The sequence below is a fragment of the Patiria miniata genome, unplaced genomic scaffold (assembly GCF_015706575.1).
Source record: "Patiria miniata isolate m_02_andy unplaced genomic scaffold, ASM1570657v1 HiC_scaffold_14, whole genome shotgun sequence".
NCBI lineage: Eukaryota > Metazoa > Echinodermata > Asteroidea > Valvatida > Asterinidae > Patiria > Patiria miniata.
In genome coordinates, this window is record NW_024037052.1 from 3,988,042 (window position 1) to 4,132,220 (window position 144,179).

Sequence of the window (144,179 nt, forward strand, 5' to 3'; positions counted from 1 at the left end):
TTAATAGAGACGCAATGATCGTGCTATCATATACCATTCTATTACTATTGCGAATTACTGTATTGTTTGGAATGCTCACAATTAAAGACACGTTATTTGAAAGATGTATCAATAATATTTATATTACAATGTACATCTTTATTCTTTCCCGGTATAATTTATGGCGTTTCTTACGTCAATTGGCAATCGCGTCATTATATAATGATAGTCAAATTGATCAAACGAAACTCCGTTTCTTTGCCCAATTTTGCTAAAAATGCAAAGTTAACCCCTTAAAATCTGAAATTTTCCATAAACACCTGATTTTGCCCTATTTTGCTAAAAAATGCAAGGTTAACCCCTGACAATTTGAAATTTTTCATTAACATTTAAATTTTTCCAATTGTACTAAAAAAGCAAGGTTAACCCTTACAATTTGAAATTTTTCATACACATCTTATTTTGCCAAATTTCACTAAAAAAGCAAGGTTAACCCCTTACAATCTGAAATTTTCCAGAAAGATCTGATTTTGCCCAATTTCGCTAAAATATGTAAGGTTCACCCCTTACAATTTGAAATGTTTCATAAACATCTAACCCCATACAATCTGCAATTTTCCAGAAACATCTGATTTTTCCCAATTTTGCTAAAAATGTAAGGCTAACTCCTTGCAAACTGTTAAATCAATACATGAAGTGTCCCATACGACTTTTTTAAAACAAATTATATTTCCAGTTTTTAGGGTAAAGGAATTTTCTCTTTTTCCTTTCTCTTTTGTTGTTGCTATATTGTGCGAATTAATTCATTCGTATGGAATGCTCATAGTCAATCTAAGAATATTTCACACATAGGGGCCTAAATTATATTTTTTAAATTTAATAGAGACGCAATGATCGTTCTATCATATACCATTCTATTACTATTGCGAATTACTGTATTGTTTGGAATGCTCACAATTAAAGACACGTTATTTGAAAGATGTATAAATAATATTTACATTACATTGTACATCTTTATTCTTTCCCGGTATAATTCATGGCGTTTCTTACGTCAATTGGCAATCGCGTCATTATATAATGATAGTCAAATTGATCAAACGAAACTCCGTTTTGATTATAGTCAATTATGAAATATTCATTGATTTATGACATACATTTGTTTTTGACATACATTTGTTTCAATTTTGATACTACCCGTAGACCTGCCGAGCAGCTGTAGATATCAAACTAAACCAATGTTTAAAAGATAGAGGGTAAAAAAATCAAAAAGTTATGTGCTAGTCAAGCTTTCAGGGATCGGTCTGAGCCATAACAATGCCCCAGCCGATCCCTTAGTTCTCTTCCGGGGTCTCGGCGTCCCCGACCAATACACACTTCCTTCCCTATCCATCCATATAACCCCGGAGGGCCAGGCACCATGTAAAAGCAAAGAGCTAAGGGAGGAACAGGGCGGCCCCTAAGCCCTGATCCTCCGAGTGGACCACATGCCCTGAACCTGTACGAAGGCGCCTACCTGGAACTCGCGGACAGTACCAGCAGCAGTGCTTACCGATTAAGCTAAGGTACTGTTGGTACTTTACGACGGGAAATTAAATCTCTTATAGTAAATGATTGAACTCACACGTTAAAAACCAAAAAGACACCAGCGGGATTCGAACCCGGGACCCCGCTAACCGTGGACGACGAATCGTTACCACTCGGCCAATTCGTTACCTTAGAATTTTCCTTAAACTGAGAAAAGTTGTCTTATAGGTGAGCAAACGCGCCAGGAAGATTACTAGGTCCATTTGCTTTACCTTAATGGGTAAAAACAAGTCGATATAATGAGCCCAGTGTGTTTGGTTTGTTAGGAAGCTGCATAACACAGCATAAAGTGCAAAACAGTCTTGTGCTAGGCGGATCATTACGCAACAATGAACACCGCAATTGTGTATTTTCAAAAGGCAGACGCGTAGATTTCTACTCTTTGTATCTGGGCACATATAGATTCTCACCTCCCTCTTCAGCTATTTCGACTTTCTTAAAATGAAAAATAGAGACTGTCAGCGAATCTCCGGGAGTTGAAATAAGGATCGTCCCCTCGATAGACCTCAGACTCAGTAAACATCTGATTTTGCCCAATTTCCCTAAAATATGCAATGTTCACCCCTTACAATTTGAAATGTTTCATAAACATCTAACCTCATACAATCTGCAATTTTCCAGAAACATCTGATTTTTCCCGATTTTGCTAAAAAATGCAAGGTTAACCCCTTACAATTTGATTTTTTTTTCATAAACATATAATTTTGCCCAATTTTACATCTGGAATTTTTCAGAAGCAACTGATTTTGCCCAATTTTAGTAAAATATGCACCAAATTTTGCTAAAAAAAGCAAGGTTAACCCCTTACCATTTTAGATTTTTCATACAAATCTGCAATTTTCAAGAAACATTTGATTTTTTCCCATTTCCGCTTTGAAAAAATGCGAGGTTAACCCCTTTCAATTTGAAATTTTTCGTAACATCTAACTTTGCAAAATTTCACTAAAAAAACAAGGTTAATCCCCTACATCTGAAATTTTTCGGAAACATCTGATTTTGCCCAATTTCGCTAAAATATGCAATGTTAACCCCTTACAATTTGATTTTTTTTCATAAACACCTAATTTTGCCAAAGTTTACATCAGCTTATGCTAACAAATTATCAGGTAACTGGATCATTAAACGGGACAGGTGCACATCGGCCTTGGAGCTCAGACCATGTGTCATGCACTCCTCAATGCATAGATGATGCACACAACACTATGGGTAGTACAGGCACAGCTGGGGGTACTGCCCAAACAATGATGAACGCATTGCGTATGCTTAAAGAATCACCGGTTTTTACCGTTTAGGTCTGGCTCTAATCACTTTACGCGATCCCCTGACGTCTCATACACGGGAAAATAGGCAAAATAGTCAGACTTTCGCGGTCTAGTAACCAGACTTTGACTCTTAACGAAACATCGAATAAAAAGGGAAACATCAAATGCATATTGCAAAAGATCGAATGCAAACATACCGATGAAACATCGAATACAAATAGCTCGATATGTCAAACATATGTGTAAAACATTGCTCACATATTTGAGAATATCGCAAATAGTATATTGTAAAACAACACACACAATTGTATCGAAAAACATCGCACATTTAATGCAAAAAATCGAACATAATATTGAAAACATCGCACATATATATCGTCAAAAACATCGCACATATAAATTGAAAATCGCATATAAATGTAAAACATCGCCGTTCGCACACATATATTGAACATCGCACATATATTGTAAAACATCGCACAAATATATTAAACATCGCGCAAATAATGAAAAACATCGCACACTTATATTGAACATCGCACATAAATGTAAAAGATAACAAACACATATTGAACATCCAACATATATATTGCAAAATATTGAATATTGCAACGTTTGACACGCCATAGGTGACCCGTGTCGCGTATAATGTTGCCAACTCTCCTCATTGAAGTCCGCCATGACAGTCACACGCGTATCGGCGGCTGATGCGCGTGCGCGTGCTAGCGTGAGTATTACTACGCGTGCCTTCTTGCAGAAACATAGATTGGTTGATTAACATCTAAACGTTAATTTCATTTTGATAATTATTGATGAAGGGTGGAAATATCTAAAAATGTATACCCTGTGCGCTGAATTCATTATAATAACATCAATATAACAACTTATGCTTGCAAAACCAGGGGGGACAGAATTAACTGGAGGGGACAGAATTACCTGGAGGGGGACAGAATTAACGGGACAGGGGGACACTTTTACCTAGGTAATTCTGTCCCCCGGACACTTTTACCGGGGGACAGAATTACCGTCCACACCGGAATCCTTGAATAGGAAAATTAACGTGCAAACGTTCAAAAATTTGCAATTCTTTTCGGTACATTGATTTCTTCAGAAATAGCCAAGGAAGACTTGGCAGTGGAGGCAGTTCTTAAAGTTCAACGTCGTGTTTTCGCCAGCAAAGACCTTAGCTCAGGCAGAAACGTGGCGCACAAGAAAGCTAGGCCAGGGCAAAAGATGTGTGAGTGGTTGCTCTACAGCCGCCATCGGCTATAAAAGATATGGAAAGGAACAAAAGGTACCAACTCCTTTCCAAGACAGGAGCAACATACATGTATGGAATGTTTCCGTTGTCAGAGTGCGCCCCAAGTGCGGCTGGTTCAATAATGCTAACGGTGGTGGAGGACAGAAAGGCATGGGAGCTAGACAAGCTTTCGGGTGACAATAAACAGCAAGGGTGCTACCGGAAGTCGGACCCGGAAAGGGAAACAACTGATTCTTGCTGCGCACTCCAGCATCAGGGAAGAGAAAGGCAGAGCACCGAGTGTCAACAGCAGTTATACCAACAGGGGAGGTTGAGGTCGAGGAGGACATGAGGCAGAGGCAACAGGCGGTAGGGTTTGATGGCGTCGATGACATGCTGGTAAGCCTTCGAGTTGAAGGAAGTCTTAATTGCGTTGGCTGAAGAACGGGGCTCAGAGACCAGCCTGGAAGTTCCTCCCTTGCCTACTGCCTTTGCCTACCAAGTTCTAGTAGGCAAAGTGGGACAGACTTCAGCTAGTTTATGGGGTTTTGAAGGTCAAGTGGGAATTAGAGGTTGACGGGCGTGGCTCAACCTAGCGTAGGTCCACGGACAAAAGTTGGAGATGCCGTATGCCTGGCACATGACAACAGAACTTCCGGTCACCAGGTGACAGCCAGAATAATTGCACTTGTTTATACTGGAGAGGAATGAAACGTGAGGCTGAGGTATGGTGCAAAAAATGCCACAAGTGCGGATTTAAGAAGTCTCCTACCAAACCACTGCGGGCTCCTCTTCAACAGAACATGGTGGGTGCCCCTTTGGAATGGATAGCCATCAACAGCACCGCCTGGACCGCTTCCAAGGACTAATTAAGATGGGCAACACAATATAGCATCATGGTTGTTGCACACAACTTCACCAAATGGGTTGAGGCATTCGCTACACCAGGCAAGACCTCAGAGAACTGAAGACCATGCATGCTCAGTGTCTTTGTATGGGAGCATCAAGACGACTGGGATGAACACCTGCCATACCTGATGATGGCCTGTTGGGGTGAAAACGTGTTGGGGTGAAAGAGCCCAAACTGATTCAGGTTGCTGAGGAGCGCCTACAGAGAACACGGCGTGACCGGGCCGTACTTGAGCCCAATCGATATTGCCACCAACTTGACAACATTTTGTCTGCCCCCCCCCCCCACCTGCAGGATGGATGGTCTGCGGTTGCGAGCTGTGCGGGAAGGTCTTCACTAAGAAAACCAACCTTTGGCGCCACCACGAACACAACCACCTTAAAAAAAGCCCTATGAATGTGGGGTTGGCTGTGCCAAGCTTTCTATAGCTCAGACACCTGGGCGGGGCACGAACGGGTCTGAAGTGGGGATCAGCTGGTTGGTGCCATGCAGGAGAACATGCTCGAGATCTTTGCATGCAACCTGGAGCCCACTGCAGGAGACATCCAGCAAGTAACGAGGCCACCACCAGCCGACCAGCGTCCAAGTGTGAGGCAGAGGCCAGCCACCACTCGGAACAGCCTCCGCGGACCAGAGAACAACTGCAGTCCTCAGCTGGCCAGCTGAGTGGGCATGGATCACCATCCCGGGCCGAGCGATGCTGGAAGAGGCCTTGGACTGATTCCGGGACAGGGAAGTGGACGAACACAGGCAAAAACTGGACAGCGTGTCCCTGCAGGGGCATAGCTCCCGATGGACATCACAGGCTCCTGGACAGCAGGTGATGGAGCATGCAGGGCCTATCCGGGATGCGGCCACAGACACGAAGGGGCTGCCACCACCATTAGACCCTGTTGAGAGTTGATCCTCCAGAGGGAGCCTCGTTACTTATTTGGGGGCAAATAAGAGTCCTTGGAGAGGGCGGTGTAGTGTCAGTCCAGGGCGGTCAACTGAGGGCACTCTACCGCTTTGACGGCTGGACAGATATGCCCCTGCAAAAGAGACTTGCAAACCCGTTCGTGGATGCCATCTTGTTATATAGTTTTTCTTGCTGAGTTAAGTCATATGTTTGGCTGTAAAAAGAAGTGCTATTTTGTATCAGAAGTTTAGGAATAAAACCAGGTTTGCAACAAATATCAGGGCCTGTGTGTGTGACTCTGATTATGTCCCGAAGTCCCCCAATCGACACGCTACAACAGCAAGAGAAATGGCAACTCGGTGTAAAATGCCCATAATGAGCGGGCTGTGCGAGGGTTCCAGAAGCTCGCCGCGTGACCTTTTACTTTCAGGCTCTAATTTTGCATCTGAACAACAGATTTAACGCTTTTCTTCCGAGTCATCTGAGCCCCAATGGCGCTGTGATGGGAGGATTGGACGCCTCAACTGTTTTTTGTTTTGTTTTAATTGAGATCTCTCGTAGTATGGAATTGCCGTTTGCAAATTTGCAAGCGTCAATGATCGTGCGTGCAGCGGATTCGGCGATCAAAACAAGACTGCGTCAGTCTAGATTCTGACCATTCAGCGGGCGTCTTCTATCGGGTCTTTGGTAATCCGTTGTTTTTACAAAAGCGTGACAGCCAATTGACCAATCACCAGCTTAGGCCGAATTTCTGCTCGAAATGACGTCACAATTTCTGAAGTCGACTCCGATTGGCTGGCGTGCGGGGTCGCATAAAACGCCTGCACACAGAATATAAAATATCAGACGCATATTGCGGAATGTGGAGCTTGCGGGCTCCGTTGTGGATGATACTCAACGGATGATACTCAAACCTATAACTACCCGGCCTACAACAACCCGACAAAATCCGCAAGTCATGTGAAAGTATTTTACATGTAAGCGCGGGGGGGGGGGGGGGGCACTGAACATTGTTCTTAAAAAAACATAATAAAAGCTCCTTTTTCCCCCCATCCAACTTTTAATCAGGGGCACATGCATCGAAAAGGGGGTAAGTGAAGGGTTGTGCAGTGCCCAGCTTGCCCCAGCCTCCTATACCGTGCCACACACATAACCCGTCAATAAATTGGCACTGACTTTATGAAAGTGCAAGTATGCATTCCCTCGCCATACCCGTTGGCTAATCAGTCAGCTAACTTTTGAGACACAATGGCGACTATATACGAGTTGACTGCGAGAAGATAGGTTGCAGAGCTAGAGACGGGTCAAAAAAGCTCAGTGTGGATGTCGCTCTATGATTACATCCATCAAATATGTTTGAAGTCCAGACCAGTTTACTTCGCCCAGCTATTGGCTGGTAGTTTGCATATCCGGGCCGTGTGTACAGCCTGGGTGGTGTCTTTCGCACCAACCAAACCAAATGATACTCTCTGGCCGATGCCGTCATCTTGGTTTTGGTATTTGGGTCCGGAAGATCATCGGAAACATAGTGCCCTGCTTCTTGGACAGTTGTAAAGTTGATGGCACTAAAGCGTGGATGGGGCTGGTATTCATCGGTAGTTCCGTTATTTATCTGACAGATCCACTCTTGATGTCCTACTGCAACATGGTCCATCATGATGAATGCATTTGTCATAATGGCTGTGTCGATGCATTCGTTCTCACTCTCTTGGATGTCACCCCTAAGGAATCAGTCAGCGTGCAACACTTGAGGAGCCGCCCTGGGGTGGATCGGTTGTAGTGGGCCTCGGCAGTCGCTCGCATCGCCCTTCAAACAGGACGCTGGGAAGGGGTGGTCGGAATTTAAGCTCTGACTAAATCGATTTTGCGTGACCCGTGACCTGCAAGTCGTCACGGCCACGACCCTGCAAGGTTTTAAACTACTCTTTTATTCCCTTTCCGTAAAGGCTTGTTTTCGTTGCAAAGGGTAATAATGTAAGAAAATCTGTAAAACGTATCAGTTTTGTAAATTTTAAAGTTCCCGTCACTTGCTCTGCTCTCCGTCGCCGCTCATGATGCGACGCTCAAATTTGTCCACATGGTCCGCAATTTCAAATTTCAAAATCGTTGTGTTCGATTTCATCTCCGACGTCTACGTCGAATTGTGTTATTCAGAAATCAAATTCGCCTATAATTGATTTATTTAAGACGAATTGGATCTCTGAATGCTGCCATTCGGCAACAGCTTATATAGACGGATATGATCTGTAATGACGAATATTCTCGACCCAGTGACTAAAAAGGGTGACCAAAGTTTGAAATTGAATGGTAAATGACTACATGGGTTTTGTTAAAAGCATGTGATTTTTTTTCTCGGACAAAATTGAATGTTAGAGTTGGTGAATCTGTTTGAAAAGATGTTTTATAAATCAACGGAAAACCTATACTATTGAGCGCTAGCGCGCGTGAAAGGCACGGCCCGCGTGCCTCGCAACATCGAATAGTGTAAGCAAAACGTTTCCGTGAATAATTCAGTAGTGTTTATTGGATCATCGCAAGACACTTAGGTTCTTGGACTGTTTTGTTTCCTCAAATTAAAAATTATTCCAACGATAAATTTGGAGAAAAAGAAATAGTAGATGAAAAAAAAAAGGAACGGATTCGAAACGGGAATTGTTCAGTGACCAGAAAAAAATGCGACAGTATGGGGTGTGAAAGAATTGTACGCATACACGTTATTTCAAACGTGCGACATGAATTAATTACCGGTTTTCGTCAATCTGCTTTCCCTGCACAATTGTCCATATTACAGTCTTACTCTCTCCATTTTTCGTTAGACCTAATGACTTTGCTTTTTATATTTGTGTTGTTCTCTCTAAGGAACGATCTACGACATGAATGGTAGTTATACGTTGGCAGTATCCTGATGGATATCATCAATGCGTTAATAGCCTTACCCGGTCTACCTGCCCTCGTACCGTAGGGATTCAAAGAAGGGAGAAATAACTATTACAGCAGAATACAAGGAAAATATAAACAGGACTTGAAGCCATAGTATTGGGAGGTCAGACAATAAACCGAAGCTTGAAACCAGGATTCGTCAGAGGCACTGTAGCTCACAAGCCTTAAGAAACCTGTACAGAGGAGCCTGAAGAAGTTACAGTGTTAGAGGTGGAAGGAAAACCCAGGGAATCAGGTGAGGACTAAAAACCTAATCCACATGTTGGCCCAGGCGTGATATTGGAACCCGGGTCACAGCGGTAGAAGGCGAGATAGGCTCTCCACGGCGAGATAGTTACTCGCGGCGGGGAGATAGTAATCGCCACGGCGAGATAGCAATCGGAGATCCAGCGTTAACAGCATGCATTTGCTGTCTTCTCTCAAATGGGGCACTCGAACTCCGCAGAATCCGACTACGACTGACAACAATCTACAAGGAAGTCAACAATATCATACCATCAAACCTGCCGCCAAGCCAGAGTAACAACAATCATGCAACAAGACAGGACTTCAGTCCTCACATCATTGTCTCGCCAAATTTCAACAAACTGTGCTATCTATATGGGCGTCGCCAGGATTTTTTCTAGAGGGGGGCAAAAATTTGTTTTGCAAAAAAATGCTTGTATTTCTCAACACATTCTCGATTTATCAGTTAGATAGAGGGGGGCAGGGACATTTTGCCCCCCCCCCCCAACTCATTAAATTTACACCACTTTGTCTTCGCGCCTCTCTTTCTTTTTTCTTTTTTTCCCTTTTTTCTTCCTTTTTGTTGTTGTTGCTTTTTCCAGGGGGGGGGGGCAAGTACCCCCCCTTGCCCCCCCCCCTCGCGACGCCCATGGCTATCTATATTCACTCTATCCAAGTTCTACAAGGGAATGGAACCTACTACCACCCAACATTCGCTCTGCTCCCAATGTCAAAGCTTTCAAAGAGGAAATTGAGCACCTAGATCTCCTCAGCTTAGTTAAAGCCATGCAGAGTCCATCATTAATTTGCAGCTATCCAAAAAAGTAACTGGCGTAATTATTGTTGAAAAACATACTGGTTGAAAGATAGTAAGGGGACTAAACTCCCTGTGAAATTATTCTTTCTTGCAAGCTCTCATTTTGAAGAAATCAACGAAAGAAGGCCTTTCCAACGGTGCTTCTTAAGAAGCACCGTAGGAACATTTAAATTAGTTGTTCGTTTTGTTATTCGGCGAAGCGCGCGCAAGCATTGGCACGACGCACACGCGCGCGCAGTTACTATAATTCGTCGGATCAGTGCGCGACGTCGCGTATAGCTGCAATTCAAAACAATTCAAAACATGATTCAGTAACTTTTGATTTGAAATTGAGATCCTAGAATGCTGTTTTTCTCGGAATATGCAGCTGAAGCTTAGCTGAAACTTCATCAGGTTGTTATTATTATTATTATTATTTATTCGGCCAACAAATGAACAAAAGTACAATGACAAAGCAAAAATATATCAGAAAGTAAACAAAAAATGGAAATTGAAAAGAATGACCAGAAAAGACTGAAGACTGATGCGAGTAAGAATGGGTTGGTGGGAGGGGGGGGGGGGGGAGGGAAGGGAGGGTGGACAGTTTGACAGGGGAGAGGAGAGGTTAGTTGTTCAGTATCCTCCATTAGATTTTGAACACTTTTGTCGCTTCAAACGAACAAAATACACAAATTACAAATGATGGACTATATCTTTAAATTACACAATTCCAGGGGTTGAGATCGCGCAAGGCATGATGGGAAACAACATGGCGCAGCAAGAACTCGTACCCATGGGAACGAGGTTGTTATAAACCGGCTCGGCGATTCGGTTACTTGCATTGATCTCCATTAGCAAGACTTGGGCCAGGCTCGAGTAAACGCGAGAAGTCACGTGAGAGGTAAATCGAACGCAGTCGTGCTTGCACGAGTAAGCGCGGGGGAAGTATTCGAAATGATTCGAACGCCCTCATAGATCATGACAAATTTCCCAGTATGCCATTCCCACTTCCTTCACAATATTCTGTGAAGCTCATCAGCCCTTCCCAGCACCCTGTTTAGGGCGGTGGGTACGAGCGAATAAATGATATCACGAATTAGTAAAGTCGACTCCGATTGGCTGAGGAGCAAGATCGCATAACTCTGCATGCGGATATATCAAACGTTGCATATGGACAGGAGCCTGGGTTTCGTGGATAATGGGTAGCCAGTCTTTGCGAGCGATGATATGACTTGATTATGTTTCGAATTTTAGGCCATTTGCCATGAAAAACTAATCCAATATTTTCGTATAGATTGAGAGCTGGATAGTGTGTGCAACATTTTACAACAAGTCTGAAGTCCGCAGACTAATTAAATAGCTATAGAAAATTGGGCATAGAAATGCATCATGTTTTCTCCGTGTTTATTTTTGTGTTCAGCATTTTCCCTTTGACTTTTGTTAGACGGGCCTCGGCCATGTGATGAAATTATGACTTGTTATGTTATGTTATAGATTTCAAGCCATTTGCAAAGAGAAATTCCCCGATATCGTTGCATGGATTGATAGCTGGTGGCGCCCGCTAAGTAAAAGTAGTCCGTCCACACACACACAAAAACACCATTTTTGTTGGGGAAAAAATTGTGAGCCCCCTTTAACCAAATCCTGGATGTGCCGCTGTTTGGACTTGTTCACTAAGGCATTACACGCAGTTTCACCTGCAATTATATCTGCGGGGTTTTTATACAAATAGGCCCGTAAACCACTGTGGTATGTATATCCTTTTATTGGTAAAGCGCTGCCATGCGAGTGACCTTCTATCCGGTTCGTTAGTGTGACGTCACCTCCAGCACTTTCTGCACGATTGGAACCGGAAGTTAACGCAGCTCGAGCGTTTGCAGCCAATGGGCGCTAGTAATCAGTGGTGTGCGCGCGTGTATGACGTTTTTACTAACGAACCGGATGCATGTGCCCTACTTTGTAACTCAGAAGCACCTCAAGTTGATTCATTCTGCCCTTCATCGTCACTATTGAGAGTCCGCATAGCGTGGGAGTTGGCCGGTACTAGTGTAGTGTGGACAACGTGAACGGTTTGAAATGGAAGTAAGTAATGCTCTTCTTTCATTGGTATTATGCAAACAAAATATTCTAAACACTTTCTTGCCATAACCTCATGCTAAAAACGTTTAGCATGTAAACATGTATACAAACTGATAACAAGAAAGTGTTTAGAATGGTGTTTATATTCGCTTAATGCGTTTGTTTTGTAGGCCAGGCAATTATCCACACAGAGGCAATTAATGGGCTACCTTTGTCTAATGCTTAAAATTGAAAACTTGCTCCCATGATCAATTTGACCTCTCTTGGAAAACAACTCTTGACTCTGTCAAAATTATCAGATTTGGAGGTTTGATGTCTCATTTTAAAGTGGAAAGTCGTATTTGAACCTTATACTATCTATGTTGTTTACTCATTCTACGTTATATATTTGTTTGCATTTTGTTAACAAACAGTAAAACTGTTTTCAGAGAGCGGAATGTCTGTCTGTATGTGGGTATAAAGTCTACAACACGTGCACACGTTCGCATACTGAAATTTGTATCCTTGTGGCCTGGAGACATATCTTTGTTCTCGTGTACTAAAGTTTTCGAGTTTGAAAGTACAGTTTCAAAATGCTCTTATTAATTAATTTCCTTGGCTGAAACTTGGACTTAATAACCCTTTTCTAAAACTCTTCCATTTGCGACTGATCAACATAGCTTGGAAATTCCTACTTTTTGAGTAAAATCCATATATCTATTGTGTGAAAACCTTGTGAGGACGTATTCATCTGTAGAAGTTGCCCAGTGGAGATGTATACAATATTTTGTTCCAATTGTACACACGTCTACAGAGGGCACGGTGTACATCAGATTGTACGTTGTACAGATTGTACTTTTGAAGTTCACTTCTCGGATGGAAGGTTAAACAACTGTTTTGTAAACATTCACTGGAGAATGCATAAACTTGTGTGTAATACTGCATACTCTTTGCGGACCCGTGAACAAATTGAAAGAGGTCCACAGGGTGCAGGAAGTGGGTATATGGTGTATGAACGTCGATATGCATTTCCATTCCCATTTACACTGCGTTCAAGTTAGAATAGTTATACTGACCGACACACTTGAATTAGTCTGGTTTCATGCTCATGGGCTTTCACTCTAATGGCAAAACCTTATTAAATCGAAAAACAGGCAAAATAAACTGTTGGAGATAATAATATTTAATTAAAGCATATGGACATGGCCACGATTCGGGTACTGCATGAGTCTCCATATGGGCTATGCATCCAAGACTGCACTAAACTCCAGCTAGGACCTTTAGGAATAGTGTGTATACTATCTCACTAGAAATGAATTATCAACTTTAAACGTTTTGGCGGGATGTCATCCCTCATGACACTTGTATTATCGGACCGCCGGAAGACTGCAGTCATCACAAAAAAAATGAAAGATTCCAATAGTGAACCATTTCCACACAATCGAATCTCAAGTAAGTTACCACAAAATGCAATTAGTAAATTAACAGATTCGTTATTGAACTGCATTTACACCAGCAGCGTATCCAGCTTTTGATGTCGGGTGGGGGTGGGGGGGGGGGGGGGGGCTGGTACACATTTTCAAAATGGGGACGCTCTTCAAAACTGACCATTATTATGCATACTACATATTATTTGGACATTATCACTGCGCATTGTAATGGTTGGTGAGCGGGTTTTCTTTGGTGGGATTGATGTCAGAAGAACTCTGTAAACATTTATTTTTGCTGACAAAAAAAATTGTCAAAAAAATCAGCCAGGGGGGCAAAGTGCCCCCCCCCCCCCCGCTGGATACGTCACTGATTTATACAGATAATACAAGAATTTCACCAAATCCCAAATGTGGGTGAGTAACCCTTGGAGTTACTCACCACATTTCGACTCCAAAAATCAAATAATGAAAACTGAATGTAGGACTTTATTCATCAAATTCTAACTTTGGATTATGGTTTTTTTGGTCATTTGGTGAGAACTATATCAAAATCATGACCAGTTGATAATGGATATTCAGCGTAAGGGTACTTCCACGATTTTTATTTTATAAATCACTTATTCATCAAAACCCACATGGAGATTGCCTTCTTTTTGATAACTTCAAGACAATTCACTAGAAAATGATGAAAATTCCATGTTTGGCAAATATCCAAATTTGTGCAGTTTTAATTCATGGAACCCAACACTTGGGCTTTTACTAGCCCTATATGCTTAATCTGTTTATAATTGATAGACATGTCTCAAACATGGAAACTTATAACTTCAAGTCATGATTTATACAAACCAGTGGAGTGTCTGTTGAAAATGTGTCTCGGTTAGGAGGGAATAGCTGGTATTGTTTGCTTGCCCGGCCTGATGTGTGTATATCGCGTCGTGACTTATCAGCCGTGTGGATGCAAAGGTGAAACGTGACGAGACAGACCAGTGTAATTCGTGCACCCCAAAAAAACATGGCTTTTGGAACGTTGTGTTTCTAAGAAAATATGCTCAGTGTGATTGAAATGTGAAATTATAAAGGAAGAAGAAATGCTAAACTTCAGGTCAGTAAACAAAATCGCCGTCATCGATGCCGCAACCTCAATACTGGTTACTGGTATAAAGCAGACCTTTAAGTCGGCAAGAAATTTGTGGAAAACGTCCCCGAATCTATGTATTTATATCAATTTCCGAAAGTTGTCAATTCACGAGAAGTTGGACCTTATATCATGTAAGTGTATTCCGAACTTCAGCTTATCAGTGTTGTAGTTGATTACTTTTTTTCCGAGTACCGAGTATACTGCCGAGTACCTTGGTAGCCGAGTACGAGTACGAGTACTTGTGCTTCCGAGTACAAGAACATGTCTCCGAGTGCGAGTACTTGGACGTCCGAATACGAGTACGAGTACGAGTACTTCCACTTCCGAGTACGAGTACGGGTACAAGTACTTGTATTTCGAGTGCGAGTACGAGTACCAGTACTTGTATTTCCGAATACGGCACCGGGTACATTATTATGCTTGAAGCCTAAACTGATGTGTACTGTTAATCACTTTTGATACTAGCGTTCGTCTTTGTGTAAGCTTTTTTAATTATTTGAAATTAATTTGTTTTTTTTTAATCGGCAACAGCAGGAAGTATTTTCCAAGGAAATGCTACACAGCTGAGATACAGACATGAAAGTTTAGGTCAACTGTCAGTTAATAAAAGTAATCTACAATGCTGCAGTATGTGCATTATTATTCTTGTATTTTTGGGTCCTTATTCCTCAGACTAAAAACCCCACAAGTACAAGTGACTAAAAGTCCAAATGCATCTTTATGTTTATGATCGGTAGATGGCAAGTTTGGGGCTAGGCAAGGATTTATCGGTCTACTGAGTTTTTTATGAGGAAAAACTTGCAGCGGGTAAACATAAATAGCTTTTTTATTAAAACGAAACTACACTGGAATTGGCGTAAAGATGACTAGTTTCAATGAAAGCCCGTCCCACTTCTATTAGGTTGGGGATGTGTGTGAACCTTGCTATTTGTTAATGTTGAGTACAGAATGCTAGCAACGTTCAGGGGAAAGGTATGAATATTTGCGCCTATTGAACGATCGAATGAAAAAAATCCTGGCAAGCAAAATCAACTTTGCCGCCATTGTCATGGCCGAGGTTATTGCCAGCACCCACAGCACCCGTTCCCGGGGGCTAGAATACAACAAGCATTCAAATGGCTGAGAAAAGATTTCTTTATTTCAACTTAGTTTCAACCACTGTTCTGAGTGTTCTTACAAAAGTTGTTGTTACAAAAATCTTTTTAATTCCTTCAGCCCTCCTATGCAAGCATACATTCTGAGCCAAGTTGTCCTTTCAGACAAAATCAATGCAAGCGTAAGCGAACGTTGACGGTACGCGTACACGTAAAAAATACACATGCAACGTGCATGCAACGAAGTCGGCAGATTCGCGTTTCTTGTCATTTGGTCTGCTTCCCATTCATAGGCCTCTGTTTAAGGCTAGGCCGCTGTGAACCTGCTGCCATAACCAGACAAGGGGCCGTTTTTCAAACCTCGGCTTCGGCTGTGTCTCTTTCTCCAGTCATGCAGATTGGCAATGGGGCTGGACCCGTATTATAGTACCGAATCCGGGGTTCAGAAAACGGCTTTGCTCCAATCACCCAAGTTAATCGTACCACCATTTTGATGAACACCTCGGCGAACAGTGTGTACATGTACAATGATTGGCCATTGAGCCCACATACGGCAAATGGGTCATTGTGCGTATTTGGCCCAGGCCCAGTCAGACATACAAACAGACCCAGTCATGGCTAGCTGTTAATTGTGTTTGTCCGGACGTGCGTAGAGTAGAGAACATTTCGATTTCTCTGCAATCGACCATTTGAAACCGAAAGTATCGATAAAATAAGGCCGTGGTAGCTTAAGTGATATACTGCATTTTTTTTTTATCGAGTACCGCTATTCGAGTGCGAGTACTTTGTTTTATCGACTACTGTTATTCGAGTTCAAGTACTTTGATGATCGAGAACAATTTCGACATGTGCGAGTACGAGTACTTTGCCACTCGAGTACGAGTACCGTCATATCGAGTACTTTGACATTCGAGTACGAGTACGAGTACAAGTACTCCAAAAAAGTACTCGAGTAGTACTCGAGTAGGAGTACCGAGTAGGAGTACTACAACTGCAGCTTATTCTGTTGTTGCAAACAATATTCATTAATTAATGACTCGTGAAGGAGGTTTTTCTGCAAATGTTCACTGCACACCATAATGTTTAGGATCCGAATTAGAAAAGATTGACAGATATTGCAAACACCAGTGTTACAACTTTTAAAAATGCACGTTGCTAGGCCTATTTTTCCAATCATCGAAAAGTAAAAAACATATCACAACGATTTTAGCACATACTTGGATCATTATAACGGAAATAAACCCTGAAAGTTGCAGGAAAATGCGGTTCCTACTCTTCCAAACGGGAGAAATTAATTTTCAAAGATTTCGCCCGCCTGTGTGACCATGTACAATAATGTGTGCTCGGAAGGTTTTAATCACAAGTTTTTTTGGGCCCCCAACATTGTGTTCTGGATCCGCCCTTGGTGGCTTTCTAAGGTACAAGTAATGGCGAGAATATGTCTTTTACAGGTACCACTAACAGTTATAATCTTTATAATAATGATTATTTCTTGTGTCACTTAATTACCTTTTGACAGAATTCCAGCCGACAAGATGGCGGTTACGGTTGGGTGATGACCGCCATAGCGTTTGCCGCTAACCTAATTTTACTTGGGACATTCAAAAGCTTTGGAGTTTTCTTGCTGCCCGTTCAGGAATCGTTACAATGCTCAATTACAACTCTTGGAACCGTTGTGGCTGCTACTCACACCACTGGATTCATTTTTAGTAAGTCAGCATTACAAGTTTCAGGCTATAGGATTTCAATCCACACTTCAAAACATACATATGTGGTGTTCAGTTGCTCCAGACGGTACTTTTAAAATTATCAAAAGCCATCCAAAGTAATCGTCCAGTATCACACCACAGTGCTGCGCTGCATCAGGCAAACTAAAAGGTATAGTCCATCATTTGTAATTGGTGCATTTTGTTCGTTTGAAGCAACAAAACAAGGGTGCCGAACAACTAACCTGATAAAGTTTCAGCTCAGCTTTTACAGCTGTATATTTTGAGATAAAACAGCATTCTAGGATCTCGATTTCAAATCAAAAGTTGCTAAATCATGTTTTGAATTGGGCCTGAATTAGCGTCCAGGACACGTTCTCACTGAGCCGATTGCAGCTCATTGATGTCGCGCACTGATCCGACGAATTATAGCAGCCGCGCACGCGTGTACGTCGTGCCAATGCTTGCGCGCGCTTCGCCGAATAAAAAAACCCGAACTACTAACGGAAATTTCTAACGGTGCGTCTTAAGACGCACCGTTGGAAAGGCCTTCTTTCTTTCATTTCTTCAAAATGACAGCTTGTCAGAGAGAATAATTTAACAGGGAGTTTAGTCCCCTTACTATCTTTCAGTCAAGTATGTCAACAATAATTACGTCAGTTACTTTTTGGATAGTTGCAAATGATGGACTATAGCTTTAAATTTCTTAAGTGAATTAGGCAAGGAAACTTCTTTTATAAAATGGTGTTGCCAAATCATCGTAAAACCTGTGACTGAAGACTATCCTTTCAGTGATGAGTATTATCTGTTGATAAGTTCACCAGAGAAAACGAAATATACCCCCGATATTTCCATGGAAAATCGGCAAAGGGTGTAGTCAGGCGTAATTTGTAGACTCCGCCGGCAATTACTTTTTCTATGCAACAAAGTATAGTCAATGAGCATAATGCACATGCGTGAAACATATCACGTGTACAACTAAATATTTAACCAAATTTGGAGTAAGTTTAGTATAGCTTATATTGCAAGATGTCAGCTTGGTATCCATTATATAGTCTGTATATGGTTAAATCGCTGATCTGAATGCTGGAGGATACATGTTTTAATAATTCAATTACTGGAGAGAATTTTCAATTCAATTCAAAGTAACGTTTATTTCCACATAATCATAAAGAAAAGTACAATAAATATAAACAGATGTGGAGGCACGTTCCAAAAAAGCGGGGCTTGTCAAGGAAAAGCCTGTTTACAAAAAAACAAAACAAAGTAACAGCTTCACAATAAACGAATAAACATAACAACACCTACACCCACTGTAATTTTGGCATACATTTTACCCCCCCCCAATAGTACATTTTGTTCCCTAAATTGGGTTGTTAATCAATTCCTGGTGATCGATAAAATGAAATTCTGCCCTTTCTTCTCATTCGTTGCTCTGTATGATTTTTTTAACGGGAATAAGCCTCTGTACTGATGACATCACACTTTATTTACGCGTGCGCATTGGACCGTGGGCCCCCACTGGCTCCATAGGAAAGTGCACACGTGAACAGAGTATGACGTCATCATTACTGAGCCTCATCAAGACTGAGAACCATTCCGTTTAATACCAACTGACGCATGCGCATTGTGGTAATGAACTATAGTTGGTTACATTAAAAAATAACTGCACCCCGCCTCATCCCCCTATTAAACCTAACTTACCAAAAAAAATAATAAATCTCCTAATTTTCGATACAGTTCCACTGATGAACAGGATTGCGAAGACGTACGGGGCGAGACGTTTGGCCATTGCAGCGGGCTTGCTCACGTTTGTGTGCTTTGTTGGAACTTCCACCGCAAACAACCTCCCTCAGTTTTCGGTGTTCGTGATTCTTTGGGGTGAGTTCTAAGATACACAAAATACTAATTGAATTCCGTCCGGAAAGTATGGTGCCAATTATTGTAATAGTTTCATATTGGAACGAAAAAGTGGGCTGTAATGACGAAAATGTTTTGAAACAAAATGTCAACTTTTATCGAAGTACATGTATATTAGTGATTATACTTATATTAAAATAACAGATTCATTGTATTACAGAAATGTTTTATTTATGGCAACGTGTAAAACAGACGTCAACAATCGGAGTTTACCTCTGTATAAAGCCCAAAACTGTACCGTTTCAGCCGGCCCCCATTCTTTCAAAAATATAGCCGATTGTTGTATTTGGTTTATATGGTTTAGGTGTCGGTGTTGCTATGGGCTACGGACCTCCGATTGTGGAAATGCTGCTGTATTTTCCAACTAACCCGGCACTGCCTATAGGCATAGTGGGCACGGGTGCCGGTGTTGGAATGATGTTATGCCCTCCTCTGGCGGAATTCCTGATAGACATCTACGGTTGGCGTGGAGCCATGTTGTTATTTGCTGCTCTGAACGCAAATATATGCGTTCTGGGTGCGCTTATCAAGCCGGCCTCGTCAACCTACACGGCACTGGACGGAGGTTCTCGTGAAAGCACAAGACAAAGTGACGGATGTACATTATGGAGATGTTGCACTTTCATCCTCAAGCGTATCTGTGAGGTCCTGGCTCTGGACGTTCTGTGGTTTGAACCCAAGTTCGCCATGCAAGCCCTTGTTAGCTTCCTAGTTGGCGTCATGTACAGCGCTTGGATGATTTTCCTCGTTCCTCATGCAATTGCGAGAGGTATTAACAGTCAAATGGCGAGCTTCCTCTCCACCGCTGGCGGAGTTGGGACTATTGTCGGTCGGGTACTACAGGGACTACTCTTGCATACTGGATGGGTCACAGCACTTCAGTTCTACACCTTCCTGGCGTTCATCGATTTAGTTGCCTTCGTGCTTGACCCTATCATTTCAGCCAACTACCCCGGACTCGTTTGTGTGGCTTTCGCTAATGGACTTGGCATTCCCACCATGGCTGTATTATTTCTTCAGGTAGCCCAGCAAGTCTTGAGTAAAGATCTGAGTGTCCAGGGCTGGGGGACATTATTGGTCTTCTTCGCCTTTGGAGAGTTAGCTGGTGGGGCTTTGGCAGGTAGGCCTAAATATTTGATTTTAGTTGCGTCTTTTGTTTAATTCCAATAGCAAAGTGCCCGACCTAATCAAAATTAACCCTTTAAATGTAAATTAAAGAGACTCCAAACGTTCACAGAGAAATACTCTGGCTCGTGTGTGAATGTTATGAACGTACGGATAATCATAAAACGATGTGATATTTTTCTCATGTTCTTACATCTGTTTAACATGTGTTTAATTAAAACAGGAGTTACCTACGAAGCTACAGGAAGTTACGATACGTCGTTTTGGATGCTTGGTGGAGTCTCTGGCGTCGCAGTCGTCATTCTTGTGACTGAAAGAATTCTGCACAAGTGCAGTGGCGACTAAAGCTCTCCAAAATGATGCAGAGATTGACGGCCTTCACATATCCTAACCATTGATCATACATATAATACCTATTCACCTGTACCGCAGGTCGTTTTAGCTAGGTCAAATTAATGTGAAGTGCCGATAGTAGTCAAAGAGTCCAGTGTAAAGGCTCCACGAAATGAATTGTATAGGACCATGTTTTGTACAAATGTATGAGAACTTTTTGACCTCTTTTTGGTTAAATTCATTGAAAAGTGCACTTCTTTATAGTGGCGCACCCGGGCGGACTCTGGGACTTGAGCCCCCAAGAGGTTGTCCTTTTATAAAGTATTTTTTGTTGTCCCACGATTTGACCTTGGTAATACGTATGTGGCCTATTTTCGAGTAGTATAACAGGGGTGTATGTGGCGCAATAGGGGTTTAAGTGGCGCCACCAACGTCAAAATAGTCCGCCCCCCTAAACAAAAATCCCAATTTGTTGGGAAAAAAATTGTGAACCCCCCCCCCCCAACCAAATCCTGGGTGCGCCACTGCTTCTTTAAATATTTCAAATTGTCCATGCTTATCCAGACAACTGAGGGCGCTGTTGCTGTGATGTCGTTTCATGAAGACACTGTTTAGTTTAGTTTTCTGTTCAAATTGTGAATCCCACAATTTGTTCATTTAAACATCTGTGGGAAAGGTTTCCTTACTGTCTCACTGCAATGTTTTTATACAACAATAGATCAACAAAGGAACAGAATATTTACGACAGCAAAGTACTCACAATTCTGGCAACTTTTGGTGCTGAAATAATGTCGCATCGTGGTTTCAGCCTGAAATGACATCACTTTTTTGCTCATGAATATGGACATTCGCGTTTGCATAAACACCAAAAAGGCACCAAAATACCCTTAACCCCTTAAGGACGGGCTGTAATGGGGACATTCCTCCGCACATAGAGCAAGTGGCCCGCATGACTGCACAGCCTTTGTGTGGTAGCGGGACTGCACAAAAGCAGCAGCTGTGGAACTACCCACTAGCCGTGTGCCACCGCATACCACAGTTGGCAACTGCATTCCAATGAGGATTAGCGGCCGCGGCAATGACCGCTTCCCGTACGCACGGGGTTAAAAAAGGCAAAAACGAAAATTGAAAATAAGGTTTAATGGGACACACAGGTGCATTTTCAAGAATTGCATCAACAAACTTGCATGGCCCCTTAATAAGCCCACTCATTCATATCGACGCCTGTTATTGCACACACACAAAATAAGCTGAACAATACACACGTCTTGACAAAATCTCAAGACTCAAGAACGTCGCTGCTAAGCGTAGGCAAGTTCTTAGAAGATCTTTGCAAAGCATTGCATGTCTCTTCGCTCAGGCTAGGGTGGCAACCGGGTTAATTGATGTCCAAGATTTTTCAATTTTCGGATGCAATGAGGCGCTGCAGTAACTGCACCAAAGGCCTGAAGCAATGAAACAAATGCTGGATTTGCAAATATTGAGTGATAAACTTCCGGAGATTTGGGATTTTCACGTGGAAATAACCTACATGTAGGTTATTGCGCTACGACTGTTTCGTGTGTGGTTCATGTGGCGACTGCATTTTTTTTGCACGCATTAAATTCGATCTTTGCTTCATACTCTTATCAGGTGTAATCTGGCAGGCTGTCGTTCCCCACAGTCCTACGCCGACCTGGAGTTTTGGGAATTTATAATTTAGAGAATTTGGAATCCAAACCCTATTAATTTCTTAGAGTTTAGAATTTTATTAGAATCATGAAGTTGGAGGTATACAATTGACTTAAAACTTGAAAGACCTTGTGGAGATATAATCTTCTTCATCATTATTATAACACTAGTTTTGTGAGCCTAAATCGAGATTGGTTTCAAAAGCCAGAATTATTGTAAAGCCTCTGTGAAAAAAACACGTTTTTGAAATACTATGGAACAAGGCGGACGCCTGTTTTCATTCTGTAATTATCATCGTTGTCTTGGTGTCCTTAAATTAATCATTTAAGCGGACCTCGATCTTAATGGCGTACCGCTACCTTAATAATATGCGCAAAGACTATCAAGTTAGGATTTAATCAAACTTGGAAATAGGGGAAAACATGAAGAAATTAATTGATGACGTCACAGCTAAGTCATTCCTTATTTTGGCAAACCGGCATATTATGTCCTCTAGAACTTTCATGCCTTATATGATTTTGTTTAATCATCGTGACTGTTTTGCAACATCAAAAAATCTACTGAAAAATCACAATATCTTATGGTGTTATTATGACGTACGTCATTAAATTTTGTTTTACATTTAAAACCTATACAATATACATAAAATAGTTTAATCCTTTTTCCAAGGACAATGGAAAGACACCTTCAATTTGATATCAGGTGACAGCTAATATGACATGTCATTTCCGGCAATCATCTTGAGACTGCATCAATGGTCAAGCATGTGCCAAATTTGAATTTGATCGGATTGATAAAAAAAAATAATAGTGAGAAATGGAGTGTTAAATAGAGAGACAAACAAAGAAGAGGTATTCTTGGGTACACTAAAGCTGTGAGACCCAGTAGTACTGTTATTCTACATTTATGTTCGCTGACACCATGTAGGCCTTTGTTTGCAGTGCAGCCAACATAATATTTATATACATATACCTATTTTCTATTAAAGGATTGTAGACCTTTGTGAAAGGACTTTAGTATTTACTCTAGCCTGTTTTGTATCCCGTGATATTAATGCGAATAAAATACTACTCGATAAGCAAAGTCCATTCTCTTGTGCGGTACTTGTCTGCCTCTGTATTTTACACACTAACCATTTAGCCCGCATATCACACCGCCCCTTAAACCAGCCTAGCCTATCACTCCTCGGTACCGCTTCAAACCGCCCGGCTGTGGTTTTATTGACTTATGGAGGAGTCAATACAATGTAATACAATTTAAAGTCCATTCTGCATGTGGGTAGGTTATCAATTTGTGCGGGACTTGTCTTCCTCCGTTTTTATACACTAACCCATTAGCCCTCATATCACGCAGCCCCTTAAACCAGCCTAGCCTATCACTCCTAGATACTACTTCAAACCGCCCCGGCACTCCGTGGTTTTATTGACTTATGGAGGAGTCAATACAATGTAATACAATTTAAAGTCCATTCTGCATGTGGGGAGTTATCAGTTTGTGGGGTACTTGTCTTCCTCCGTATTTACACACTTACCCATTATAGTCCTCAAAATCACACCGCCATTAAACCAGCCTAGCCTATCACTCCTCGATACCGCTTCAAACTGCCCGGCACTCTGTGGTTTTATTGACTTATGGAGGAGTCCATACAATGTAATACAATTTAAAGTCCATTCTGCATGTGGGGAGGTTATCAATTTGTGCGGGACTTGTCTTCCTCCGTATTTGCACACTAACCTATTAGCCCTCATATCACGCAGCCCTTAAACCAGCCTAGCCTATCACTCCTCATATCGCCTCAAACCGCCCCAGCACGCACTCTATGGTTTTACCGATTAATGGAGGAGTTAATACAATGTAATACAATGTAATACGAGTGTTACATTTCATCAATTCTTGCACACTAATTTAGTCCATCAACTTGTGAATTCGGTCCCAGAATATAAACTCCAGATGATTCTCGCTTACTTTCATTTGGGATATCCTGAAAAATCCTTCAATAGTCAAAACATATTTTTTGGACAAAATTATGTCACATTTCATCAATCGATTTAAATGGGCAAGCGATTGAACGGCAAACTTGATTATTGAAATAGGCTTGCAGATTACAATCACAATCAACTCGAAGGGAGAAACCGCAATCCGATTGGAAGTGAGGGAGAATTACACTAGGGCATATTTGAAAGCAAAATTGAAGTTCATACCAGATGCCCGAGAATTTTTATGATGAAGCACTCACGATATGTAATTCAATCTTTGACAAACAGTGTCTAACGATGATTGTTATATTAGCCCTACTGACTTTATGTATTTAACTCTTTGAGTTGTTTCTAAATCGTCTGAACAACATAGACCTACACCAACAATTCCATCATGGCAAAATGAAATTTCCCCAATCGTGTTGAGTCTTTAAATCTTTTTGTGTGACATGTCTTGGCTATCGTACAGTCATTTTATGTGATATGCCTCCGTCCCGACCAATGTAGAAAATGTTGCACAGACCCCTGTGTTTGTTCTTTAAAAGTTTGCCTCCTAATATTCACTGGCAGTTTGAACTCACCATAGAGTTCAATCTAGATCAGCAATGACCTGTCGATGTCAGCGGGCGGGTCTAGGCAATCACGCGGCATTACACCGCATGATCGACAGTGCAGTGCGAATATCACACAACGGAAATGGCTGAAAAGACACAGCTAGCCGATCTCCCCTTCGTGGTAGATTATGCCAAAAGTGGCAGGGCAAGGTGCCGACGATGCAACAAAAACATTGAGTTTAACCACCTGCGACTAGGCAGGATGGTACAGGTAAGCCTAAATTTTCAGTAAACGTGATATGTTCAATAAGGTGTGCAAAATGGTGAATCACTAGCACTGTGGACCGACGTCGAAGTGATGCATGGCGAATCTACGGTGGCCCCGGACGGACATAAAAGACATGTTTTTTTATCACTAGATTACGATATTACGACTGAGTATCTGACGTCAATACAGATTCATTCATAACATTGGAAGTTTGCAGCGGCGTAGCCAGGGTTCTTATCCCATCCCGTGGGGGGGGGGGGGGGGAGGGGGCTTGAGGTTACAATGGAGGGGCGCCCAACAAATTGTGCTGAGAGTTAGGCCAAAAAAAATAATAAGTCGGTCTCTGGTCAGCGCGCGCGTCGATGTTAATCATGCGCGTCGATCTTTTTTCCCCAAATGTTCCGCGGTAGCTCCAACAGCGCCCTCTATTTCCGCACCTCCTCAATTTGTTTTACCAAAGAGCACCAAGGAATGGGAAATTGCACCATGGCAAATGATCGAAAGCACCAAGGCATATTATGGAGGACACCAATGTACATGAGGACACCATAAAAGCAAAATAGTACCCCACCTTGTCTGTACAATCCAAGCTTGAAGAAGGAAAAAAAAGAAAAGAAAAAAAAAAAGCCGCATCGCCGCGTTAATTCCGGAACTTTGGTCTGACCAGAGACCGAATATATTTTTGTTTTGGCCTCAGACAGATTTTTTTTCACAGGACACGTACCCGCCAGCGTGCGCCCCCACGCCCCCCCCCCCCCCCCCCCGTAGCTACGCCGCTGGAAGTTTGGTTCTTTTCTCACGCCATAATGCCAATTTCTACGACATAAAGTGTATTCAACAGTTCCCCATATAGGCCTACCTATATATAAGGCCTGTGCAAATTCATGGCATGATGACACTTGTTTTGCTTCGGAGTCTTTTTGTTAGAAGCGTACAATTAAAACAAGAATGAGGGTAAAAAATGGACTGCGCTATCCAACAATCAAGTCATGAAAGCTGTTTCAGGATAAACATTAGTGTGTTGGGATCAACAAAACTTCGTTATTGATTGAACTTTACATTATTGATTGAACTGCGTACTGTCGCTGCATAGGAACGTTTATGTTCACTAAGATAAGTGGGATGCTTAGACCTTTCGTGAATATCATGTTAAGCGCTCCACTTAAGTTAGCAGGGTGCTTAGACTTCAGTCAGACTTACGCATTCTCTTAAGTTTGAGTTTTGTGAATACGGCCCCCGATTTCATGGGAGTCCAAATTTAACACGACACTGGCAGTGTGCGGTCGTTTTTATGAACCTTTAAGCCTATATATATATTTATCTTCAAGTAACCATGACATGGTTATATGTAGCACGGCTTGTTGCCATGGATCGACCAATCAGGATCGAGGATTCAAGTTTACTTGAAGATAATGTGTTTTCTACCCCATTAAGGAACCTGTACATGCCAAGCTTCTCGCAAACGATCAGCAGAAATCGCCCGTTCAACTTTGCCGACGGTTCCGCGCACTGTCTGCATAATTTTGACGTCGATATGGAACTAGTACAACAATAGACCCCATAAGGAAGTTTGTAGAAATCAATATACCCCATAAGGGAAGCGCTTTGGAGCTTGAGATTTTAATGGGAACAAATGAAACCAAAAGAAGGGATTCAAAGGTCTACCCCACGCTGTGTGCGTCTGTGTTTGTTAATGGTGTAAATCGAGGACACACATAAATTATGTGCAACATCATCGATGAATTGAGGACAGGAACCAAATCGAGGACGACCTGGATTAGAAAAAGTGTACAAAACCAATAAGAGTTGTTGAAAAAAAGTTATAAACAAAGGAAAAGGGAAGAGGAACAATGGAAAATCCTCGATTTTACACCATAAACAAATGTGTATGTGGATGAAATTTTTCCATAGTATGTCTGCGTTGGAAAGTTTGGGTCTTATGTGCGTTTTTTTTCCTACCTCGATATGGAAACAAGGCTCTCTAACTAGGTATAGGGCCTATGTCTAATTTATTTTGATGTAACATTAAGGTACTCGTGATTGTTTCAAGTATACATAATTATGTGCCTTTTTTGGTGTTTTCAGTCGCCATACTTTGACGGTATGCAGTCAAATTGGTATCATTTCCGTTGCTTCTGGAGGGCTGCAGAGAACAAAATGACATCTGTTAATGACATAGGTAAGAAGAAATCATTCTGACAGGCTAGAACAAGTGCGACGTCATTATTCAACCGTTTTTAAGTGATATTTGCACATCACAACGCTCTATTTAAGAGTCACATGAGGTAAGCGCTACACAGAGAAGGGATAGAAAAGGAAGCTACGAGAAAGAAAGATTATTCCAAGTTACAGTTAATTTACTGTTTTAGAACAAATAACACTTGAAGACGCGTACTGTCTTGTAAAACGAGATTAGATTGTAACCACTAACATGTGGTGGGGTTTACATGCATAGAATTCCTTTTTTTATATATATAAAAAGTGCTTGTCGCTGCCAGGGCTGAAATTGCAAATGCAAACTTAAACAACTTACGTCAGTATACGGAAAAGTAAAACCAACCTCTATAGTAAAAATCTATCCTTAGTACTGAACAATGAGATTGTACATTTTGTGAAACTTTAAAGTTATGAGCTGTTGCTAAGAAACGCATTAGAATAGGACAAGTTTGAATTTGAAGTCAACCCTAACCCTTCTGAATCCGACATGATCCAACTATACTAAACCCGATGGAGCCTGTTAGATTGAGCAGTAAACCCCTGGTGTGCATTCCTGATTGCAACATGTTGGATTCAGCAGGCAACCGAACCTCATTATAACGCTAAGTTGGAGCTCTTTTTGATCTATAACAGACAATTGAAAAGAAGGCACAGTGGATTGAGCAGGAAACTAAGGTTGGACTCTGTTGGATTTTGCATGGTAGTCCTGAGGAACTACTGTGGGGTTGTTAATAAACACGATTTTGCAAATATACCATAATAGTTATTGTTTTCCTCGATTCGTCACTGATTTACTTCCAGCTTTTCAATCGATTATTCAAAAGTTCAAAAAAAAAATATTCGTCATTAGACGCATCGTTGGAAAGGCCTTCTTTTGTTGATCTCTTTAAAACGACAGCTTACCAGATAAGAATAATTTCACAGGGAGTTAAGTCCCATTACTATATTCAAACCAAGTGTGCTTTTCAAGAATAATTACGTCAGTTTATTTTTTGGATAGCTGGAATGATGGACTGTGACTTTAAGAGTGTACTTTGTACACATTAACAAAAACAAAACAACTTTCCCCCAAACATTTCCCCCCAATATTATGTCTGTCACCAAAAATATAATACACAAATAGTTTAGATACTTTGATACTGCATGGAGTACTCGTATGCTGAATACACACATTTCAATATAGTCCATTGCATTTGCTTTTAATTCACATTTTGTTTTCACAAAATGTAGCAAGTGTTGAAGCTCTCCGTTGGCATGACCAGGAAAAGATACGGGAATATGTCAATTCATTTGTAACTAAACCATGGATAGACAACCGACCCGACTTCGACCCAGGAGACGAATACATGTTTTCAAATAGCTATTCATGGAGATCCTATGAGTGCAGTGTTTGTCAGGAGTTGGTAGCGGTAAGTGTTGTTCTGTTAATTTTCTGTGGGTTTACCTAATAAAAATCATAATCAAATGTTCGAAAGTGACATAGTTACGTCAAGAGGATGCACATGTAATGTATATATAAAAAAAATACATAAAACACCTAAAACAAAGCAACTTTACACACTTTATTTCCGTCCGGTCAGCTTCCTGAAATCAAATCGGAGCTTTGAAAATACTTCAAGTGAATCCTGCTTGGATTAACCGTTGTTATGAAATATTGAACATTTGAAAGAGAGTCATTGGAGTTTATATGACTGATCATTTCCAGATTTATAGCTATAACTTGTGCTCCTGTCATGATGTATTTGTGTGCATTAATCGCACAAAATTGTAAAGCCCACTGGACAACTTTTAGATTTTACCGGATCAACGGATGGCCGGTACGTTTTCCCCCACCTTTCTGAATAGTTTTTTTTTTGTTCAGTGTAAGATGATGTCTCAAAACCGCCAGACTCACTGGTTTGAATGACATCCTGCTGATGGGGTTACGATCGAGAATAAACTTTATGTGGCCTCTCTGGGCTCCCATACAGTTTGCACTAAATTTAATCGGGCACCATTTGCAGACGGTGTTGAAAGGTTGTAATGTGCGTCTGGAAGCCAGACTGAGGGAGCGATGACCGTGTATCTGGAAGCTCCTAACACTTTTTAATTATTAGCACAATATTTAGAGGAAGCAGACTAATGACTAATGACTATTTACCTGGCAGCACATGCACGATGTCATTGTCACTGTTTGGTCTGACGTCACCGTTTTCGCTGATTTTTCTCTTGACTATCCAAATTTCCCGAAGAAGTTCGTGTCGGTCAAGATCGTCAGTGGATGCAGTACTCTTAAGCCTTATTGCCTCACTCAGATCACCTCAAGCTTCACCCTGAATTATATTTTTGAGAGTTTTGAATTCCGTGCCCATCGGGAGGTACCGTACGTGTGTAGAACACTACAATGAGTTCCCATCTATTGATAGTTTTGTTAATACCCATCCCAATTTTGCATTAGCCAACCCACATGCACCTTTCACTCAAATTTCTTCAAATCTTATTTGTATTTTAGAGTCGCGAGTCTTCGATTGCACGTAGACAACCGGTGCCAGATGGTAACCAAGGACAGGCAACAGTGACATGGTACCATGTACCCTGCTTTGCGCGGCCCGAAACTTTGGCAAGCGTCAACTGGAAGGACACCTACAGATTGGAAATGATAAATGGGCTTGAACCTTCGGAAGTAGAGCGAATACAAGGCATGTTCCCGAAGTAAGTACAAGTATCCCAAACAGTTCATACTTCTCTGACATAATTGACATCAACGGTTTTTTTTTTAATTTGCAGACCATACTTTTCCTATTTCGGCTCTCTGGGCTTCCGATCAGGTTTTTGTGTGTGTGTGTGCATATTCCCAAAAGTCCGAAGAGAATTAGTTATATATTATAAATGATTAAAGATTTTTAAATCAACACGAGAAAGCAACATATTCGTGAACTTGTTGGAAGTCAATGTGACTTTTCATCAGTGGATACGAGCTCGTTCCAAGTAAGGCCTTCCAGGCTACTATATGCGAGAGCAGAAACATTTCCTACAACACGTAGAGCTTTAATATGCTTAAAGTTCTATTTTGTCGAGAACATGCACTAGATTTGTATGTTAACGATCGACAAGTTAGAAGAATGCCAAATTTGCTCTGTAGAAAACAAATGGCTTTCGGGCGGGATACATCACCAATCCTGTTTCTGCCAACATGAGTGAATATGTACATGTACATGCGGGGTTTACTGCGTTACGCCTCAACTTGACCTGCTTTAGCTTGGACCGACTTATACGCTCCAACTCCAGTTGGGACCGATGGTTTAGTTGAGGCGTAGCAACTATTCTGTTAATAGATTCCACATTTGTCAGACTTTATGTTTTGATTTATGAATGACAGAGTGAAGCGGCAAGCTTCGGAAACCCCAGTAGATGAGTCAGACTCCAAGACGACTGAACTGGTCGAGCAGTACAAGGAGAAGCTCAAGGTGGGCTACGGTACATCACTATTTACCCTGATTGAAGGACAAATACTTTTGTCTAAAATCTAGTTAGAACAGCTTTGGTAGTTTAAAGCCTAAAGAATTAGGAAGTTTCTGAAAGGACGAACGGAATGAAAGTTCCCTTTGGGAATTTTACGACCCAAGCATTGTCCCAACTATACATTTGTATTTGGAGTGCTTCACTAAGACGTTGACGGAGTTGACACGAAACTTGCACTCAGGTGATTACAGCTAGGGTCAGCTGGGTGCAAGTTTGAAGTGTTCTAGTCAAACTACTTAAGTGTTTTGAGAGTGTCGAATTGGGACGTTCCAAAGTGTGATTGGGGGCCATTGCCATTGGCGTCGCAAGTATTTTTTTCTAGAGGGGGCAAAGCTCTCAAAATCCTTGTAGTTTCTGTACCGTATTCTAAATTTAATTTTTTTTTTCGATTTTCGAGGGTGGGCAGGAAGACAGTTGCCCACCCCTCCTCCTTGACACCCCTGCGGACACCCATGTTGTTAAATGTGCATTAAATTCACAGCAATATTTCCCCTTCTTTTTCTTTCCTTACTTTTGTGTGTGTGGCTTCTCAGGGTTAGGGGCCTTTGCCCCCCCCCCCCCACCCCTCTCGACGCCCATGGCCATCTCTATATAATATTACATATATAACAGGAACAAGACGTATTTTTGAACAATATGGACGTCTTTTTCCCAAAAAGTAAACGTCAGATTGCATTTCCAAGAACAAGCAGGTGAAACCTCCTTTTGTTTATTATGTGTTAATCTAAAGGGACACTTCTTGTATAGTGGTTATTTATTTTTGTTGGAGTTTTGTCTGCTTTCAAGATGTTGAACTACTTTTGTCCTGTTTCGCATTGACGATTTTGTTTACAGGCGCAGAGTGATTTCATCTGGAAAGTTAGGGACGACCTGCAGAAACAAGTCACCATTATCGAATCGCTACAGGAAATACTGAGGGTCAATAACCAGGAGGTCCCATTTGCTGAAAGCGCGGTAGGGATACATCAAATAATAGAATAATGAGCTTGTGCCAAAAAAAGGGAAGGCATTTTCCCGTATCTGAGAAGTTCCCCTTGGAATGGGAGTTCCATAACCCGCCCCTAGTTGAGCAAAATCATTGGTCTAGTATGTTATCCCTCGGGTTTAGCATAGCTCATTGAACCAAAGTTGTATATTTATTATTTTGTGTGGGTGTACGTGTTCAACTTTTCAAACCGTGGACGAAAAATACCGGAGAACAAAAGAGAACAATATCGTCCACGATTCCCAGCATACTTCCGCGATTGGGGTCGTGTACAAAACCTATGGGAGTCTTCCTACAAAAAAAAGAGTACAAACAAAAGAGGGATAATAGGACGTCCACGATCGACGGTGAACACACGTGGATGTGTGTGAACGTATAAACACCAACTTATGGGATACCGGAACAATGGGAGGTATCCCACAAGGAATGCCCACCGACTTGCGGGTGCCGTTTTGGTACCCCACATGTTTTTCACGAAATAGATAAATGGATTTTACTCAAAAACCAGGAATTTCCAAGGTGGGTTGATGTGTCACAAATGGAAGAGTTTTAGAAAAGGGATATTAAGTCCGAATTTCAGCCCAGGGAATTAATGCTGGTTAAAATAAGAGCATTTTGAAATTTGTGTGCGACATTGCAAAATTTTAGTACACGAGAACAAAGGAAGTACCCCAACTTTTCCTGCGACATTTGGCCTAAGCGCCGTACACAACGTAATATGGGTTTCGTCACTTCTTATATCACTATTACAAGTAAACAGTGTCTATAAATTTGGAGGCTGCGGACGTACATATACAAACATGCTACCTAGGTCGTCCTGCAGCCCCAGATGATATTCACTGCCATTTGTGCGTCACAACTACAATAATTTTTGTCTTTTTGTTTGAAATTAGCTACTGGATCGAGTCACCGAATGCTTAGTATTCGGACCTCCGGAGCCGTGCACAGAATGTGATGAAGGTCAGCTGGTCTTGTCCACGGGGGGTTATCGTTGCCAAGGGAATATGTCTGCCTGGACAAAATGCACTGTCTTCACGCAGGATGTCAAGAGGAGAAAGCTGTTCGTGCCTGACTGTTTGGAGTACTTTTGGTACGATTTTCTGTATCTTTTGTAGGCCTTTATACTGAGCCTGCAATTCTCGATCTGTCACTTTTCGTTTGATTGTCTGGATCGTTGCCAAACACCGACTAGTCTCACTACCGTGTTTACTTTCGGTCAACTGAAATTTGGGGTCATTTTTGTTATAGTCATCAATTAGAAATTGTTTGAAATTGTGATGCTGTTCTTTCTTTCACAGAACCCATTTGTTGCCAATGCAAATTTGTGCTCACTGTATTTTCGATATAACATTTAACGAGGGTGGTCAGCAGAGTGAAAATATGCAAACAATAATGTGTAAACAATACAAAAGTTATGGGCTAATTAAAAGTACCGAAGAGATTGTATTACGCGCACAATGTGTGTAAAAGACATTAATTAGTGTGTAAAATACATCAGCGAGTGATTCCGACGTGAGCCCGTAGATATAAAATAAAATTATACAACAAGTGCGTATTTGCACTAACATTGCATGTACTCCATTCCTTTGCAATAACACTTCCCAGTTAGTCACGTAACGCTTCGGTACAAACATACTGGAATTTGTATCCTTGTGGAACGTTTCTTTGTTCTAATGTACTAAAGTTTTCAATTTTGAAAGTGTACTTTTTAAAATGTTCCTATTTTAACTAGAATTAATTTCCTGGGGTGAAATTTGCTTATATCCCTTACATGATATACTTCAATTTGTGACTGATCAACACACCTTGAAATTTCCTAGTTTTCGAGTGAAATCCATTGATCTATTCGTTGTGGAGACGTCTTCACCTATAGAAATGCCTTGTGGAGACGTATACAATGTTCTGTTCCCTAATGTACACATGTCGCCAGAGGGCACCGTGTAATAGATCTCATGTCCGGACGGTACTGTATTCCTTTAAAATCTTTTGATTTGTTAAACCCTGTTATTACAGGTTTCCAACTCTCCCTAATTCTGCAGAAAGTTCCCTGAAAATGAATCAATCTTTCTATGTTCTGATGAACAAATTTCAAAATTTTTCTGATCATGGAAACTCTGTCCATATTATGTTGAATGCAATTCTAAATACCTCCCTGATTGTTGTCCAAAATATCCCCGATTGCAAGATGCAAATGTTGGCAGCTGTCGCTGTATGAAGCCCTGTGTTTATACTATAGCAGATACCATTAATGATAAATGATTATTTTGAGAAACGGGTTGTAGACAATGATATCAAACATTACTCCACTTTCATTTGTCACTGACACGATTGTCAAACTTCCCTTTCTTGATATCAAGGCCAGAATTCCGATACAAACCGTACAACGGTGGCAAACGCATCTTCTCCAAAGACACTGTAACTGAGGAAGATTTGAATAGTGCGTCCACTTCAACAAGGTGATGTCTCATTGAGATTAAAATTGGCATTTAAATTGATTCAGACATAACTAACGCCCCCAGTGCGACATTTAATTTCAAACCGTCATTAGCGTAAATGTAACTGCTAGTGGCCCTTTTTGTCAAAAATTCGATGATAGTGAACTTTTTAATTGATTCTTACGCACTTGTCACAATAATGTTGGTGTTCGTTGTTGTTTTTTTTCTCCAATTTATTTATATAATTATTTATTGCATTTCTTTACCCAGGGTTTGCCCAAACAGTTAAAAACTGGTTTCCATTGGGGCCCCTTCAATAAGAAATCCTTGTACAAGAAGGAGGCTAAGCCTGTGTATCATTTTGTAAATAAAGAGCCCAGATGTCAAACCAGAATTAAGCCAACTTTAACGAAACCTGAGAAATACCCATTTTCCTTTAAGGAAAACATACATGCAATAACAAAAAAGCCGCCCAAAAATCATCCTCCACCGTGCAAGGGGGCATTTAAGGGCCTCGTAACCTGGAGGGACAGTCATTATTGCCCTAATTCTGAAGGGGGGGGGTAATAATTAAGGGAGGGGTACAGGCCTCAAGCTGGGACTGCGGCGCTGTAGTTTCACCTGACCTGCGAGTAAATTACGCCATCGTAAAAATACAACAAAAGTGTGAAGTAGATGCATCTCTCTTGTTCGTTTTTCTGTTTTCTGGTGTGTTTTTACTGGTTGCACATTTCTTATGTTTTAGTCCTGATCTGTCCGACGCAACTACTAGGCCTCGTCCAGACCCCACAAAACCTCTTTTCGGTCTGGAAGTAGCATCAGCCGGCAAACTGAGCATTCCAATCAGCAAAGTCAAAGAAACCATATCCAGACTCGGCGGAACGTACACCACTAAAGTCAAGGTCAATACTGTCTGCGTGATCAGCACCAAAAGTGAGTTATACAGCGTGTCCTAATAGACACATTGTGCATGATGAAGACATGGATTTTCAATTTGTTTAGTATTATAAAGGAACCGTCTTGGCTACAACTACTCTAACTCCCATGAAAGTGCTTTGATGCAAACCAGACTATATCACAGCTCTCAAAATGTCATTCCATTTCAACCCTAATCCGATGGAAATCCCACATTTAAAGGTTCCTAGTGTTAAAGTAATGTACGAACAAACGCCTGACACTGTACTTTCCGCGTGTCTTTTGGACGTGGTTATGAAATCTTGTGAAAGCCAAATAAGCAAACTGAGTGGTCTCTTGCTGAAATAAGTCTCTTGTAAGTAAGTGGGAAAGTATTGGACCCTAATTCATGGTTACCAACATCATTATAGGAAACAAATGGAAATAAACTGTCAATCGTGAGATTGTGCACTTTAAACCCTCAGTCTATATCTGCTTGGCCCCGGGAAGGAATAAAACTTGGTAGCTGGGATATTTCACTTATCGTTCATTTGGTTTCAGCGGAGGTGGATTGGAAAACCCCAAAAATCATGCAGGCCATGGGGCTGGGAGTTCATGTCGTTTCACAGGACTTCCTGACGGAGCTAGAGAAAGGTGGTGACTTCATAAAACTGGTACCTGAATATAATATCGTACCGTGGGGTAATAACGTAAGTCTAATTCATTTGATAGACGATGGCTCGTTAGTAAATTTATTGTATTTGTTAATCTATGTCTGGTAATGAAGCTAAGGATTCCTCAAAAGTACCCTAAGCACTGTAGCTCGAAAGCCTGAAGAAACCTGTAGAGAGAAGCCATTGAGAAGAAATGACAGTTTTTGAGGTGGGAAGCAAAGCCCAGAGGGAGATTCTGAGGAAAACCCATGGAGTCAGGTAGGGACTGAAAACCCAATCCGTATATTGTCCCGGGCGGGATTCGAACCCGGGTCACAGCGGTCAGCACTGTATAAAGAGAAAGCACCATCACCAAAATAAATCGCCGAGCTTTTAAAGCTGTACGATGTTTATTTATCCGATTTTAAAGGTCAAATAGAAAAGAAATTGTCGTTATGTCCTACTGTTCCTAAGAAAAGCTGAAAAGCCATAGTTTACATAAACCATAGACATAATTATTGTGGCATTCGCAATACGTTTTTTTTTCCAGCCGTAAATATAATTCAAGGAATAAAAGGCAACTTATTTGGTAATAAAAGACACTGACCAGTCTTAAATTCTGAATGACACACCAGAGGTACTTGTGGGGTACTCGTACAAAGGAAACGGTACCCCACAAGTGAAATCTTCAGAAAACAGGTACCCCACAAGTAAAATCTTTGGAAAAAGAGACAATCAACTTATCTAGAGACCCGTAGACCTGCAAGGAAGTTAAGGTTTAGGTTGAGTTTTTGAGAAAAAAAAAACACTTCTGCATCTTTCAGGGATTTTGATGAAACTTGGATGCAGTGTCTCTTTACAAGAAACAGAAACTCATGCACATTTTTTGGGGTCTCTTAAAAAAATTCCGTTTACACACGTTAAAAAAAATAATGTGCATGCGGGCACAATTTCTTACACCAATGGTTGCTTTCCGACACAAAAATGACACCATTTTAGGCGGAATAATTTCGCAGTGTATTTGATACCATTCCTATCTTCACTCTAAGCAAGGAGTTTCTTGAAAAATCGGTAGGTTTGCTTCCGAGGAATTGCAAGTGTTTGTGCCTTTAACCAGCCATATGGTTGCGAAGGCGAAGCGTGACCGGTTGTCATGCAAAGCTAATCTGATGACGTACTTAGACGCTTAAACAGAGCAGTGAAATTCGTGAACCCCAAATATCTTGGCCTTTTAAACGTTGTGTCTCTCAGAAAATATGCTCTTAATTATAAGGGAAGAAGGAATTTTAAACCTCATGTCAGTGAAACCATCGCCGTCATCGATGCCGAAACCTCGATATTGGTTACTGGTAAAGTAAACCTTCAAGTCTGGAGAAATCGTTCAAAAACTTCCGTAAATCTATGCATTTGTCTAAATGTCTAGGAATCTACTGAAGTTGTTATTTCATGAGTAGTTGATCACTTATATCACATAAGTTTATTCCGAATTTCAGCTTAATCTGTTGTTGCGAACGCTAGTGCTACACAGGGAACCATCATCTCCAAGGAATATTTCGACGAGGATTTTTTGCCACCAAACCCACGTGTATGGTTTTCCTATAGCATAAGCGCTACGGTTGACCGATTTTGGCCCGGCAACACAATGGACGATCGCGTATTAGCATATTCATTAGCGTCACTTGGTGTGACTTGGCGTGGGTCCCGGTACATGGAAGCCGGCAAGGGTGATATTTATAAATTAATAACGCGTGGAGGAGGCTTTTTGCAAATTTCTACTGCACACCATAATGGATAGGAACCTTATTCGTGAGTCTTGAAAGGATTGACAGATATTGCGAACGCCTGTGTTACAACTTTCAAAAGTGCAAGTAGCCAGACCTTTTTCCCCCCAATTTCAACGAAAAGTACTGAACATATCACAACAATTTTTGGCACAATTTTGGATCATTACAAGGGAAATAAACCCTGAAAGTCGCATGAAGATACGGTCTGCCTAATGGGCGAAATTAATTTTCAAAGATTTCGGCCGCCTGTGTGAACATGTCTGTGTACATGTAGTTTTATTCAAAATAAAGTGTTGCGTAACGTTTAGATAATCGCCCTTCGCAACCACATGACTGTAACGACTGCTTGTAATGATGCGTTTCTCATTCACTTTCTGTCGATAATATTTCACTGTGTTTACAGGTCCAAAAAAGAATCAGTAACATTGACCCTTTTGATCGACATAAGACATTATCCACCGGGAAAAGCTCACGGTCTGGGTACAAGAGAAGTTGGGGCTATCAGAAAGGTATTTGCTTTGTTATTATACTATATCGTCACTTTAGTAGAGTTCACACAATGCCAATGGCCCCCTGCTTTTGTTCACACTGCCCTCTCAACTTTATGGCATGAAAGGAGCACTTTTGAGACGAATGCGCCCTTTTGGGCTCGAATATGCGCCTACCACAAAATGATATATTGCCCGGCTATTTCAAACATGTTGCATCCAAATTCACCAACTCTAACATTCAATTTTGTTTATGAAAAAGTCACATGCTGTCATCAAAACTAATTTGGTTATTTATCAATTAATTTTAAAGTTTTGTCGCCTTCTTTTGTCACCGAGTCGAGAATATTCGTTGGTACAGATTAAATTCGTCTAAGCTGTTGCAGAATGGCAGCATTCAAATATCGAGTTGTCTAGTAATATAAATCAATGAGACGAATTTGATTTCTGGACAGCAAGGTTTGGCGTAGATGAGACGAAATCGAATACTCCGGGACGAAAACGCGTGCTCATTGTTTGAATTTGCTTGAACTGAACTTAAATGTCTGACAAAATTACCCAAAAAATACCAAATTAAACATTGGAAGTGCACTTAAGCGATGTTGATTAACATATTTAGATATTAGAATCGGTGAATTCGAATGACAAACTTTTTAAAATAGCCGGGAAAACCTACATTTTGAGCGACTGTTAAAAAATTAGATCACGATCGTTCACACAACTGTACCCAGAAAATTCGCCATTTCCGTGTATTTATCGCAAGAAGGAACTTCATAGCACAACATTTTGGTCCTGTAAAGTAAGTTATTCCATCAAAAATAGTTTGGATCCAAAGAAAATAAGGATCTCAAAAAAGTGGTCCCATCTCACGTGAAAGAGCTTGCGAAATTCTAAAATCACTGTGCATTACGTTTTCCCTGTTATCTAAAAATGTATATTTTTAGCCACTTCAGATGAAACTTTAATTGTTTTTCAGCCTACCTAACATCTATGTTGTTTCAAAAGAAAAAAAGAAGTGCACAGAGAAAATATGGTACAATCTATCTTGCTTTAAATACATGAATGAACTAATTGTTTCTATTAAATTTACAAATAGGTTATTATAAGAAGAGAAAGTATTCCAACGTCAAGGATGTTGCAGGAGGCGTGGGAAATAAGCAGTGGAAGGGAGGTGCCGCAGCGGCTGTTGATCCCCACACTGGTTAGTTCAATATAATGCCTTACAAAATAATTCAAAATTGATTCAGTGAAAAGATAGTAACTAAACTTCAAACGACTAGCTTGGCATGATTGTGAATTCGGCATGTTATTGAGTATACTTCAGGGCACTTAGTTCAGTTTGTATTGCTGCAAAGCGCTGGCCCAATTTCTCAATTTGCGCCCAAAAAAATAACATAATATATTGACAATTTCCTGAAATGATTACTTCCAGCGTTTAGCCTAAATGGAAGCCAAGAAAATCATCCGAGGAAACGTAATTGTAAATTTCCCGAACGTCACATTTGGAAGTAAAAAAAAAATGGAAGTGAACTCTGTAATCAAACTTTTAAGCCTATATTACATGGTTTTCTTTGATTGTAATAATACATCCCTAGCTTCTTCTTCTTTTTTTTTGGGGGGGCGGATATTACATTCGTCAGTTGGTTCAAATGTTCCTCTCAACACATCAATTATTTTGTGTGGCTTGTTTGGTATATATGAAATCAAGTTTACCACAAAATGATATTTGGAAATATCGTTAAACAGTAAATGTGAAGGCTCATGCAACTTAACCTTGCAAGTTTCCCCTTTTTTAATTACCACGCAAAGGAAATGATAGGGTACAACATTTTGGTCCTCATAAATCTAGCCGTTGCCATTCCAGTAATATAACGTGTTCTTTTTTCTCCACCAAAAGCTTGGATAGGGTGTAAGTTTGAAAATAGCGTAAGCCCTGATTAGACATTAACGAGGCCCACATGTATTAATGATGTAGTATAATTTTTACGTTGACGTTTTGTCTAAACTTGGGGTTTTTTTTAGTCACCGTGACTTTGACTGGTCACAGTTATGAAATACAATGAAAGACTATTGTTGGTGACCTCCGGACGAAGGTGCAACTTTGACGTACTATACTATGGGAATTAAAAATTCTGTTTCAGACCGGTTGGAAGCTCAATGGGATCATCAGCACTCCTGACTCTAACCGGTCTTAAACAAAGTGTTTAATACCGACCAAGGACACATTGATTCCCCTTCATAAATACCTTTTCGATCAAGAAAAAATCATTTCCTACAACTCCTTACCGTATAAGGAGATTGGCGCGCGCGTCGCGCGAACTGCGCGATGTGGCGCAGAACGAAGCTGGGCTGTTGTAGTGTGAATTTCGGGCTTTGAGATACGATTCACTGGTAATATTGCGCATGCCTATGTGAGGAATGTGAAACGGTAAAAGGCACTGGATTTCATGGGAGTCCAAATTTCATGTGACCCTGGTAAAGTGTTTGAAGTCCAGCCAGCCGTGTCTTTTTCATCCTTTTAAGACCGGCCACGTAACGGGCACTCGACCAAGAGGAATGGGTAAACTGTATTAGGTATCTATGAATACAAATTATCACCTAGCTTTTTTTTTATGCTCTACAGGACTGGCAAACGAAACCCACATTCTAAATGAAGACGGCCAGTTGTTCAATGCTACCTTAGGCGTGGCCGATGCGATAACGGGATCGAACACCTACTACAAGATTCAACTACTAGAGAGTTATTTTGGGTAAATACCTGTAGATAGGCCTAAGTCCATCCACCGAGCGCATGAACAAAAGTTATACCCTCAAAATATTCTATATTAGAGAGTTCTGAGAGCCATAAAATTGGGGAATTGAAGAATATGACGATGAACCTCTGGCTGGACTTAGGGCTTCAAATTTGGATGCAATTTGACTCGAAAGTGGCGCTATTTTGCGATGTTGTCTAGGGATCGTTTTTCAAGATGGCTACTGTTCCGCTTTGGGGAAAATAGGGGTCGTCTTCTTTGGGCGAAAATTTTTCGAAAAGTCAATGGTCAACCTACCAAAAAATGAAAAGCAAACGAAAGATGACATGTTGATCATCATTTTTCTGTACATCTTAAATACCTGTGAGAGTTCTGAGTATTTTAAAAAGAATTTTGAAGTATGGGCATTTAGCACTAGTGTCTATGGGAATTTTAAAACAAGGTTACACCTTTATAATGCACCCAGTCATACTTATTGGATCTGTGCATTGCTCACTGAGGGCGCTGTGTTGGAATGCCAAATGTGGTTTAGATTAGGAGTTTCTGGCACTTGACCGGCATCAGCAGGAAAATAGAGTCGAAGCCCTTGGCGGTGCCAAACTCTGTATTGGGAAAAGTTGGGGGGGGGGGGGGAATTGAGGGGTAAGGAACTATATGTTTCTGGGGGGCAGTCAAAATATAATCGTCAGCCCGTGTACGCGCGCGCATGCCCATCATCAGGGGTCCGGAAATATGCAGCTAGAGCAACTTAGCAGTGTAGTCGTTTTTATGAATGAGAAATGTGTCAAACCGCAGAATGGTGTATAACAAATGTACAAAGACGTTGGCTGCATACTATAATTATGTGTGGCATGTTTGGGCTTTAAGTACCAGTGTTTATAATGCTTGAATTGGTCCAAAATGTGTCCACATTTGACGAATCTTAGCAGCGAAGAAAATACAATAATAATAATATATTTGTTGTAAAAATGTTGAGGGGGGGGGGGGAAATGCCCCCGCCACAGGTCGTAGCTAGAATATGTAGTAGCTTCATAAATACATGCAGTGACTACTTGTGTAGTTTATATTATTGGAAACGATAGCTGGGTAAGATTGGAGAGTGATAACAAATCCCACTGTAGCAGATGCTTAAGCATGAATTGTATAGGCCAATACAAAATTATTCACATAGGAAGTTCGTTTTTCTTGATTAGGTGCCATTCTGTGTATGAATATGAATGAAATGGGGCCTAAAATGTGGATTCGCTGTTTTCATTCACATTTCCGCAAAAATTGATCAGTTGATGCATTGATATCGGAGCATTTTATGTTACCCTTTACCTTCACTTCTCATCACTCTTTGTCAGCACGTACTGGTTGTTCCGGGCCTGGGGGCGGGTCGGTACAGAGAGTGGCGGGAACCGACTGTGGGAATTTGGAGAAGCCAAATCGCACGCACAGAAGAAGTTTAAGGAGACGTACTTTCAGAAAACCGGCAACCAGTTTGGCAGCGAGAAGTTTGAGAAAGTCCCGGGCAAGTTCTTCCCCGTCGACATAGATTACAGAGAAGCTGTATGTTCTTTATTCTTCTGAATTAATGTTTTATCCTTATTGTTGATATATTTACTACAGGTGTGGGGGAGGGGATTTGCAACTAGTGAAGTCCACATATAAAATATCCTTGTTAAACTCCTTTGAATGTGCTTCATAAGAATATATCCATGCCTCCATAATTATATACGAAAGACACATCTTTACGAAGGCTTATTCTATGACCACACACAGTCCAGTGCTCTCAAACCTGTATGGGTGTGGAGACGTGTGTACAATAGGAAACAAAAGATTGTTTCCACAAGGTTTTTACGAAATAGATATATGGATTTACTCAAAAACTAGGAATTTTCCAAGCTATGTTGATCCGTCGCAAATAGAAGAGTTTTAGAAAAGGAATGTTAAGTCCAAATTTCAGCCAAGGAAATTCATTCTGGTTAAAATAAGAGCATTTTTAAATTACACTTTCAAACTCGAAAAACTTTAGTACACGAGAACAAAGGAATGTCTCCAATAGGATACAAATTATTTTGAGTGTGCGTGTAATAATTTGTGTACCGGGCGTTTGGGTGAATTGCCCAATTTTGCAACACAATTCAACGTGAAATATTTTTTCCAGGTCGTTCCCAGAGAGGAAGACATCGAAGCCTTTCGAGGATCCCGGCTGCCTTCTGAAATTCAACACTTGATGAAACTCATCTGTGACATAAATTTGTTCAAAATTGCCATGGCTGAATTTGAGGTAAGAGCAATCGCATTTATAAAGCGAGAGAAGTATATATACAAATGTAGCGGTGAAGCCACACATCATATGGTCGCCTCGTCGGCAGGCCTCGCCGGTTAATTAAAACACGGATGACAACGCTTACACTCCAAAATCTCTTCTTTCTTTATTTATTGTGTAGTGCCCTCACAAAAGGTGTTTAAGTCTCAGTAACGATGCAGTAAAATAAGAACCGTGATATTACAATTCGTAAACAACTTAACGAGCTAGGGCACATTACATAATTTTGTATTAATTAAAGTTTCCATTTTAAGAATTACATTTCTAAAATAATGTAGTACAGATACATACCCCAGTATCAGGTTCAAAAAAGGATATTTCTTGATTGGATTACAGCTAAGTTGAATCACAGCTCAGTTGAATTTCTTGATTGGATTACAGCTCAGTTGATTACAGCTCAGTTGAAAACCAGTGATCTAGGCTCCTCGAAAGGCTTGAAAACGTGCATGTAGCCCGACAATGAGAAATGGCCTACATCACGGCCTGCAGTTGTTAGTCGACCTGACTAACGTGTAGCTGTTTTTTGCGTGCGCGTCCCGAATGTATACATTTGTGGCAAATGTATACATTTCGTGGGGCTGAAGAAGTATGGAGCGCATATAATAACAACATTAGTATGGAGCGCATCAATGGTTTTCGCTAATTCCCCACACAAATAAGTATACAACACTGTTCATTAGAGTATCTACCAACAGTCAAGTGTGAAAATGAAGTTCAATGCTGTGAAGAGAAGGAATTTAGCCGGCATTTGCCATACTGCAGGTATACCATTTTTAGGGCCACGTTTACTGGGTCTGGCAGATAAAGTGTTGCGTGTAGGCCCTAGGCACTAGTGTTCCGTAGGCATACTCTGCCATAGGCACCGGCACCAATTTCACATTGATGCTGTTACTAAGCTATCCAGGCCACACTGGTAGATCTAAAAGCCATGGGCATCGTGCTATAGACCGACAAAATAACTTGAACAAGGTGAGTAAAAACGAAACCCAAATGTCGGAAATATCGTTTGATTGAAGTACTGCATGTAGCACTTCCAAAATCTAAGACATACAAGCCCAATTTATAAGCTTTTTTTAGTACAAGAATTATTCAAATCACTCATGTACTTTTTAAGCTACAGCATTTTAAACACAATCACCGTTTTAAAGTGCTGTCCACGGATCACAAAATATGGTGTGCGTTCTTATAGCAAAACGAAAACAATTCACACACATTCCTATGTGATTTGTTTTCGTTTTGATGAAAGAACACTGAACTTTTTTGTGATCCGTGGACAGAACCTTAAAACGGTGGTTGTGTTTAAAATTCTGTAACTTCAAAGTACATAAGTGATTTGAATGATTCTTGTACTTAAAGAAAGCTTACGAATTGAGCTTTCATATCCTAGATTTTAAAAGTGCTACATACGGAACTTCACTAAAACAATGGTCCCAACATTTGGGTTTCGTTTTTTTTACTCACCCTGTATACTAATATACATGTACATGCAGCAACATCAGCGTCAGTTGCTGAAATCGGAAATTTTGTGAGACGGGAAGTTTGTGTGTGAGTATGCTCATGTATTCAATAGGGGACGTTGAACATTAGAGGACAATAGGGTCCACAATTCCCGGAGGTCAGCAATTGACGATCATGTACAGAACACATTAAAGGTCTTCCTTAAAAATTAGGGTAACGAAAGAGGGATAATAGGGGTCCTCGATTGCAGAGGATTATACACTTGTGCGTGTGTATTGTGTAAAAATCGAGCACACACACGTGCAACCTCATCAATGAATCGAGGACAGAAACCAAATCGAGGACTCCACGGTTGCAAAATGTGTACAAAACCAATGTGAGCAAAAAAGTAAAGAGTACAAGCAAAGGAAAGTGAGAAGAAGAACAATAGAAAATTCTCGATGTACACCATAAAAGAAAATCCTCGATTTATACCAGAAACAAACATGAATTTTTCACTGCATTCATTACGAGACGTTGAACAATAGAGGACAATAGGGTCCCCAATTCCCGAGAGGTCACAAACTTGGATTCGTGTACAAAAAATATGGGAGGTCTTCCTAAAATACAAACAAAAGAGGGACAATAGGGGGTCCTCGATTGCAGGCAAATACACACTTGTGTGTGCGTGTGGGTAGGCATTACATTTACTGTGTGGACTTCCAAACAAAAGAGGTCCACATAAACCAGGTAGCGGCGACGTTGTGTGGACGTGGGCAAGTCCACACAGTGTTTCCCCATTTCTGGAAAACAGTTTTAGAGGCATTTTTGGGTAAGAGACTTTTTGGATAGGTTTTTCTGTGGCAAAATGAAGAGACACACTTAAGGAAATACAGATAAACAATTGGATTGACAGTGTTTTCACAGTGAAAGATAAATGAGTTTTTTTAAGAGGCTTTTCTTAACTTCACGAAACCAAGGGAATGTCCACACTAGGTATGTAACGTAAACATGTGTGGGTGTATGTGGTTTATGGCACACAACAGTATTTTCGTAGGCCCTCAAATATTTCGTTGGCGCGCCCCCGAATATTTCGTAGGCCCTCAAATCCGGGCCTGCGTGTATGGGGCTTATTCATGAGTCTGCTATATTGAATTGAAAGTTAGGTAAAATCTTGATTTTTTGAAACTTGCGAAGAGAACTGCTTCAACGAATAATTTAACATTTGTAATTCAACATTCCCTAATGTTTAAAGCCATTATGCATTGGGCATTATGCCTGCAATAAATAGTGAGGCGCCATCCCATTCAACAGTTAACAATTAATGAAATACATTCAGGGAACTCGACAAAAATGGCCCATACTTTAACAGTTACCTGGAAAAGCACACATTGATCAAGTTACAGAAACATTCCGCAGACAGAAGATAGAAGTGGTCGCCCCATGAGAAAAATCTCCGCCTGAAATCGTATTGTTTCAGAACCAAAACCAAATAATGGAATTTCTTCTCTGTCTCTCGCTAGATCGACCTGAACAAAATGCCTCTCGGGAAGCTATCTAAGCCCCAGATACAGAACGCGTACTCGGTGCTGACAGAACTTCAGACGGTGAGCAGCTTTATAGAAAGATTGATCTCGGTTTGATATGCATAACTGTTAATCAGTTTGCCACCAGGCTAATTAGTTCCCTACTACCCTAGTTTGTTTGTTGAAATTTTACAAGATGCACATAAGCTGTGGGATCTATATTGTGGTATAATGTTAGTGACACCTCATTGGAAGCTTACCTCCCGACTGGAGCCCTCCCCCCTCAAAAAGGACGAAAAAAGCACAGAAAAAAGGTGAAATAAAGATGCCCAAGGTCTTTCTTTTGATTTGAATTATAAGGAAATTTCACAAAATAAAGCGCACGAAAAGGTCAATAAAACGTGGCAATGAACATCGTATTTTCATTACTCTCTAAATTTAAAAGAGTGAAAAACAAGTTTAGTTTAGTGGGGCTAATCTTTCCAATTGGGTTTCCACTCTTTTAGATTTAAGGTTGCATCTTCTTGGGTAACGTTTTTTTTTTACCATGGCCCATATGTAGTGAAAAACCACTCTACTTGTTGAATGACCTTCCACTCTTTTTAATGAACTACATGCGGGTTAAATTCGAGTGTTTTTTTATTTTTTATTTTTTTAAACTTTGTTACATTTAGAGGGTAGTAGCGCCCCGGCCAGTGGAGCCCTCGCTTGGGACTCATCCTGGATGGACCATTTCATGATCTACTTCATGCTTCATTCTTATGCCTTTAATCTTTGTAGTTGATCGAGACTGGTGATGCTAGTCGGAGCGCCATACTGGATGCAACCAACAGATTCTACACTTTCATCCCCCATAACCTCGGCTTCAAGTCCATCCCCCTCCTGGACACCCTGGAAGTTATACAGGTGGATTGTGTTCATTGGCACTTTAGTCTTCGTTAGGGCCCGTTCACTTCACAATCTCAATGGGTATTACCGCAAACCTTTTACACATGTGGGCGAGCCCTTTTTCAGAGATCTGACCCACGTGTTCACTGTAATGGAATATCCCATTAATGATATAGCGCCTTGAGCACCAGTTCTGGTGGATACGTGCGCCTTGTAAATACGCATGATGATATTATTATTTAATTTCAGTCAACGTGAATGAGTGCTGCACATGAAATGCTTGGTCTTTCAATGTACGAATCAGTGGGTTCGTTTGAATGTAAACGCATCGAATAAGCGGATCTCTGAAAGGTCTTCAGAAGGTATCGATGAGATCTCGACAAGATTTATGGCTCTAAAAACATTTTATTTTTGTACCAAAGAGTGAAAATATTCTTTAATGTAAGATAATAAAGATATTGTTATTTAACTAATTGTCTCTTGAAAAGTCTTGACGACATCACCGAGTATAAGATTTAGAAACCTAAGGTGAACAATCCTTGTATCCAGAGTATCTTTGTAACTGGAAAGCTGTTTCTGAATCAGAATGCCAAAGTAGACACACCTGCAAAAATTGGCCATGGGCAGCTGATATTCCACGGTTGCTCTTAGTGGTTGTCATTACAGAAGTTTCAAGCATTATACGTGTTCAGACCAGACTTTGTGACCGATTCAATCACAAATTAATCACAAAAATGTGATACAACAATAAATAACGCACGAATGTCTTTGTCGAATTTCATTCGTGTCGTTTGAGTCCGAAAAAGATGTGATTGCATAATGATGACATTAGGTGACTGTATTAAAATGTTGGTCGAGACTCACCCTTACTTAATATCGTATATATTTTATTTAAAGGAAAAGACAAAAATGTTGGATAATCTCCTGGAGATAGAGGCGGCATACAACCTCTTGGTATCTACTGGCGAGTACTCTCCGAGGACAAATCCCGTGGATGTCCACTACGCGAAACTCAGATGCGCCATGGAGGTACACAAAGGGATGTGGTCCAATTGTCATAAATCGGTCACGAGTAGATCACACGTTAATCGCAAGTCATGTAGTCCCAAGGCAATCATAAGCTACTCAAATTCTTTGTTACTTGCGATTGGACTAGTAGACTGACTTGTAACTGACCTGTGAAGGGACTTGCGATGGACTCAACTACAGTTCTGGTGTGATTCACGGCTGCCTGAAAGCCAGACGCTCATCTCAAGTGGAATCCGAATGTGTATACACGTACCCTTCATTTCATCCTATGTAAAAGATATCTGTAAAGAAGATCGCATGCAGCTTCTGTGAAACCTGGGCTGCAAGGTCAGCTGTCTTATTTTTGAAGGCTGAAGTGCAACATTATATGTTGACATTTGTTTTATTTTTACACGTCATTGACGGTACGTTCTAAATCCAAGAAATGAGTGCAATGTTAACTCGAGGTGGAAGGTATAGTTGTATTGGAGGTCGTCCTGTTAATATGACGAAAATGGAATCAATAGAAAGAATAGGGGCTTTTCGAAATTCGGCTGAAGCGAATGACAAGATGTAGGTTGAAGCTTCTGTCCATATAGTGACCCTTAAGTGCGCCCCAAGAGTTAATTAGCACCAAGCCGTATTTGTTTTTCGCTCGTACCCCCTGCCCAGCAAACAGGACGCTGGGAAGGGCTGATGAATTTACGCTCTCATTCGATAGATTTTGCGTGACCTGTGACTGGCAATTCATCATGGCCACGACCCTGCGAAATTTTAAACGGCTGTTAAGACTGAGCCACCACTCATTTATTCCTATTCATACAAGTTGTTTTTCTTTGAAAAGCGTAATAATCTAGAAAAATCTGTAAAACTTATCTGTTTTGTACATTTTCAATTCCCGTCACCGGTTCAGGTTCCGTTTCGCATTCACGAAGCTGGGTCATGCGACACTCAAAAATTTTCCACACAGTCCGCAATGAAAAAGAAATCACATCCGTTATGGAATGCGTGCATTTTTATGTGTTTTCATGGGTCATAATAAATTACTCAGAATGCCATCCCCACTTCATGCACAAGATTATGTGAAGCTAATCAGCCCGTCCAAGCGCCCTGTTTGCAGGGCGGGGGTACGAGCAAATATTTGAGGAGCAGTGAGGAATTAAACAGGCGCATCTTTGCCATGTTCACTGTGTATGATTCAAATTATTTTTTTCTGTAAAGCACAACGAGTTTTATAAGCGATGCTTCAAGTTAAATTCGTTTGTGTTTGAGCGGCACCATTATGGACACGGTGGACGGGTGATAAGCAAACGCTTGGTGGTGCGCTGTTATGTACATGACTCCTGAGCATTTTATATCGTTATTCCTTCGCTTATGTAGGTAGTCCCGAAACACAGTGATGAGTTCAAGATGATTGAGACATACACGAAGAATACCCACGGTGCCACACACGACTCCTACCAACTCAAAGTGGAAGAGGTAAGATATGTGATCACTCAAACGCGCTTGACTTGTACGGAGCTTGGAACAAAGTAGGCACATTAAATAAAAACTACTCATTTTCTTTATCACTCCACTAAATTTCAGAATTGGACAAGGCAGTATAAATACTTATGGCAATTGTTAAGTAAGACATAGCAGATTTTTAGGTGTTCTACAGAAAATTGAAGCTTTAAAGGTGTTCTCCAAATTCAAATTTCAGTGGCTGAGCAACTACTGAAGATTATGTTCATGTAATTATACTATTAGCACTGATTACAAGCTGATAACTTCATTGAGGAATTCTGGGTAGACACTTGATTAACCCTTCCGCCGATGTGTGTAGTAGTTTGCTTTGATAATGTGTCCATGCACATAATGATTTACTTTCCCTTTCGTGCGAGGTTTTTCGATTGGATCGTGAGGGCGAATTCTTGCGCTTTCAACCGTTCGCGAGCATGCACAACCGAATGCTGCTGTGGCACGGCTCCAGACTATCCAACTTCTGTGGCATCCTGTCTCAGGGCCTCCGCATTGCACCACCAGAAGCCCCAAAGGTTTGTTTATATACCGTATTATTCAAACGTTTCTTTAGGGGTTTATGCAACTGCAACTTAGCCTCTGGCTTCAGGTTCCGGCTCCCACCTCATGTTTTTGATTCCCTCGCTTGACAAACTTCAAATTATGTCATTATCCATTGATTCAGCGTTAGAACGTTACGGTCTGTTTTGAATCTGGCACTTCAGTTTCTCAAAAAACCCACTCGTTCCTATCAATCCTTACCCTCCCTTGAAGTGTTGCAGAACATATATACATGCGACATTGGTTTTCTTATGATTATTATATTTACGTATATGCAATTTAAATAAGTATGCCACTAATTGCTTTCCAACGGTGGTTTATTGGTTTTCAAGCAATGACAACAGTGTCTGCAACAAAAGATACAAAGTAATACCAACAGGTAACGTTAATATGTAAATGGCGAAGTTACAGTTCTCTATGCCCTCCCACGTCTTTGGAGGTGAGTGACAAAGACTGATACGGAAGTCATTTCTTGACAAAGTCCCCATTGCTCAACCATGTTGGTGGTTTGATCTGTCGAGTTGAGCGACGCGTGGTAGGGGCGGTTGAGTGAGGTGAGGAGGCTGCAGGTTGAGGCTCCATGGTGGGGATGGGCTGCCCCTTGAGGCCTGGGGCATTGTGCGACATGAGGGCCCGTAGAGGTCGGGGAATGGGGCCAGTGGCTGTTGGGCTCTGGGATGGCTGTGGGTGGGTGGGTGGTAGTTGGAGATGGTGTCGGGGTGGCTGGTGGTGTCGTTGCTGCACCAGGTGAGTTCTCCTTGGTGTTTGGAGGATTGGTGTGGAACGGCTGAAGTTTGGTAGAGGGCGGCGATGCAGGTTGGCCATCTGGGCTGGTGGAATCAAGGCTGTCATCTGGCCAGGCGCCATGGCCAATGTCGCACGGGGTATGACAGGTACGTACTTATGCAGGAATTTCCTGTTGCGCTGTGTGACACGTCCAGAGCCGTCCACTCACACAAAGTACAACATACTGGTCGAACTGGCGCACCTCGACCACAATGCCAGTCTTGTCCCACTCAGTGGGGTTTGGGGCGGTTTGGTTTTGGATGTGGACACAGTCCCGAATGATCAGTGGGGGAAGACGACATGCGGTGGTGCACGTCCCAACAGCGTAAGAGTGTTGCCATCTGTCTGGACTTGAACTTTGGGCCACCATCTGATGTTAACTCATCGCTGATGCCGTACGTGACGAAGATGAGGCGCAAGGCCGCAATGAGTCCGGCAGAGCCGTTGGCAGCTTTCTCCACGATTAGCCAGTTACTGTATCGGTCTACAGCCACGAAGTAGTTCTGGCCTCGGTTGTGGAAGTAGTCAGCCGCAACGCATTGGAATGGGTAGGCCGGTTAAATGGGAGAGGTAGGTGGTGCACCTGGCTGTGAAGGTGCCATGCGGTTGCAGGATGAACAACTCGCTCGCATCTCTGTGATAGCTGGTGTCATGCCTGGCCAGAAAAAACAATGAGGACTCTGCCCATGAGCACATCTGTGAGACGCCCTGTTGGGCTGAGTGCAATTAAGGCCTGAAGCACCCGGTTGCGAAGGGATGGTGGGATGACTATGCGATCATTGTAGAGGACTACCCCATCGAAAGTGGTTAGCTAGCCATCACGAAAGTGGTGATGCTGGCGGAGTGAAGGGGGAGATCGCCTCTGAGCTCAGGGAAGCCATCCACGATGACCTAGAGCAATCTATAAATTGAGGGGTCGCTGGCGGTGGCGAGGAGTACATCATCCCATGTAATTGACGTGATCACTTCCGTGGGCTGCAAGGATGCCGGGGTGTTGATCTGAGTGGTGTTCTGGCTGTGGGTACGGAGCGCGGCAAGGAAGTCATGTGGCAGCCCAGACTGGGTGATCTGGCCGTTGAGGGACCGGTCGCCGAACACCATTAGGAGGGGCTTGTGATCCACGGCAACAATGAGGTCAGAGCAGCCGAGGACAAAGTGGCTTGCCTTGTCCAGTTCATCAACAACTGCCAGTGCCTCCCCCTCCACTGGGGCATAGCGGGACTCTGCCCCTGAAGTGAAGCAACTCCCGATGAGTGTGATCTTCCAGCCAGTCTTGCAGCAAAAGGGCTTGGAGGAGGGGCAGCTGCAGTGCTTCTGGAGTAGCCAGAACCCAATGCCCTTTTTTGCTCCAGTCAGTGGCGAGGCAGGTCAGCTTTGTCTTGTCAAAAATCTCCACCCCTTGTAGATCTCACCAATGATCAGGGATTTTGACTCCTCGAAAAGGCGGTTCAGTTGGTCCGTCCATGAGAAACGGGTTACGGGGTTGAGGAGTTCGCGATAGGGCAGCATCCGTTTTGCCGCGGCAAAGGCGTAGGAGACCTGGTTAACTAGGCCGAACCAGCTTCGAACATCAGTGATGTTGCATGGCGTGGGAAAGTTCTGGATGGCATCGAGGTAGCGAGGGCAGGGGCGTACAAAGGTCGGGGTAATCTCGAAGCCAGCAAACTCGACGGAAGTCTTGGCGAACGAGAACTTGGAGGGGTTTAGGGTGTTACCATTGCGGCCACAGATGTCGAGCCATTCGATAGCCTTGAGGAATGATTCCTCAATAGTGTCAGGCCACATCAGTGTATTATCCACCCTTGTGGTCTTGTGTGGGATGTCGGCAACGATCTCATCAAAGCGGCGGCTGTACCGTCCCCTGAGGCAATGTACCCTTGCGGGGCGACGCGTTATCGATAGCGACCCCATTGAGTGGTGGATGTTGTGAGATGGCGGTCCTCTTCATCTAGAGCGATGCTGTGATAGTCGTTCCTGCGTCAAAAATGGTCTCGCGCGTGTGGGGCGGGACCACGCGTGCTTGGTTGAAGGGTGACTGGGTGTTGTGAGCCTCGCGAAAGGCAAGACGATTGAGTGGCTGGAGGTCGACTGTCCTTCTGGGCTTGCCTGACTCCTTTGCGCAAATCATCATCTTGTGGCACAAAGTAACGGGTGTGCCAATGGGTGACGCAAGCCTGCGTCGATAAAAAATAGTCTGTCAGAGGAGTCAGTGAGGTAAACTAACTGAAGAGTCTCACGTGCATCTCCTTAGGTGGAGGTCCCAGAGACCCGTAGGACAAATGCGCCTGCGATGCTGATGCCGTGGTTTTTGGCAGCAGTCATTTTCATGGTGACTGGGATTAAGTGGTGCCTCTCCAGACCCAACTTGGCTGAAGTTTTGTCCCAGCGACGCATGACTGGCATCCAGTGTCGGCCATATCGGAAACTGGAGGGGTGGAGCTGAGGCGGGACGTGGCGAAGCCAAGAGCACAGGTGTCAGATGGGATGGCCCGAATAGAGACATCAACGAATGGCTGAGGGTCGGATGCCCGCTTCTCCCACGCATCACAGAACTCACTGTAGATGTGTAGCTCGAGTGCAAATGCATGGACACCGGTTGCCAAGGTGTCATCAACGGAGCACAGGGACTCGAGATTGCAGTTGCCTGTCCTGTATAGTGGTGGTGGTGCGGTGGATGGGATGGGGGCTTCTGCTTGCGCTTGGACTGGCGACACATGGTTTCGTGGTGTATTCAATTTCCTCTGCGTTAAACTTTAGGGAATAGACGATTTAGAGTGAAAATCAGTCTAAATTTTGATTAGATACTCTGGGGAAAAAATCAATCCTGTGGAAATCCGGGTGAAAACTTGATTTATTCAATTGTGTGGATTTCATTCTAAGACATCTTGTCGGCCTAGTTTCGGTCGGTGGCAGTAAATTTCACCAGAAAAGTTTTACTCGGTCTCTCAGTCCTCTGCCTTGTAGGCTCCCACAGAATATGGGGTCTAAAACAGTGTGCCAATTGGTTGGAATTCATGAAACTTGTAAAATATGGTCATTTATGCATGACGGAAAACCTGATATGGGGTAAGTTCGTTTTGACTGTAAAATTAAGCTTATTAACTTAGTTTTGACCCGATAACACGTGCCAAGTATGAACACTTTTTACTAAAAAAAACTTTTTACTAATCCTTACTCTTCTGATATTTGACCATCAGACTGGCTACATGTTTGGAAAGGGCGTGTACTTTGCCGATATGGTGTCGAAGAGCGCCAACTATTGTACCACTGGCGTCAACTCGACTGGCCTGATGCTGCTATGTGAGGTCGCTGTTGGAAACATGCACGAGCTGAAAGAGTCATCTTACATCACACAGCTGCCGGCTGACAAGCACAGTACCAAGGGTAATCCTGTCCGATTTCTTGATTGAGGGTGCCTCAAATTAAAAAGGGATAATAACCAACCAAACTTGGGTTCAGAGTGACGACGAGGAACGTATGGGTCTTGGGGTCTTGTGCAAGACACTTTCCCGCAATAACCGAGTATGGGTACCTGTGAGGGCAAAGGCCAGAATGCGCTAATCTCAAAAAGCTGCAGAGAAACTGGTCTCATGGCCTGATGAACAGGGGTAATAACTGTGAAGCTCCTCTGAGACTTTTTGCATAAAGCACAATGTCATTTAATGCAGGCCTTATCAAAACGTTGATGATGATCATGCATGATTCACATATTTCTGGAGGGGGTAGTTAATTGCAAAAGTGTTTAAGGATAGTGGCAACTGGTCCTTTTAGTTTCCCCTAAAAGCTCAAAATAACATATTTTCCCGATTCTCTCTTCTTCCATGTTGGAATGCCTCTGCATTTTAACAGGTTTTCAATGTGGGATCACTGGACAACATTTTTATATAATGTATTATTCCCAAAGTGATTAATTTAGCGGTTGATATGCCAAATATGAGGCTCTAAATGCCAACTATAAACATTACTGGGGGAGTATCGTCATACCTCTACAACTACATTTGCTAGGCCCCTGTTTGGGGTAAATATGTGCGTGGAATCCAGATGAGGCTTATTTTCACATTTTCTTCCCCCCCCCCCCCAACAAAAATCTTTTACATCAGGTCAAGGCAAGACTTGTCCAGACCCCTCTGGTCAGTTGGTCATTGAAAATGGAATCATTGTGCCAACGGGACAGCCAGTAGCATCCGATGTGTCGGACATCAGTCTGCAATACAATGAGTATCCTTTGTACGAACGAATTAGATCATGTGATGTTTTTGTGGGTGTTCGTCTACTCCTGTACCGACCACACATGCTTATTTCTCATGCTGAAACTCGTAAATATTCTTTTATTCGCGAAAAGTTATGAGAAGACCCTTTTTTCAAAACGTTGCCATGTCGACTGAGTTTAGACCGTGATTTTCTAGAATGCTGTACTTTATTTTGCAACTTGATGCCATAACGCTACAATGCCCATATGTTTTGTCTTAAAGTGAAAAACGTTGTGTGGATCAGTACAAAAATACAGAACATTTTAACTGCATTGTGCGGACACCTTTATGAGGTCCACACAGCGACTGCACTGCTAACACAAGTCTGAGATAAACTGGAAGTTGCTTTTTTATTTCCGCAAATCCACCTTTGCTGCATACTCTCGATGCCTAATTAAAAACCCACTTGATTGTGTTGTTCCCAATACAATACATTTGTGTTTCCGTTGACTGTGCAAGAGAAGATACGACTGTCGCGTAAATCGTGATACTGAAGCAGATTAGTAAATAAACGAATTTAATATGAGTTTTTCGGCCAATTTCCTAACATGTTCATTCACTTCTGAAATTCGGTCATTCAATTTCGTCTGAATTTGAAAATCGCTTTGAACACGCGTTTCATTTTCGCTACCACAGCATTCGATTTCCTTTCAGTTCAATCAGTTATTCATTTTATTTATTGTTTTATTTATTATCGGGCATACAAGATATAATTATAGGTTTTCCCGGCCAATTTCCTGAAATGTTAATTTCCTGAAATCGGTCATTCATCACGTCTTTAATCCCATTTCAATTCAACGAAAGTTCAATCGTTTTCATTGTCCGTGCATTCGGTTTTCAGAAACAGACGGCCAATTACGTTACCTGTGCATTCATTTACGCAAGCATACCTTTTCTAAATTGAATTCAGGTAGGCCTACAGCTAATTTGACTGACGGTTAATGAATAGGAAAACCTTTATTGTATCTGATGCCGATGGCATTTGATTAAAAGTGAAATAGAATGGTGAATGATTGAAATCGCCCTCTAAAAGCGAAAAAGAAGTCTTGTAAACGAATCTGAATGGACATAAACGAAAGATGCTGCTCAATCACTAAATTGATTGAACTGAAATGGAATCGAATGCTCTGGTAGCGAAGATGAAAGGCGTGTTCAGAGCGATTCTCAAGTTCAGACGAAAACGAATGACCGATTTTCAGAAGTGAATGAACATTTTAGGAAATTGGCCGGGAAAACCTGTAATATAATGAATTGTTTATATTCAAAATTACGAAAGGGACCAAATGCGACTTTAAAAATGGTCGCAAATTATGTCTCATGTCAAAGAAGAAGCACAACCTCTGTTGTCAAACATTCAGAAACAATCTTCATGGTAAAATTTTAGATTCGCTGACGTTGGAATCACATGTCCAATTGAAAGACCCGTCTAGGCATTTCACAGTGTCCTGTGTTGTCTTTCTTTTTCCTGAGCGTTTGTCCTCCAACCAGATACATCGTGTACGACGTGGCACAGATCCGCATGAAGTATCTTATCAAAATGCATTTCTGCGCCTAATATGTTGAATGAGGGGGCGGATCCTGGATTTTTTTGCAGGGGAGGGGGTTTCATCAGCCAAAACAATGCTGAAATGTACACAGGTTTTTTTTCCCCTCCCGACACTTCGCCTCCGTAAAATCAATATGGGGGTGGGGGGGGGGGGGGGGGGGTTCGTACCATACTTTCAATGGAGGCGCTGTTTAAATCCGACGATCATCAACACTTTTGTTGCCCCCCCCCCCCCCCCCCCCCCACACTCAGGATCCGCGCCGGGAATGGCGCCCTCCTCATTGCTTCCAGATACTCTTGGTATTCTGTTTATGTTATACTCACTGGCCCTTTGTTCTGCATTGGTTTCAGCTGAGTCGCATGCATTAGGTATGTACGTTTTTTTTTATAATAAACACTACATTTTTTTTGTAGGCCCGTATCGCAAAGTGAGAGGACTACCTATGTTTGGTTTTAAGGATAGCATTTTATTTGTCAATTCAAAAGACGCATTTGTTTTCCACGGTATGGACCTTCCTGTTAATAATTGTTGGAAATGTTTTTTTGGTTACGTTTCAGGATCTCATCGTTCTGGTTTAAGAATTGATCGAAGTCACACAGCCTCTTGCAAATTGATTTTGCAAAGTCTTGTTTTGAATAATTCAAAAACCCAGTGTTGTGAATTATATCGACTTATCCTGGAAATGAGCTGCCCGCAGAAAATGGCACCAATAATGAGATTTTCGCTTCTTTCGTTCATGATCAAAGAAAGGTATTTAATTGTCAAAAAACAACATATTACGTTTACATAAGTGAGGAAAACGAAATACTGAATAAGAGCTTAAGATTAGTGTATTCGTTGCCCGATTTTCTTTAGAAGCTGTCAGAAATTTTAGATCTGCCAATTTTGTCCAGTTTTATTTCTTGTTAATGCTAATTTGGTGTAACGTCATGAAAAGCATATACATTTCTGAAATTTTGATTTCGAATATCTTTGAATAATATTCTTTGAATAATTACATGTATACATGTGATTCAGTAGCTAAAATTCAACATTTAACGGTAAGCTAGTTGCGTTGTAAATATTATTTTGCCGAACGTTTTTTTGGTGATTTTGCCCTATCCAATACCCTTTATCCAAGTAGAAACAGAAAACCGCGAGTAAAAACTAAAAAGTGCTTTTGTGTGAATCTTTATTGTTTTAATTGAGTGGTCGGGCACAACCCGACCACTGTTTAGAATTTTTCTGATAAATGGGTTTTTTTTCAGACAAGAATTCTCCGCAGGTTTTCTCCTAAACGGTTTATGATATCAACTTGAAACTTTCAATTTGTATCGACCCTCGTCCCGAGTGGTGCATATTACCTGACGTTTTGATGACGTCATCGGATGTTAAATTACAAACGATTTTAGCAGAAAAATGACCAACTTTTTTCACCTATAACTCTTCAACAAAACGATCAATTATGTTCACACCTTGTAATCAGATAGACCATGAATTGATTAACATTTTTTTTGTAAACTCGCTTGACCTTTACTTCCGGGTCAATCAGAAGGTCAAAGTTAGGTGAATTCAAAATGCAGACATAAGCCCGAAATCTAAACAAAGCTAAATTTCTTCCGAACTGTTTACCGGATGATCATAAAACCTAGCGTGAACTTGTACCATGAGACGAAGATGTTATAAATTTTGTTACGTAATCATGACGTCATCAGGTATCAAATTACAAGCGATTTAAGGGCACATTTTGACAAAATAGTTTGAGCTATATCTCTTGAACCAAATTATTGGTATCGAGTTCGTGTTTTCGTGAGGCTGTAGACGGTACCTTGAGCAACATTTCTTATTCCCGGGCACAAAACCGCTTGACCTTTACTTCCGGTGTTACCGGAAGTGCAATATAAATTGAATCTGATTCGAAAAAGGAAGCATTTTACTACTGATAAGTACATTATGGAAGTGTTAAGTGAGGAATGCCAAACACAAAAAAAACATAATTTTGACGTCATCCCCGAAAGGGCGCCCTCGAGCGGCACATCAAAAAAGGGTTTAACCAGGGTTCGACCTTAACTTTTTTGTTTATTAGCCAGCCGGTCTACTGAAACAGACTCTTAACTAGCCTGCATGTTTTTTCTTTTATATTGTCTCATTTTTTATAAACAACAATGTGGCAATGTAAAACGTGTACATGTATAGGGCCTGGTGGCCAGGCCCGGATTACCCAATAGGCACAGTATATAGGCACTGTGCCTAGGGCCTATGAAAAATTTGGGGGTCTTCGAAAAATTTGGCGGCCTACGAAAACTTGGGTGAGGGCCTATGAAAATACCGCAGTGTGCAACTGACGCTGTACATCATGATTGTATGCATTGGCCCTACGTATAAAATGTACGTGTGAAGTCTGTCGTTCTGAAGCACGGTGCCAACCAAGGGCGTCGATTGGTGGGGAACGGGGGGACTGATGTCGTTCTCCAACGTTTTTCGTCCCTGAATAAAAATACGTAGCCTACATTTGATTCTATAGCTCAGAACAGCTGATTTAATGACTCCAACCTCGAAAAAGATGTTTAAATGATGATTTTGTGCTAAAACTTTGGCAGTCGTCAGAAATTGCCTCGGATCGCACCACAGGGCGCCTAGAATCCAATCCGAGTGGCAGGCTCGTTGGCTCCGTGCGCCGTCACCAGGGGCGTAATTCCCGGGATGGGGTGGGGTGGGGGTATATATACCCCCCACTCTTTGTGACTGCGGGGATGGGCTATTGAATCATCCACCACTTTTTTGTGATGAGAAAAAAAATGAGGATTTTGAGGTATTTTCCGAACGTCCCTGCAAAATGTATTCAATAGCACTGTAAAGTGGAGAAACAGAGTACAAACGCTTTTAAAAATGTAAGCGCGAGTATCGTCCCAGTATAATGTGGTGTCCAGCCTCCCCCCCCCCCCCTTTTCGAATGTCCACGGCCGGGCAATTTGGGCGTTTCATGTGCCACCAAGAGTTTGCCATGGAGAGTTCATTTTTCCTATTGCATTGTGGTAGATGGTCGACAAATTCGCAGCGCTGGACATTTGAAATTGTTAGTTTTTTTTCCGGTCAGTAGTTTCGTAAGCGTATGATTCGAGTATAAATTTGCCTTTTTCTTTTCTTTGTATCAATATGGTGTTTTTAGTAAGGCGGCAGATCGCTATACCCGAATTTTTAACCACTTAGCTAAAGTTGTTTAATGACACTTATTCAAATGGGCCTTGTTTTGTCGACCGTAATTTGAAAAACTGACTCTCCATGGCAAACTCTTTGTGGAGCACTGCATTGTGAATCGCCCGAATTTTATGATTTTGGTCAACCCCCCCCCCCCACCACCACTCGCCGGCACAGATTTACGCCACTGGCCGTCATTGCACTCGCGTGGTCACGATTCTAATCATGCCACCGGCTGACGTTAATGTGACATTGTATTATAATGACATCATTCCCTAGACTTAACCTAAGTACAAGAAAAGATTAAGTTTCCCAAGCTAGCTAAGGGAGCTGAATTAGAATCAGACAAATAAACTTCCCGCGTAAAGATGTGTAAACGGGTCAGTAGTTTGATATAAATATAATGAGGTAGGGGAACCTTGCTAGAATTTCTCTCAATCATAGCGACATGTTAGTGCCGGCCGAAAGACGCGCGACGCGAAACAATAATTGACGCGACAGAATAAGGACGAGCTTGGTAAAGTTAATTGCTCGTAGTGACTCTGAATAGTCAACTGCTCGGTACGATAAGAAAAGAGTTACGTAACAGCATTCATGTGTATTACACGATGCTGATGCAACTTTCGTGCAGCTATGAAACACAAAGTAACTCTCCCACTGCGGAAATAAGGATTAAGTTTTAAACGCAAAGAGAAAAGCACCTACTGAAACAGCCTAGTCGTTAAGCTGTCTGACAGCGGACCCAGGGTAAGGGGTTCGAAACCGCTTGGTGTCATTTTTTGGTTTTCGATGCCCGCGGTTCTGTCATTTAAGAGTATTAATTTCCCGTCGTCATTTACCAACAGCAGTTAGCTCGGTCGGTCGGTAAGCTGACTCACAAGTTGGGACTGTCTGCGAAGTCCAGGTTGGCATCTGCGTATAGGTACGGGGTTCTTTTGCTGACTCGGCAGCAAGGCTTAGGGTGCCACCTCGTTTCCTCCCTTTATGGTGCCTGACTTTCGAGTTACATGGATGGACAGGGAAGGAGGTGTGGTGGGCCGGGTACCGAGTCCCGGAAGAGTTCTATATGGAAGTCGGTAAGGGGCTCATTGAGTTAGGGTCATAAGTCCGACTCCTGAAGACTTGGCCATCGCCACATAACTTTTTGTTTTATTTTCTTTCTTTTCTATCGGAAGACAACTGTAAGAATGGTTAATTTGTTATATTGAGAGCTTGTACTGTAATCGTTCGAAATTACTTTGTTTAATTGCTCGAGAATACAAAATTCAATCCCAGCTATAATGTTTTTATTTCATTGTCGCAAAACTGCATGTACATGCTCGGTACCTTTGCGCATACTTTGTTCAGGCCTGTTCCCTGATCCCAGACTGCAGGGGGGTCTTTAAATCCTAAAGTGGATTTTTTTTTTATATTTTTATATTTTTTAAATGCACAGCTGTAGCTGTCAACCCCCGTATATGAAACGACTTCGCGCGGCAGCTTGTGCCGACATGACAGAATGTACAATATATTGACATGGGTTTCAGAACCGGATTTTAGCGTCGCGGAGTTTTGAGCAACGGTGTTTAATATTTACATTCTCCACTTTGTTCTTATTCCCTCTTCCTTCTCTATTCTTCGGAACATTGGTGCCTAGGGCTTACGAAACACTTAATCCGGGCCTGCAGTGGTGGCGCTTCAAGGCCCTTCGAAAAAAATAATTAATGTGTAAAAGTCAGAGTTTTTTAAAATTAGTTTGGTGTATTGATTTCTTTAAAAAAATCACCCTCGGAATTTTATGGAAACTGAAAAATCGCATGATGAGAAAGAGAAGTATCTTGCAAAAAATGGACCTGTCACTTTCGAAAACTCCCGTGTGGACTCGTGGAATTCGATCACTCGTTTAAGCATAAGCATTCATGCAATGATTTTGTGGCAGACACATTTTTTTGAACAAACTTGAAAGATTTATTTTTATTTACAAACAAATCTAAAATGACCGTTGATAAGAACTGCATTAAAACGTGATCCAAACGAAATCTAGAATACTTCAGATGTAGGTAGGTATTAACATCTTCGCGTCGTTATCATTTTCGTTTTCACGCAAGTACGCGATGTGAAAACAGACGTGATCGAACAAGGAGACCTAGGTACGAAAATAGGTCGTAGGTAAAATTCGCTTTTACCCATTTCCAACTGATTTCTCATCTATTCTGAGGCAATTTTGTCAGTGTTTTTAATAAACAAATCTTATTACTTAACCCATTAAAACAGTTGATACAATTATACACAAATTGATAGGTGTGATTTCTGAATTTCATGATTAATTTCGTCCTGTCCTTTCATCTTTGCCGTATCCCAATAATTTTGGACTCGCCAGCCGGGCTACTTAAGGAATAGTTTGACTAGCCCGCCGCTGTTTTGACAAGCATGCATTTGGCTAGCGGGCTACCGCTAATTTCGAACCCTGGTTTAACCTTTAAAAATTGTTAAAACCCTCAAATCAAAATTCTACCATATTGCCCCTATATGTTCCGTGAGCAACCACAAATGAATTTGCAAGGTTTCATAGTCATGACGTCATCCGACAGGAAGTTACTGTAGGGAGAATTTAACAATGATCATTTTGTTAAAATTTGTCTCGAAGGAAAAAAATTGCCAAGTCTGTAAGACTCATTAAATTTCAAGAAGCGCAGTGATGAATGAGTAAGGTAACTTTGATTGCGATATTGAGTATTATCTTCAAGCAGTCTTGAATCCTAGACCCTGATTAGTCCATCTATAGCAACAACTGTGTGATTTGATATAATATTGCACAGCTATATTGCACCCAAGATATCGAATGTGCATGTACATGTATGTTTTGTGTTCTTTTTATTTGCTGCTGAACGGTCCGATACACTATGCATGCACCTACATCCCTCACCACGTACAATGTACGCATTCGACGTCATGTTTGCTTGAAGATAAATTCATTATGGCTCCTGGAACACGGAATATTGTAGTGCGTCGGGTGGCATATGGGTCACAGCAGCATTGCATTGTTTCATATTCTTATATTCCAAGCGCGCTTGTGGGATAACTAATTATCAGTGGCCCGGGGGGGGGGGGGGGGTTCGAGGGGCTTGAACCCAACCCCCTCCAAGGTTTTCAATTTGTTTGTTTGATTTTTTTCAATCTTCTACAGAAATTTGACAACAAAAAGCTATGAGCCCCCCCCCCCCCCCCCCAGCCAAATCCTGGGTGCGCCACTGCTGATAATTTATATTATGAGTCTGGTTAGACCTCATCCCACAAGTAAGGCGCGACCTTTAAACTGTTTGAAGCCGGTCGTGTTGACCGCCGTCCGGCTGTAACAAAGGGTCTTGCTAGAACAAATGTGCTTGGAGAGAATAATTCCCAAAACAACTTGGGGATCCAGTTAAGAGAGGTGCAGGTATCATCCAATTATAATGGGATTAGTCTTGTAATACCAATAAAAATACAAGGAGTCCCCACTCATGCAATTGTCGATACCGCTGCTCAAGTGTCTATAATAAGTGAGGGATTGGCGAAACAATTAAGCCCACCACTGAAGACGACAGAAAAGGTCTTACTCAGAGGTGCTGAAAAGTCCAGTAATATGATCGCCGCCAGAGTCCCAAGACTACCACTAGAAATAGGAGGCATTGATTACCAATTGTTTAATTTTCTAATAATATAAAGATTTCTTCTGCAGGCTACATAATGTACGGTTGCGTGTATATGACACAATTGAGCAAAGATCTCTAAATGCGGGAATAGTGTTACATACATTAACATTTATGTGTTGAATAATGTATCACCGTATGGCGACGTAAAAACCAAGGTCTCATTCAAAAAATTGTTTCAGTAAGGAAACTTAAAAAAATAAACGTGTTTAAGAAAACTTGCAAACATCCGTCATGATCAAGTACAAATATAGTTGGATAGTGCAGGCTGTTGTCAACGTACAGATGAGTCAAATTCCAGCTTTGGATCTGCTCTTGATGTAGGCAAATGTACAACACGATTTGTTTGTGCAACACGAATTGTTTGGGACAAACTATGATGAAGTTTCAAGAAGACATCAAGTGCAGTAGGCCTAGAACTTTGCGGACCTCCGGGAGAAACTATCTTGTACAAGTACGTATTCTGTTGATCATCTTGGTATATATGGCTGTATTAATTGAGGAAGTCTGGGGGAAAAGAATGTTTCATTTTGTAAATGAAGAATTCTACAAAAAACGTTTCAAATCAATGAGATTTGAACTTGTGTGGAACAGATAGCTTGTCCACAAACCCAAACTTGTTTTTGGAAATCACTTACAAATAAGCCATCAGAATCTTACCGTCATTCTCGTTGTGCATTACAGTTGCATATTTTTGCATAAAAAATTCAAAACCACTCTCAAATCAGCTGATTTTTTTCTCAATTAATAAGTCAATTTACTGTATAACCCTGTGTGTTTCCGAAATTAAAAAGAAAAAATAGCTTGGGAGTTGTGGCACTTTGAACTTTGATGAGGAATCAGGTAATCATGAATAGGCCACTAAGACCAGTTTGAATTTATTACACGTATACGTAATTGACCTTTCCGCACGTTGCGGAAAAGCCTTTCTTTTTGTTCTCGGTTTTGCTTCTTTCTCCTTCCCCCTACTTTCTGTCAGTTTTGGCAATAATCTTTGTCTTTCATCATTCAAAGTCAGCACATGCATAGTATCTATAGCAAACATGTGCCCCGAAGAATGACGTCATGGTGACGTCATCATGGGTCACGTGACGTCACGTTAAAGATTGCTAGATTTAAGCTTTGAAAATCAATACAAAACCAACCTTGAGAGACTCGAACTTGATTTTTGTGGGAATCGATAGAATAATCCAGGGTCTTCATTTTATCTCGCGAGTGTAAAATTACGTGAACCTTCCTTCCAATCCGGTCCAAACCGGAAGTGCCTTATAATTGTATAAGTGGAAAAAGATGTGGACTTGTTTCAACGATGTTAGTCTCTGGCTAGGTTGTACTTCACACACAAAAATGACCGGTGACGTCAGAAAATGTTAGAGCGCCCTCTAGCGGCATGTTAAAAATGTCAACAATTGAATTTTCAGTTGATGTGTGTGGCGAAGATTGCAAAGGTCTGATTTTCACTGGGAACCGGACTTGTCTTGTTTTGTCTGAAATTTACCCATGTTCACAACATCTTTATGTGACTAGAGATTGTTTGTAATGTAGTTTGAGCCTTAATTAAGGCAATACTACAACATCGGTGTGTGATTTTAAGCGTTTATATTGCATTTCGAGTAATTCTGGGGAATTTGGCAGATTTTTGATAAAGCTGACAGATTTTATAAGTACTTTTAACAGAATTTGGCCACGACCTTACGGTCACTCTGGTTGTGTGTGTACAATTGCGCAGGTCATAATTGTGTGAAAGTGATGCAGTGTTTCTCCGCGTTTTCCTGTGCCCCGTACATAGGCCACTATGGAAGTTTCGAACGTAATGTAAGTACATGTTGTGTTGGTGAAAGTGATCTGACTGCTAGTGTTTTTACAAAGGCTAATGAAGCTGAATTCTAATTTTGCAGTTTTCAAAGCACGCGAAGTGCCGAGTTTGCCGGTATGTCAAATACATACATGATATGCCTGCGTTTCGCGTAAATGTCGCATACAATTGGATCGTGTAACGGGTTCAAGGCTGATGAAGTTGAATTCTAACTGCAGCTATCAATGCAGGGCAATTGGCCCAGTTGACCGCCAATTCGCATGCGTACAATTGGGTTGGGTCACTGTTGAATTTAGTACTCTGACAGCTAATCTTATTTCAAGGCTAATAACAACAAATGTCTAAGCTATTCCACAAAGTGTTTTGTTTCACGAAATAATAACTGCAATGTTATTAAAACTTCACACAATCATTCAAATAAGTACGTGCTCAGATGATTAGTCTCATTTCAAGGCTAAACCATTTGCATGGCATTCAATGCGGTTTATCGACGAAATTCGTTAAGGTAACAGCGCACGTCACATATTGATACTTCAATATTTAATTCAAAATTTAGCAAATTTCGACATAAAATGCCATCTCAAAAGCCTAGGCTAAAGTCATTTAAAAATCATAATGCGGAAAAGCCCTATGTTCTGTGTCAAACAGACATAGACCTCTAGCTAGTTACTATAATACAAACTATATATGTTCTAGTTCACCACGGGTATCTAAAAACATGGTTTAAAAGTTAGTCAACTCACAATCTGTTTTCCTTTCTCCGTGATTCAAATAGCATTTTGCATAATACTGCAGTCAGCCGGTGTAAATGTACATGTACACGAGGTCAGGTACACAATCTACACACATGTATCTCCATTAAGTCTCCATCATAATGTTAGTTGAGTGTTTACATGAACAACAATTAAGTCCTGTAAGTCAACAAGCATGCACTTTCATGCAAATATTCATCATGATATTGGCAACACAACTTTAAACTACACAAATAAGTATAATTTCTGTTCTCTTGCAAGCCCATTTCCTTAATGCTGCATTGCATGGTGTAATGTCTTGTCGAAATGGCGATATTGTAGAATTATAGAACTACATGAAGTGTTCTATAGAATTCTATAGAACTTTTTGTTCAGGAATTTTGCGATAGTGTCCGCTTTTAAGGGCGCCCCAAAGAAAGATGGTGTCCAGCACTCCCCCCCCCCCCCCCCACATACACACACACACTTTTTGTTGTGCTTTTACGGAGGCCGAATTGCAGGTGAAAATAAACCTGTAAATAATCATGTCAATAATCAAGAAATCATGTCCGCAAACACCCTTCGCGTGCTGGTTCCGGTCATTCGAAACCCCGTTCTCGTATTCATTCAACACGCCCAAATGAGTCCGTATAAATATTTAATACTTCATAATCATAGTCCTAATTTCGTAAAGTGACCGGGATTAACGCATGTCTACAGGAAGTGTATATCATGCCTCTTCCATAGGCGCATGTGTGCTGACCTTACCAGTTGCCATTTTGCCATTAATCCTTTCATTGGTATAAAACGGGAAAAAAAATTTCGTATCTACTGAGGGCCTTTTTGTTAGGAACCTTTGTAGGGGGAAATTCTTCACGCCTGATTGTGTATTATATTGCACCATACGTGTTTTCCGTCTGCTACAATGAATATTTTCCTTTGTGCACTTTACTCTTTTTGAATCGAATTGAATTGAACTGCGGAATCAAGTTGTTTTATTAATGGTCCCTCATTCATGCCACATGCCGACTTGCGGATTCATATATGCACACCAAAAAACAATATAAACGAGGCCTTGTACCCCTCCATGAATATGTACATGTATATATGTATTTAACCCCAGAGGAGACGCGTGTGGTATATGGCAGTGAAAATAATTATGTTCAAATTGGATGGTTATCGCAATGACCAACTGTCACTTATTAATGACTGCTTACCTTTCCTACTAAATGACTGTAGACCGGAAATCGATGGCCTTCATCAGAGTTGCTGTGCGGTAAAGCCCGTTTGTCGATTATTACAAACACGTTTGTTGGCTCTAGTACAGATTTAGACTACTTGAAGAAAGCTGGAGGAGACAAGGTAAATGTGCGCAACTTTTGGGTGTAATAGTAGCCATTTTGGATCGTTATGTCCTCATAATTATTCAGTCATTTAATAATAAATAATAATAATAAAAGAACATTTGTAAAGCGCCGGTATCCGCCAAAAATAGGCGCTCATGGCGCTCGAGGAGAAAGTCAAGTTAGGATTGTGTATTGTGAGAGTAAGCTTGTTTGTACAGGTGAGATTTTATGTTTGTCTTAAATGTTGTGATGGATGGAGATGATTTGATAGCCAGAGGGAGTTGGTTCCACACTCGGGTTGACGCTGTAGCAAAGGATCTGTCACCCCACAGAGTGGAGGTCCTGGGCTCGTGAAGCATCATGAGCTCACTGGAGCGGAGTCCGGTGCGTGCTGTTGAGTACGGGTGGATGAGGTCGATGAGATACTCCGGCGCATTGCTGTGGAGGATTTTGAACACGAATAGGCCAAGTTTGTATTTAATTCTGTATGATACTGGAAGCCAGTGGAGATCTGCTAGTACCGGAGTGATGTGAGAATGTTTACTAGTGAGAGAGATTAGTCTGGCACTGATGTTTTGTAGTCGCTGCAAACGGTTTAGTTGATTTAGGTTAATGCCATACAATAGTGAATTGCCCATGTCAATGTTGGATGTGATGAAAGCGTGAACAAGTATTTCAGTTGTGTGTTTGTCAAGATATTTTCGTATGTGTCCGATGTTACGGATCGACATGCAGACTGATCTAGAGATTGATGTAAGGTGAGGTTCCATGGATAGAGATGAATCAAAGATAATACCAAGATTTCTGACTTGATTTGATGGCATGATGGTTGAATCACCAACCCTTATGGATGGAACGTGAACTTTGCACGATTGCTGCTTTGAACCTATGATGATAAATTCGGTCTTTTCATCGTTGAATTTAAGCCAGTTTTGAGTCATCCAAGAACGTACGTCATCAATGCATGTTTCCATCTGCTGGATTGCTGAATCAACCTTGTGTTGTTGAGGGTCTACTGACATGTATAATTGGGTATCATCTGCATAACAATGATAGGATATACCATGCTTTCGAATGATTTCACCAAGTGGCATTGTATACAGAGAGAACAAGACGGGCCCTAGGACTGATCCTTGAGGTAGCCCAAAATCAAGAGAGACAGTAGATGAACTTGAATCATTGACCCGGACAAATTGAGATCGGTCATTAAGGTATGATTTAAACCAGTCTAATGCAACTCCATCTATCCCAATACGAGTGTTGAGGCGGCTGAATAATGTGGGATGGTCAACTGTATCAAAAGCTGCTGATAGGTCGAGCAACACGAGCAATGATATCTTTATTTATATGCTTTAGAAAATGTTATTGAAGTAAGGAAGGGTAAGTAGAGTCACCAACATAAAATTTAAAAAAAAATGTAAAAATAATATATACCCAAATATGGGGGAAATGTATATATATTACGCGGCAGGTATTAACGATTTATGCAAATTAGGTATATTTAGGGTCACACTTAACGATGATATCCACCCACATCGTGTTTGTTATGGTTCAAATAATTGATCTAGCATGGATGCCAGCCATTACAATTACAAAATATGCCGTGAAATTATTTTCTAGAGATTTTTTTCACATATGGCCTGTCTACCAAGACACGAAATGGCAACCCCAACGATATCTATACAGGGTGAGTCAAAAAAAAAATAAATTAACACCAAAAATAAATTAACCGAAAAGCCAAATTCATAAGCTACTTTCGTATGAAAAATTACTAAAATTGATCAATCCGTTCAAACAATATCACCATTTAAGCACAATGACCCTAAAACCCGTCTCGTCCAAACGTTCGATTTCAAGAATCGTCGTCACAATTGTCCTCAAACATCACCAAGCGATAAAACCTCAGTTTAAAAAGTAAAAAATATTCAAAAAAAGTTAAAAATATTCAAAAAAGTCCTTTTGAATTGAAGGCCCATCTTTTTAAAAAGTTGATTTTATTAATCATATTGTTTGCCTAATCAGGGACGTTAATAAAGATATTGTGTACTACAGCTGTTGACAGTTGTTGAAACAAGTAATCGGTGTCATTTTCTTTGTTGTTCCAAACAGTCAAAACACACAATAAATTGCATTTTTTTTGGATGAGACAGGTTTTAGGGTCATTGCAATTAAATGGTGATTTTCTTTGAACGGATTAAGCAATTTCAGTAATTTATGAAATTAGCTTTCCAGTCATTATTTTTTTTGTTGGTGATACATATTTTTTTCATATGAAATATATTTTGGGGTGTTTGGGTTCCGCTTTTTTTTACTCACCCTGTATAATTGTTCGTATGTTGGCTAAGTCTACCTCGTGATTAGGCAACACGTTCACATTTATGGGCCTAAAATTTGCTAGGACTACCTCCATGATGCGACGAAATAGCATTCTGAATAAAGCTTCTAAATTATCTGGGAAACACGAAAACTGATTGCTTACCCAAATATGTGCCACTCAGGTCCGACAGCCCCCATTCTCTCAACAAATCTCCCGCCACCGTGACTCATTTCGTGAGCTAAAAATGCTGATATATGGCCGGCCTGCACTGCACTGCAAAGTTAGCAAAAAGTGCCCTCTCTCGTGTAAAAATGTAATGCATTAAGCGAAAACTGTTATGAACTATTTCGGAAGAAAACGGATACATGGGCCAATAAGGATTGCGCTCCACGTGCTTTTTTCGGGTTTCATCCCGAAAACAGATTCCTTTCAAATTTTTTTAAATTTTTTTATTCTGGCTATACAAAACTTATTCACTTTTTGAATAAGACAAATCTGATCGCAATGTGGTTCTAAATGTACCCAAATAAAACAAGTGCGAGTGAACAATAAGCTCTGGCCGTCTTGAATGAAAGCCCGGACCGGCGCGCCGTCCCACGCGACAATCACGCGCTGAAAATTGACCACAAAAAGCCCCTTATAGTCCAGCGGATATGTGAAAAAACTGTGCACTTTTGCTTAAAAGCATGAAACTTGGCACAGATGTTCATATTCATGCCAGAAAATGTTTAAGATGTAGAGCCGCCGCAAATTTACCCTTTTAGGGGCGTGGCATCCATTTTAAAAAAAGAGGGCAGGACTTGTCGTGCCTGCAGAGTGTTCCCACTTGTCACAAAAGCAGGAAACTTCACAAAGACATAATTATATAGATTGTAAGTGTTTTCCAGATTCGAAGCCACCACAAAAGTACCTTTTGGGGGCGTGGCAGCCATTTAAAATAAAGGGGGGGGTAATTATTATGCCCACCTAGGACAAAATTGTGCCCATATTTCATGAAAAAATTGAACGTCCCACAGACGTTTATATTCATGAGAAAAAAAATCCAGATGTGGAGCCATTTAGAACAAATTCAAGATGTGGAGCCATTCTACTATGGCTGCCACGCCCCTAAAAGGGTGTGTTTGCGATGGCTCCACGTCTGAATTTTTTTCTCGTGAATATTAATGTCTGTGGAAAGTTCCATTTCTCTATGAATGTGGGAACAATATTTCCATGGTGGGCATAATGAAAACCACGCCCCTTTTTTTCTAATATGTTTGCCACGCCCCTAAAAGGGTGTGTTCGAGATGGCTCCACATCTGGAATATTTTTTCTCATGAACATAAACGTCTCTTGGACGTTTTATTCCTTCATGAAATATGGGCACAGTTTTTCCCAAGGTTGGCATCATTATAATCCCCCCCCCCTTATTTTTAAATGTCTTCCACCCCCCAAGGTACTTTTGTGGTGGCTCCGAATCTGAAAAACACTTATAATCTATACAATTATGTCTTTGTGAAGTTTCCTGCTTTTGTGACAAGTGGGAACAGCAGTTTTCACTGCGGGCACGACAAGTCCTGCCCCTTTTTTTAAATGGATGCCACGCCCCTAAAAAGGTAAATTTGCAATGGAACAACATCTAAAACGTTTTCTGGCATGAATATGAACATCTGTGCCAAGTATCACGCTTTTATGCACGAGTGCACAATTCATCGATATTTTGTCACATATCCGATGGACTATTAAGTTTCAAATAAATTATAGCATGCTATTTTGCGTTGTATATAGCGCCCAATACCACATTACTGCACATATCTTGCCTCCATTTACAAAAGTTTCATAAACAACTTACCGAATTGTTACCTACAATATTGTTTTTAGTATTTAATGTATTTTGTTTGCTTTTATTTTTAAAAATGTGGTAGTTATATTTTATGGAAATCTTAGATGGCTCGTTTTTGTTCAATTTTCCGGGGGACAGACATATGTATAAAATAGACGCGCATGCGCATCGATCGAGACAAAGCCGGTGTTCCGAAAACTTTCATCAAAAGTGCATTTACTGACGACGGCATGGCATTTGGCCAAGTTTTGGTCAAATATTTATGGTCAATTTTCGGGGACAGACTGACAGACAAACCTACCGACCGACCGACAGACCTAGCTACCGACCACCAAGTGACATGTATAGAACCTCCTGCCAGAGCTTATAAAAATACATCTAGAAGTAGACATTTTTAATGGTAGATGAAAGCATATTTTGTCCTTTTTTTCACCAGTGTGATATTTTTAAATGCTAGTAACTGGGAATAACTTCCCACGGATATTCGTAGCTGCAGTGTCGCTTGGCAGACAGTCTTTGGTAAAAGAGAGAAAGAGAACACAATACATATCGAAGTCAATACTGTATATTTAATTTAACGCATAATTAGTGTTTGGTATTGTTTGCTTGCCATATTTAACAGGTCGCTGAAAATCCGCATAATTTATGTGGAGAAAATGTTGAACAATCCCATTTGTTAACGTCCGGATCGGCGGCGAATTTTGCCCTGACTATATGTAATTCTAGCAGTGAATATACGATTACAGCCACCGAATTTGGAGCGAATCCGGCAACAGAAAACTGGCAATGCATACTTATGTGTGGCAATTTACTGTTTTATACCGTTTCTGACGTACTCTACATTCTGGCGACGCCGATTGAAAAACATTTCGTTAGTCCCTTAATTGTATGATTTAGTTAGGAGCCTCCGCCCCATTTTTCTTTGAGCTGTGATTTGCATGTCTACGTTTTAATGTTTTATATGTGAATTGTTGTTGTACTTGTTGTGTTGTAGTTTTTATTTATTACATCGATTTAAGTTACTCGTAGTGGTTTTTACATATTTTATTGGTAAAGGTTTTTTAACCTTGTATTATGTTATTTTATCCTGTCTTTTAATGTGTAACAGTTTTTGCATTGTAAAAATTGACTTAATTTATAGCCTTTGGCTACAAGTTCAATATCAAATAAACTAACAATAATATTATAACTAGAAAGCACTCGGAGAGCGCAACCTCCGCCAAAAAAGGCTAAACAATTCCCGGCCATATTGTTAGTGCATGCAACACGTAGAACTTTTATAATGCATATGTAGCGACTGCCTCTTTAACTTTAACTGAGCGTGAGCTAATGCAGAGGTCAACGGGTCAAGCATATTGTGGCATTGTAGTTCAACATATTATGTGCCACGATATTGGTCTGGTTCCCAGACCAAAAGATTCTGACTATTCCTGATGAATCTTAGGTCCAGTAGCCTCCGGTAATACATTGTATTACAATTTACGTCACGTGACTAAAACGGGAGAAATTCCTCCTTTTCCCGAAAATTTCCGAAGTTTGCCGAATTCGTTTCGTCGACACTCGGATAGCGCCCGAGTATTTCCGAGTATAATATAGGTTGAATTAACTGCTAATTGCTTATTAATTTTTTTAAAAATGAGTTGATAATTACTATTCATTGCTTTCATTTAGAAAACTTGAAATTCAGCGACGATTTTGTGCATCAAATATACTCGAATCGTATGGGCGAACAATTTTGAATTTGACGACCGTTACCGAGATTTTCCAAAACTGGGTCTTCATTCGGCTCCGCCTGCTAACAGTGCTATTTGGGTGCCTAATTTTAAAGATTCCAGATCAACATTAGTCAATGTTATCTTACAGAAACATCAAACTGTATTATCATAACTGTATGATATTACGAGGCAAGTGATTTATTTTAAAAAAGAAAGAAAAGATCAGAACATTAATAAAAGCTAAAAGCGAAATCGGAAACAAAGCCGAGCTTTGAAAAATGGCCATCAATGTCGTCATGTTTATTTTTAGCCACGGAGGCTGTCTGACCTAAGATTCATCAGGAATAGTCGGAATCGTTTGTTCTGGGAACCAGACCACCATGATATGGCCTAGAAATGGACGGGTCCATTAGTTTTTGTGGGGGTGGGGGAGGGGTACCCGAACTTCATGGCCTATGGCATATTTGCACATACAAATTTGTAATTGTTAAAAAAATCCTGCATCCGGAACACGTCCAAAATCTAATGGGTCCGTACTTGTACCAAGGACCACCCCTACACAAATTTTCATGAAAATCTGCCCACAACTGTTTGAGTTATCCTGTTCACAGGCAAACCACCAACATTAACCTCCTCGGCGGGGGTAAGATTCTCCGTCGGCGGAGGTATCAATATGGTGCAATAACAATAGTTCTATGCAAAGCATAATTATACGGGCATACAGAATAAACACTATCACCAGTTTGTTTTTCCGTTGTCTCTTACAGTGTTCCACATGGTGTAAGTTTGCTGAAAGAGGCGTTTTTATTGTGCTCCACCATATAGCTAATAGAGACCAGTTCATCGCCGTAGGATGCAGTCAAGGGGTAAAGAAGTAAGTGGGCTTACAATCATCCACATCATCGTCATGTTCTTGTTTAAATTTCTTTTGGGCTCATTTGCCCGCGTTCACATCACTGGGATTGACTTCTTTTCAAGTGTAAACTGGTTATTTCTGCCTGTGGTAAATAACGGAACGCAGCTTTGCAATAATTATACCCTGCATGCAATAAAAAGCGCAAAAATTGGATATGCTGTTTATTGGACCAGATACATGTATGTACATGTAGCGAATGATGCTAATTCGAGCTTGAAGACCGTAGTGACAATTATGGGGTTAATTATTTTCTCAGATTAATTATGAGCATGTGGTGTTTTCATGAATATTTTTTCCATTGCAAGACGGGAGCCTATTTACGGGTTGGCCCTATAGGCTGATAAAGAAAATGTAAAGATCTGTATTAAAAGTCCATGTTAATAGTGTTAATCTTCGATTAAAAGAGGTATACAAAACCAATGAAAAGTACTGGAAAACGTTTAAACAAGAAGAGGGATGTCCTCGATTAACAGCATACATGTGCTCGGGAAGAATGTTGCATCCTGACGCCATCACATCAGAGATGACATTTTTCCGATTTTAATTGGAAATCCGACTTTTTGAATTTTCCAACGAAATTTCCGATTTTTTTACAGTGTGTCCCACAAAATTTGCTTTTGTAACGATTTTTTTCACAAAATGTCATTTCATTTCAATCATAATTTCAAAGAAAAGTCGATGAAAAGTCGATGGAAATGGCACGTTAAAATCATCGCGAACGTAGTTTTAATCTCTTTCGCCAGTCGTTATTGGAGTGTTTCAACGGTAGAAACATAGGGCATAACACTGATCGGAGCCTTCTCCGGCTGGACTTTTAAACATTGACAGGCGACATGGCAAAGTCACTGTGTCGCACGTGCGTGAGAATATATGCAGTGGTAGTTTGGTACCGGTGTACGTACCGCACCGTCATGACCGTACCGTCCGCTAGCATATGGCCGGTCGGGAACGGGTAGCCTCTTGTGAACGATCCAGTGGATAAAATCATTAGGCCCATGTTGTGTGATTTTCGGAGGTTACAGATTTAGTTGTACAAAATTCAATGCTTTAAAATCGTTATGATTATCTCGAGGATAGCGAAGAGAGCATTAGCGAAACATTTCACTGGCATTTGTTGGAAGAGAAAGACGATAATGCTTGATTTTTCCCCACGTGTATGGTTGAATCATGGACATGATTGAAGCCCCATGAACGGTGCCCTTGTCTTTCGGACTTTTCCCTCGACTTTTTCAAGTAAGAACTGAACTTCTTTATTGATGACTCCATTACCCTAACCGTAATTCGGCATTTTATGCAATGAAAACAATGAGCATTTTTTTTTCATCGTAACATTTTGTTTGAATCGAAAATAAAGCAGGAGTTGGCGTCCGGAAATTGGGCATGAAGTGTATTGTACATGCATGTACATGTGTGTAACTGCAGCGCAGCCCAGATTTCGAACACGTATTTTTGTTCAGCTTATTTTCCGATTTTTTTGCCATATGCCAGTTTCATCTCTGCATCACTTTGTTTATCATAATCTCAATGAAGGTCAGTCATTGCAAACATGTTGAGAAGACATGAAAAGCTCATTACTCTGTACGTTCCATTAGTATAAACGTCCCATTGGTCCGACGTCCCATTGGTCCGACGGCTCATTGCTCTATACGTTCCATTAGTATAAACGTCCCACGTCCCATTGGTCCGACGTACGTCCCTTTGGTCCGAAGTACCATTGGTCCGACGTCCCATTGGTCCGACGTCCCATTGGTCCGACGTCCCATGGGATTAGGGTTAGGGTTAGGGTTATAGGGTTAGGGGGTTAGGGTCAGTCAACCTTAACCAGTGGAACTACAGTATTTTGTTTCATTGGACCAATGGGACGTCGGACCAATGGGACGTAGGACCAATTGGACTTTGGATCAATGGTACTTCGGACTATCGAGACATAATCAAACAAAAGAGGTCCACAGGGTACAGAAAAGGTGAACGTTTTGTGGACTTGCACCCGTCCACGGTAGGTTTCCGCTTCTCTGGAAAACAGATTGAGAGGCATTTTGGGGTTAGGTTTATCTGTCGCAAAATGAACAGGAACACTCATCAAGGAAATCGTACTTAAAATAAATTGGGTTGAAATAGTGTTCACAGTGGAAGTCAAATGACTCTTTTCTCCGGTTGTTCTTGTCTGCACGAAAACAAAGGAATGCCCACTGTAGGTATGGACGGTAAGTGTGGTTGTGTACTTTGTGTATGGATCCTAAAATATCGCCGTGACTACTTTTTCAGGATATGGTTAAGAAAGATGGTGGCTACGGTTGGGTATTGACCGCCATGGCGTTCTTCATGGCTTTCATTGAACTCGGCACATTCAAAAGCTTTGGGGTCTTCCTGCTGCCCATTCGTGAATCGCTTCAGTGTTCAGTGACAACAATAGGAACCGTCATGGCCGCAGCCCACACAACTACCTTCATGTTGAGTAAGTCCTCAGTAGAGGTACGGCAGAGTTTGGGAATCCCGAACATTTTTTTTTTCTAAGGATGATTCTTAAAAACAAAGCACAATTAAGTCAAGCCAATAAGCATATTCTCTTCTTATTTTGTCAACATTCCTTAAGGTCGTTATGGCAACAGAAAAACTTAAATGGCATCGCCTGGTATTACCCCATAATAGTAGTAATCCCGAACAGTACAGTAAACACTGGTTAAAAAAAATTGTCTTATTTCGTTCTTGCGTACTTGTCACAGAAAAAGCCGTCTGAAATTTTAAAGTCACTGAATTATTTTTTTCCCAAGAGGTAAGACTATCTAACAAAAGCTAGCCAAGTTGAGGAATTGTAGGTGAGAAAGCTATATATCATACTGCTACTTAAAACTCGTTCCTGACTCCTGTTATGAAGACAACAACAGGATTTTTTTTAATGAGTAAATTTGAATTGTAAAGTACTTTCCTCATTTAAAGTGGAGCGGAGTACACCCCCAACATCTTATTTCGGGCCAACTTGCTCCTTGGCGGCAGTGTTCCTTTAATGAAACGAATACACAAGCACCTGACACAGCCAATACTCTCCCTTAAGCCCGCCGCACACGAGGACTACGTGTTGAGCAAAAAGTCTTTCGAGGCCCCTTGGTGTTTTGGCTGCTAGGTGACCGGGGGAAAAATGCCTGTCAACCATAGCCGCGCACAACATTATGCACAACAGAAATGATGTTCGCACGTTGCCGTCAGTGCGCAGGCGTAATTAGGTCATGTCACATTCAACCATTAGGCCTAGTCAACTAATGATCCTTCTCCCGAACCTGCCCTGACGACTATAGTAACAGGCTTTGGATGGACGACAAGCATCCGACATTCCCGACAAGAACGACGATTATGACTGGTGATCACACCGCGAATGCCAAACTCCCTCTGGCGACTTCCGTGGAGCCATTCGTTTATATTCAGAAATAACAAAAGTACCATGAATTAATTTCAGACTGTCTTTCCTTTTGTTCATTGATATGTGCAGTTCCACTGGTAAACATACTTGGTAAGAAGCACGGAACGAAAGTATTAGCCGTTGGAGGGGGCTTCATTATGTTTGTGTGCGGTCTTGGAACTTGCCTCGCATACAACATCGCTCAGTTTTCGGTGTTCGTGATTCTTTGGGGTAAGTATCAACTTATACCGATTTCCTCTGGTTATGAATTTTGATCTTTCAAATGGTGTACAATGCAAAAATACGAAAGCATACTTGTCAACACAAACCAATAACGCAATAACGAAACAATGCTTAAGTGTCTTTTAGTCATTACAGAAGACCCAAAACAAACAGAAAGTGGCCCAAAGGATGACACACAAAAAGTTAATAGTGGTAAAAAGTTTTAAAAAAAATAGTAGTTCGAACTTCGAAGATGAAACAGTAGACGTTCATATAACGATCAGCAAAGCGGCTAATCGTGGAATGAGGCGATTGGTCTCCAAATGTTTCTTGAAAGTGTCTTAAATATATGACATATGAACGCGAGGAACACTGACGGAGTTCGCTCGTACCCCCGCCCTGCAAACAGGACGCTGGGATACTCACGCTCTGATTGGTTGGATTTAGCGTGACCTGTGACCTGCGCGTCATCACGGTCATGACTCTGCAAGGTTTTAAACGGCCGTTAAGACTGATTCATTACTCTTTTATTACAGTTTAGAGACGGGGGGGGGGGTTTCGTTGAAAAGCGTAATGATGTAGGAAATTCTGTAAAACTTATCTGTGTTGTAAACTTATAATTCCCGTCACTTGCTCAGGCTCCGTTTCGAATCACGAACGGTCGGATTGCATTATGCGACGCTCAAACTTTTGTCCACATGGTCCGCAATGAAACAGAAATCACATCCGGTATGGAATGTGCGCATTTCTATGGGAAGTTTTCAGATAGCATTTGCGCACATTGTCTAACTGTTGTATTGAACAGCTGCAGCCAGATGCTTTATATATAGGTCATAGCTAGGCCACTTCCTGAACAAGATTCTGTGAAGCTCCAACCTCGTCCCCAGGGTGTCGAGCAGTACGCACCCACCACTATAGTGCATAATTACCTGCTCTACCTGCTCTCTCACCCTGGTATTGGATCATTTGCATGTGCAAGATTTTACACGTTTGCAAATGAGGAATAGTCTGGTGCCTGTGCGTTACATTTGCGTTTGTCTTAGGTATCTGAGGTAAAAAACAGAATCAATTTGTCGCAGCGCAAGCATGGCGTGAGTAACGAAATCACGATTGTATTTCAATTAAACTGTTACGATCTTAACGAGACAACATGCAGTGTCAAATTTCATATTAATATGAACAAATTGGAAAGGAAATGAATATTTTCGAGAAGGCATGGACGAATAATCGCGAAAATACGTACTGCACGTTGTGAATAACAACACCAAGTACACGATATAAATCCATTTCTAGCCAATTGTGGTATCGAATCAGGATACAGGAAGAAAGTTTCCTGTCCAGGGCTTACTATTGGAAACGAGGCTGGAAATAAAGTAAGCACTGGGGACGAGGTTTGTGAAGCTCATCAGCGTATCCCAGCGTCCTGTTTGCAGGGCGGGGGTTACGAGCGAACTGACGGAGATGAATTAGTTATGCCGTACGGCAAATGGTTCCCTTCTTCTGTTTAAAAATATTTTTGGTAACAACTTACGCACGCGCTTTTCTTATTTCTGATGCATGCAGGTGTTGGTGTTGCAATGTCCCATGGTCCCCCAATTGTGGAAATGCTTCTGTATTTTCCAAATAACCCGGCACTGCCTTTTAGCATTATTAGCTCCGGCGCCGGATTTGGAATGATGTTATGCCCTCCTCTGGCGGAATTCCTGATAGACATCTACGGTTGGCGTGGAGCCATGTTGTTATTTGCTGCACTGAGCGCTCATATCTGCGTTCTTGGTGTCCTTATAAAGCCGTCCTCATCAGCCTACACGGCACTGGGAAATGGATGTTCTCGTTTTCAGAAAATAGAGGACAATGATAACAAGTTAAGGAGATGTTGCACACTCGCTTTCAAGAGTTTCTGTGAGTTCTTGGCCTTGGACGTGCTGTGGTACGAACCGAAGTTTATCATCCATGCTCTTGTTAGCTTTCTAGTTGGCGTCATGTACAGCGCTTGGATGATTTTCCTCGTTCCTCACGCAATTGCAAGAGGTATCGAGAGTCAACTGGCAAGTTTCCTCTCTTCAGTGGGTGGAGTTGGGACTTTACTCGGACGGATAATACAAGGACCCGTCATGCACCGTAACTGGATCCAGGCGGTTCAGCTGTCCACCCTCCTTGCTTTCCTCAACGCACTTGCGTTCGTGCTAGACCCTATAATTTCAGACAACTACCCCGGATTGGCATGCCTGGCTTTCGTGAATGGCCTAAGTCTTGGCACGATGGCAGTTTTGTTTATCCTGGTGGCTAAGCAAGTCTTGAGTGAAGATCTAAGCGTCCAAGGTTGGGGAACACTACTTGTCTTCTTTGCCATCGGTGAATTGCTTGGTGGTGCTTTGGCAGGTAAAAAAATGACACGTTTTGTGGATCTTTACTATACTTGCTCCGAGATGTGTTGGTTTTTTGTTCGCCCTAACGCAGTCAGTCCCGATTCCTGTTCCTAGCAAGCACAATCAAGTCACCTCGTCAGTAGAGAGTGCAATCAACCAGATCATGCATCTGTATTTGGTCTTGCTATGGGGACTTTAGCACTCGAGAAATTTCGAGAACAACTCACGCGCGCCCATTTGCGTGTCGGGTACTTTCGGAATTTCTCTGGGAAAGTTCCCAAAAGTGCTGGATTTAATTCGACTCGTTGATAGCGCCCTCCATCGCTGCGGCTGCTTGACGACGCTTGCCATGAATCGGGACCGGTGTGGATGGTAATTCTGTCCCCCGGTAAAACTGTCCGAGGGACCTAATTACCTACCTAAAATGATGTCGTCCCCCCCCCAGCCCTTTAATTCTGTCCCCTCTAGGTATGTTGTCCTTCTAGTTTTGCCCGGCATGGGGCCCGTTTCATAATGTGGTGTTGATAAATTCACTACACAGGTATAGGCCTACATTTTGAACTTTCCTGCCCTTCATGAAGCTATCAAAATGAAAATAACTTGGTCTCTTTATTCAATTGGATGTGAAATAGATTGAAAGTTGTCGCAGCCCGGTAAATCTGTCCGGGAGGAGGGGGGGGGGACACCAGATTTAAAGGGGGGGGGGTTGGAATAATAAGCATGGGAAACACACAATTTACGTAGTATAGTAATTATTGTTGTTATTACTTCTTTATCAACCCTAGCCTATAGATCGGAAAACACGTGAGTGATGAGGGGAATTATCTTCTTCACTGATATTATTGTTCATGTCCGTCTCCTAAACCAGGCCTGAGCTACGACGCTACTGGAAGTTACGATATTTCATACTGGATTCTTGGTGGACTCTCTGGCGTCGCTGTTGTCGTTCTTGTGGCGGAACGGATTCAGAACCTCTGCTGTGGCAACTGACGCAACCACGGGGTGTTTTCATGCCGTTTTCGTCGTGTCTGCGATTCATTCACCTTTTATTTGAAACAGCTGATGTAAAATGTTACGCGTTCCTACGTTTAATTAGGCGTGGCAACCTGCTTAAAAAATGAATTAGTGAGTTTTGAGCTCCCTAATAAAACATCATACGAAAAAGTAGTGCATGATTACTAACAAATTCAATTTCAAAGTATCCAATTTTGAATTTTTAGTGTAAGCTCTGCAGTTTTAATACGTATCAATCTTCGCTTATGGATCTTTTTTTTGATATCAAATAGCCCAGAGTGACGTTTATACTTAGGGCCTGGTGTTTCTAATGTTAAAAAAAACAGCTTTCGATTTTGTCAATGATTTGTTCGACCTTTTTTAATTCCTAAACTTATAGTTAATATTCTCTCTATATTACAAAGAAAGTTAAGCATCAGTTTTTACCTTCACTTGTTATAGCCTTATGCTTAATACCCGATTAACTCTAGAAACAAAACAGTACGGCTTTTTACGAATACTAGGTTTTTGAATATTATGAGGGAAAATAAAAGTTTATTTTATGTCACCCCGTAACATTGAGTTGGCTTTGTGAATATGTGAATAAAACATCTAATTATCATAAGTTATGGCTTATCGTGCTCGAATCCGAGCCCTGATAAGAATTTATTCTATCATACTTGTATTCCAGTCGATTGATCAAACCGTGTCCGAATGACTTTGCTACGGTTTGAATTTACACATAAGAATAATGGAAAGTGGCTACAGCCGCTGCCATATACTCCCGTGTGCAATTTCCAGCCGTAGCCAAGTAATTCGGGCGATTCACAATGCAGTGCGCCACCAAGAGTTTGCCACGGAGAGTCCATTTTTCAAGTTTATGGTCGACAAAACATGGCCCATTTGAATGAGTGTCGGTATACAACTTGAGCTAATATGTCATAGATTTGGGCATAGCGTTCTGCCGCCTTACCAAAAACACCATATTGATAACAAAAAAAGAAATGGGCAAACAGAACCTCGAATCATACGCTTACGAAACCACTGACCGGTAAAACTAACGATTTCAAATGTCCCGCGCTGCGAATTTGTCGACCATCTCCCACAATGCACTGGGGAAAATGAACTTCTTGTGACAAACTCTTGGTTGCGCACTGCATTGTGAATCGCCCGAATTCGGACACGACCTTACTTGGTACTTGTACTTGGTCCTACTTGGTACCTGGTTGGTGGTCAAAATATTCCATCTAGGGAATTTAAACCGGAGGTGTGGTGTGGTGAGAGTGGTCGCGATTAAGTTTTGTCACAAAGAGCATTCTAAAGGGAGTCCCGGTTGGTGAGCGCCACTGTTGAGTCCGGGAGGTCATTCCAATTTTTAAAGTGTTCTTAGGAAAAATGAAGAAGCATATGCGTCGGCCCTGGCCTGGTGGAGTTGGAACTTTCTATTGTGTCCTCGTCGTGATCTTCAAGTTTTTGGGGTGATGTATTTAATATGGTCAATGTCCATTAGTCCATTCAGGATAAACGAAAAAAGTGCAGTGCTGTTTTCTTCTTTCTTCCAAGGGTGTCCAATCAAGATCTTTCACGATAGCAGAGATGCTAGTGTCGCGTCCATAGGTGTTTGAAACGAACCTTGCCGCTCTCTTCTGGACTTTTTATCGTTCTTTGATGTTCTGCTACGCCCCGGCAGCATGGGACCCTCACACTTTCAAGATTCTTGGAAGTGTGAGGGTCCCATGCTGCCGTGGTGTAGTCCAGATGAGGTCGGACAAGGGTACGATACAGCCTCTCTTTGATGGAGGATGAAGCATGATGACAATTTCTTTTGATGAAATTCAGCATTTTTGTAGCCCTGGCAGATGCATGCTGGACTTACTTGTTCCACCGGTGGTCTTTTTGGAGGAATATTCCCAAATACTGACACTGGTCTGCTTCATCTAATTGAACACCCATGTTGCTGACCAGTAAATAGACCCAAAATTGCCTACGCCGGCCAAATCACAATTTGCATTCCCTCAAAATCTTCAGTATTTGAGCATATTTGAGCTCTATTTTGCAATGGAGTGTAGGCACCGTTTTTCAAAACGGCAATGGGCTTGAGGACTATTTTTAAGGGGTGATCATCTTCGGATGGAAATTTCTTCTAAAAGTCATCAGATTAGTCCCCCGAAAATTGAAAATAAAATAAAAGATGATGAAATAAGCTTTAATTTGATTTGTGTCTCGATTACCTTTGTGACTTACATACGTTTATGGCTTCTAACCAGCACTATAAACCAGGAAAGAAATTGATAAATTTAGAGACCTCATATCACTGGTTAATTAGCTCAGTTTGTATAGCACCTGTACGTCGTGTACGGCGATCCGAAGGTCTAATGTTCGGTTCCTGCTCCAGTCAATAATTTTGGGACAGTCAATAACCTTGCTCCAGTCAATAACTTTTCTTTATCTAAATTTATCTAAATGAACCTGGTCAGTTTTCCTCTTGTGTGATATAATAATGCAATTTTAGTCTCCTGGCACATGCTGGTGGAGAGGATAGTAGGTTTGCTTTTGTGTGATAATTGTGTGATAATAATAATAACAATAATAATAATGAGGCATGTGTATTAGGCCAAAAAAAAAAAGTCTCCGGTTTCTGGTATGGAGCTTACCTTGCGGCGACGCGGCTTTTTTTTTTTTTTACCCGACTTTTTTGCTTCAAATGTCGGCTGATGACTGCAAATGGTGCCCGACTAAACTTAGTACAAATAGGCCTATATGGGATTGGAAGTCCAGAGAGGCCACATAAAGCTTATTCTGGACCATAACTCCATCTAAAAACACGTTGAAAATGTGCAGCAGCAGGATTCCAGTCAAACCAGTGAGTTTGGTGGTTTTGAGACATCATCTTTCATTGAAAAAAAAAACTTTTTCATTTTGCCGACGCGCATGGCTACAGCGACGCGCGCGCATACCAGAAACCGGAGACTTTGGGGGGGGGGGGGCCTTATACAGCTTTTTTGCAAATCTCCTCAAACATCTTCACAGTTAATTACCACTGTTCATCAGGCCATGAAATCAGCTTTCTATTTTTAAATAGTTCGAGATCAGTGCAATCTGTTCTCTACCCTACGTACAGGCACCATTTCAACTCCTAGATGGTGAGAAGCAATTGTAGGAAAGTATCTTACGTACATGTACAAGTACCATGTTGTCCATCAGGTTTGAATCCTTACACCTCATGATTCAGACCTCATAACCCTTAAGATTGATATTGGTCGATATATATTAATTAAAACTGTATGACAGCCTTTTTTGAATATTGTAATGTATTTTACAAGTAATATTTATAACAGTGTAATATGTAGACATTTGGAAACCGTACCCACTTTTGTGAAAGCTGTAAATGTATAGTGCATGGAAATCAATAGGTATTTATTGGTGGAAATGTATTAAACTTGCTTTTTGTTTATATTTTCTTATTTTACTTAAGTCCAAACCTCTACAAAATTGTTCACATATTTCACGTAGGAACTTTACATCAAATTAGATTCCGGTTCCATTCGTGCTGTGCTACACCATGTGAAGAACGCATGGTTGAATTGAGATGACGTCACACTAACGAACCGGATATCAGCATGGAGGAAGGAACCTTAATTCCTCCATGATATCAAGTTCACAACAGGCCAATAAAACCGGGCAGTCTATGCACCTAATTAAGCCAGGGCCCGCCTCATGACCGGGCACGTGTGACCTGCAAGATTTTCGTCCACGGTAAAATTAAAAACTAGTGTCCACGCCCGCATCGCCGAGTTTGCGGGGTATCTGCCCGACGGGACCTTTTTCCGCTCTTGTATGATATTGTGGCGGTTTTGTCTCGAGTCTGCTACCCAGCCGGGCCAGCCCACGTCAGCGAGCAGTCTAGCGTTTGAAGGCCGGCAACGCCGATCCGTTTTGGCGGCAGGTTACCGCCTGGCCCGCAGCACACCACCCGGTAGCGATATTTTTTATTACATAACTATCTGGGGTACCTTGTGTATGGCGTGTCAAACGTTGCAATATTCAATATTTTGCAATATATATGTTGGATGTTCAATATGTGTTTGTTATCTTTTACATTTATGTGCGCTGTTCAATATAAGTGTGCGATGTTTTTCATTATTTGCGCGATGTTTAATATATTTGTGCGATGTTTTACAATATATGTGCGATGTTCAATATCTGTGTGCGATGTTTTACATTTATATGTGATTTTCAATTTATATGTGCGATGTTTTTGACGATATATATGTGCGATGTTTTTCAAGTATGTTCGATTTTTTGCGTTAAATGTGCGATGTTTTTCGATACAATTGTGTGTGTTGTTTTATTTGCGATATTCTCAAATATGTGAGCAATGTTTTATACACATATGTTTGACATTTCGAGCTATTTGAATTCGATGTTTCATCGGTATGTTTGCATTCGATCTTTTGCAATATGCATTTGATGTTTCCCTTTTCATTCAATGTTTCGTTAAGAGTCAAAGTCTGGTTACTAGACCGCGAAAGTCTGACTGTTTTTCCTAAAGTCAATGTATGAGACGTCAGGGGATCGCGTAAAGTGATTAGAGCCAGACCTAAACGGTAAAAACCGGAATTGTGGGTAATTCTTTAAGCATACGCAATGCGTTCATACCCCAGCTGTGCCTGTACTACCCGTAGTGTTATGTGCATCATCTATGCATTGAGGAGTGCATGACACATGGTCTGAGCTCTAAGGCCGATGTGCACCTGTCCCGTTTAATGATCCAGTTACCTGATAATTTGTTTGAAAAATTCCAGATATAAACTTGGGCAAAATTAGATGTTTATGAAAAAAATCAAATTGTAAGGGGTTAACCTTACTTTTTTTAAAGCAAAATCGGGAAAAATCAGATGTTTCTGGAAAATTGCAGATTGTATGGGGTTAGATGTTTATGAAACATTTCAAATTGTAAGGGGTGAACATTGCATATTTTATCGAAATTGGGCAAAATCAGATGTTTCCGAAAAATTTCAGATGTAAGGGATTATCCTTGCTTTTTTATTGAAATTTGGCAAAGTTAGATGTTTATGAAAAATTTCAAATTATAAGGGGTTAACCTTGCATTTTTTTTTAGCGAAATTGGGAAAAAATCTGATGTTTCTGGAAAATTGCAGATTGTAAGGGGTTAACCTTGCTTTTTCAATACGATTGGGAAAAATTAGATGTTCATGAAAAAAATTCAAATTGTAAAGGGTTAACCCTGCATTTTTTTTAGCAAACTTTAAATAGGACACAATCAGATGATTCTGGAAAATTGCAGATTGTTAGGGCTTAACCTTGTATTTCTAGCAAAATTGGGCAAAAAGAAATGTTTATGAAACATTTTAAATTGTAAGAGGTGTACCTTGTATATTTAGTAAAATTTGGCAAAATCAGATTTGTATGAAAAATCTAAAAAGGTAAGGGGTTAACCTTGCTTTTTTAGCAAAATTTGGAACATATTTTACTAAAATTGGGCAAAATCAGATGCTTCTAAAAAATCCAGATGTAAAGTTTCCGCAAAAACAGCTGTTGAAAAAGAGCCCAATGTTGAACTTTACTGAGTCTGAGGTCTATCGAGGGGACGATCCTTATTTCAACTCCCGGAGATTCGCTGACAGTCTCTATTTTTCTTCTTAAGAAAGTCGAAATAGCTGAAGAGGGAGGTGAGAATCTATATGTGCCCAGATACAAAGAGTAGAAACCTACGCGTCTGCCTTTTGAAAATACACAATTGCGGTGTTCATTGTTGCGTAATGATCCGCCTAGCACACGACTGTTTTGCACATTAGGCTGTGTTATGCAGCTTCCTAACAAACCAAACACACTGGGCTCATTATATCGACTTGTTTTTACCCATTAAAGTAAAGCAAATGGACCCAGTAATCTTTCTGGCGCGTTTGCTTACCTATAAAGACAACTTTTCTCAGTTTAAGGAAAATTCTAAGGTAACGAAATGGCCGAGTGGTTACGATTCGTCGTCCACGGTTAGCGGGGTCCCGGGTTCGAATCCCGCTGGTGTCTTTTTGCTTTTTAACGTATGAGTTCAATTATTCACTATAAGAGATTTAATTTCTCGTCGTAAAGTACCAACAGTACCTTAGCTTAATCGGTAAGCACTGCTGCTGGTACTGTCCGCGAGTTCCAGGTTGGCGCCTTCGTACAGGTTCAGGGCATGTGGTCCACTCGGAGGATCAGGGCTTAGGGGCCGCCCTGTTCCTCCCTTAGCTCTTTGCTTTTACATGGTGCCTGGCCCTCCGGGGTTATATGGATGGATAGGGAAGGAAGTGTGTATTGGTCGGGGACGCCGAGACCCCGGAAGAGAACTAAGGGATCGGCTGGGGCATTGTTATGGCTCAGACCGATCCCTGAAAGCTTGACTAGCACATAACTTTTTGATTTTTTTTACCCTCTATCTTTTATACTTTGGTTTAGTTTGATATCTACAGCTGCTCGGCAGGTCTACGGGTAGTATTAAAGTTGAAACAAAGGTGTATGTCATAAATCAATGAATATTTCATAATTGACTATAATCAAAACGGAGTTTCGTTTGATCAATTTGACTATCATTATATAATGACGCAATTGCCAACTTGACGTAAGAAACGCCATAAATTATACCGGGAAAGAATAAAGATGAACATTGTAATATAAATATATTTATACATCTTTCAAATAACGTGTCTTTAATTGTGAGCATTCCAAACAATACAGTAATTCGCAATAGTAATAGAATGGTATATGATAGCACGATCAATGCGTCTCTATTAAATTAGAAAAAATATATAATTTAGGCCCCTAGGGGTGAAATATTCTTTGATTGACTATGAGCATTCCATACGAATTAGTTAATTCGCAAAATATAGCAACAACAAAAGAGAAAGGAAAAAGAGAAAATTCCTTTACCCTAAAAACTGGGAAAATAATTTGTTTTAAAAAAGTCAAATGGGACACTTCATGTATTGATTTAACAGTTTGCAAGGGGTTAACCTTACATTTTAGCAAAATTGGGAAAAATCAGATGTTTCTGGAAAATTGCAGCTTGTAAGGGGTTAACCTGGCATTTTTAGTAATATGAAAATGTTTATGAAACATTTCAAATTGTAAGGGGTGAACCTTGCATTTTTTAGTGATATTTGACAAAATAAGATGTGTATGAAAAATTTCAAATTGTAAGGGGTTAACCTTTCTCTTTTAGTAAAATTGGGAAAATTTTAATGTTTATGAAAAATTTCAAATTGTCAGTGGTTAACCTTGCATTTTTAGCAAAACTGGGCAATATCAGGTGTTTATGGAAAATTTCAGATGGTAAGGGGTTTACTTTGCATTTTTAGCAAAATTGGGCAAAATCAGATTGGTATGAAAATTGCAGATTGTAAGGGGTTAACCTTGCCAAATTAGGGCAAAATCAGATGTTTCTGGAAAATTGCAGATTGAAAGGGGTTAACCTTGTTTTTTTAAGCGAAATTGGGAAAATCAGATGTTTCTTGAAAATTGCAGATTGTAAGGGGTTAACTTGGCATTTTTAGCATAACTGGGCAATATCAGATTTATATGAAAAATCTCAAATGGTAAGGGGTGAACCTTGTATTTTTAGCGAAATTGGGCAAAATCAGATCTTTCTGGAAAATTTCAGATTGTAAGGGGTTAACCTTGCTATTTTAGTGATATTTGACAAAATAAGATGTGAATGAAAAATTACAAATTGTAAGGTGTTAACCTTGCTTTTTTAGTAAAATTGGGAAAATTTAAATGTTTATGAAAAATTTCAAATTGTCAGTGGTTAACCTTGCATTTTTAGCAAAATAGGGCAAAATCAGGTGTTTATGGAAAATTTCAGATTATAAGGGGTTAACTTGTCAAGTTTAGCATAACTGGGCAATATCAGATTTATATGAAAAATCTCAAATTGTAAGGGGTGAACCTTGTATTTTTAGCGGAAACTTTACAATTTGAGATTTTTCATAAAAATCTCATTTTGCCCAATTTTGCTTAAAATGCAAGGTTTACCCCTTTCAATCTGCAATTTTCCAGACACATCTTATTTTGCCCTAATTTGGCAAAGGTTAACCCCTTACAATTTTTGAGTTTTCATACAAATCTGATTTTTCCCTATTTTGCTAAAAATGCAGGGTGAACCCTTTACAATCTGAAATTTTTCATGAACACCTGGTTTTGCCCTATTTTGCTAAAAAATGCAAGGTTAACCCCTACCAACTTCAAATTTTTCATGCACATGAAAATTTGCCCAATTTTACCAAAAAAGCAAGGTTAACCCCCTTACATCTGAAAATTTCAGATGTTAGGGGGTTATAACCTTGCTTTTTTAGTGCCCTTATTTGGCAAAGGTTAACCCCTTTCAATTTTTGATTTTTCATACAAATCTGATTTTTCCCAATTTTCCTAAAAAAGTAAGGTTTATCCCCTTACATCTGAAATTTTTCAGAAACATCTGATTTTGCCCAATTTTGCTAAAAATGCAAGGTTCACCCCTTACAATTTGAGATTTTTCATTAAAATATGATATTGCCAAGTTTTGCTAAAAATGCAAGGTTAACCCCTTTCAATCTGCAATTTTCCAGAAACATCTGCTTTTGCCCTAATTTGGCAAGGTTAACCCCTTACAATTTTTGATTTTTCATACCAATCTGATTTTGCCCAATTTTGCTAAAAATGCAAAGTAAACCCCTTACCATCTGAAATTTTTCATGAACACCTGGTTTTGCCGTATTTTGCTAAAAAATGCAAGGTTAACCCCTAACAATTTGAAATTTTCATAAACATTTAAATTTTCCCAATTTTACTAAAAAAGAAAGGTTAACCCCTTACAATTTGAAATTTTTCATACACATCTTATTTTGCCAAATATTACTACAAAAGCAAGGTTATTACCCCTTACAATCTGAAATTTTCCAGAAAGATCTGATTTTGCCCAATTTCGCTAAAAAATGCAAGGTTCACCCCTTACAATTTGAAATGTTCCATAAACATCTAAATTTTGCTAAAATGTAAGGTTAACCCCTTGCAAACTGTTAAATTAATACATGAAGTGTCCCATTTGACTTTTTTAAAACAAATTATTTTTCCAGTTTTTAGGGTAAAGGAATTTTCTCTTTTTCCTTTCTCTTTTGTTGTTGCTTTATTTTGCGAATTAACTCATTAGTATGGAATGCTCATAGTCAATCAAAGAATATTTGAATAAATGCAAGGTTAACCCCTAACAATTTGAAATTTTTCATGCACATCAAAATTTGCCCAATTTTACTAAAAAAGCAAGGTTAACCCCCTTACATCTGAAATTTTTCAGAAACATCTGATTTTGCCCAATTTCGCTAAAAATGCAAGGTTCACCCCTTATAATTTGAGATTTTTCATAAAAATCTGATATTGCCCAGTTTTGCTAAAAATGCAAGGTTAACCCCTTTCAATCTGCAACTTTCAAGAAACATCTGCTTTTGCCCTAATTGGGCAAAGGTTAACATCTTATTTTGCCAAATATCACTAAAAAAGCAAGGTTAACCCCCTTACATCTGAAATTTTTCAGAAACATCTGATTTTGCCAAATTTCGCTAAAAATACAAGGTTCACCCCTTACAATTTGAGATTTTTCATAAAAATCTGATATTGCCCAGTTTTGCTAAAAATGCAAGGTTAACCCCTTCCAATCTGCAACTTTCCAGAAACATCTGATTTTGCCCTAATCATAAACATTTAAATTTTCCCAATTTTACTAAAAAAGCAAGGTTAACACCTTACAATTTGAAATTTTTCATTCACATCTTATTTTGCCAAATATCACTAAAAAAGCAAGATTAACCCCTTACAATATGAAATTTTCCAGAAAGATCTGATTTTGCCCAATTTCGCTAAAAATACAAGGTTCATCCCTTACAATTTGAAATTTTCATAAACATCTAACTTTGCCAAATTTCACTAAAAAAGCAAGGATAATACCTTACATCTGAAATTTTCCAGAAACATCTTATTTTGCCCAATTTTGCTAAAATGCAAGGTTAACCGCTAACAATTTCAAATTTTTCATGCACATTAAAATTTGCCCAATTTTACTAAAAAGGCAAGGTTAACCCCCTTACATCTGAAAATTTCATATGTAAGGGGTTTTTTTAGTGCCCTAATTTGGCAAAGGTTAACCCCTTACAATTTTTGATTTTTCATACAAATCTGATTTTTCCCAATTTCGATAAAAAAGCAAGGTTAACCCCCTTACATCTGAAATTTTTCAGAAACATCTGATTCTGCCCAATTTTGCTAAAGATGCAAGGTTCACCCCTTACAATTTGAGATTTTTCATAAAAATCTGATATTGCCCAGTTTTGCTAAAAATGCAAGGTTAACCCCTTTCAATCTGCAATTTTCCAGAAACATCTGATTTTGCTCTAATTGGGCAAAGGTTAACCTCTTACAATTTTTGATTTTTCATACAAATCTGATTTTGCCCAATTTTGCTAAAAATGCAAGGTGAACCCCTTACAATCTGACATTTTTCATAAGCACCTGATTTTGCCCTTTTTTGCTAAAAAATGCAAGGTTCACCCCTTACAATTTGAGATTTTTCATAAACATTTAAATTTTCCCAATTTTACTAAAAAAGAAAGTTTAACCCTTACAATTTGAAATTTTTCATTCACATCTTATTTTGTCAAATATCACTAAAAAAGCAAGGTTAACCCCTTACAATCTGAAATTTTCCAGAAAGATCTGATTTTGCCCAATTTCGCTAAAAATACAAGGTTCACCCCTTACCATTTGAGATTTTTCATATAAATCTGATATTGCCCAGTTATGCTAAAAATGCCAAGTTAACCCCTTACAATCTGCAATTTTCAAGAAACATCTGATTTTTCCCAATTTCGCTTAAAAAAGCAAGGTTAACCTCTTTCAATCTGCAATTTTCAAAGAACATCTGATTTTGCCCTAATTTGGCAAGGTTAACCCCTTACAATTTTTGATTTTTCATACAAATCTGATTTGCCCAATTTTGCTAAAACTGCAAAGTTAACCCCTTATAATCTGAAATTTTCCATAAACACCTGATTTTGCCCGATTTTGCTAAAAATGCAAGGTTAACCACTGACAATTTGAAATTTTTCATAAACATTTAAATTTTCCCAATTTTACTAAAAAAGCAAGGTTAACACCTTACAATTTGTAATTTTTCATTCACATCTTATTTTGTCAAATATCACTAAAAAAGCAAGGTTAACCCCTTACAATCTGAAATTTTCCAGAAAGATCTAATTTTGTCCAATTTCGCTAAAAATACAAGGTTCACTTCTTACCATTTGAGATTTTTCATATAAATCTGATATTGCCCAGTTATGCTAAAACTGCAAAGTTAACCCCTTATAATCTGAAATTTTCCATAAACACCTGATTTTGGCCTTTTTTTTGCTAAAAATGCAAGGTTAACCACTGACAATTTGAAATTTTTCATAAACATTAAAATTTTCCCAATTTTACTAAAAAAGCAAGGTTAACACCTTACAATTTGAAATTTTTCATTCACATCTTATTTTGTCAAATATCACTAAAAAAGCAAGGTTAACCCCTTACAATCTGAAATTTTCCAGAAAGATCTGATTTTGCCCAATTTCGCTAAAAATACAAGGTTCACCCCTTACCATCTGAAATTTTCCATAAACACCTGATATTGCCCAGTTTTGCTAAAAATGCAAGGTTAACCACTGACAATTTGAAATTTTTCATAAACATTAAAATTTTCCCAATTTTTCTAAAACAGAAAGGTTAACCCCTTACAATTTGAAATTTTTCATACACATCTTATTTTGTCAAATATCACTAAAAAATGCAAGGTTCACCCCTTACAATTTGAAATGTTTCATAAACATCTTCATATTACTAAAAATGCAAGGTTAACCCCTTACAAGCTGCAATTTTCCAGAAATATCTGATTTTTCCCAATTTTGCTAAAATGTAAGGTTAACCCCTTGCAAACTGTTAAATCAATACATGAAGTTTCCCATTTGACTTTTTTAAAACAAATTATTTTTCCAGTTTTTAGGGTAAAGGAATTTTCTCTTTTTCCTTTCTCTTTTGTTGTTGCTATATTTTGCGAATTAACTCATTCGTATGGAATGCTCATAGTCAATCAAAGAATATTTCACCCCTAGGGGCCTAAATTATATATTTTTTCTAATTTAATAGAGACGCATTGATCGTGCTATCATATACCATTCTATTACTATTGCGAATTACTGTATTGTTTGGAATGCTCACAATTAAAGACACGTTATTTGAAAGATGTATAAATATATTTATATTACAATGTTCATCTTTATTCTTTCCCGGTATAATTTATGGCGTTTCTTACGTCAAGTTGGCAATTGCGTCATTATATAATGATAGTCAAATTGATCAAACGAAACTCCGTTTTGATTATAGTCAATTATGAAATATTCATTGATTTATGACATACACCTTTGTTTCAACTTTAATACTACCCGTAGACCTGCCGAGCAGCTGTAGATATCAAACTAAACCAAAGTATAAAAGATAGAGGGTAAAAAAAATCAAAAAGTTATGTGCTAGTCAAGCTTTCAGGGATCGGTCTGAGCCATAACAATGCCCCAGCCGATCCCTTAGTTCTCTTCCGGGGTCTCGGCGTCCCCGACCAATACACACTTCCTTCCCTATCCATCCATATAACCCCGGAGGGCCAGGCACCATGTAAAAGCAAAGAGCTAAGGGAGGAACAGGGCGGCCCCTAAGCCCTGATCCTCCGAGTGGACCACATGCCCTGAACCTGTACGAAGGCGCCAACCTGGAACTCGCGGACAGTACCAGCAGCAGTGCTTACCGATTAAGCTAAGGTACTGTTGGTACTTTACGACGGGAAATTAAATCTCTTATAGTGAATAATTGAACTCATACGTTAAAAACCAAAAAGACACCAGCGGGATTCGAACCCGGGACCCCACTAACCGTGGACGACGAATCGTAACCACTCGGCCATTTCGTTACCTTAGAATTTTCCTTAAACTGAGAAAAGTTGTCTTTATAGGTAAGCAAACGCGCCAGAAAGATTACTGGGTCCATTTGCTTTACTTTAATGGGTAAAAACAAGTCGATATAATAAGCCCAGTGTGTTTGGTTTGTTAGGAAGCTGCATAACACAGCCTAATGTGCAAAACAGTCGTGTGCTAGGCGGATCATTACGCAACAATGAACACCGCAATTGTGTATTTTCAAAAGGCAGACCGTCGCGTAGGTTTCTACTCTTTGTATCTGGGCACATATAGATTCTCACCTCCCTCTTCAGCTATTTCGACTTTCTTAAAAAGAAAAATAGAGACTGTCAGCAAATCTCCGGGAGTTGAAATAAGGATCGTCCCCTCGATAGACCTCAGACTCAGTAAAGTTCAACATTGGGCTCTTTTTCAACAGCTGTTTTTGCGGAAACTTTACATCTGGATTTTTTAGAAGCGTCTGATTTTGCCCAATTTTAGTAAAATATGTTCCAAATTTTTCTAAAAAAGCAAGGTTAACCCCTTACCATTTTAGATTTTTCATACAAATCTGATTTTGCCAAATTTTACTAAATATACAAGGTACACCTCTTACAATTTAAAATGTTTCACAAACATTTCTTTTTGCCCAATTTTGCTAGAAATACAAGGTTAAGCCTAACAATCTGCAATTTTCCAGAATCATCTGATTGTGTCCTATTTAAAGTTTGCTAAAAAAAAATGCAGGGTTAACCCCTTACAATTTGAATTTTTTTCATGAACATCTAATTTTTCCCAATCGTATTGAAAAAGCAAGGTTAACCCCTTACAATCTGCAATTTTCCAGAAACATCAGATTTTTTCCCCAATTTCGCTTAAAAAATGCAAGGTTAACCCCTTATAATTTGAAATTTTTCATAAACATCTAACTTTGCCAAATTTCAATAAAAAAGCAAGGATAATCCCTTACATCTGAAATTTTTCGGAAACATCTGATTTTGCCCAATTTCGATAAAATATGCAATGTTCACCCCTTACAATTTGAAATGTTTCATAAACATCTAACCCCATACAATCTGCAATTTTCCAGAAACATCTGATTTTCCCCGATTTTGCTTAAAAAATGCAAGGTTAACCCCTTACAATTTGATTTTTTTCATAAACATCTAATTTTGCCCAAGTTTATATCTGGAATTTTTCAAACAAATTATCAGGTAACTGGATCATTAAACGGGACAGGTGCACCTCGGCCTTAGAGCTCAGACCATGTGTCATGCACTCCTCAATGCATAGATGATGCACATAACACTAGGGGTAGTACAGGCACAGCTGGGGTATGAACGCATTGCGTATGCTTAAAGAATTACCCACAATTCCGGTTTTTACCGTTTAGGTCTGGCTCTAATCACTTTACGCGATCCCCTGACGTCTCATACATTGACTTTAGGCAAAAAAGTCAGACTTTCGCGGTCTAGTAACCAGACTTTGACTCTTAACGAAACATCGAATGAAAAGGGAAACATCAAATGCATATTGCAAAAGATCGAATGCAAACATACCGATGAAACATCGAATGAGCTCGAAATGTCAAACATATGTGTATAAAACATTGCTCACATATTTGAGAATATCGCAAATATATTGTAAAACAACACACACAATTGTATCGAAAAACATCGCACATTTAATGCAAAAAATCGAACATACTTGAAAACATCGCACATACATGTATATATCGTCAAAAACATCGCACATATAATTTGAAAATCGCTCAATGGGCGCACACCATGGCGCACACCACCGCGGCCGCGGTCGGTATGCATAGCGCCACCAATCGACATTGAAACACGTTGAACGTTGATATATAAACACAACTTCCACAATAACCTTAATTATATGTATGCGCTCAAAGCATGTGTATTACGGGATCGGGAGTGTTATTAGTGTTTTTCAAATTAACTGAAATGTAAGATATTAAGTATGCCTATAGCTCGTTTTAAACACATAGTATGTGCAATATCTGGTGGTGTTGACAGTAGTGTTGCTGCTTTGCTGTTGAAAAGCAAAGGTAAGTATAGATAAAGTGGCTAGTCCGAGCATAAGGAGCTGCGCTAGCGAGTGCAGCGGTAGGGCCATTTTTTGCCTTTATACAATGTTAATGTTATATCAGACACCACACTAAAATTGTCTTTTTAAATCCTTGATTTCTAGTATAAATAGCCTACTGCCTGAAAGTCACAGAAAACTCACCAAAATGAAGAGGAAAACTTGCTTGTTTAATTGATGCTATTCATTTTGATGCAATTTACGTGCAATTTGAAGGAAAATTTGATCGGTGAAATTCTATTTTGCGACAGAATTTTTTTCGTGGAAGTGGCCATTTTATTTTTTTCAACACTTGATCCGTGTTCTCGTTTTTATTCGTTGTTCGCGCGAGAGTTCGGTTTATGTAGTTTTTATTGTAAGATTTGGATAGAAAATAAATGTGGCTTTCTGACATGTCTGATGGTACCAAATTTGGCAATTGTGATGCATTTTTAAGATAAAAAAATGGACTTGTTTTAAAATGGGGATTACATGGTTTATGATTTTAGGGAACTTTGGAGTCTTCCAAAGCCAATGGTGTTCTTTACTTTCATGTTTTTAATCAAATTCTTCTCTGATAAGTTGGCCTATATTTGATATTTTTTCTTAGTAGGCCTAATCCGTGGCTTTAGAGGATTTATTTTTAAAAGAATAAAGTCTGAGAACCATGCAATTGTTCCAACTGCCAAAGATCTTGACATTGAATACATTACAAAGTAGGTCAGGGAACCAGAGTGTTGACTGCTGTAACAAAAGCCACGGGCATGGGCGTCGCGAGGGGGGGGCAAGGGGGGGCACTTGCCCCCCCCCCCTGGAAAAGCAAAAAAAAAAAAAAAAAAAAAAAAAGGAAGAAAAAGAAAAGAAAAAAAGAAAAAGAAAAAGAGGCGCGAAGACAAAGTGGTGTAAATTTCATGAGTTGGGGGGGGGGGGGGGGGGGGGGGCAAAATGTCCCTGCTCCCCTCTAAAACTGATAAATCGAAAATGTGTTGAGAAATACAAGCATTTTTTGGCAAAATTTTGTTTGCCCCCCTCTAGAAAAAATCCTGGCGACGCCCATGGCCACGGGACGTAGCGATCGGGGTGAATGCAGTTTATACGTGTTCCTTGAAGAATCCATACATGCCATAATGGTAGTTTTGGGGCAGAATGTGTAGGGCAGTACCAGACAGGGCTCTCGAGTGCTCTGAAACGTGCAAAACTAAGTCAGGCCCACTTTACTCACAGTTTAGCCAGCAAATTTCTCAAAAAATTCCACTGGGGCAAAAACAATTTCCTCAGTATTTCACCAACCAAGTTTGCAAACCAAATTCAATTTTTAAAGGAGACATTTCTTCAATATTTTACACATGAGAGGGAAGTCAACTGATTTCAAAATGGGGCTAAATACTAGACTGGTACATATGTTCAACCATGGTCCAACTATTTGAAAAGACTGACCTCTTCATTCAGTGTCAATAGTCTGGTGGCTTGACTATGGAGAAATGAGTAGTAAATTGAGACTAGTTCCCGCTTCATGCCACATGTTTCTTAAACTCTTTTGGCATGGTTGATTGATGCAATACTGAAGTTGTGTTGGACTGGTTGTTTTAGGTGCCAGTCTATTTTCTTGTTTTGCATGTTTTCAATACCTTAAGTTTTGGGACTCTCATAGACAGTATTGAGAGTCCCAAATTTTCGGACTAGGGCAGTACATGTGGGAGTGAAAAGCAGGGCAGTTTTGGGCAGTACACGGACTCTGTGTAAAGCTATGTAATCTTTGCCGTTTGCCCTAGGATACAGAGTGACGGGGCTCTTCATGCGCAACTGGGATGCATTGGATGAGACGGGAGTCTGTACAGCAGATCAGGATGAGGAAGATGCCCAGTATGTTTGCCAGAAACTGCAGATCCCCTTCCATCAGGTCAACTTTGTCAAGGAATATTGGCATGATGTCTTCAGGTATGATCCCTGACTACATTGTTAAATGTACCTGTCAAACAGAGTTGTAACAGAGTCACTGAATTTTGTGAATCGAGTCAATTCATTTTAACCCTGCGCAGAGTGACCTGCTGCCCTTTGGGCCCCAGGTAACCAAATGTTTTGAATAAAAAAAAAATTCAGGGCCAATAACGTTCACCTCCTATCATGTCCATCTAATCCTCATTCAACCCTTGCCAAATCAGCTAGTTTAATCAATTTTGCAGCCAGGGCTGCACCCAGGCCGTGTCAACAAACTTTCGACCAGGCCTCCTGCCAAGTCTCATTGAAACATCAACAAAGACCTGTAACTTGACACAGTCATCTCCCTTCATAACTGCATACCACAGCCGCAAGTCAATTATCTTTCCAGCGCACTGTCTGGCAACTGTCTGGACACTGTCTGGCACGTAGCTTTTTGTTGTATTGCTATGAATAGGGTCTTGCGTAGTGCGGGAAAGTACCTGCTGCCCAAAGGCAGCAGGTGACGAGTTGTTGCAAAGTTTTTTTGTAAACGCTGCGCAGGGTTAAGGGAGTGACTTGAGTCAAGTCGAGTCATTAGATCCAGAAGGTTGAGTGAAGTTGAGTCGAGTCACAATGTGTGATTGAGTCGAGTCAAATTTATGCTCGAGTCAATCCGAGTCACTGATATTTGGACACCATCTAATAAATTACAGAATGGATGAAGGAACGCAAGGAATCAGAATATTATGAAGATCAAAAGACTTAAAATATGCTGTGTGGTACCCAATGTGACAGTTTCTGGTGGATTTCTCAACCAACGATCTACGTAACAGTCAACAAGAAGTGAACTACGATTTTGTCTTGGATTTTTCTTATTCCTTTGCAATTTTCTCTTTTTGAAATAATTTGTACATCCCCAAGATATACCTTGGTCTCAAGTATTGATCCCTTCAATATTTTTATGTTGGAATCATAATTTATGCTCAACACAGCTTTTTATGTTGTCTTATATTGACATTTTTGCTGAAAATTCCGCTGGCTTTTTTCACTGCTAAAAATTGCTGCAGTGTCATGCCAGCGAAAATGGGATTTTCAATGTTTTTCCTCCATAAAAAACATTATTTGGATATTGAGTGACCAAGACCTTTGCGAAATGGCTGTAAAAACTTAATTTTGGTGATATTCGGATAAAAGTGCACCTGAAAGTATTTTCAACATTAAGGCCAAAAAAAAAAAGTCTCCGGTTTCTGGTATGGAGCTTGCCCAAAAAGTGGTGCGGCGACGCGGCTTTTTTTTTTTTTTTACCTGTTTTTTTTGCTTCAAATGTCGGCTGATGACTGCAAATGGTGCCCGACTAAACTTAGTGCAAATACTATGGGAGACCAGAGAGGCCACATAAAGCTTATTCTCGATCATAACCCCATCTAAAAACCCGTTAAAATTGTGCAGCAGCAGGATTCCAGTCAAACCAGTGAGTTTGGCGGTTTTGAGACATCTTCTTTCATTGAAAAAAAAACTTTCTCATTTTTCCGACGCGCATGGCTACGGCGATGCGCGCGCATACCAGAAACCGGAGACTTTTGTTTTTTGGCCTAAAGAACAATTTTTGGATCATTTGGATGCAGTGAATTGCTGAAGCAGTACCAGGGAGGCATTACACCCAACCCAGACATCCTGTGCAACAAGCACATCAAGTTTGATCGGCTGTTGCGCCACAGCCGTGACGTACTCGGTGCTGATGCTTTGGCCACCGGCCACTACGCAAGGACCGATGTCGGAGAGACGATACTGGATCGTGACTGGCAGTCCAAGCCACAACGTAATTGATGCTGTTTCCTATAAGAATTGTCTCGATTTGACCATCATTGAAGGCATAATATTATACTGTACATGTACATGTACGCGTAGGATCATTTGCTTTTCATGTGTTTTGCTCATTTCCAATAACTAGTGCAGTGCCCGTCTAAAATGTGCATATTCGGGAAGGGCAAATTGCTTGGCCGCTGGTATTGCTTGCAGCGTTTTTGAGAACTTCTTGTGCAAACAGCGCACGCGATTCAATGGTGTTTTTTTCACAGGTTGAACGCTTACGTACATGTACACTCACAGGTTGAACGCACATTTTTTAATGTGGACGGAATTATAGTAAGAAAACGTAGAAAAAAACTGTGCTATTGTTTATTCCATTGTTGGTAATGGAATAACCCCCCCCCCCCACAGTGAAGTGACCATTGTTGAAAATGGAATAGCCCCCAAGGTCAGCTAGCTCTTTGCACACAATTGTGACATCACACAACTCAGTGGCGCCATACGCACGCGTGGTGTTGCGTCCTATGGTTGTGTCATTATTTAGCACGCACGCTTTTTAGCTTTACATGTACATGACGTAAACAATTGAAAAGAACGGCAGTGTTTGGTGTTATGTTCTATTTCTAAGCTACATGTATACACTGCCACGTTTGCCTCAGAAAATGCTGCTTTTTTTGCAGCTTTTTCAAGAACCGCTCGTCCAAACCACTTCAAACTTGGCACTGCATATTCTGTGGTCCCGAGCAATACACCCACCGATTTTCAACTTCATACGGTGCCCGGTTCTTGAGATAATCGAAATACAGACAGACACACAGACAGACAGACAGAGATTTCCGGAATTATAGTTAGATAACACCATATCTCAATATCCAAAGAAGAATGTTCAAAACCTAACCTGATGAAGTTTCAGCTCAGTGGCAGATACATGTATTGGAAAGCTGTGCGCAAAACACAGGGATGTCACTTTTGGTAAATCTATTGAATTGGAGGATGTACAAGAGCAGTTTATGTTCTGGGAGGCAACATATAGGTTTCACAATTGTGAAATCTCAGCTTTAAAAGTTGATTTCAGCTTTTTTTGGGGGGGGGGGGATTTCAGCTTGTTGCCCTCACTTGCTGTGTACAAATATGTAGGAGACTTCCAAAGTTCAGCTTTTTTTACACCTTTTTTCAGCTATTTTCAGCTATTTTATTATCGGTGGTCACTCACAACCCTGGATTTTGTATGCATTATAGCAATTTGATGACTTGAGTCTTCAGGACAATTTTTTTCACATTATTTCCACTTGCAGTGAAAAAAGTAAATTTCCGCTCCGTAGATAAAGGCATTTTATTTTGGTAGTTCGTTTAATATTCGGCGAATCTGTGACCAGGTGCATGCAAGCATTGACGCAATAGAACCGTGCACAGTTGCTCTGAGTCGTCAGTTCAGTGCGTGACATTGTGTAGCTACAATCGGCTGAATGAGAACGTGTCCCGGACGCTGATTTCAGGTGCAAGACAAAACATGACTCGGCAACTTTGAATTGAACCCGAGATCCTAGAATGTTGTTTTCTCGGAATATATTCACAGAACTAAACCTTCATTAGGTTAGTTGTTAAGCACCCGTCTTTAGATTTTGAGCACTTTTGTTGCTTCAAACCAAAAAAAATTCACAAATGACAAATGATTAAACCTACCTTTATTAGATATGCTGATGTAATTGGTATACATGTATAATGTGGGCTGTTCTTACTGTTTGCCATCGTGAAAGATTTATAAAAAGAAGGCCATTGCCCAAACGTAGCTCAGACAAGGGCCCAATTGCATAGCACTGCTTAACAGTCAGCAGAGAAGTTGTGCTTACTAGATACCAGAAAATCATGCTGCTGTATTAAGCACTATATCACGCCCTTAATTTGCTAACAAACAGTTGCACGTGCATGGAGATTTCTATTGTTAAATCACTGATTTAAGCAAAGTTGTCTTCCGCTGTTAAGCGTGCTTTTGCTGTGCTTACTGCTTAACGGTCCCTACGAAATAGATGGAGGCTCGGTAAGCACAAAGGTAGCTGTTAAGCAGCGCTATGAAATTGGGCCAAGGTGTGGGACTCATTTTGATTGGCTTTGTCAGAATTCGATTCAAGGCTCAAAACTCACCGACATTATCGATTCTTTCTGTCACATTTGTAATCACATGAAGCAGTAAAGTTGCTACAAGCGGTGGACTCCACCAAAGACCAGACATTCTTCCTCTCGCAAATGTCCCAGCATGCATTGCAGAGGACGCTGTTTCCGATTGGTGACTTGACCAAGGGTGTTGTCAGGGAGATTGCGAGGGGGGCGGGGCTGGAGCGGATTGTCAAACGGAAGGAGGTGAGTTTGGGGATTGTGAGTGACATTGAGTCATATGTTGAGTATCATCCTGGTAATTTGGTGGTTACTCATGTTACGATATGATGGGGTCTTCCAAATTATAAAATCTCTAGCTAGCGGGAGACATTCCTAACTCTTGTTACCTGTAGGCCTAAATCATACACGTGTAAGAAACTTATAAATAACTCTTGTTACATGCAAATCACACACGTATAAGAAACTTAAGTAAAAAAACACTTTTGCATAAAGGGTTCTTATCAATAAAAAGTTCGCTGACTGTCAGCGAATGTATGCTGAATTCTGGCGTTGCCAAGGGCCTGCAGTTCGTGAACTTTCTCGACCGATGTGTACTAATGCCTGACCAAGTTAATGCCACAATCCCCGCTCGTGTGATGTTTTTATTAAATTTAGCAAAGAAATTAGAATTAGAATAACAAAGGCCCATCGTTACACCATGCAAATGAGATTCCAGGGCTTGCCGGTTAAACTAAAGACCAAATTTAATCGGAAGCTCAGCTGAGTCAGCGGACAGTCATTACTGATAAGAATAATGAGCTTTTCTCTCAGCCTTAAAGGGAATATACATCATTTGCTTTTGCTGTAATTTTCAGAAATGGATGGAATTGGGGGGTTGGAAATATATAGCAAATATAGTTACACTGACTTTTTTGAGGTTTTGGGTTCGAAAATGCTATAAAAACCAAGAAAAACAATCATTTTCCTGTAGTCTGGTTCCCTGACTCCATATAAGAAGAAACAGAGCACTTTACATATATTGGGGAATTGTAAGGTCAGGGAACCAGTCTAGCTGGCTTGTACCCGTTCATAGGTGTGTAATCGATTGCAAACAAGTGCGATGGTCAATTGGGGCCAGTATTTGAAAAAAAGCCAGTTTTTTTCCAACGCTGGTCGGCCGACCAGCGTTGGAAATTGATACAAAAATACCACTTTTATTGAAAATAACAGGTGCCATGATTTTACAGGATGCTTTACACTGTCATTCACTAACAGGCCAGCAAGGTATTTCAAAATGATTTGGTAGTTTTATTTTTTGATGTTTGCAAATGTTGTATTTTCCCTTTAAAAACAAAAAATTCACAATCAAACTTGCATTTTGCGAGTAAAATTAAGGTGCCAAAATGACTATACATTTCCGTACATTGTAAAATCCATAATGGATGGCTAGTGTGTAGAGTGCTTGCCTCTCACCACTGTGGCCCAGGTTCGATTCCTGGCTCGGGCCATATTTGAGTAGAGTTGTGCGTTCATTCTCTTCTGTGCCGCGAGGGTTTTTCTCCCTCTAAAACAAATCCAACACTTTTGATCTCCGGCTGTGCTCCGTGGTCATACATGGGTCATAAAGCAGCTGCCAAAGGGGCCTTTACATGCCTTCAGCTTGACCACGTTGTACCCGCCTCCTTAGCTGCGAGTCAGGATGATTAGCCTTCCAAATTATTATTATTATTTTTTTTTTTATTTTAGCCCCCAAAAAGCATCATTTTGAACAAAACATACACTTCACCTTATTCCATCTCTCTGGGCCACCACTCAATTGAAAGGTCTCATTCCCTTTAACTCTCCTGTAGTTAGACCATTCATTTTAAACACCTCAAAATCTGGGTTTTGGCAAATTGGAGGGAAAAAATGCAGGACCTTTTAAAACCCTCCAGAATTTATTGTTACTGCACTACCACACCTTTCAATTCCTTTTGAAAGGTATTGAAAGGCAACTTACTGAATTTGCCCACAGAGTTGCTTCACCTTCCGAAACCTTTCGAAAAGTTTCAAAGTTCCAGCACTATTTCACCTTTCAAAACCCTTTTAGTCAGGCAAATTTAAAATGTTTTGAAAGGTCTGATAATTCTCTGCCAACTGCACTGGGCATAGCAGGGTTAATATGATACCACATTTGAAGTTGGGATGCCTGCAGTTTTTAAGATTTCATAAAAAAAATTCAACTTTTGAGCCATGTCCATTTTCTCGTGAAATTGTCCATCCTATAATCCTTATCACTATTGTCCCTGTTCAAATGCAGTGTTTTTCTTTTTTTAATGAGCAGTATTGTTTTTTGTTCGTGCAGAGTATGGGAATCTGTTTCATTGGAAGTAGGAAATTCAAGCCCTTCATCAAAGAGGTATGCTGTTTACAATGTTGACGTATCCATTTTGTATTGACTGTCATGGTATTAAACAACCGTAGCCTACAAACTTGCCAATGATGATCTCTGACTCATCCTGTTTGTATACTTGAGAATTTGCAAGTGATACCTTGATTTGTTATTAAACCAGTTGGCGTTGGGGGACGTGATGACATGCACTGGCTGTTTTTATACACAGGCACGGCTGACGGGTTAAGACGTCAAGATTGCCTGGACTCGCCTCCGGGTGACATCTAAACATGCTAATCCCTCGTGTCCTTTGTACATAAACACAAAGTCTGTGAAGTCTGTGGAGGCAGACCGTGTGTTGATCTTGAATCGGTCGTTGTGCACGGCATATTGTTGTTCAATTTACGCTCCAGTGAATTGCCCGAGTATTGAAACCTAAAATTATGAGGTATCGGCAAGAAATATCGTACAAATACTGTTGAAATGACTCTTGCGAATCAGTATTTGTGGTGATTGGCTGTACATCAGAAGTTGGCTGGAAAATTTTGCCTTTTGCCAAAATCAAAATTGTTTGGCAAAAATAATGCTGGCGCGAAGTGGTTAAACAGCTCTCACATGCACACAGATGCTAGATACTTACATCTAACTTACATGTGGGATTTCAGAAACTCATTGAGACATTAAGCCAAGTTGTTGGCAAATGATGAAGTTACAGTTTACAAATATTGAGTGGTTCAGAGTGAAATGGGAGTAATTACGAAAATGTTTGAATTCAACTCTGTAGCGCTGGCTCTTTGGAACAATACGCGCTACGCGCAACGCTGAACGCTCACACTGAATGGGAGTAATAACAAATGTCATGTGATGTGAGTTCCACCAATCAAATGACAAGGATCTGTATGTTGGTTATATAATATTCACTTAAATGCTATTTTGCAATTGATTGTTTTTATCAGTATCTCGAGCCCACACCGGGTAACTTTGTTTCTCTGGAAGACAACAAGGTGGTTGGGACACACGAAGGTGAGATAAAAAAAAAATATTATACAAACAATGAATGTTTGTGAGTGCAATGGTAAGAATAATTTCATGAGGTGAGGCTTCGCCTCGTTGAATGGAACATTTCATTTGTCACCGAATGAAATTATTCTTTCTATTGCACGAACGTGAAACATTCATTATTTGTTTTATATAACAACTGAATAAATCCTCGTCATCTGATTGGATGACTTTTAATAGCCAATTTATTCAAGTTAAAAATTGTTTACAAGTTTGATAAGTTCGGAGTTATCATATTTAATTTACATGTGTATGCAAACTGTTCAACAGGTTGAGAACTATCATATTCATATCTCAATTTAAAACTTTTCCATAAGTTTAGAACTTAAACAGTTCAATAAATTCAGAACTTTTATTGCCAATTTAAACACAACAGTGCCACCTTCGGCAACATGTGCAGTGACAGAGCAATGGTACTTCTAATCACAGTGCAATAGTACTTCCATTGCACTGTGCGCTGCGCGCCACGCGCGCGCCGCGCGTTGGTACGAATAATTCAATGACGTGATCAACGATCCACCAATCAGATGACGGGGATTTATTCAGGTGTTGTATAATTATTTATATCAAGACTTCTGAGGTAAAAATAAATCAGTGTTTTATATGCTTTTGTACAAAGTACCCGGATGACTACAATATAATGTACAAGTACATTGTACCCGGATGAGGACATTGTTATTTTTGATATTGTCCTCATCCAGACATTTGAACAAAAATTTGCTGGTTCTCACTCAGTCAGGAGAGTAGAATACTCATGGTTTGTTAACCAGTGAACAGGGCCCTAATGGTTGCGTGGCACGCGCATTCGATACTATGTTTTGTCAGCAATAATGGCTGCTTCAAGTGGCAAAAGGTAACGAACTAAATTATTGTTGAAAAACGTTACTTGGTTTAAAGCTACAGTCCATCATTTGTAATTTGTGCATTTTGTTCGTTTGAAGCAACAAAAGAGTTCAAAATCTAATGAAGGATACTGAGCAACTAACTTGATGAAGTTTCAGCTAAGCTTCAGCTGTACATTCCGAGAAAAACAGCATTCTAAGATCTCAATTTCAAATCAAAAGTTACCGAATCATGTTTTGAATTGTTTTGAATTGCAGCTATACGCGGCGTCGCGCACCGATCCGACGAATTATAACAACCGCGCGCGCGTGTGCGTCGTTCCAATACTTGTGCACGCTGCGCTGAATAACAAAACAAACTACTAATTTAAATTTTCCTACGGTGCTTCTTAAGAATCACCGTTGGAAATGCCTTCTTTCGTTGATTACTTCAAAATGACAGCTTCCCAGAAAGAATAATTTCACAGGGAGTTTAGTCCCCTTACTATCTTTCAACCAAGTTTGTTTTTCAACAGTAATTACGCCAGTTACTTTTTGGATGGCTGCAAATGATGGACTATAGCTTTAAAGATGACACTGTAAAACTCCCTGTCAAATGATTCCTTCTGGCATGCTGTCATTTTGAAGAAAACAGTAACAGAAGCTCATTTCTAGAGATGAGTCAAGTGATGCATTTGTGGAAATTTCCGTTAGTAGTTGGTCTGTCATTGAGCGAATCCGTGAATGGGTGCGCGCAAGCGTTGACACGACACACAAGTGCACAGTTGCTGTTATTTGTAGGTTCAGTGCTGACAAGTGTTCAGGATGCTGATTTTGGGCGCAATTCAAAATATACTTCAGCAACTTTTGAATTGAAATAGAGATCCTAGAATATTGATTTTTTGGAGAATGCAGCACTTCATCAGGTTAGGCTAAGTTCGCACAAGGACTATAGTTGACCAATGGTTAACTAACGTTTGCCCGAACTCTGTCTAGTCGACGGTGGTTGACTACGCTAGTCGACTATTTGGAACCAGCCTACTGGTGTTGGTTGCATCACTGGTAACCAATAGCCGCGGGCATTCATAACGCTAGCAGGGAGCCAGGATCCAGAAGTTTTGCGATGACATTTTGACCAGCGTTTGACTAGAGACGTTCGCACGTTGCTATCAGTGCGCAGGCGTAAAGGTACGTCACAAATCAACCACTAGTCGACTAATGGTCCTTGCCCGAACTTGGCCTTAGTTGTTAAGCATCGTCTTTAGATTTTGAGCACTTTTGTTGCTTCAAACGGAAAAATGCACAAATGACAAATGATCTACCCTACCTTTAAGGACTTGGTAGTTTTAATATATTTTTTATGTACGTGTTTCGAGTTTGAATTTTTGGAACATGGAGCAAAAAAATCCCAAAAGAATAACGAGCATTCATGGAAATCCGAATATGTCGGGGGTGCAGGAAGTATTTGTGTGGTACAAAATAAAAACATTTAAGCATCATCAAGTTTTATTCCTTTGCATTCTTTTTGTCATTCCTTTGCATGTTTTTGTGTCTTTTAGGTTATTTTATTTATACTGTTGGACAGAAAGCAAAAATAAGCGGAATGAAGGAGAAATGGTACGTCGTCGATAAACACCCCACCTCGAATGAGGTCATTGTGGTGAGTGACTTTGCTGTTGTACTGTTGACATGAAACAGTTATGTACAATTGATCCTTACGCACCTGTCACATAGTATACAAATAATGAATGTTTGTGAGTGCAATGGTAGGAATAATTTCATGAGGTGGCCGAGTGGAATGGAACATTTCATCTGTCACCGAATGAAATTATTCTTTCCATTGCACGAACGTGAAATATTCATTATTTGTTTTATATAACACCTGAATACATTGTAAATCCTTGTCATCTGATTGGTTGACTTTTAATAGCCAATTTATTCAGGTTAAAAAACTGTTTGAAAGTTTGACAAGGAAGTTCATCATATTTAATTTATGCAAACTGTTCAACGGGTGGAGAACCATCATATTCAAGTAATCTCGATTTACAACAGCGCCACCGCCAGCAGCGATGACATTGTGCAATGGAAGTTCTACATTGTGTGTTCACCGTGCCTTGGAACTTCCATTGCACTGTGCACTGCGTGCCGCGCGCGCGCCGTGCGTTGGGACGAATAATTCAATAACATGTGATCAATGATCCACCAATCAGATGACGGGGATTTATTCAGGTGTTGTATAATAGTGAATAGAGCTAACTCATGCCTAACGTACAGAATTTTTTTCTGGAAATTTGGCAAAGTCCAGATATGTTCAAATGCTCGGCCAAAATCTGTTTGTTTAGTAAACTTCTGACATATAAGACAAATGAGAAAGAATGCTGAGCGTATAACTAGCGTCCATAGTAACGAATGACAGCACATGTATAGTGTCCATCCAACGAATGCTGAACGTGCGCAACGAATGGCCAACGTATGCCAAGCGTGCTGCGACCGGTCACGTGACGTGTCTCCACTGACCCATAAATACGCTCTCCAAGTCCCCGTCGTCACATTCGTTAGACAAACTCTATGTGTATGTGTTGGGCATTCGCTATATGACAAAGATCCTTGGGTTGGACGTATATATTTGAACAGCTGGCAAAGAAGCAACCTACACCCAATGCGCGAAACGTTCACACAGCGAATGCTCAACGTATACATGGTTTATTGATCACTACATTGTCGTTCTCTCAAAATTTTGAACATGTTCAAAATTTTGTCCTAGACCCCAGCGCACCTTTGCAAACCCCTACGAACCGCTAACAAATACAACTTATGCCAAACGTGTCATGAACGAATGACAACTTACACAAACCTACACCGAAATTTCCAAAAACGTCGGGCACACGTTAGCTCTATTCGCAACAGTGTGACAGGGCCTTACTGCATTTTTATTCCATGTTAATTTGCAGTTTGTAATCTGCAACTGCTTAGAATAGTGTTCTGAGATTTTTCGTGATCATGAATTTAAGGATGCATTCCCCGTGCTATTTTCAAGTTTCACCTCAAAAAAAAAAAAAGATTAAAAAAATGCCTGTACATTTTATCTGGTTGTTTCATTAGAATTGAAATAATTTTACAATTATTTTCTGAAGGTCCCAAACACCAACCACCCAGCTCTGTACTGTGAGACAATGTTGACAGGTCCAGTTCACTGGATACGGGAAGCGCCCAGGCAACTCCTGCAGGAACAAATGATGGACTGCCACTTTCGCTTCCAGAATACGGATCCGCTAGGTACACACTGAGGTTCCGGAAATAAAACTGACTAACATGACTTTAAGGGTACACTCTTGAAGTAATCACCGAAGTTGTCTAAAGAGCTTTATAGCTTTTCGGTGTAAACTGCAACTTTCGCAAGTGTCATTTGTAGTGCATTATAAATGCACATAAACATGAAATCCATTTTAGTTTTCCATGTATCCCGGATTTCATTTTGAAAGTTTCCCGGAGATGGCATTCAAAACCTTTCTTTTTCATTGTTTGAGAAGTTACTAATATAATGTTTGTTACGGGGACCTGATTCCATAATCTGGAACCACTTTGACTTGGGATTATCATACATATTTATGAGTGAGAGTCAAATTCTAATTGGTCAATTTGTACCATTTGTGTTGTGCGGGCTACTAGGTTTGCCACATGTTTTTACCAAGCGTGCATGGGGGAAGTCAAGCACAGAGCAAATAGGCATGCAGTCCAAAATTACCAACTTGACTATTGCACAGTGTCTCTTGTATAAAACAACTATTTTGTACTTAAGGAGACATTTTTTGTCATAAGTCATACCTTCAGGAGACAAGGTACGGGTAGATGAAGGTCTCCTGAATGCCCCAGCTCCTATGTAAAGGCAAAATTCTACCGTTGCCCATAGGCTAGCCCCATAAATAATGCCAATTTACTGGACTACCTCCGTAAATAATGGCCACACTTCCACCATGTACAAAAACATGTCGAACTTTGTCAAATTTTGATTTTCACATTTAGGCTTAGTTTGTAGTTTATTTTTGCTTTAGAAGCATACTCGCCCTCTTTATAGGCTAATCAGAAAGTGCTGCCTTTTTCAGATGTCTATTTTTCGCGAAATTTCCAGATTCGTTTGCACACATTTGCATGAATTTCAACATGAAATTTCACGAAAATTAGACATCTGAAAAAGGCAGCACTTTCTGATTAGCCTATGGGGTGAGTATGCTTCTAAAGCAACAATAAACTACAAAGCCTCAAATCTTATAATAAACTACAAACTAAGCCTAAATGTGAAACTCAAAATTTGACAAAGTTCAACATGTTTTTGTACATGGTGGAAGTGTGGCCTTTATTTACAGAGGTAGTCCAGTAAATTGGCCACATTTATGGGGCTACAGATAGGCTAGATCGATTGCTGATGGTCCAAAACATAAATGATCCAAAATTTGTGGGGGTAGAATAAGGTATTAATTGGGGTTAGATTCATGAAAGTGTGAAAAATGTGCACAGCCCTATGGGTATGTCTTCCTAAGATACTATTCTCGGTAATTGTTAGTATTATTCTTATTATCTTTTTTATTATTATCAGCGGTTTAGTTCATATCAATTTAAAAAGAGATCTCACAGCTGGGGGCTGAATTGCATTTCTTTTAACATTTCAATGAAAACTATTAAAATTGATATAAATTCATGAATTAAAACACAGTATAGAAATATAAACTAATGTTAAATCACGTACAATTAAAATAGTAAAATAAAAAGTTAAACACACAGAACAATACAATGACATGTACAAATATGACATGATCAACATGGACAATGAGTAAATTGCCATCCAATTTTGAAATTGAAAATGTTGTGAACTTGTTACCAATGACACGCATTGCCGTTGTACTTTTCTGCTTGAAAAATGATGTATTTTTCTATTGTTTTTTTTTCTCTGTAGTACCCTGCACGCTAACAATGAGCAGTATGGGATCTGTCATTGTGTCGTTGAGTCAGCCACTCAGGGCCATTACTCCAGGACAGGTCAGTTTAACACTGTGGTAGTCTGGGTGCAAGACATGACTCGGAGTTTGTTTCCCCTAATGCAGCTGGTCCTGATCCCAACCTCGTCTACAGGGTGTCGAGCAGTACGCGCCCACCACTACCTGCTCTCTCACCCTGGTATTGGATCATTTGCATGTGCAAGATTTTTGAACACGTATGCAAATGAGGAACAGTCTGGTGCCTGGATATGCGTTACACATTAGCGTTTGTTTTTGTATGCGGTGTCTGGGGTAAAAACAGAGTCAATTCGTAGCAGCGCGAGCACGGCGTCAGTTACGAAAACACGATTTTTGAAATCAAACTGCTACGATCTTATCGAGACAACATGCAGTATCATATTTCATATTAACATGAGCAAATTGGAAAGGAAATTAGTATTTTCGAGAAGGCGTGAACGAATGATCGCGAAAACACGTACTGCACGTTGTGAATAATAACACCAAGTACACGATAAAAATCCATTACTAGCCAATTGCGGTATCCAATCAGGATACAGGAAGAAAGTTTCCTATCCAGGGTTTACTATTGGAAATGCGGTTGGAAATAAAGTAAGCACTGGGGACGAGGTTGGTCCTGATCCCTGGCATGCATGAGCGTTATAGTAACCTTATGAAGTGTACGTCATGTGTGCTAAAATGTATTCATAAATACCTAAGACAGTTTAACCATTCCTATTGGTCGAGAGCCCGTCACGTGGCTGGCTTTAAACGGTTGATAAAACATCGGCTGGCTGGTCTATAAACCCTTTTCCAGAGTTGCATGAAATTTGGAGTCCTATGAATTCTGGTCCTTTTTACCCTTCTATTGACTGAACGTTAACAATCCTTACTTTGGCATGCACTAACAAATGGTCTGTATTTTATAGTCCTAATTTCATACTACACTGGCACCGCTGCGTTCTGCGCCACATCGCCCAGTACGCGCCATACACGCGCCAAATTGGGTATTTAATTTGCAGGATTCACGACCACTGGACCTTTACAAAAACACACACCAGCTGAAATGTTGAAAACAAATGGGTTGAAACTCTCTTAAAAGTCTTATGGACATGTACCAAGAGGCCACTAGCGAGTGAATGCAGTTACAATCAGGGACCATGAAGCAAATTTTGAGACGTTCCAAGTGTTTTCTTTTAATAGTCTGCGTCACAAAAAAAATTGCAGGTTTACATTTTTTGAAAGTTGGTTTCTAATATCCAGTTTCCAGAATTGAAACCGAGTAGTGGAATTCAAACCTAATTTAAAAATATCTGGATTTAAATCCCACCATTAGTGAAGATTTGTTTTTTCCTTTCTTGTGTTGACAGTATGCTGTGTTCTACCTCGGTGATGAGTGCTTAGGAGGAGCCGTTATAACGAAACCTGGGCCTTCTCTGTTCATGCTACGTAATAGACAATACAGACCTGTTGATGGCCGAGCTTCAGTTAAGACCCACAACTCGAAGTCATGACGAACAATTGTAGAGGATCTGAACTTGTTAAGCAATGGACTCCACGCACGAACAGTACATACTTCTTCATGCTGTGAAACCCTCTTTTAAAGCCAGAGTCCATCATTTGCAGCTATCCAAAAACTAACTGACGTAATTATTGTTGAAAAACATACTGGTTGAAAGATAGTAAGGGGACTAAACTCCCTGTGAAATTGTTCTTTCTGGCAAGCTGTCATTTTGAAGAAATCAACGAAAGAAGGCCTTTCCAATGGTGGGTCTTAAGAAGCACCGTTGAAAATTTCCGTTTGTAGTTCGTTTTTTTTTATTCGGCGAAGGGCGCGCAAGAGTTGACACGACGCACACGCGCGCGTGGTTGCTATAATTTGTCGGATTGGTGCGCGACATCGCGTAGCTGCAATCGGCTCAGTGAGAACGTGTCTCGAGCGCTGAATTCAGGCCCAATTCAAAACATGATTCAGCAACTTTTGATTTGAAATCGAGATCCTAGAATTTTGTTTTTCTCGAAATATACAAATGATGGACTATACCTTTAAGACCAAACCTGAATACAGAGCTTAGATTCGGGTTTTTGCCCGAGCCTGTACCAGGTTTTTTTTACCTCAGTTTATTAACAGATGAGTGGCCACCACCAGCAGGAAACAGTTGTAACTTAGCTGAATGACTTGTTAGTTTTGCCTAAATCCTTTTTGTAGGGCCTGAACGCACACAGACTTAATATTTAATAATGGTTTATCAGTGAATAAACACAATGTAATTCAATGATATGTCGTACAGGTGCTAATGTGTTAATTTTAATCCGAATATGCACCTGTTGCGACTTTGTGTGAGAGCCAGAAGTAGTCTGATCACCCGTTGTCCGTCGGAGCCCTCCCGGTAACAACGTGTGATATGTGAGCAATGCAAATTATGCGACCCCGCGCACCAGCCAAGTGGAGTCGACTTCAGAAAACCTGATGTCGTTTCGATCAGTGGACTAAGCTGTTGATTGGTTAATTTGGCTGCCATGTTTTTGTAATAACGGGTTTCCGAGGACCAGATAGAAGGCACCCGCTGAATGGTCAGAAGCTCGAGGTCAAGACATAGTCTTTGTGTTGCATAATTAATCGCCGAATCTGCTCGCATATCATAGACCCTTGCTGTGGTAGGGGATATTGCATAGACTAGGAGTATGTCGACAATGCATTCCAAAGTGTTGCCTAAAGGCCGGTTCAACGCGAATTTGTGACGTCAGGGCAAGTTTCACACAGCAAATTCGCATTTCGCAGCGATTGCTTCGTGACGTCTAATTCGAATCGCATTCGCATGAAGTATGTACCGGGCTTAACTATCTCTTTACAACTGTTGAGGAGGGTTTAATATTTTGTCTTCCCCTTTGCCGATGTAATTTCATAAAATATGGTGTACTAGGATCTGATGTAGCAGCGGGTACTGTAAACAATCTCTACATTTTATTTGCATAGAATTATGTGTAAAGTTGCCCTTCACAGGTGTTATTTCATAATATAATGCATATTGGAAACATTGCGGGGTTACTGACATGTACATGTACATAATGTCATGAATGTCTGTACATGTACATGTACATGTATGCATCAAGTCAATAGACTCTCCAGTCATTGTGATGGAGCATCATTGTATTTAGCAGCAAACTGGATTTTATGGACTCTGTCAGGGGCAAATTGTATGGCTACTGCATGACAGTTTGTGCATCGGTGGCATGACTTTGGGGGGGGGGGGGGGCCTGGTGGCACAGTTCCACTGTTCATCAAGGCATGTGTTTCGCTCGTACCCCCCGCCCTGCAAACAGGACGCTGGGATACTCTGATGAATTCACGCTCTGATTGGTTGGATTTTGCGTGGACAGTGACCTGCGCGTCATCAAGGTCATGACCCGGCAAGGTTTGAAACGGCCGTTAAGTCTAATTCATTACTCTTTTATTCCAGTTTAGAGATGTTTTTTTCTTGTGAAAAGCGTAATGTATGAAATTCTGTAAAACTTATCTGTGTTGTAAATTTACAATTCCTGTCACTCGCTCAGGCTCCGTTTCGAATCACGAACGGTCGGATTACATTATGCGACGCTCAAAATTTTGTCCAAATGGTCCGCAATGAAACAGAAATCACATCCGGTATGGAATGTGCACAATTCTATGGCGAGTTTTCGGATAGCATTTGCGCACATTGTCTAACTGCGGTCTTGAACAGCTGCAGCCAGATGCTTTATACATACATGTAGGTCATAGGCCACTTACTTCACAAGATTCTGTGAAGCTCATCAGAGTATCCCAGCGCCCTGTTTGCAGGGCGGGGGGTACGAGCGAAGGCATGCGTGTCTCTTGTCTTGGGGTATATGAGACACAGATACACAGCAATATTCTGTTTCACACAACCTTGTGGGATAACCAACATCTTTTGGCCTTCGGTGTAGAAAAAAACATGATGGCTCCCAGCAATATGTTTTACATGTAGTTGACACGGGGTATACGGAGTATACGCACTGGCAGATCCTTTTTTTTTGAGAGGGGGGGGGGGGGGAGGGGGAGGGGGGGGGGGCTGGAGCTGAACCTTGTATAATACTAGAGGCACTACCCCTTTTCATTTCTATTAATATTCCAAGTTTGCCCAAGAAGATATAGATGACAAAGTTACTACGTCGAATAATCCATTTATTTCTTAACATCCTGCAACATTTATTACATCATAATTCTTCCATTGTTTATGCATACAACAAAAATGCATTGATTTTTATTGGACAGTAATGTCTTATTTCCCTTCAAACTAAATCCATTAGCAGACTACTTCACATTATTAAAATATTACAGGACTATAGTGGTATCTGTTCTGCATTGGTAAGACTACTACAAAAATAGCTTTTTTTACACCATTTTAAATTCATATTTTCTCCAGCAAGCGAAATATACATGTAAAATATGCTAAAGGTGATGTTATTCATGATTTTTAATTTAAAATTACAGGTGACAGATACTTTGAAGTATTGATTTTTGCTATATATCTCAATTATCTACCGGGTACTTGTACCGCATGGATCAATTATTAAAAAGAACTGTTTGTTTTTGTGCTATTGTTAAGGGGGGGGGGGGGGGAGGAGGGAGGTTACTCTTTTAAACATGAATTTTCTTATTTTTTGGAACACTACACATACCGAAACCCCTAACTCTGTAACTATTGCTTACACGTGTACAAAGCACTGACAAATATATAAATATAAAAATTGATACAACATGGTTCTGGCTTTTGTGTGTTGTTTTTTTGTTGTTGCTAATACAGCACTGAGCTTTTACAAAACTTTGTAACCAAATTTGACTCTTTCATTCTATACAAGGATCATATGCTATACTGCTTTCGTTTGAAACGATACTATGTCATAAACACAGACCAGCCTAAAGAATCTTACTATAATGTTTACATATGTACAAATTTAATGTATTCACAGGTGTGTTCGATAAGCTCACCCCAGTCGACATGGGTTAGCCCTACATGTAGCTGTGCCATTCGATTAGCTCCGACGTCATTCTCGGGGCTCACCCGGGCCAGCCACCACGGACCCTGCTCGTAGAGCGTAGTCAGTGGTGGAAATACATCACACGCATGTGTTGGTCATGCCAATAAACGGACAAATATTGCAGCCGGACAGCAGAAAAGATCACGGAAAAGTCTAAGAATTAGTTATTTATCTCTTTGCGACTTTACAAGAGGCTGTAATTCCAGCCCGCTGTTACTCTTTGCGATTCACGTAAATGCAGTAGATTTAAAAAAATAAGACTCGGTCCGAACAGGGCGTTATGTCAATGGCTACGACCGTGGCTATGGAGGTCATTTGAGGATTATAATGCTGGCCCGCATTTGAGCGTTTGATTAGCCCTGCTATCGTGGCTACCTGTCTGCCTTTACCCGAGTCGACCCCATTGAGCTACTCAAACACACCCTTGGTGATCATTTCATCTTTCCGATCCAATAATACGTTTTTGAATGTGAAAGTAATATTTCCCTTAAGTACATTATTCCCACCCCCTCCCCCATTTTCCAGGCTGACCAATGTGAAGCACTTCTTATCATACAATTTGCCTTGACAAACGCTTGTGATTCTCTGGTTTTCTGAACACAAAGATTTGGAGAAAATGACTAACATACGTGCACAGGCACATGTAGGTCACATCCAAACTACTTGGCAACAACTTGCAAACACACATTCGCCACTGAAGTGTCTGAAGTCACTTCCCAAAGACACAACGTGTCACCAATATAACCATGTACCGTGTAGGCAAAGAAATTGTACTCCGCCACATTCTGCAATATGATTGTACTTTCCCTTGGATAGGGTTTCCTCAAATGCAATGTACAGGGTGGTGCGAAAAGAAGGAGACCCACTTGTGACAGGAATTTTAACCTACTTAACTTATTTGAACTTTTTTTCTCTCTCATGTAGTGAAGTATACTGGTGAAAAAAAGTATTAAAAAAAATAGCAAGAATAGTGTTATTATGCCAATTTGAATACAAGTCACCAAAATCACTGTCGTCTATGTGTAAGTCTAGTCTAGTGTTTTTTGTCTTCAAATCAAGCTCCGGAGCTCTGTCAAGCAGCTGGAATAAAGCCGTCAGTGGGCAAACGGGTTTGGCACATGACATTTATAAACTACAATATCTCAAAAACAAAATATGCATTTGCAATCATTTTTTCGTCACTTATTTTTAAAGATCAATATTTTAATACCGTTAAATTGAATATGCTCAACAAGTAGGTGAAAATTGCTGTCAAAAGTGGATTTTCCTTCTCTTTGCACCACCCTGTAGTACAAGTGCTATGCCCCTCAAAATCCATGCCAACTGCATGAAAATATCTTGCTCACTCCCCTTGTAGTAAAATTCTAGGAATTGTTTCATAAGAATTCCTATAATTTTACAACAGAGGGAGTGAGCAAAGTAGTGAAATTATAGCAATTCTTATGAAACTTTTGAAATCTGTGGAATGTTTCACAACTTTCCGTGAGCAGGGAAAATGTTCTGCTGGTTTGTTCCGGTCTTTTATGGCAGTAGATATTGATGCACAAGAAGTATACCTACATAAATTTAATTTTCTACCCTACTGTTGACACAAGTTTGACCTACACATTCTACAACCCAAAACCATTTTTGTTTTAATTAGCACACCTCGCACAGGAAGCAGTGTTGCGACAAAAGTGTGCCCTGATATTTACATTTACATGGCATTTATGACAAAAAGCAATACTGAAGGTTTTCTATTGGAAGTAAGAAATTCTTTATTATTTTCCTGTAAGTTATTCTTTATTTTTAATTTTTTTTAATACAAAACGACAAGAAGAAACCCTGTTTAAGGTCCATGTGTATTTATAATGCAAGCGGAATGGTGTGTTAAACGTTAACGATTGACAACTACATGTATACTCGCTGTTTTAATGCACGATTAATTTGAAACATTACTGTAAATGCTTAATTTAAAAAAAATTGTTAATTGCCACAAAAAAATAAATATCCTTTTAATAATCACAGTTTCTCATGGTGATAAGCTGCTATTATGTGAAAATATATATGGAATATTCAATTTATATCGCGGCATAAAATGTAGATATTCGGAATTATACAGTGCCTGAATAAATCCCCGTCATTTGATTGGCTGGTCGTGGATCATGCGTCATTGAATTATACGTCATTGAATTATACGTCATTGAATTATTCGTCCCAACGCATGGCGCGTCCGCACGGCAGAAATAGAAGATGTATTCCACGGTAAATGGAAGTTCCATTGCACGGTCACACTTTTTACAGCTCTGACTAATCAGATGATGAGGATTTATTCTGGTGTTGTATAAAACAAATCCGTGAAACGGAAAGAATAATTTTCATTTGGTGACAGATGGAATGTTCCAACCCACACGGCTTCGCCTCAGGGAATGAAATTATTATTTTTTAAATATATACTTGCAACTGTGAACAATAGCCAGGTCGTCTGATGGTCCAATCAAATGGTTCACTAGAGCTCAGTGAAAAAAACAATTGACAAAAAATATGTACAACTAGAGATTCGCGCTTGTTGAACATTCCATCTGTCACCTGATAAAATTATTCTTACCATTGCACACATAAACATTCATTATTTGTATACTGTTGATCAGCTGGGAATGATTCAATACGTAATAAATTGGAATGAACATGATCTGTTTCCTACGGGGGTTTATATGCACCCCAACTCGGCCAAGGAATGCAAATGAAACTTTTTGTATGGAATTTAAAATCCAAAGCAAACATTCAAATAAGTGCTAATGATGCAGAGTGTATCTGCTTTTCCTTGACAAGCATTTTTTCAAAGCAAAAAAACAACAAACCTTGCTTTTAACACGTTACACTGCAACAATCGTCAGATACTATGTTGTGCAAGAACACATTACACAGCAACAATTGTCAGATACTATGTTGTGCAAGAACAACATGTGTGAGGCAGAGAGAATAAGCTTACCAGAAATACAAAATATATATTTGCAACGTAACTGTAATACTGGGTAAAATATATACACACATATTAACAAATGATAAACTATAAGTACATACATGAGGAAAGATAAAATATTAAAGATTAACAAATACTCGTGAGCAACGTTTGGAATCGTGACTGTCAAACCACCCAAATGCAATCAAGTTGGAAACAACGTTAAAAACATAATTAATCAGCGCTACATGTGTGATTTACTGATCCATATTTTTTTATACACAATCACATGAGAGAATATGAAATGCTATATTTGATTGCATTTTTTGCAATGCATTGCCAGTGCCAGCAACGCTGCCTAACGAAATGTGGTTCCGACTATTTCATTTTACAATCGAATGCTGCTACAACGAACACTGTTTATACCGAACAATCTTCTGATTGCATTGTCATCCTCATGGAATGTGCAACACGTCTCCCATCACGATTACACTCTGGTATTTAGCGTTTAAAATGGAAAAGAGTCACTCTGGAAAAAACAACCCTTTTGAAATGTCGAAGACTGCGTCTGGAAGAACCGGGGCTCAATTACATATCCTAAGCATGATAGACTTTTGACATCATCATCATCCAAGACAATACATGCTTTTTAAAATGCACGAGTTAGGAGGGTTTAAAAGAGGAAGTCTACTTTCTACATTGGAAATTTTTGTTCTTTAACTGTTTGCTCTCAAGATTAATCCAAAAATTATCACGATCAGTCTGTGTAATCCAAAAAAAAAAAGGAGAAAAAAAACCCCAAACCAAGAAGTGAAACTAAAAGTATAAACAGCTCTTCAACAAATGCCGGATTTATACAACATAAATATACCATTATACAACACTGTGTTAAATTTGTCTTGAAACTGTACAAATGAAATATTAATACGACAACAGTCGGGCTACTTTCTACCACTGTTAGACTGTGTTCCAGCCACCTTCTAGTCTAACATCACTTGAATGCTAAAAAGTATGTAAATTCGTTGGTTAGACTCACACTATAGCTACACATGATCATTGTTGGTTAGACTCGCTTCCAGCCTCCCATTGTCTGTTGCTTTGTTGAATGAGTTTAGTCTCCTGTCCAGCCGTTTAAACTACTGCTCCATCATGGGGTTGGTGAAGGAGAAGCCGCGGAATTGATTTTGGTTGATGGTCTCGAGGACCTGTCGGTCAACCATTGACAGGGCCACCTTCTCCATGGTGAACTCGGGGTCAAAGTTACTGGAATCAGAGGCAGATTTCTGGGGGGGGGGGGGGGGGGGAAACAAGAAAGAATAGGTATTCCTGGAATTAGAATTGTAATTTATTGTTTGTTCATTATATTTAATCTTGAAATGGCGAGGGAATGCGAGTACATTTGATGAGATATTGCACAGATTTTTTTCTATTGACCTTGTACAAGATACACCTTAGGCCAAAAAAAAAATATAGGTCGGTCTCTGGTCAGCGCGCGCGTCGATTTTAATCATGCGTGTCAATCTTGTTTTTTTTCCAAAATGTTCCGCGGTAGCTCCAACAGCGCCCTCTATTGCCGCACCTCCTCAATTTTTTTTTTACCAAAGAGCACCAAGGAATGGGAAATTGCACCACGGCAAATGATCGAGAGCACCAAGGCAAATTATGAAGGACACCAATGTACATGAGGACACCAAAAAAGCAAAATAGTACCCCACCTTGTCTGTACAATCCAAGCTTGAAGAAAAAAAAAAAAAAAGCCGCGTCGCCGCGTCAATTCCGGAAATTTGGTCTGACCAGAGACCGAAAAAATTTTTTTTTGGCCTTACAGTGGCACTGGCACTCTCCTTGTTTTTTTCAAATGCTATTTTCCTAGCTATAAGAAACGTATGCGTTTTTGAACAATACCTGAATGAATAAAAATCCAACACGTTTAATTGTTGAATTATTTATTTACAAAAAATAATTATTTATGGGGCAATACTAATTCAGCTCTTGCCAGGCAAGGCTTGTTTGTGTGGAAAATGAAAGTTCTTTGCAGAGGGTTGCAAATGCCCAAAATTGGAGGGGAAAAAAGGAGAAACTTAGACATTCGAATTTTTTTTTTTTTTTAAAGGCCATAGGGCATACTTCTTTAACAGGGTATGCGTCTTTTAGCTAAAACTGATGTCATTTGTACAATATTCCAGGAAATTAAAGTAGTGGAGTGCTGTGGCCTCGTGGTTAAGGGCACTGATTCGTGGTCTGTGGGTAAAGCTGCAGGTCGTGGGTTCGAGTCCTGGCGGGGTCATGGTGCGTGTGCCCTTGAGCAAGGCACTTTGTCACTCATTGCTTCTCTCCACCCAGGAGTAAATGGGTACCTATGAGGGCAGTGATGGTTATTGTGATTGAATTAGCTTCTTTGCGCCTAACAGGCAGCATCGAGCTGTATACTCCCCAGGGAGCTGAGATGGTATATGGAATGTTTAATTGGCCCAATGATTAGGGGTAATAATAATGTAAAGCGCTTTGATCTTAGTTAAAAGCGCTATATAAGAACCTGTTATTATTATTAGTACGTACAACACTCTGTGGTTACATGAAAAAAAAAATGGAATAAGCCTCTGTACTGATGACGTCACACTTTGTTTCTATGTGTGCTTTCCTGTGCTGCTCAGTGGACCGTGGGCCCCCACTGGCTCCATAGGAAAGTGCACATGCAAACAAAGTGTGACGTCATTAGTAGAGCGGCTCACTGCTCTGCGACATCTTTGACAAATAGATCAGATCTTGAAAGGGTCTGTACTTACAATCTTGGGCTTGAATGGAGGAGGGATCTCTCTTCTCTCCAGCTTCTCGAAGTTGACAGACTTGAAGAAATCGTGGTTGCGGATTTCACTCTTGATTCCTATCCGCTGGCTGGGGTCGCGTACGAGCAGCTGCAAAGTTCAATGACGAATACAACATGTGAAATGGACAGCTGGTTAGAGTTTGGACTCAAAACTAAATTCCAGACTGCTTAAAGGGAAAATACAACATTTGCAAACATCAAAAAATAAAACTACCAAATCATTTTGAAATACCTTGCTGGACTGTTAGTGAATGACAGTGTAAAGCATCCTGTAAAATCATGGCACCTGGTATACTGTCATTTTCAAGAAAGTGGTATTTTTGTATCAATTTCCAACGCTGATCGGCCGATGAGCGTTGGAAAAAACTGGCTTTTTTTCAAATACTGGCCCCAATTGACCATCGTACTTGTTTGCAATCGATTACAAACCTATGAACGGGTACGAGCCAGCTAGACTGGTTCCCTGACTTTACAATTCCCCAATGTATGTAAACTGCTCTGTTTCTTCTCATATGGAGTCAGGGAACCAGACTACAGGAAAATGATTGTTTTTCTTGGTTTTTATAGCATTTTTGAACCCAAAACCTCAAAAAAGTTAGTGTAACTATATTTGCTATATATTTCCAACCCCCCAATTCCATCCATTTCTGAAAATTACAGCAAAAGCAAATGATGTACATTCCCTTTAAGTACAAACTTCAGTTGAGAGGTTTCTCAAATGTCTGTGCGCCGCACTTCACATTCCTTTGAGGTAATCTTCTGTGTCACAATTCTTTTGAACATATGAAAGTTTACACTTCAATTCTTCAATTGTTCATGATTGACCATTAGTCTTTACTCAGCCCCAAATGCTTTGCCTCTTACTCCCTGTGCAGCCCGAAAACCTCCTCAGCACTCTTATGGTTGTATGGATTCCTCAAGAAATAGTTACAATATAATACAATGTAGTAAAGGTACTGATGGGTGAAGCACAAGTTAAACACTATAAACATTATTCTGAGATGGAATTTTTGCGTCGCGATGATGTAGATCAAATTAGGTGTTGCCGTTCACCGACGTATAAACACTGTATACTCAGTGTGTTACCTCCCGAGTGAAAGTTGGAAAACATCACTCCAGTGGGACTCGAACCCAGGACCTCCTGCTTTCTAGTGCAGACGTCTTACCACTCGACCACCGAGCTAACGGGATCGGTTGGCTGGTTCGAATCAGATGTACATAGCAGCGGGTATCGCATTAACTATTCATAAGGTGGAATTTTTGCGTTGGGGTGATGTAAATCAAATTAGGTTTTGCCCTTCACCGTCGTATAAACGTCATGGGTGGGACTCGAACCCACGACCTGTAACTTTCACTCGGGAGGTAACACACTGGGTATACAGTGTTTATGCGTCGATGAAGGGCAAAAGGTAATTTGATTGACATCATTCTGACTCTACTCTTTCTCTAGCAGTGGTCTAATTTCCTCATGGGGTGCAATGATACACCATTAAACCATTATAAATGTGTCATGTTGTAGATTAAAGAGGTTGTGGAATGCTTGAAGACATTTCCGTCATTTCTGTCATGAAATGAGTACAAAGGGTACTTTTGAGAGCTATTTTTCAGGTCCTGTTTCCACCCGAACGTGCAATTTGTGTAAAAGTCGTCGTTGCGGGCAGCAAACAAAACACAGTAAATCGTGACGTAATAAACAGGACTCGTTTATGCTACTCTGCATCGGGAGTCCTGTTTATTACGTCACGATTTACTGTGTTTTGTTTGCTGCCCGCAACGACGACTTTTACACAAATTGCACGTTCTCGGTCGAAACAGGCACGACAGGACTTGAAAAACAGCTCTCAAAAGTACCTTTTGTACTCATTTTATGACAGAAACAATAGTCGTTTTTATTTCATCACACCTTAGGCTACATATACCCGTAAAATGACGGAAATGTCTTCGAGCATTCCACAACCTCTTTAACCTTTTATTCAATGTAGCGCCCAAAACCGCCCTGCCTGTTACTCATTGTAGCGCCCAAAACCGCCTGAGCACTCTGCGGTTCTATTGATTTTGCAGTGAATACATACGGTGAAGCCAAGGTGCTGATGGGTTAAGCCAAAGTTTGGAAAATACCATCTTTTCTTTCAAAGAGAGGTCCTTGACTTTCTTTGCACCAGAGGCCATCACATTTCCACGTAAGTCATCGCAAGTCCTCTTAAGTCCTCACACGTCCTCACTCCTCACACGTCCTTAACCCTAACCCACCTCAATCCTCCAAAATCCTCCTGGCGGTTTTGGAGGATTCTAGAGGATTGAGGATGAATGGTGATTGAATCAAATGAGGATTCTGGAGGATTGAGGATGAATGGTGATTGAAGCACATGAGGATTTTGGAGGATTGAGGATGAATGGTGAATGAAGCACAAGAGGAATTTGGAGGATTGAGGATGAATGCATTTTGAGGCAGGACTGTCTGATGATTTTGAAGGATTTGGCGTTGGTTATCCTTCATTTAAACACGAGTGCAAAGTTTTGGGATAAGGAGGATTTTGGAGGATTGAGGATGAATGCATTTTGAGGCAGGACTGTCTGACAATTTTGAAAAATTTAGGCGGAGTTAAAAAATTTTGGAGGATTTTGGAGGATTGAGGATGGTTGTAAGCAACAAGGGCCTAGGGGGTTAGGGTTAAGTCTTAAGTCAAGTCACAAGCTACATGTATCCAACAGAACTGTAACATGCATGTAGGCATAATTTGGCAACGGTTCATCCACTGTTACTCGTGGTGGGCCTTGTGAAGAGGCTTGAATTGTGAGTTACATGTGACAGGACTTGAAGGACTTTGTGAGTGACTTGTGACTTGATTCGACAACAAAACAACAACTCAATGGCTGTGATTGCTTACACTTGAGACACACGACTTGGCTTCAGTGGACAGCCAGCGTGGGTAGTGGGGGGTGTCATGGAGGATGGAGTCAAATAGCAGCTCCTCGTCGTCGCCATGGAAAGGAGACTGACCAATCAGCATCTCGTACAGCAGCACGCCGAACGACCACCAGTCCACCGAGGAATTGTACTTCTGGCTGTTCAGGATCTGTGGAGAGGAGACGCCTCACTGGTTAGAAACCGCTGCACGAACTGTGACCAACCACTTAAAATATGAATATTCACTATGGGGTGTGATTAAAGCTAGAGTCCATCATTTGCAGCTATCCGAAAAGTAACTGGCGTAATTATTGTTGAAAAACAAACTTGGTTCAAAGATAGTAAGGGAACTAAACTCCCTGTGGAATTATTCTTTCTGGGAAGCTGTCATTTTGAAGTAATCAACGAAAGAAGGCATATCCAACGGTGATTCTTAAGAAGCACCGTAGGAAAATTTAAATTAGTAGTTCGTTTTGTTATTCAGCGCAGTGCGCACAAGTATTGGAACGACGCACATGCCCGCGCGGCTGTTGTAATTCGTCGGATCAGTGCGCGACGTCACGTATAGCTGCAATTCAAAACAATTCAAAACATGATTCAGTAACTTTTGATTTGAAATTGAGATCTTAGAATGCTGTTTTTCTCGGAATGTACAGCTGAAGCTTAGCTGAACCTTCATCAGGTTAGTTGCTCAGTATCCTTCATTAGATTTTGAACTCTTTTGTTGCTTCAAACGAACAAAATGCACAAATTACAAATGATAGACTGTAGCTTTAGAAAGGCTAATCACAACTGGGTAGTGGGGAGTCAGCTGGGTAGTGGGTTCATCGGTACTTTCCTCGCCTTCCACCACTGTGACCCAGGTTCCAATCCCGCCTTGGCCAACATGTGGATTGGGTTTTCAGTCCCTTCCTGTCTTCCTCAGAATATTTTTGTCTGGGGCTTTCCTCCCACCTCCAAAACTGTAATTTCTTCTCATTGTATCCACTCCACAAGGCGCTTTTGAGGAATGCTTGGTTTAATTACCAGAAATTAATAACAATAATTTTAAAAAAATGAAACAAGCTTCCAACCCTCTAAGCTCCCTCTTTTTCACAGCTTTAACAAAAATACATCGCAACTTCATGTATCGATACATATTTGAAGTGTGTAGTTCATTAGCTTTTCAACAACAACAAACATTTCAAATCGGGTAGATATTAATTGAGTTAGGGCCAATTAAAAATAAGTGTCAATTTTTCAATCTGTCCACAGTCTCAATTGTTATTTATTAGGATTGTAATGGATTTTGGGTGAGGGTACAGTGGAATGTCGCTATACTGAACACCGCTATACCGAATATTCAGCTGTACCGAACATCGTCCTTGGCTCTTGATTTTTTTGTACAAAGTGAACGGAATATTGCTCTTGAAAAATGTCAACAGAAGAGCGAAAAGTGGCTAATATTTTCCCAAGGAATCGAAGGGGAAAGCCACCCATTGCTGTAGGTACTGGTAGTAAGCTCACTATCTGTGTGATTACATCATTCAATAGTTGGCACGTGTTCAAAGTCATCTTTCAGTATCTAGAAGTACCAGGGCATGCATGGTGAAGTTCTGCAGGGGGCTATTTATTGAAAAATGAGTACCGGAGCACCGGCAGCTTAAAATTGCTATACCGAACGATCGTTATTGCAAACAACTGACCTACTGCCGTTTGCGAATTAGCTACGCCCCTTAGACAACCATATGGAGTTTTTGTACACTAAGTTTTGTTTGTCTCAGATGTTGCGCGTCCTGAGTTCATTTGTATATCATGTAATTGGACAATATTTCACAAGCTGCGTTGACGCAATTCTACCACAATAGGTCAATTTCTGTGGATCCCGCGATGTTCCTTATAGCGGCGTTCCACCGTAATCTTTTTTCTTTATTTGGTTCTTTTACACCATCCCACACCTCCCACAGCCTTCCCCAAAAGCAAAAATTCCAGAAATTAAACAAGATTTTACCTCTGGCGCGATGTAGTCGGGAGTTCCGCAGAACGTCGATGCCTTGTTCTCATTGATGATGTTCTGTTTGCACATACCAAAGTCTGCAATCTTGATGTGGCCCTCGAAGTCCAGCAGGACGTTATCCAGCTTGAGATCACGATAGATGATGCCGCGACGATGGAGGAACTGCAAACCACAGATGATCTCTGCAGCATAGAATCTACCAGAAAGATGGGTTGCTGATTATTGGCATCAAGTTATCAAAATGAGAAAAACATGACGTACGGATGATTCTCTTATAATTCTTTTTTTGGTTTTATGGAATGTCTACTTAATAACGCACCATCATATAGTCAATGAACAATTAGCTGCTTTAAAACTAATAATGTTGTGTAAGAAATGAAAGTTGATTTGTCCATACCATTTTGACCCCAAAGACTTTTTATCAATACGGGGTGAGTAAAAAAAACCGAAACCCAAATGTTGGGACCATTGTTTTAGGGAAGTTCTGCATGTAGCATTTTCAAAATCTAGGATATGAAAGCCCAAGCTTTCTTTAAGTACAAGAATCATTCAAATCACCCATGTACTTTTCAAGTTACGGAATTTTAAACACAACCACCGTTTTAAAGTTCTGTCCACGGATCATAGAAAAGGTGTGCGTTCTTTCAGTAAAACGAAAACAATTTATACACATCCCTATGTGATTTGTTTTTGTTTTGCTGAATGAAACACTGAATTTTTTTGTGATCCGTGGACAGAACCTTCAAACAGTGGTTGTGTTTAAAATTCTGTAACTTGAACAGTACATGAGTGATTTGAATGATTTTTGTACTAAAAGAAAGCTTATGAATTGGGCTTTCATATCCTAGACTTTGAAAATGCTACATTCAGAACTTCCTTAAAACAATGGTCCCAACATTTGGGTTTCGTTTTTTTTTACTCAACCTGTACAACAGTTATTCACTTTTTAATGAGAAATTGAAAAGTTCTTTCACTTTTCAAAATCAAATTACTTGCAGTCAGTCAATGATTAAGGAGGACTTTGTTTTGTATTAGAGGTAAACTGAATGCTGATCTTATTATTCAATTTTGCATAAAAACAAATGAGGCTACATTAAAACTAGCTTCCAATTAAGATGAACTTGCTAGGAAAAGCTACATGTAGCATATGTTGTACCTTGCTCTTCTCTCTTCAAATCTGAGTGATGATTGGATGTGGAACATGAGATCACCGCCGTTCAGATACTCCATCACGAAGAATAGATGACCCTGCAAAGAACAAGATTGACAAGGTATAAACCCGGTGCAAAAATTACTCCAAAATATCTGTTGGCATGAGAATAATCACAAACCAAGACAGCATGTTATCATGTCTGGTCAATAGATAGGAGACTGTTAGTTTCACTTCATGAAAATGTAAAATTCCTCAAACCGCAACGACACTAGCACTGTACACCCAATCGAATTCATTTTACTTTCGCGTGAATGACGTTGACATTCAAATTTTGAAGGAAGGAAACATGTATACGCTGTACATGTATATATAACTCATCTACAAGCCAAGTTGGCAAGCACTTCCTAACCCCCGACTCAAACATGTCAAATATTAACCCTCCCTCTCTCAGTGACAAAATGAAGAGAGATACCTTTTCTGTCAAAACTTATCAAGTGACAATTTTTATAAGTTTAGTAAATTTATTGTACTTTTTTATTTAATTTTATTTATTTCATAACCAACAGCGGAGACCCGCCATTTACAGGTATCATAAAAAACGTAAAAATATATAAATTAAAAAATAAAATTGAAATTAAACAAATACACATGGCACATTCTTAATCAACAGGAAAATTAACCATTACTGATTAAAAACAAATAAGCAATAAGACAACCCAACAAACAATGAACAAGAACAAATTAAATTATAAATTGGGCTCATATTGGTGCAAATGACAGGCTGTGTCAATTTTGTCAACTGAAGGTACCATGCCTTGACTGACAGCAATAAATATGGTGGGTTTAAGTACTGCCGAGTGTCTGGCAATGATTGATTTAATTCAGTAATAATGAAAGCACATAAGGTTCACTCATGCATCCCAGCAAAACAAAGGCATTACCCTCTATAAAGCCCCTGTCACACTTTTGCCTATCCTAATTCCTTATGAGTTCCTTATCAAAATTTTGCAATACGCAGCCGTACGCTCAAAACGTCGAAATTTTTTAATTACTTTGACTTATGTGCGACGCACATCTAGCGTACAAGTAACGATTTCAGCGCATCCATTGCGTATGAGATGCGTAAGAGTTAAGTATGCAGTGCACAACATTATTTTTTTGGCTGCGAATAGGTCAGTATGCAGTGCGCATTCCGAGCGTATTCCGGACGCACCCGACTTATGCCGACCGCATGCCTGACGCAATACGTCGGCATTCGCTATGAGTTCGTTCAGCGTGCGTTGTATCTGCACTGCAAGTACGCTATGTATACGTCCAATATAGGGGGCTCATATGCTGACGGGGTGCGTGCCGGGAGGTCAGCGTATTACTGCGTATGAACCGCTAAATCCCCCACGAACACACAGCGTACTCGTACCGCGCACGACCGATGCGGGACCGATGCGCTGCGTATTTATAACTTATGACCTGCGTAACAGCGTAACAGCGTACGCAGCGTAGTTTTGTGCATGCCCAAAACTATCCAGCGTACTGGGCCGTACCATGTGTATACCTGCGTACATAAAACTTACACAAAACGATCGAGATGCATATGAGGTGCGTACTGTGCGTACGACTGCGTATGAAAAAAATGTCAATGCGCAACTCATAAGGAATTAGGATACGCAGAAGTGTGACAGGGCTCTTAGATTCCTACCTTGCTTTGGAAGGTGCAGAACAGGTGGGTCAGGAAGGGATGTTGCCAGGCCAGACCCAGGACATGTCTCTCCACCATAGTACACTCCACATCATCATCCTCCAAGACGACATCCTTCTTGAGCGCTTTGATGGCATAGTACTTGTCAGTGCCTTTACACTGAGCTAGCATGACCTGGCCAAAGACACAACATCATCATCGACACATTAACAATTTCACCAGTCTTACATAAACAGTACAGCCATTCAACACAGATTGTACTTGTCATAAAGGCACGTGGGATCATTTTTGTATATTTTCGTCATTGTCGAGGCAAAACAATCCCCAAAATCTTCAGAAGGGTGCATAGCAACTAACCTGTTGAAGATTCAGCTCAGGATACTACACATGGTGAGAAAACGTGCACACAATTTTTGGGCCTCGTGACTGGATTCCATTGCTAACACATGAAAATATGTCAAAAACAGGTGCCTGGGGCACACTTTTTTTGAAACGGAGCATAGTTTTCTTCTAAACAATATCATTTCAGGCAGAGTAATCTCACAGTGTATTTGACACCAGTCCTATTTTAAACAATGCTACATGCAGTATTCCTCTTCAAAATCTGTTACACTCTGACAATTTTCAAATGATGGTGAAGGATAGATGGGCAACGTTGTTAAACAATATTAAACGAATACCAGAGGGGATGCAACTATAGAATTTGTGATATTACATATTTGGGTCACTCCATGAAGTTGAGATACAAAGTGTGATATTGGGGTCAAATTTTCAAATTGCTTGTTCAAGTTTTGTTTATGCTTTTTTTGATAGCCCATACATTGTGGTTTAACAATTCATTCAAATTTAAGTCACATGATTTTGGAAAGTTGGTAAATTTGTACACAATATATATTTACATGTGATGACTATGGACAAGCTGTGGATGTAACCGGAAGCCACATCCTGTTACATCCAAACCTTGTTTTGTTCATAAATTTTTGTTTTGTTTTGTCACACTTTTTCAACATTTTTTTATGGCTGACATACGGAAGCTTGAATTGCCTTCCGCGATACCGCGTTACCGAGATAATTTATCACAGAAATCCGGAAATCAAAGATAAATCATTCAACGATACCGCGTTACTGCGATAATTTATCACAGAAATCCAGAAATCAGAGATAATTCCTTCCGCGATACCGCGTTACCGTGATAATTTATCACAGAAATCCAGAAATCAGAGATACCTTTTCCTCGATACCGCGTTACTGCGATAATTTATCACAGAAATCCAGAAATCAGAGATAATTCCTTCCGCGATACCGCGTTACCGTGATAAATTATCATAGAAATCCAGAAATCAGAGATACCTTTTCCTCGATACCGCGTTACTGCGATAATTTATCACAGAAATCCAGAAATCAGAGATAATTCCTTCCGCGATACCGCGTTACCGTGATAATTTATCACAGAAATCCAGAAATCAGAGATACCTTTTCCTCGATACCGCGTTACCGTGATAATTTATCACAGAAATCCAGAAATCAGAGATACCTTTTCTTCGATACCGCGTTACTGTGATAATTTATCACAGAAATCCGGAATTCAAAGATACGTATTCCTTGATACCGCGTTACTGCGATAATTTATCACAGAAATGCGGAATTCAAAGATTATTCCTTCCGCGATACCGCGTTACTGTGATAATTTATCACGGTAACGCGGTATCGCTGAATGATTTATCTTTGAATTCTGGATTTCTGTGATAAATTATCGCAGTAACGCGGTATCGCGGAAGGAATTATCTTTAATTTCCTGATTTCTGCGATAAATTATCGCGGTAACGCGGTATTGCGGAAGGCAATTCAAGCTTCCGTACTGACGCCATAACATTTACAGAATTTGGGTATGAGAAATATTTTTGAATATCATCGAGCTTGGTATCATTTAAAAGCTTATCTTATAGCCTTATTGTCAAATGATATTTGTTTTAGAAATAACCATTCCATAACAAAGAAAAAACTGTTTTATACTCAGACCTCAGAAAATGATGGCCTGTTCCTCAACTTCATGGAATGACCCATTTACCAGTTTAGTTAAAGTAGCATGAAAGTCCAGTCCTTACAAGTCCTCACAAGTTAAACATTCAAAAAAATAAAATGAAAGATTTATCTACCTTTCCAAAGCTTCCTTTGCCCAGGACTTTGACCAGGGAGAAATCCTCAATCTTGTACAGCTTGGGAGGTGGGGGCGGGGCCTTGTCTTGCTTGTCGGGCGGGGCGAGAGCCTGCCACAGCGGCTCATAAATCGCCCTGGGGACAAAGGTCAAAGCAAGACAAAGGTCACAGCAGGTCAAACGTCACGGCAGGTCAAAGGTCAACCCAGGTGCCAATTTATGTTAGGATTTAAATGTTTGTAATTCAATGATGGGTATTTGAATATTTGAATGTGCAAAATTTCTATACTATTCAGTTTAAAAAGGCAGGTCAAAGGTCAACCCAGGTGCCAATTTATGTTATGGTATAAATATGTTTGTAATTCAATGATGGGTATTTGAATATTTGAATGTGCAAAATGTCTATGCTATTCATTTTAAAAAGTCAAACATTCCCCCCCCCCCCCCCTCCCAAACGGTTCAGTGCATACACATTTTTCATAAGACATGTGTAAGATGGAATTTTGCATCTGGGTGATGTGAATCAGTTAGGTTCTGGCCTTCACTGACGTACATGTATAAACACTGTATACTCAGTCTCGATATGTGTATACACATTTTTGGTATAAAAACTTATCAAGTAATCTCAATCTATGTTCCAGACCGTCTGTCACAAATTATCATATCAGTCCATTGATGCACCAGTACATGTTCGTACATGGATTGGGCTTGCCTTTCATGGGAATGTGTGTGAAATTAACTCTTGATAATGTCAACTGAGTTCAATGGTCTCTTCCTTGTATCGAAGGTTAGCCATGTACATACATGTAGCAAACATCACATTTCATTTAAGCCACTAATTGCACAATACAGAAACAGATGGTAAAAAACCATGACATATGGGTGTAAAGAAATACATGTACTAAAGCTGACTTTTGTTTAACAAGCAATCAAAACACAATGTGTACATGAATCATGCTGACACATAAGAGTAACTAGACTCAATTCATCTGTGGTACAAACAGTCAACCCTTAAAGGCGACATGTAATGTTTTGTTGGGGGGGGGGTGGGTTTACAAGAGAAGTATACAATCAAACACAAAGGGAAGATACTGGTATTACAATTACCAATAACAGAATCACAAGCCAGTACATATTGCAATATTGCTTCAGACAAGATTGTTTACAAAATTTCAACAATTTTGTTATCATTTTTGTCATTCCTTTCCCTTTCGTACATGTACACACTGGGGCTGGTAACTGAAAGCACTCAAATTAATTGAAAACAATAAACTGTAGTGCACAACGTTCGAGTGTCAAAATATTTTCTTACAGTTACACGTTATTAGCAGAATTTATGAAACACAATGCAAGAAACACTATGGTACATGTAGGCACATCTGATGTTTGCAATGTTTTACTCAAGCAAGTCGAATGGTCGGGAATGCAACACACCGTACATATACATGTATATGTACATGTACGGTATTTCCCTAAAAGCATGACTTGCCTGTGTACATGTACATGAGAATTGTGCATTTTGAGGAAGTGTGTGTAATGTAGAACTTGTGAATAGTGTGCATATGATAATCTACAATGTATTTGCACCAGGATTATTAACACGTATTATCATTATTGGGAAAAATAGTTACATGTACATGTAAGTTTTGCTTTTAAGTAATCTCTCACTTAAAGACCTTCTTTGGCCCATCCGGTGCATTAGTAAAAACGTCATACACACGCGCGCACCACTGATTACTAGCGCCCATTGGATAAACGCTCAAGTTGCGTTAACTTCCGGTTCCATTCGTGCTATGCTGCACCGTGTGAAGTACGCATGGTTGAATTGAGATGACGTCACACTAACGAACCAGATAAAAGAGAGCGACATTTATGAGACAAAAATGCATTTGCCTAAATTCTACCATGACATCCATGCGCACATGTATACAACACACAACTGTTACAACGACATCATGACAACATGTTTTGAGGCAGTGTTGTTATTGGCTTTGCTGGTGTACAATGTACATATACAATGTATACATTTACACGTACAAGGTTGAATACCGATACATTTAGGTTTATGTACGGAAGTGCATACAGAGTATGATAAACATTCAGTATACTTACGATTTCTTTCCTAATAGTATCCTGATCAACAACATAAAGAAAACATGTCAGGGCTAATTTCTATTTTTTCCTTTCCTTATCGCTTTTTATTGCTACGGAAATTCCTGACAACATGGACTGCTCAGCACCTCTGAAGTTTATTTTATTACATGTACCATCAAAAGACCGTATCACTTTGATGAAAGCATGGAATCACTATAGGTATGTTTGTTAAATTTACCTCCGCCCAGGAGGTAGTGTTTTCATCAGATTTTGGTAGTTTGTTGGTTGGTTGGTTGGTCATACTACTTTCATTGAGGTATCGACATAATTTGCAGTGTTGTCCAATGGTTACAATGTTTGACCCATACGCCCTGGTATATGGGTTTAAACCCCTGAGGGGTACACGGGGCATGCGTTCTTGGGCAAGGCACTTTACTACAATTGCCTCTCTCCACCCAGGAGTACCAATTGGTACCTGTGAAGGTAAAGACTAAATTGTGCTGATCTCGAGCTGCTGCTGCTGCTGCTGCTGCAAAAAAAGGTCTCATTCCTGATGAACAGGGACAATAATAGACCCAAGACGTAATGACGTAATGGCTTTGTTTACATATATGCACTTTTCCTATGGGAGCGAAGTCGATATACCAGATAAAGTGGGGACCGTCTACTACAAAGGCAAGCGCACATGTAAACAAAGCGTGATGTCACTACATCTAAGGCCTATTGCAAAGCACTTCGAAACCTTAGGTATTGAGCGCTATAAGCACTACATTATTATTTATGAATATTTATTGAATTAATTGCTTGCTGGCACTCTGAATGGAAATTTTGCAAAACTACTTCTGGGCAAACACTGCACTTTGCCAAATATGATACCCGAGAAATTAATTGGTTCTGCTAGCAAAATTCTGTGTAACAAATTCTGCGCTAAGCTCAACATTCAGACTTACTCATCATCATCGTCATCATCTTCAAATGCCTCTGTCTTCACTGCAGCACCCTTGGCAGCTAAGCGTTTCTTGTCCTAAACACACCGGAAGTAAACATTCCAAAGTTTGAAACACGGTCTTAAAATGGATGGGAGGTTTGCGGTAACACCCCATGAATGATGTATCTTTGTGAGTTGTGTGGTTCAAAGAAGAACCAGTTGGTTTAACTCGACTTTTCGAACAGTATGCTCTACTCGTCATCAGGAGACTCCCAGACTCTGGTATAGTAGTTTAAGCAATGGAGGCTAAATCAGTTGAATGCTGAGGCGGGAGATTCTAGTAGAACAATGTCGAATCTCTCGCCTTAAAGGGAAGATACAACATTTGCAAACATCAAGGAACGAAATGATCAAATTATTACGTACTGTTAGGGAATGACAGTCTAAAGCATCCTTTAAAATCGTGGCTCCTGGTGTGCTGACATTTTCACGAAAAACTGTATTTTTCCAACGCTGGTCGGCCGACCAGCATTGGAGAAAACTGGCTCTTTTCAAAAACTGTTCCTACTTTTTCATATTAAGTTTTTCTGACTTTTCTTTGCAATTGATTACACAACTGTGAAGGGGTGCAAGCCTGCGCTAGACTTATTCCCGACCTTACAATTCCTCAAAGAGTATTAATTGCTCCGTTTCATCTTAAGTGGGATCAGGGAACCAGACTACAAGAATATGATAGGTTTTCTCGGTTTTTCCAGCAACTACAAGCCCAAAACGTGAATTAAGTCAGTTTAACAATATTTTCTATAACATACTAATCCGCCAAATCCATTTATTTCTGAAAATTGCAGCAAAAGCAAATGTTGTACATTCCCTTTAACAGTCCACCAAATTTAGCATCCTGTTCCAGAATCTCCCGCCTCAACTCTAGCTTCGACAGAAGCGGGAATTGTCCCAGCAAAGACTGCACATGCCTCCAATCGACTGACAACGTACTGAATTTTGTTTGTTGTTCATGTCAATACGGTCAGTCTTGTACGGTCAACACATAAAACTATGCTGCAATCCAATAGCAACGGCAAATCTATTAAGATATATAAAACACTCTTTCCAATTTGCATCCTTTTATTTAATCTTACATTCCCTGTGCTTGAGTTTCATCCCGAAAAAAAACCAACTGATTCCTTTTCTAACTTGCTCTTTTTCTAGCCATACAAAAATTATCCACTTTTGAATGAGACATCGACCTAAAAATATCTGGCCATGTTTAGTTGTTGAATTATTACTTTACAAATGTCGAAATTATTGGCTAACGGGCAATAATTCCATTCTTGCGGGGTATGCTGGTTCCTGCCCCACAATCAGTATCGATAATGTATGGACTGGAAGCCAGACTGCTTTTGACGCGGATATGCTTGTGCCTATAACAAACCCTTTTTTTATCAGAAGATGCAGAAGTCCAAAAATGGACTAAACAAGTTGAAAATTTATTAAGAGAAACAAAACATGAATTTGTTGAAGAGCACAGGGATTGTAATGATTGTTTGTGATTGCTTACCTCCACTTCTTTGATGGCAGCAGACATCAGCTTCTGATTGATACCACACAGGTTGGGAGCGTGCTTCTTGCACTTGTGATGGACGTTCACATTACAGTCTGGAACCCGAAAAGAAAAAAACACATTCAATGTAAATTTCTTTGCTGAAATATTCCATGAGACTTCACAGTGGTAGTGCGTTTAAAGGTAGGGAACATCATTTGCAGCTACCCAAAAAGTACCCGACAAAATTATTGTTGCAAAGCATTCTTGGTTTAAAGATAGTAAGGGAACTAAACTCCCTGCGAAATTATTCTTTCTGGCATGCTGTCATTTTGAAGAAAGCGACAAAGAAGGTCATTTCCAAAGATGCGACTAAAGACGCATTTTTGGAAATTTCCGGCAGTAGTTTGTTTTTAATTCGGCGAAGCCGTGAATGGGTGCGTGGAAGCGTTGACACGATGCACACGCATGTGCGGTTGCTATAATTCGTCAGTTCAGTGCGTGACATCATGTAGCTGCAATCGGTTGAATGAGAACATGTCCCGGACGCTGATTTTGGGCGCAATTCAAAACATGACTCAGCAATCAAATTAGGTTTTGCCCTTCACCGACGTTTAAACACTGTATACTCAGTGTGTTACAGCCCGAGTGAAAGATGGAAAAAATCACTCGGGTGGGACTCGAACCCACAACCTCCTGCTTTCTAGTGCAGATGTCTTACCACTCGACCACCGAGCTAACGGGATCGGTTGGCTGGTTCGAATCTGATGTGCATAGCAGCGGGTACCGCATAAACTATTATAAGATGATATTTTGCGTCGGGGTGATATAAATCAAATTAGGTTTTGCCCTTCACCGACGTTTAAACACTGTATACTCAGTGTGTTACCTCCCGAGTGAAAGATGGAAAAAATCACTCGGGTGGGACTCGAACCCACGACCTCCTGCTTTCTAGTGCAGATGTCTTACCACTCGACCACCGAGCTAACGGGATCGGTTGGCTGGTTCGAACCTGATGTGCATAGCAGCGGGTACCGCATAAACTATTATAAGATGATATTTTGCGTCGGGGTGATATAAATCAAATTAGGTTTTGCCCTTCACCGACGTTTAAACACTGTATACTCAGTGTGTTACCTCCCGAGTGAAAGATGGAAAAAATCACTCGGGTGGGACTCGAACCCACGACCTCCTGCTTTCTAGTGCAGATGTCTTACCACTCGACCACCGAGCTAACGGGATTGGTTGGCTGGTTCGAATCTGATGTGCATACCGGTAGCAGCGGGTACCGCATAAACTATTATAAGATGATATTTTGCGTCGGGGTGATATAAATCAAATTAGGTTTTGCCCTTCACCGATGTTTAAACACTGTATATTCAGTGTGTTACCTCCCGAGTGAAAGATAGAAAGCAGGAGGTCGTAGGTTCGAGTCCCACCCGAGTGATTTTTTCCATCTTTCACTCGGGAGGTAACACACTGAGTATACAGTGTTTAAACGTCGGTGAAGGGCAAAACCTAATTTGATTTATATCTCCCCGACTCAAATATCATCTTGTAATGACTCAGCAACTTTTGAATTGAAATCAAGATCCTAGAACATTGTTTTCTTGGCATATACAGCATACCGTACACTGAGCTAAAATTTCATCAGGTTAGATTTGAGCACTGTTGTTGCTTCAAATGAAAATTAAATGCACGAATGACAAATGATCTACTCTGCCTTTAAGGCTGTCTGTGCTCTAGCTTTCTGTCTTTTTCTACTTTTGTATTTTTTGGCAAAATTAAACAAATGATATAAAAATCCAATCTACATATGACAACAATCAACATACATTTTATGTGACAAGATCCAACAAAACGAGACTTGTAAGGACATTATTTCACATTGGTTTTGGTTCTATGGGCAGTGGAAAGAGCATGCACAATCTGCTATTTATTTTGAAATACATGTGGAGTGCTGTGGCCTCGTGGTTAAGGGCACTGATTCGTGGTCTGTGGGTAAAGCTGCGGGTCGTGGGTTCGAGTCCTGGCGGGGTCATGGTGCGTGTGCCCTTGAGCAAGGCACTTTGTCACTCATTGCTTCTCTCCACCCAGGAGTAAATGGGTACCTATGAGGGCAGTGATGGTTATTGTGATTGAATTAGCTTCCTTGCACCTAACAGGCTGCATCGAGCTGTATACTCCCCAGGGAGCTGAGATGGTATATGGAATGTATAATTGGCCCAATGATTAGGGGTAATAATAATGTAAAGTGCTTTGATCTTAGTTAAAAGCGCTATATAAGAATCTGTTATTATTATTATTATTATTATCAGTCCGCTTGACATCTTATTAACGGTACATGCAGTTATTGAAGTGGAAATATCGACTGATTTTCATTTTGCAGGAGTTTGATCAAGTTAATTTCTCTAAAGTGTTAACTCTGGTGACTTATGACTCGTTTAATTTGAACATTTTGCATTGATCATACCTTCACATTTGACCCCTTGTCTGAAGAGGCCATACAACAGGGTGCCACAGTGGTCGCAGAACGTGGGGCTCTTGTATGAGAATACCTTGAAGCGATGGGGCATGTCAATTTTGAAGCGCTCCCTCAAAATCTACAGCACATAAACACAACAAAACAGATAATAAACAAATAGGCCTAATGTTTAAAATTTTCCAAATATAAGTAATTTCATATAATTGTTTTTTTTTTTTTAAATTGCTCCATGTCCCATTCCAGCGAACCATGTAATTTCAATAGCGCCCTCTCAGGTTTGGCAGGCAATTACATGCACATGTTCGCTCGTACCCCCCGCCCTGCAAACAGGACGCTGGGATACTCCGATGAATTCACGCTCTCATTGGTTGGATTCTGCGTGACCTGTGACCTGCGCGTCATCACGGTCATGACTCTGCAAGGTTTGAAATGGCCGTTAAGACTGATTCATTACTCATTTATTAAGTTTACAGATTTTTTTTTTCATTGAAAAGCGTAATGATGTAGGAAATTCTGTAAAACGTATCTGTGTTGTAACTTTACAATTCCCTTCACTTGCTCAGGCTCTGTTTCGATTCACGAACAGTCGGATTGCATTATGCGACGCTGAAAATTTTGTCCACATGTTTCGCAATGAAACAGAAATCACATCCGGTATGGAACGTGTGCATTTCTATGGGAAGTTGTCAGATAGCATTTGCGCACATTGTCTAACTGTGGTCTTGAACAGCTGCAGCCAGATGCTTTATACATAGGTCATAGGCCACTTCCTTCACAAGATTCTGTGAAGCTCATCAGAGTATCCCAGCATTCTGTTTGCAGGGCGGGGGGTAAGAGCGAAATGCACATGGGGAATGTTTTCTTTGCTTTTGAGATCACTGGTTTTTTTTGTGAAAGACAAAAAATCTGCAATTACTGCTACCTGGAACAGTCGAAAAAGGTTAAGCATAGAAATTTGACGAGGAAGCAGTTTAAATTTGTTTTGCTAAACAGGTTCCCCTCAAAAAGTAAACTGTGTCATGCTTGTGTGCATTTGCAACATACACTTAAATTATGTGTAAAATGATATTTTAGGCTTAGCAACTCTAAGGATAAATGTTAGCACACCTATTCAGCATTCATTCAGTATGGATTTAAGTACAATCAGTGAATTAAACATGGCACTAAATAGTGAGGCTCAGTTAAGTGATCTGCCTCTTAGTTTGATGCCTGCTGATGATTGGTTTAAAATATGATGCATTTATTCAGACGATAAATTTCTTCCACAATGAAACTTCAGTACGTGTGCAATGTACTAGATGTTTTTAAAGGGCCCATGCAATGTAATTCTTTTAATGCAACCCTTGGAAATGCACCTTTGTGCCCCTTTTAACCCTATTTTCATTTTCGTTTTGACATTTTCAAGGTATTTTGGTGATTTCTTGGTTTTTATGCTAATGCTAATTTTCATATTCATGAGCATGAGGGTGATGTCACTTCAGGCAGAAACTTCAATGTTTCAGCTCTTTCAGCACCAAAAGTTGCCAGGGTTTTGGATATTTCTTTGTCGTAAATGTTCTTTTCTTTGATAATTTGTGATGTGATCAAGCTAAATGAGTCGTTTGTCGACCCCGGTCAAAAAACCTTTTATTACAGATTTGAAAAGAGCACAATCTCAGCATTACTTCTGTGAAAACCAAATGCTGATACTACCTTTAGTTAAAAAATTATGAAAGTCAGAACACCAAGAGATTTGTGATGAAGTGGTCCTATTTTGGCCTGTATCTCCAAATGAAAATTCCCCACAAACGACTCATGTAGCTTGATCGCATCACATTTGTTGCTGTGTCAAGTACACGGCAGTAAACCAATGAGCAAACTTTTCTTCCAAATAATTGCAATAACCAAATTTTGGGGTTCACAATTTGAACAGAAAACCCCTAAACTGAACATTGTCTTCCTGAAATGACATCACAGCAACAGCACCCTCAGTTGTCCGGAAAAACGTGGACAATTTTAAATGTTTAAAGAAGGACACTTTTCAAAAGAAAATACCGAAACGGGATGTCAAATATTTTCATACATTTAAAGAAGATTAGAAATTTGCATGAAATAGGTTCGTAAACAATATTTCACTTCATAGACCCTTTAAACATGACCCTGCATTAACATTTCCAGCGTTCTCTATTATCGATAACAGCCGTTGGATAATGCATTTACTACGATCACTTTTGTGTTTATCCCGTCATTCATCCACTGCTTGGCCATATTCACAGCGTGAGTGCACTTCTGTAATCGCCTAACCAAAATGCCCCCAACAGAACGGTGAATAAAGCATCCTGGAGATTTATATGGTAATATCCAATCTTCTGTTTAATCTTGAAATCGACTCAAGTCCATGTATAATGTTGTCTCGATTCAATTGCGAGTCCGAGAGGGGCATAAGAAATGATGCATGATGTATAGAAATAAAAAAATCCAGCAGACACACACACACACATGAAAAAGCGTGCGCATGCATGCAGGGTTTTCAATCTGACTTGGAAAATAACATGCTCCCTTACACTCGGAAAGTTAACACAGTGTGAAGAAAATTCATTTCGTCTGACACAGGGGGCTCTAACCGGCCTGGGCATGTGGCAAGTGCCGATGCAGTTTCAGTGACTTTGCATTTCATCCATGTAAATGCTTTTTATATTGTACATAATGTACTCGATACCTCAATGCTATGCACAGTATATGAGGTACATGTACATGTACTCCAGTCAATGTTGAGGAAGCCATGTACATGTGCTAATTTTACTCTGTTTTTTTTTTGGGGGGGGGGGGGCTTTCGTTTGTTGTAAAACTGTAGACAGTATTGACAATTTGACAGAGGATTTTACGGGCCAAGTCATGCATGACATTCCTTACTAAAATGACAGTCTACAGATATTGACAGTTCAAAGAGAGGGCAGGGTGAAGCAAGTTTCATGTAGTGTGATCCAAGGAGTATTTTATCTATCCACATTTCATCAGAAAATTCTGCCGCCGCTTAGAAGGGCCAATGCGATGAATTTTTCTGAGGAACACATTTTGTGCAACTTTCAACTCCTATACCGGGGTAAATGTATGAAAACTACGGTATTCATTTATCGTTAATTTTATCTGAAAAGTACACTTCTTTGAACATTGAATATTTCCTATGCTTTTTCAGACAACTGAGAGTGCTGTTGCAGTGATGTCTTTTCAGGAAGACACTGTTCAGTTTAGGGGTTTTCTGTTCAAATTGTGAATCCAAAATTGGCTCATTGAAAACATCTGTGATTGAAACACCTGTAATTAAAGACATCATTGGCTAAACACAACATCGAATCACCAAGAAAAGAAAATTCACGGCAGTAAAACATTCAAAATTCCAGCAACTTTTGTGCTGACATAGCTGTAACATTGAGGTTTCTGCTCGGAATGACATCACAGTTTTGCTCATGAATATGGAAATTTTCATTAGCATAAAAACTAAAAAGCCATCAAAACACCCTTCAAAATGGCAAAACTGGATTGAAAACAAGGTAAAATGAGACACAAAGATGCATTTTCAAGGATGGTATTAAAAAAAAAGGACATTGCATGGGCCCTTGACTTAAGGTGAAAGTGGGGAATTCCCCCCCCCCCCCAAAAAAAATCTTTAAAACCTGCAAGTCTCACCTTTGTATCCATTGTTTCAGTGCCAGCACCAGGACACTTGCCCAAGACTCGGTTGTAGCAACGTTTATGCACTGCCAACTGACATTCTGGAAAAAAAAGGAAAGAGAAAAAAATAAGAGGTGTTCTATCAAAATAAGGAATAAGTTCTTCTTCTGATCAAAATTCAAGATTTTACTGTGATTATCACTGGATTGAGCTTTTTAAAGAAAATAAAACACTTTTACCGGTAAAGTCTTTGTAATGTGCATGTAGGACTTTTACATGTAACAAACAATTACAGTAATTATTTATTTTAGCAATTTATGTCATTGCCTGGTGATTAACTGCCTCATATTTAAAAGAATATAAACATTTTTTTATGCAATTTTCAGAAATGGATGGATTTGGGGTTAGCATTTCATAGCAAATATTATTACACCGACCTGTTTTAAAAAAAAAATTTACAGATGATAAAAAAAAACAAGAAAAAAATGTTGTTCAGGTCATTTTCAAGAAAAGTGGTATTTTGTATAAATTGCCAACAGTGGTCGGCCGAAAAACCTAACTATTTTTCAACTACTGCTCCAAATTTACCAATTTTGTTTTCAGTCCAAATTTTGTTTGCTATTGGTTACATGTTCATGAACGGGTGCAGGCCAGTTAGACTGGTTCCATTACCTTACAATTTTCCGGCATCTATAAATTGATCCATTTCATCTTTAGTGGAGTCAGGGAACCAGACTACTTGAACATATTTGTTTTTCTTGGTTTTCCAGTATTTTTGAACACAAAACTTTAAACATGTCAGGGTAACAATATTTGATCTGTTATATAAACCCCTCAAAATAGTTCATTTCTGAAAATTACAGCAAAAGCCAATGATGTACATTGCCTTTAAATGAGAACTATTTTAACAAATACAAAAATTATATCAAGAAAAGTAACAATTATTTTCTTCAATCAAGACACTAAAAAAAAATGTGTTCAGACTCTCGAGCGTATCTGGATGGTGTTTACCTTTGCATTTGTAGCCCTGTTTCCCCATCACACCCCTGTGTATAAAGAAAACACAAAATTTGTTCAATTAGTAAAGGCAGATACTGTGAGAAATTTTCAAATGCTGGTCACATACCGTGATAGCATTTTGCCAAGTGTAAATTTATTGGCGTTTGGTTTCATCTGGTATCACTGCAACATGTCCAATGTATGTTTGTTTTATCACATGACATCTCTTCAAATTTGATGGCTGTGCCAATATGAACAATATGTACTTGGCATTACGACAAAATAAACCAGCGCATCTCAGCATGTGGCAAAGATTATGTCGACATTGCATCAAATTTGTATGCATTCACGTACACTGTTCTAACATGAACTAGCGGAAATTTTACACAACAAAAAAGAAATTCAATCTAATATTTATGTAAGATTTGAAGGTAAAGATAATAATAATAATAATAACTGGATTTATAGAGCGCCAAATTGCCAAA

The 144,179-nt window shown here is 40.2% G+C and overlaps 5 protein-coding genes across 9 annotated transcripts in view; 4 read left to right on the plus strand and 1 right to left on the minus strand.

Moving 5' to 3' along the window:
- Positions 1-13,730: 13,730 nt before the first annotated feature.
- Positions 13,731-21,081, plus strand: LOC119722225 (monocarboxylate transporter 11-like). Its single transcript, XM_038192271.1, has 5 exons — positions 13,731-13,736; positions 17,074-17,263; positions 19,001-19,141; positions 19,485-20,300; positions 20,529-21,081. Exons 1-5 carry the CDS (start codon positions 13,731-13,733, stop codon positions 20,648-20,650), a joined length of 1,275 nt encoding a protein of 424 aa, XP_038048199.1. The 3' UTR covers positions 20,651-21,081.
- Positions 21,082-24,927: 3,846 nt separating this feature from the next.
- LOC119721919 (poly [ADP-ribose] polymerase 1-like) lies at positions 24,928-56,732 on the plus strand. The gene is made up of 23 exons (XM_038191871.1): positions 24,928-25,110; positions 27,193-27,286; positions 28,555-28,733; positions 29,816-30,015; positions 30,683-30,770; positions 31,660-31,779; positions 32,704-32,900; positions 34,168-34,266; positions 34,991-35,178; positions 35,701-35,849; positions 37,980-38,085; positions 39,161-39,265; positions 40,688-40,814; positions 42,164-42,368; positions 42,967-43,089; positions 46,092-46,175; positions 46,875-47,000; positions 47,880-48,011; positions 49,371-49,469; positions 49,874-50,026; positions 54,035-54,221; positions 54,938-55,055; positions 56,576-56,732. Exons 1-23 carry the CDS (start codon positions 24,982-24,984, stop codon positions 56,640-56,642), a joined length of 3,075 nt encoding a protein of 1,024 aa, XP_038047799.1. The 5' UTR covers positions 24,928-24,981; the 3' UTR covers positions 56,643-56,732.
- A 19,678-nt stretch (positions 56,733-76,410) lies between these two features.
- LOC119721920 (monocarboxylate transporter 12-like) lies at positions 76,411-81,703 on the plus strand. The gene is made up of 4 exons (XM_038191873.1): positions 76,411-76,597; positions 77,627-77,767; positions 79,322-80,140; positions 80,996-81,703. Exons 1-4 carry the CDS (start codon positions 76,411-76,413, stop codon positions 81,115-81,117), a joined length of 1,269 nt encoding a protein of 422 aa, XP_038047801.1. The 3' UTR covers positions 81,118-81,703.
- A 14,154-nt stretch (positions 81,704-95,857) lies between these two features.
- On the plus strand, positions 95,858-112,951 carry LOC119721921 (mitochondrial tRNA-specific 2-thiouridylase 1-like). Of its 2 annotated transcripts, none has more exons than XM_038191874.1 (10): positions 95,858-96,201; positions 97,991-98,156; positions 99,764-99,957; positions 102,133-102,305; positions 104,386-104,439; positions 105,369-105,435; positions 107,852-107,952; positions 109,427-109,568; positions 111,244-111,326; positions 112,654-112,951. In XM_038191874.1, exons 1-10 carry the CDS (start codon positions 96,114-96,116, stop codon positions 112,795-112,797), a joined length of 1,212 nt encoding a protein of 403 aa, XP_038047802.1. In that variant the 5' UTR covers positions 95,858-96,113; the 3' UTR covers positions 112,798-112,951. The 2 variants fall into 2 exon arrangements, with proteins under 2 accessions (XP_038047802.1, XP_038047803.1); XM_038191875.1 differs by having other exon boundaries at positions 102,136-102,305; positions 112,654-112,888.
- Positions 112,952-118,752: 5,801 nt separating this feature from the next.
- LOC119721922 (protein kinase C delta type-like) overlaps positions 118,753-144,179 on the minus strand; it is a 66,822-nt gene continuing 41,395 nt past the window's right edge. For all 4 annotated transcript variants that reach the window (XM_038191878.1, XM_038191876.1, XM_038191877.1 and 1 more), the window contains 12 exons: positions 143,707-143,741; positions 142,711-142,796; positions 139,033-139,162; positions 136,578-136,675; positions 135,045-135,118; positions 132,001-132,136; positions 129,845-130,018; positions 128,152-128,243; positions 126,990-127,191; positions 124,980-125,168; positions 122,051-122,179; positions 118,753-120,547 (listed from right to left, as the gene is read on the minus strand). In XM_038191878.1, coding sequence (XP_038047806.1) covers positions 120,401-120,547; positions 122,051-122,179; positions 124,980-125,168; positions 126,990-127,191; positions 128,152-128,243; positions 129,845-130,018; positions 132,001-132,136; positions 135,045-135,118; positions 136,578-136,675; positions 139,033-139,162; positions 142,711-142,796; positions 143,707-143,741 — 1,492 coding nt within the window. In that variant the 3' untranslated portion in view covers positions 118,753-120,400. The remainder of the gene's footprint in view (positions 120,548-122,050; positions 122,180-124,979; positions 125,169-126,989; positions 127,192-128,151; positions 128,244-129,844; positions 130,019-132,000; positions 132,137-135,044; positions 135,119-136,577; positions 136,676-139,032; positions 139,163-142,710; positions 142,797-143,706; positions 143,742-144,179) is intronic.

Excerpts from the sequence above, each read along its gene's own strand:
- LOC119721919 (XM_038191871.1), top strand. The coding sequence starts at position 24,982 with ATGGCTGAAAAGACACAGCTAGCCGATCTCCCCTTCGTGGTAGATTAT. Across the intron at positions 25,111-27,192 it reads GACTAGGCAGGATGGTACAG|TCGCCATACTTTGACGGTAT; the intron begins GTAAGCCTAAAT and ends TGGTGTTTTCAG. Across the intron at positions 34,267-34,990 it reads AGTGCGTCCACTTCAACAAG|TCCTGATCTGTCCGACGCAA; the intron begins GTGATGTCTCAT and ends CTTATGTTTTAG.
- LOC119721921 (XM_038191874.1), top strand. The coding sequence starts at position 96,114 with ATGCCTATAGCTCGTTTTAAACACATAGTATGTGCAATATCTGGTGGT. Across the intron at positions 99,958-102,132 it reads CTGGCAGTCCAAGCCACAAC|CAGTAAAGTTGCTACAAGCG; the intron begins GTAATTGATGCT and ends AATCACATGAAG. Across the intron at positions 104,440-105,368 it reads TCAAGCCCTTCATCAAAGAG|TATCTCGAGCCCACACCGGG; the intron begins GTATGCTGTTTA and ends TGTTTTTATCAG.
- LOC119722225 (XM_038192271.1), top strand. Across the intron at positions 17,264-19,000 it reads CACCACTGGATTCATTTTTA|TTCCACTGATGAACAGGATT; the intron begins GTAAGTCAGCAT and ends TTTTCGATACAG. Across the intron at positions 20,301-20,528 it reads AGCTGGTGGGGCTTTGGCAG|GAGTTACCTACGAAGCTACA; the intron begins GTAGGCCTAAAT and ends TAATTAAAACAG.
- LOC119721920 (XM_038191873.1), top strand. The coding sequence starts at position 76,411 with ATGGTTAAGAAAGATGGTGGCTACGGTTGGGTATTGACCGCCATGGCG. Across the intron at positions 77,768-79,321 it reads GGTGTTCGTGATTCTTTGGG|GTGTTGGTGTTGCAATGTCC; the intron begins GTAAGTATCAAC and ends TGATGCATGCAG. Across the intron at positions 80,141-80,995 it reads GCTTGGTGGTGCTTTGGCAG|GCCTGAGCTACGACGCTACT; the intron begins GTAAAAAAATGA and ends CTCCTAAACCAG.